Source organism: Oncorhynchus clarkii, chromosome 23 (genome assembly GCF_045791955.1).
Source record: "Oncorhynchus clarkii lewisi isolate Uvic-CL-2024 chromosome 23, UVic_Ocla_1.0, whole genome shotgun sequence".
In the NCBI taxonomy this organism is placed as follows: domain Eukaryota; kingdom Metazoa; phylum Chordata; class Actinopteri; order Salmoniformes; family Salmonidae; genus Oncorhynchus; species Oncorhynchus clarkii.
The window spans coordinates 6,308,648-6,452,826 of NC_092169.1; the positions used below are offsets into that span (position 1 = coordinate 6,308,648).

Sequence of the window (144,179 nt, forward strand, 5' to 3'; positions counted from 1 at the left end):
CTCCTGCCTACTGTATGGAAGAAAGCTCCACTCCATCATTCTCCACTCCATTTTTCATCATTTTCCCCCAGACCCACACGTCAGCTAAAACACAGAGGCACACACTTTCACAACTGCACACACACACACGCGCACATGCACACACACACTCAGCGGTTGCTGATTGTAGCTTAACTTTGTAGCAGTGCTGCTAACAGTGCATTTCAGATTGATTGTTTCTATGTTGACAGGTGTTGATTAAGGAGTTGGAGCTTATGGTGTGACGATATCGGGTGCTGGGACTACTGAGGTGGAGGCCATCCCACAGTACACAAGTATTAGGCTGTACCAGGTTGGGCTTTACATCACTCTTCAGTTAGTACTGCTGACATCATGATATCAGAGAGAGCGAGCGAGAGAGATACACTCCCCTGCGGATTGTTAGGTTCTAAACAAACAAGAGTAAAAACTCAAACGGATGACTAGGAAAAAGTATGTTTATTCACCCACTGGGTCAAACAGGTGCAAAGACAAAGACATGTTTACACAAGCACATATATTTATACCCTCCTACTAGGCGGAGTCAAGTCCTTGCCCATCTAGACAGCCAATACGTCTCTGTTGCTAAGTCAGGAACTTAATTGGTTTCCTCTTACTGGTGTAGTCATGGCCCTGCCTCAGGCTAGAACCTCCGTGGGTGTGGAAATGTGTGTGGGATAGGACGGTTCCTTCTCACTTCATCTGACCTGACCTCGGGCTGAATTCCTCGCTCCTCCCTAATCCACGGCTGTCCTACTTTATCAGTGACTGAAACCAGACTGTTGCCCTTTGCCTCCCTCCATAGGATCCATGAGATTTAACAGTAACAAATACTCCCTGCCACCCCCCATTGTCTCACTCAGTTACTTTCCATACACATAGCTATTATCCACCCTCCATTGACCCCAACATATACCTTCATTATACTTGCAAAGTAACAAATAAGTTCTAGTATGGCAACATGAATAAGTATATTTCAAGCTAGAATCCAACAGTATGTACGTGTACACATGCTGTTGCATGTATATATTTTATATAAGGTGACAGTACAGAATGTCACTTTATTTGAGGGTATTTTCATACAGTACATATCTGATTTGCCATTTAGAAATGAAAGCACTTTATAGATCTAATCCCCCCATTTGAAGATGTCATGAGTATTTGGACAAATTTCACTTATTGTGTATGAATAAAGTAGTCAAAGTAGTATTTGGGTATTCCTAGCCTGCGATGACTACATCAAGCGTGTGACTCTGCAAACTGGTTGAATGCATTTGCAATTTGTTTTGGTTGTGTGTTGGGATCCAATAGGAACTGAATGGTGAATGGTGACTGGAGTAATGTTCTTTCTACGTGAGGAGATCAGATGTTTCTGAACATTTATAAATAAATCCAGATAATGCAATATGATTGAGAAAAATCACGAACGATTCATGAATAAGGATGAGTGAGAATGTTACACAGACTACAAAATGGCCTGCTAACCTCTCACCACAACCAATAAAGCATACCACCCTGCATACCACTGCTGGCTTGCTTCTGAAGCTAAGCAGGGTTGTTCCTGGTCAGTCCCTGGATGGGAGACCAGATGCTGCTGGAAGTGGTGTTGGAGGGCCAGCAGGAGTCACTGGGGACACAGTGATTGGGGACACTGCCCTGTGTAGGGGGAAGTTAAATGGGTGTCCTGACTGTCTGAGGTCATTAAAGATCCTATGGCACTTATTGTAAGAGTAGGGTTGTTAACCCCGGTGTCCTGGCTAAATTCCCAATCTGGCCCTCAAACCATCACGGTCACCTAATAATCCTCAGTTTATAATTGGCTCTTTCATCCCCTGTAACTATTCCCCAGGTTGTTGCTGTAAATGAGAACGTGTTCTCAGTAAAAACGTACCTGGTAAAATAACCAATAAATAACGGGGGGGTCTTTGTCCGTCTGTAACGTTCTCATTCATGATTATCATGGTCACATTCATGTAAAGGTGTTCACAACCATCTTCTATTCTTACAATCAAAATAACACAATACCTTCTCCCCCACGCACATATTATTGGACAAAACATCATCTGAAACACAACCAAATCAAGCTGCAAATGCATCCAACAAGTTTGTAGTCACACGGTTGATGTAGTCATTGTGTGCAAGGAATATGGGACTTTCGACTACTTTAAAACACTATAAGTGAAATGTGTCCAAAAACCTATGACATCTACAAAATGGTGGGGGGCCTAGATATATAAAGTGCTAATTTCTAAACAGTAAATCATGTATGTATGAAAATACCCTCAAATAAAAGTTCTATACTGTCACCTCATATGAACATTTTTATCTCAAATCCCAACACCTAGTCAGTCATTTCGTGTTTCACAGGTCCTCGCTCAGTCTCTCACTCAACAGGGTGTGGGATTTATATAAGACCTATAAGTCCTATCACAGCCACCTCCATCAATGATGATGAACCACAGGCTTCACTATTTCAGGCCCCTTACAGAAGTGCAGCCTTGTTCACTACTGAGGGCTGGTATTAGGGAACAAGACTCCTGTGATGGGGAACACAGGGAAAGAGAAGAGAACAAAGGAAAGAGAGGGAGAGTAGATGAGAGCAGGCTGGTAGGGGGGAATAATTAGGCATTGATCTGTGTTACATTGCAGAATTCACACTTAGTTGAGATAGTTGCGTGATCCTTTTTAGACTTTAAACGAGGCCAGAACATACCCTTTGGTCTCCAATAGGAGTCCTCTCAGGCATAGACTCATCAATGCGTCTGTCTGATCGTCCACTGTATCAAGATATTGTCAGCGTAATGCCTACTCCATTCTCCTGTGTCCCAAAACAGGATTCTGTAAGTATCTCAGTTGGAACGATTTATGCCAAATGATCTGAAGAGAAATGATGAACCTCACCCTAATAGATCCCTAATACTACCAAAGAGAAATTAAATTACCATTCCAGTGGTAGTGGAATCAACAGACACAAAGTTTGACAAAAGCCTTTGTATCTGGAGCAGTTGGGGGCAGAGAAATGACTCAGGGGTGGAATGGAACATTTGCTGTACAATTAGGTATCAGTGGCAGAGAAGGGAAAATAAGAGAGGGTGTGGGTGAGAGATAAAGAAAAAGAGTAGTTGGAAGACAGACAGAGGAAGAAAGAGCCTGTGATAGATTGCATCAGAAACGTTTAGGTATCCTATTTAAAAGAAATATGTGACTAGACACAGTATTTTGTAAAAAAGTTTATTTGATTAGATGCTCTCTTGTCTGTCTAGAGCTGTGCCCTAAAAAGTAGCATGGGATTTCATCTGGCAAATAATCCATATTAATTTAATAGCCTCTTAAATACAGGTAACTGCCAAAATAATGGAAACTTAAATGAGGGATAAAAGAATATTGAAAGCAGGTGCTTCCACACAAGTGTGGTCCCTGAGTTAATTGAGAAATTAACATCACATCATGCTTAGGGTAATGTATACAAATTATGAGCAGGCCATTATTTTGGCTACCATGACTAGGATGACAATGCCCCCATCCACAAGGCACGAGTGGTCACTGAGTAGTTTGATGAGCATGAAAACGATGTAAAACATATGCAATGGACGTCACAGTCACCGGATCTCAACCCAATGGAGCACTTATGGGAGAGTCTAGAGCGGTGCCTGAGACAGTGTTTTTCACCACCGTCAACAAAACACCAAATGATTGAATTTCTCATGAAAGAAAGGTGCCGCATCCCTCCGATAGAGTTCCAGAAACTTGTAGAATCAACGCCAAGGTGCGTTGAAGCTGTTCTGGCTCGTGGTGGCCCAACGTCCGATGAAGACACTTTCTATTGGTGTTTCCTTTATTTTGGCAGTTACCTTTATGAGCCCCAGTCATCATCCCTTGTGATTGACTACAATACAGCAACCATATAGCAGTCCTTTACCACCCCCGTTTGATAGCTTTCACAACTGAATGTCAGCGACACCAAGTTATATTCAGATCTATTTATTCTTTTTGAAGTAATGTTATGGCACCTTGGTATTGCTGATACACTATGGACAATGTCAGTGTCAGTTGGTATCTCTGTGAGCCAACCCGTATGTAAAGAGTATGCAAGCATGACTGAAGTCGCTTTGGATAAAAGCGTCTGCTAAATGGCATACAATTTATTACAGCGGAAGAAAATTGTAAACTCAACATGCAAAGTGTTGGTCCCATGTTTCATGAGCTGAAATAAAAGATCCCAGTAATGTTCCATATGCACAAAAGGCTTATTTCACTCAAATGTTGTGCAGAAATGTGTTTACATCCTTGTAAGTGAGCATTTCTTCTTTGACAAGATAATCCATCCACCTGAGAGACGTGGCATATCAAGAAGCTGATTAAACAGCGCGATCATTACACAGGTGCACCATGTGCTGGGGGACAATAAGAGGCCCCTTTAAAATGTGCAGTTTTGCCACACAACACCACAGATGTCTCAAATTTTGAGGGAGTGTGCAATTGGCATGCTGACTGCAGGAATGCCCACCAGAGCTGTTGCCGGAGAACATCCATTTCTCTACGATAAGCTGCCATCCCAGGCCCACCCATGACTGCACCCCTGTCCAGTCATGGGAAATCCATAGATTAGGGCCTAATGAATTTATTTCAATTGACTGATTTCCTTATATGAACTGTAACTCGGTAAACATTTTGATATTGTTGCATATTGTGTTTATATTTTTGATCAGTATATGCAGTATATGTATTAGTTACCAGCTGAGAGTCTGCTAACATGTGAAGCTACCTGTTATGTCGGGTTGCAGTTTAGATGGAGCTGGGTTGACGAAATGATTTAGCCGGTTCTACTCTAAAAATGCATGGAATTTATAGCCAATCACAACAGACCAGAATCACCTCTTAGAGTATGAGCTTTTTGAAGTTGATTTGACAATGTGTCAGACTGACAATTATGGCTGAGGCTGTTAGCACATCAATGTCAAATCAGTTATTATTTTGATACGTCTCATAACATAAGTCCTTAAACCGTATTTTCATCAAACGTTCCTTCAAGACTGCATCTAAACTGCGGTGTACTTTGTATCTTTTATATATGACGGCTTGGCTGTTTCTGTTGGGTTTTTGTTGTTGAAAGACTGAGATAGTAACAGTACTTGAGATACAACAACATGTGCCAAAGGAATTACTTAATTGCTATCTGTCCTGGAATGAACCGGATAAGCTGGATAAACTTTGATCACAGGTAGGGCCTAAATTGTATTAGATAGCAATTTAAACCTAACTTCCCTGTAGTGGGTTGGAGAACAGGAATAGAAAGGGATAAAGGACACGGTTGTAATGACACATGTACACATGTACAGTCGCTATTTCATACTGTACTCTGAAGAGATTGGCCTTTACCTAACTTCATCTGAGGAAGAGGATGACCCAGCAGGGACCTACAGCAGCTATGGAGGAAAAGCTCAGCTGTCCCATCTGCTTTGAGTTCTTCCAGGACCCAGTGAGTCTGAAATGTCAACACAGCTTCTGCCGCAGCTGCCTGGAAACACCAACAAGGATTCAACAAAAGCAGCGCAAGTGCCCAGTCTGCAGGGGAAGGAATTCCATAGACAATATCCAGCCCGCAATGTCTAATATGAAACTGAGGAACATAGTGGAGGCCTACCTGCAGAGAGAAGAGAAGAAGGGGAGTGGGGGGAGAGCAGTGGGTCTTGTGGTGTGCGCCAGACATAATAAGAAGCTCAGGTTTTTCTGTGAGGAATGTGAGGAACTTGTTTGTGCTGTGTGTGTGGAGACCGAGCGGCATGCCAAGCATAAACACCAGCCAGTGAAGGAGGAAGCGCAATGGCGTAAGGTACTGTGCTACAGCTGGAAGACAGATCTACTTGCAGTCTTTTCCTCTTACTAACCGAGTTGCATTTGGTATTAGATAAAAGTACCAGTACAGAATAGCTGAGAAACCAAATCTACCAACCAAAAGTATTTTTTACTTCGATCCATCATTTTTCTACTGTTACCCCTCCCTACTTCTCCACCACTATCCCCACTCTCTTCCATTATCTACCCAGAGGGAAATCACTTCATTGATCTACAACCTTCCTGAGAAACTGGAACTGGACATAAAGCAAGCGAGAGCCACAAGAAAGTGTGCAGCACAATACATCAAGGTATGTCGCTAGCTAAATTCCACAATATTACAAAGATAGGCCTATTACAAAGATATTACATAGACATGTACCTATGCAATATCTATCTTACTGTACTGTTCCAACTTCCAGACCCAGGCCCAAACCACAGCAGGACAGATCAAGAGTGAGTTTGCTAACCTCCACCAGTTTCTGAGAGTTGAGGAGGAGGCCAGACTGGCAGCTTTGAAACAGGAGGAAGGGATGAAGACAGGGTTACTGACCGAGAGGATCGCCCGTCTTGCCAGCAACATGACCTCACTCCCAGGGAGGATCTCAGACATACAGACCAAGATGAAGACAGATGACATCTCGTTTCTACAGGTCACACATTATTTTATTACTGAGGCTGTCTCAATCAAAGATATTATTCTGTACTGAGGCTTTCCCAAACAAATATATTGTTCTGTACTGAGGTCCACATGTGTTCTTGTTTCAGATGTACAAGGACTTGAAAGACAGGTAATGCAACATTACAATGTTCATCAATAGTCAAGTATCTGATCAGTCACCAACACTATTATCATGCAATGTCTGCACTGTCTGTCATTTCAGGGCCAAGTATACATTGCAGGATCCAGAGCCTGTATCGGGGGCACTGATAGACGTGGCCCAACACTTGGGAAACCTGAGGTTCAAGGTCTGGAAGAAAATGCAAGAGATGGTGCAATACAGTGAGTCCAAAGTTTTATAAGCAACTGTCCACGCATTTGAGGTCATTGACTTGCTTCAATGACGCAGAAAAATGATCAGTTACTAAACATTATAGTACAATATCCAGGCTCCAGTGTCAGTCATTCATGCCATGAATCACGACTGAAGTAACAATAAAATGTCATCGTTCTGAGCTAGTCTGATTACTGACAATAAAACTGATGAATGTTCTGATTCCTGAATGACAAACTGCTGACTCATGTTCTGTTCATACAGCCAGAAATACATTAAACTAACATCCGTGTATCTGACCTGGTGTCCAACTAACCTGTCCACTCCCTCTGTCCCAGCCCCTGTGACCCTGGATGTGAATTCAGCCCACCCTGATCTACTGATCTCTGGGGTCCTCCTGGAGGTGAGTGACAGACGATCGTCCCAGCCTGTGCCTGATAACGCGGAGCGATTCGACAGCTCAGTGAGCGTGCTGGGCTCTGAAGCCTTCTACTCAGGCATTCACAGCTGGGAGGTGGAGGTGGGGCCTAAGAAGGCCTGGACCCTGGGAGTGGCCAAAGAGGGTGTGGCCAGGAAGGGCAATGTGATGGTCAGCCCAGAGGGTGGGATCTGGGCGATGGGGCTGTGGAACGGGGAGGAGTATAGCGCTGGAACCTCCCCGTTGGGTACTCCTTTGGTCCTGAGTAGGAAACCCCAGAACGTCAGGGTCAAGTTGGACTATGAGAAAGGAGAACTGTCCTTCTATGACTCCAGTGACATGTCACTCATCTATATGTTCGAACAGAGGTTCACAGAGAGACTGTTCCCCTTCTTCTCTCCCTGCCTTAACTCCGATGGCACTAACCCTGGAGTACTGAGTATCTGCCCTGAGAAGGTGTTTGTGACTGTGACACCTGCTCACTAAGGATCTGTTCTGGTGATACTACTTTACGATCACTCACTCAAGTCTGTCACAGTGACTCTAGTGGTGACAGTGATGTCTGTGACACCAATGTGTATTCCCAAAACTTTGTCTGGGGTACTTTCCTGTTAATTAATTTATTGAGAGAAAGTGTCATGAATTCCCTACGTTTTGTTGGTATGTTCAATAAAATTACAGTTAGAAAAAAAGAGTTCGAAAAGGGTTCCCTTTTTGGTTCCAGATAGAACTATTTCGGGTTCCATGTAGAACCTTCTGTAGAAAGTGTTCTAGATTAAATCTAAAAGGGTTTTACCTGGAACCAAAAGAGGTTCTTCAAAGGGCTTTCCTATAGGGACAGCTGAAGAACCTTTTTGGTTCTAGATAACACCTTTTTTCGAACAATGTACAGTTGTGGCCAAAAGTTTTGAGAATGACACAAACATTAATTTCCACAAAGTTTGCTGCTTCAGTGTCTTTAGATATTTTTGTCAGATGTTACTATGGAATACTGAAGTATAATTACAAGCATTTCATAAGTGTCAAAAGCTTTTATTGACAATGACATGAAGTTGATGCAAAGAGTCAATATTTGCAGTGTTGACCCTTCTTTTTCAAGACCTCTGCAATCCGCCCTGGCATGCTGTCAATTAACTTTTGGGCCACATCCTGACTGATGGCAGCCCATTCTTGCATAATCAATGCTTGGAGTTTGTCAGAATTTGTGGGTTTTTGTTTGTCCACCCGCCTCTTGAGGATTGCCCACAAGTTCTCAATGGGATTAAGGCCTGGGGAGCTACCTGGCCATGGACCAAAAATATCGATGTTTTGTTCCCCGAGCCACTTAGTTATCACTTTTGCCTCATGCCAAGGTGCTCCATCATGCTGAAAAGGCATTGTTCATCACCAAACTGTTCCTGGATGGTTGGGAGAAGTTGCTCTCAGAAGATGTGTTGGTACCATTCTTTATTCATGACTGTGTTCTTAGGCAAAATTGTGAGTGAGCCCACTGGCTGAGAAGCAACCCAACACACAAATGGTCTCAGGATGCTTTACTGTTGGCATGACACAGGACTGATGGTAGCGCTCACCTTGTCTTCTCCGGACAAGCTTTTTTCCGGATGCCACAAACAATTGGAACGGGGACTCAGAGAAAATGACTTTACCCCAGTCCTCAGCAGTTCAATCCCTATACCTTTTGCAGAATATCAGTCTGTCCCTGATGTTTTTCCTGGAGAGAAGTGGCTTCTTTGCTGCCCTTCTTGACACCAGGCCATCCTCCAAAAGTTTTCGCCTCACTGTGCATACAGAATGCACTCACACCTGCCTGCTGCCATTCCCGAGAAAGCTCTGTACTGGTGGTGCCCCGATCCCGCAGCTGAATCAACTTTAGGAGACGGTCCTGGCGCTTGCTGGACTTTCTTGGGTGCCCTGAAGCCTTCTTCACAACAATTGAACCGCTCTCCTTGAAGTTCTTGATGATCCAATAAATGGTTGATTTAGGTGCAATCTTACTGGCAGCAATATCCTTGCCTGTGAAGCCCTTTTGTGCAAAGCAATGATGACGGCACGTGTTTCCTTGAAGTTAACCATGTTTGACAGAGGAAGAACAATGATTCCAAGCACCACCCTCCTTTTGAAGGTTCCAGTCTGTTATTTTAACTCAATCAGCATGACAGAGTGATCTCCAGCCTTGTCCTCAGCAACACTCACACCTGTGTTAACGAGAGAATCACTGACATGATGTCAGCTGGTCCTTTTGTGGCAGGGCTGGAATGCAGTAGAAATGTTTTTTAGGGATTCAGTTAATTTGCATTGCAAAGGGACTTTGCAATTAATTGCAATTCATCTGATCACTCTATATAACATTCTGGAGTATATGCACATTTCCATCATACAAACTGAGGCAGCAGACTTTGTGAAATTAATATTTCGTCATTCTCAAAACTTTTGGCCACGACTGTAGTGCATGATACAGTACATTCAGCAAATGTTCAAACCCCTTGACTTTTTCTAAATTTTGCTACGTTTTGTACATTTTGGAAGCACTCGGACTCTTCCTAGAGCTGGTCGCCCAGCCAAACTGAACAATCGGGGGAGAAGGGCCTTCGTCAGGGAGGTGATCAAGAACTTGATGGTCACTCTGACAGAGCTCCAGAGTTTGTGTATGGAGATGGGAGAAACTTCCAGAAGGACATCCATCTCTGCAGCACTCCACCAATCAGGCCTTCATGGTACAGTGACCAGATGGAAGGCAGTTCTCAGTAAAATGTACATGATAGCCCACTTGGAGTTTTCCGAAAGGCACCTAAAAGACTCTCAGATCATGAGAAACAAGATTCTCTGGTCTGATGAAACCAAGATTGAACTCTTTGGCCTGAATACCAAGCGTCATGTCTGGATGAAACCTGGCACCACCAGGTGAAGCATGGTGGTGGCAGCATCAAGCTGTGGGGATGTTTTTCCACGGCAGTGACTGGGAGACTAGTCAGGATTGAGGGAGGGATGAACGGAGTAGAAGTACACAGAGATCCTTGATGAAAACCTGCTCCAGAGCACTCAGGACCTCAGACTGGGGATGAAGGTTCAGGACAACGGCCCTTAGCACACAGCCATGACAACTCAGGAGTGGCTTCGGGACAAGTCTCTGAATGTCCTTGATTGGCCCAACCACAGCCTGTACTTGAATCCGATTGAACATCTCTAGAGAGATGAGACCTGAAAATAGCTGTGCAGTGAAGCTCCCCATTCAACCTGACAGAGTTTGAGAGGTTTACCAAGCTTGTAGCGTCATACCCAAGAAGACTCTTGGCTGTAATCGCTGCCAAAGGTGCTTCAAAAAAAGACAGAGTAAAGGGTTTGAATAATTATGTAAATGCTTCATTATTTTTTATACATTTGCACAAATTTCTATAAACCTGTTTTTGCTTTGTCATAATAAGGTATTGTGTGTAGATTGATGGGGGGATAATATAATCCATTTTAGAATAAGGCTGTAAAATAGCAAAAAGGTGGAAAAATCAGGAGGTCTGAAGACTACTTTAATCCAATGTAAAAAACACAATTTCAAATGTTGCTACATAAGACTGAATCGACCAATCGGTCACATATTACAATAAATACTATGGTAAAAATTGGCATGAATAAAAACATGTACCAGTTCCATTTGAGGATAAATATGCTGACGGCTGCGCCACACAGGTTACAAAAAAGTTGGGAAGACATCTTCGATTGTCCATGGCACTTGGTTTATGAACTGATATACATAACAACGATTGATTCAACAATTCAAGTTTTTCCATTTAAAATTTTATACAAAATTCTTGCCAACAACAAAATGTTCTATATTGTAAATCAATGGCCAATTTATTGGGTACACCACCCAGTTCATGAAAAGGGTTCACTCCTACAGACAGTGAGTCACATGGCTATATAAAGCAGGCAGACAGGCGTTGAGGTATTTCGTTACTCTTCGATTGAATGTTAGAATAGGCAAAACGAGTGACCTAAGCTACTTTGAGTGTGATATGATCGTCGGTGCCAGGCACGCCAGTTCCAGTGTCTCAGAAACGGCCGGCCTCCTGGGCCTTTCATGCACAACAGTGTCTACGGTTTAACAAGAACAAGAACCAGCCTGTACCTGGTGTCAACGGTACAGGCTGGTGGTGGTGGTGTACTGGTGTGGGGAATGTTTTCCTGGTACACGTTAGGTCTCTTGATACCAATTGAGCAACGTTTGAATGCCACACCTTGAAGAATCCATTCCCCGAAGAACTCTGTTCAGGAGGCAAAGGGCGGTCCGACCCGGTAATAGATGGGTGTACCTAGTAAACTGACCACTGAGAGTACATCTTTACCATGGCGTTCCAAATTAAACACGTTACCTTTAAAACGTTATAAGCATGATATCTTATTCAGTAATTCACAGTCCAACATGCTCTTCTGTTACTTGATAGAGAGCACAGCTACAAAAGACAATATAAGGAGAATAAACAAAAGGGGTGGATCGGCTGGACCATCTCAATTTAAACGTTAGTGAAGTTTTTGGGAACAACAGGAATGTGGATGATCCAATAAAATCGGTCTGTTCTGATTAAACAGAACGGTCTGGAATAGTGTGCTGGTATGCAGCTTTTTGATACTGCATTACATGACCAAAAGTATGTGGACACCTGCTCGTCAAACATCTCATTTAAAAATCATGGGCATTAATATGGAGTTGGTCCCCCCTTTGCTGCTAAAACAGCCTCCACTCTTCTTGGAAGGCTTTCCACTAGATGTTGGAATAAGAGCTTTAGTGAGGTCAGAAATTCATCCAAAGGTGTTCGATGGGGTTAAGGCCAGGGCTCTGTGCAGGCCAGTCAAGTTTTCCCACACCGATCTCGACAAGCCATTTCTGTATTGACCTCGCTTTGTGCACGGGGGCATTGTCATGCTGAAACAGGAAAGGACCTTCCCCAAACAGTTGGCAAAAAGTTGAAAGCACAGAATCGTCTACAATGTCATTGTATGCTGTAGCGTTAAGATTTCCCTTAATAAGGGGCCGTGCCCGAACAATGAAAAACAGCCCCAGACCATTTTTCCTCCACCAAATCGGGGATCTTAGGCTAGTGTGCGGCTGCTCGGCCATGGAAACCCATTTCATGAAGCTCCCAACGAACAGTTATTGTGCTGATGTTTCTTCCAGGGGCAGTTTGGAACTCGGTCATGAGTGTTGCAACCAAGGACAGACCATTTTTACGCATTACGCGCTTCAGCACTCTGCGGTCTCATTCTGTGAGCTTGTGTGGCCTACCACTTTGCGGCTGAGCCGTTCTTGCTCCTAGACATTTCCACTTCACAATAACAGCACTTACAGTTGCCTGGGGCTTCTCTAGTAGGGCAGAGATTTGACGAACTGAGTTGTTGGAAAGGTGGCATCCTATGACGGTGCCACATTGAAAGTCACTGAGATCTTCAGTAAGGCCATTCTACTGCCAATGTTTGTCTATGGAGATTGCATGGCTGTATGCTCGATTTTATACAGCTGTCAGTAACGGGTGTGGCAGAAATAGCCGAATCCCCTAAGTTGAATGGGTGTCCACATACTTTTGTACATATATTGTGTATAGTTTTTGAACTGAAACCATTTTTAAGTTAGCATAGAAGCAAAAAATAGAAAAACTATAAATACATTTCCACAAAAGTTCAATTTCAATGGGAGTTATTTGGATATGCCAATGCTCTTGGACTGTTACAGCTACAAACACCAAACCAATGTTGACACACAAACTGACTCAACTTAGCTTGTAAAAAGATTGTTGATAGCGTTTGCACTTTTGGAACTCTAACCATTTTCAAAATAAGGAGTATGAACAAGAACGCGCTCAGTTTAAACGTGCAGTGAAGTTCTCTATAGCAACAGCAGATGTCCATAATGCTGTGGATGGTCAAAAAATGATTAGTCCGTTTTTAGGATCCATCCAACTACATCAATATCTGTCAGGTGTGTGTAACTATACAGTCTTTCTGCTCCTTAAGCAGTACACTGGCACAACGTGTTTCACAGGCTTGCAGAGCAGCTGTCTATACCGAGGCTCATGATGGCATCTGAAGATATACTTTATGGTATAGGGCATAGAGAAGATCCATCATAACGGCAAAGGCGTTGGGGACGTACCGCAGCTCTGGGAGGACGATGTGTTAAGATCATTACATCGTAGATGATTTCCTTGAAGAACGCATTTTCTCCACTATTTTCAGTCACAATTAGTATTCTGATGTTCACCCCCTTTGTGGTCTGCTCTTCTGGATCAGTGGGCTACAGGACAACAAAAAAATAACCAATTACGAATGTACACATAGCCCTGACTTTATTAGTTACAACACTTATCGTGTTGTTAGAATACACTAAATGAATTACTAATGTGGAGATGAAATTTATTCACTTATGAATTACCTTACTTATTGGACAGCAAGCAAGGAGTGTGAGATTGCAAAATCAGGCCTGTGTGTGCCCAAAGAGAAAACCAAGGACTTATAGAAGTTACACAAAAACCTGACAGATCTTGATGAAGTTGAATGGATCCTCCCTCAGGAAGTGTGGAAGGCCAAGTTAAACAGCAGCTCTTCTATTCTGGTTGGAGCTCTGAAATGATGAGAGAGAGGGTGTTAGTGAGAGAGTGGGTGTTAGTGAGAGAGTGGGTGTTAGTGAGAGAGTGGATGTTAGTGAGAGAGGGTGTTAGTGAGGGAGACAGCATGAGAGAGAGAAAACGTGTGTGTGTATTAGCGAGAGAGATAGTGTGAGAGAGCGAGAGAGAGAGAGAGAGAGGGTTGGGGGTAGTTCTGATCAAGAGAACGTATAAGACTATGATGTTCGGCCATTGTTGGAGCCCGTGCTCTGCACAAATGCAGGAAATCTGGGCTTGTCCTGCGAGAAAGGATTTATTGAGGTCAGCGGAGACAAGGTGATTGAATTCTGCATTGACATTTATAGAGCAAAATATGAAGAAATAGTTATCGTACCATGTATGCAACAAACTGTACAAATTGTTGGGAAGGGATTGTAACGCTACAGCCCGTTTGAAAAGGGGGACACTCGTCTACCCATCTCTCTGTAAACAAAGCTGGCCATCTGGTTTTCACATCAGATGCAAGTGGCTCATCCTGAATGATGTCCTTTCTCAGTAGGGCAAACGTGTTTCCCATTTGCAGTTTATCCGCTTTGTCTTTTTCACCTCTAGCAAACTGTTTCTCTCCTCTTCTAGAGTGTTTGTTGTTTTAGCTTGAGGAATATCTTGCCAGAAATTCACCTCTGATCGCTTGTTTATTTAAAAAAAAAAACGTTATTTTGTCTTTGCCATCAACCCTTGACCTCGTTACAATTCACCGTAAGCTCAGGACATCCTGTTATGTGCAACTTCTGACAATAGTTCCCATATTGAGTTTCAGGCTGAATTTCCAGGCAGACCATCCGCATAATGGTCCTGGCTTTTTCAGGCATGGGTGTTTCTCCACCAGAGCTTTGGCAACACCTTTGTTTTTGTGATGGGAATGGGTTGACGTCAAACATAACACCTGCTACTTTGTCAAGAATTTCTGTCTTCATATTCTTGGAGACTGGCAAAAGGGATCCATTCCATAATCCTCATTTCCATGTCTGAGCTTCAATTCTACATCATCGTTAAAGGTGGGGTAGATACATGGCTCAGGCCACTGCTGTGCACAGTAGGAAGGTGAGAGAGAGTCTGATAACAACTAAATACTGCCAGCTGTCTGAAAGCTCAGAGTCAGGTGGCGTCTTAAGCATTACCTTCAGGGTTGCTCATTTTCAAATAATGGATCTTCGAATTAAAGTACGAAGGCACCTTCCAAATCGAGCTTGCTCTTCAGTATTGACTGCAGTTCTTCCACAGTCTCGGGCAGACTTTCAATGGTAACTCTCCTGATGCCATCAATCGCAAGTTTGACTCGAAGCAACAGGATTGACATGATTGACATAGAAATGGAATGAAAGAGAGAGGGTTAGGGTTAGAGAGAGAGCCGGGGAGAGTGATAGGGAGTGAGAGAGAGATAAACAGATACAGATTACACACATGAATACATTGGATGGAACCTGCGCCAGGAATTGTGGACGGCCGAGTAAAACAGCAGCTCTTCTATTCTGGTTAGAAGTGAGAAAGACTGCGAGAGAGAGAGAGCGAGGATGAGAGAGATAGTGTGTATTAGTGCTAGAGAGTGACTGTGTGAGAGAGTGTGTGTGTTTGAGGAGAGAGGGAAAGAGTGAGAGAAGCACTTACTTTCAGATCAAAAGCGCATCTTCTCCACCATCTACAGTCCTGATTAGTACACCGATGTTCAACCCCCTTTGTGTTCTGCTCCCCCTTTGTGTTCTGTTCTGCTCCAATTACTAATGTACACATAGCCCTGAGTGGATTAGTTCCAATACATATGGTATTGTTAGAATAAGCTACATTTTTTTTTACCAATGTTGACATAAAGCTTATTCACTTATGAGAGGGAAAAATCAGGGCTGTGTGTGCCTAAACAGAAAACTGATAACGTATAGTAGTTACACACACACCTGGCAGATCTTGATGAAGTTGGATGGATCCTCCCTCAGGAAGTGTGGAAGGCCGAGCAAAACAGCAGCTCTTCTATTCTGGTTGGAGGTCTGCAACGATGAGAGAGACTGAGAGAAGAAAGGATTTCACGAGGTCAGCGGAGACAGTTGAATTCTGCATTGGCCTTCATCGTGCAAAAGAAGAACGTTTAAGCTAGAGATGCTATTTTCTGCATCTATGGCGGAAGGTGGCCGAGCTACAGCGGTGTTTGTCAGACCATGAGACATCCCGAAAACATCTGTAGCGTCCGAACGGTTTGCCCTACAAAACTAATATGACCACTCTATGGAGAGATGAGACGAACACGAACACGATGGTGTTCTCCCCACAAGTGTCACGGGACTCGTCTGAAGGTAACCCATACAAATGAATGGAAGTATGTAGGTAGTTTTGTGCCAACAAAAAAAAGGGGTTAAATAGTAGTACGAGTAGTCCTTGTGAATAAATGATATGTTTGTATTATACCTGGCCTGTTTGTTCCCATGCCCCACTTTTAACGAACCTGTGGGAGTTTTAGATTAGTCCCGAGGATTTCACCTCATGTATAAAAAAAGGTGGCGCAGTATCGGCTAAAGGAAAGGTTATTTATGTCCACGTTATAATTGCACAAGGGCCAATTGTACACTGCAGGATCCAAAGCCTGTATTAGGGGCATTGATAGACGTGGCCCAACACCTGGGCAACCTGAGGTTCAAGATATGAGAGAAGGTGAAATACAGTGAGCACAAGACCAGAGCAAATGTATCATTAACAGATCAATAGACATTTTTTGAGTACCACACTTTGTGTGTGTCTTCCGCATTTAACCCAACCCTCTCTGAATCAGAGAAGTGCCCCGGGAACAGTTGTTGTTGGTGGTTAACTGCCTTGCTCAAGGGCAGAACGGGCAGATTTTTTCACCTTGCTGGCTCTGGGATTCGAACCAGCGACCTTTCGATTACTGGCCCAACACTCTTAAGTGCTAGGCTACCTGCCGCCCCTTAGTTAATGCTGTGGGTGATGAATTTTCGTAGATTACCACTGGTTATTCTATCGAAACATATTTGCTAATGTATTACTAATATCCATACAGTATGTCCAACAATGTATTATCAACAGTTATAAATAGTTATATTCATGATCTATATGTAGTTAATGTTAGTTCACGATAGTTATTAACAAAGTGTTGCTCGTCAACAATGAGCTAGGCCAACCAACAGTGGTGAAGTCTTATTATAGTGCTCCAAGCCTCCAACGGATAATGCAACAGTCATGTGATGAAATAAGACACCATGTCCTTACATGGAACACATTTTAGACACCATTCTTTAATCCTGAAATCTACCCCCCCTTATCCAACCCTTGACATACAATGTGTGTCCGCCGCATCTGTTTGAGTGCATGTGACTGCGTGGGTGTATGTGTTCCTGTCTTGAGCACATGACGCAGTATAAAAGCAGGGGTGCTCTCGACCTGTCATAGACTTTCAACCTCAAGACTTCTCTATTGCTAAGAGAACTCCTCTGCTGAGAGCAACAATGAGAGCCTACCTGGTCCTGCTTCTGCTGCTCCCTCTGTGCACAGGTAAGTCACACTTACTTACCTTGGCTAGTGCTTTTAAGTTCCTTGCGGAACATAGGTCATTGCCGAGCTGCTTCCAACCCTTTCTGTCCTTTGCCAGTTGTTATTGTTGCCATATCAGTGGCTCAGTCTTAATTTCTTGCTCTGTGAAGATGCAGGTGGAGGTGTAGATGAAAGTGGTCATGGGCCTTTCTCTCTTGCGTTTAACTTGTGGGCTAAAGGTAAGAGTCTAGTTTGGTGATGCACGTTTCTTCTTAGTGTAGCCTAACCAGTGTGGCCTAACCAGCACCACTTCCTCCTCTTTATTTGTGCTTCAATAGGTACTTGTTTTGTGATCTCCCACAGTCAGATGTTTCTGATGGTATATGTCCAATGAATTCCAAGTAAGCGTCTGAGACATTGGTTGATGAATGTTTGTACTTTTTAACAGAGCATGCTGCTGGTGGTTCTCCATGTCTTAGACCCGTTAAGGAAGCCTTCACATTGATTCGAAATCTCAGTCTTTGGTTTAGCTTTTATGCTGTTCTGGCTTTACCGATTCCTGCTTTCACATTCTTCATCAGTTGATGTTGATTTGAAGTCCGATCTAAGCTTATGTTGCTTGCAAGAGCCGAGACTTGTCCTGCATTTTTGTGTGTTTGTGAGACAGTGGAGCAAGGTCATCCGCAAAGTCCAGATCTTCCGGTTCACTGTGTGCCTGTTGTTTCTTGAATGATCCGGTAAGCATGCCTGTCGGACCTGAAAGGCCTTCAGAAAGTATTCATACCCCTTGACTTATTTCCCATTTTGTTGTTACAGTCCGAATTCAAAATGGACTATATATATTTTTTCACACATCTACACAATACCCCAATGTTTTCAAATTTACTGAAAATGAAATACAGAAATGTCTCATTTACATACATTTTGACATCCGAGTCAATACGTTCAAATACCTTTGTCCGCGATTACAGCTGTGAGATTTTCTGAGTAAATCTTTGCATACCTGGATTGTACATTATTTGCATTTAAAAATTCTTCAAACACTGGTCAAGTTGGTTGTTGGTCATTGCTAGACGGCCATTTTCAAGTCTTGCCATAGATTTTCAAGACAATTTAAGTAAAAACTGTAACTACGTCACTGAGGAACCATTGGTCTCATGTTGAAATCGCTGAGCGGTTTCCTTCCTCTCCGGCAACTGAGTTGCCTGTATCTTTGTTGTGACTGAGTGTATTGATACACCATCCAAAGTGTAAATAATAACTTTTAAAAAATACAATAAAAAGATCTAACCTTTTATTTAACACAATGCTCAAAGGGATATTCGATGTCTAGGTGCCCTTCTTTGCTAGGTATTGGAAAACCTCCCTGACCATTGTGGTTGAATCGGTGTTTCAAATTCACTGCTCGGCTGAGGGATCTTACAGATAATTGTATATGTAGGGTACAGAGAGGAGGTAGTCATTCAAAATTCATGTTAAACTCTATTATTGCGCACAGAATAAGTCCATGCAATTTATTATGTGACTTGTTAAATACATTTTTTTACTCCTGAACTTATACAGGATGATGTGATTGAACACTTTCCCTGGTGTTGACCAACATTATCCTGAGGTAGTTTTTACACTCCCTTAGATCTCCTTTCTTGGGTATTTTGAGGTCAAACACACAACCCAAAAAGTCACGTACACACAGCAGCTCGCACACACAAATGCAAGTATAGCGCACGCACACTCACATTACTGAATTACCGCTCTGCATCATTCATAACAGTGCTGGCATGAGATTGTAATACTTTCTCAGATCAAATTCAAGTCCTTATGTAGGTTGTGACGTAACCATGTCTCTTGTGATCTTTGAACCAGCCTAAACGTACTGTATTCACTAATGAGAATGAACTCTGAACATCTCTTCCTTCCCTTGCCATAGCGGACTACAACATTGAGTGTTACGGTGAGGACTTCCTGATGCTGAGGAACCAGCTCCTACAGTGCTCAAGCAAAACACAGCAGGCCTGCTACATCAGGAGTGAGTATCACCACTGTAGTCCTTCATTTGGCCCTGCAATACCAGGGCTGTGTCTGAAAATGTTACTAGCTGTCAAACCTTCATCTTTGTTTGCTCAATTCCTCATCTCTCTCTCTCCCATAAGCTCATTGGAGTTTTTGAGAGGGAGGCAAGGAATTGAGGAAACAAGAACAGAGGAAGCAAGGATTTAACAGCTAGTGACATTTAAGAAACAGCCAAGGACTGAGCAATATTACTTGTTACAGGCAAGGCTGACTCTTTTGATCAATTGATGACAATAAATGTAAAGATATACCCATCATGCTATTGGCTTGCATAATACAACAGAGTAAACACACCATCTGGACCTTGAAAAGGGTAACATCCAAATAGCATGGACTTTTGATCAAACAAAATCAGCGACATAGTAATGAATTATTGAATTGGGGATATGAAAACATTAGTCAATAAATATTTAAAGCTGCAATATGGAACTTTTTGGGCGACCCGACCAAAATCACATAGCAATGTTCATTGTGCGCTACTTCTATGCTTCCCGTTCTTAAGTTTCGTTTTGTCCACTAGCTTCAAAGAAAATACTTTTTTGGTTGATCATGGAAAATATATTTCACAGCAGTTTGAATGGTACAATGATTCTCTACACTATAATTGCTTTTTTGTCACACACTAAAATTAGGTTGAACCATTAGAATTTTAGCAACCAGGGAAGGGGGGAGCAATTTCTGCATAGTGCACCTTTAACCTAACATTAAGTCTTATTGAATCAAACTGTGTTTGTGATAATAAAGTCCTTGATCCTACTACATATTCTGATTTAAAGGTCCAATGCAGCCATTTTTGTTTCAATGTCAAATTATTTCTGGGTAACAATTAAAATGGTCAAAAATAAACAAAAGTAGCTTCTTACCGAAGAGCAATTTCTCAAGGATGAATTTTGCTAATACTGTCTGGGAGTGGTCTTAGAAGGGAAGGGGAACATTTTAAATTAGCTGTTAATGGCAGAGAAGTTTGGTCTATTAACTAATTTACTGCCTGGTGATGACAAGCCAAAACGCCATTCAACCAAAACAGGCTGACATTTCAAACAGCTCTTACACTAAAAGGGCATCATCACAGTATTATTCCAACCTCAGTGTGGAAACATGCAGTAGATATAAAACACAGGAGGAAAATCGCATTTTTGACTGCACTGGGCCTTTAAGGCCATGATCCTGCTGCATATTCGGATAAAATCCTTGATCCTACTGCATCTTTTTATGTTCTGGGTCTCCTCTACAGGTTCTGGGGAGAAGGGCTGTGCTAGGCTTGAGTTCTGCTCTCGACCGGGCTGGACGTGTTGCTATCAGGACCGCTGCAATGCCTAGAACTGACTCCAGGGGCCAATAACTCCACGGGCAGGCAGAGGAAGGAGAGCAAGACAGATGGAGAAAGGATCTGTGAAATCAGCCGACAGTAACTTGAGGGCTTGTGGTCCGATCTGCTGTTTAGCATTTGGTGACTCATTAATGTGTTGGTAAAAAAGTGCAATATACACAACTTCGATGATGTAAAGTCACATGAAATAAAGTCAGAGGACAGTTTTTAAATCCACTAATCTCGGGTCTGAAATGCGGTTGTGAAAGGAGTCATTTCATCAGTGTTTTACTATGTAGGCACACAGTCACTTTATTCATGAGGTGTCATGCTAAGCCATTCTTGCAAATGTGTTGTTCTGAATCAAGATGCTAAAAATGGGACATCCTTCCCTCCACTGCGGTAGACAAGCAGTCTTTGCTCCTCCGTGTGGGCTGCCTGGCAGTCTGTGGGTCTGTTTATCTGTGTGTCAGTCAGCAAGAACCTCCTGACATGTTAAATCAGCATGGCACTAGTCCTCGGTTTACACACACAGTCGAATACCACGGCCAGAAACCTCTGTTCACTGTACGGACCAAACTATAGACAGACACATCCAGAATCAACTAGGGAAGACAGTGAGATGAATAACCTCTTCACTATACAAACATAAACACACAGATACGCATGCATGCATGCGCACACACACACACACACACACCAGGATAGGTATCATAGGATTCAGATTGATTACAGAACACCAGACAAACAAGCTCAGGGACGGAGAGATGTTTGAGGAAGGATTCAACTTGAACTTTGTCAAACTCAGATGATAGTGACGAAAGTGACAAAATTAAATGAGTATACTGGAATTATTTACTGTAGTTACACCCTTTTATAACAAAAAACATTCAGACCAAGATCAACATAGAAATCAGTGGAAATTGAGTGGGGAAAATACTCAAACATAAAAGCTTTTCTTTTTTTGAGATGTTTATTTCCATTTTTTTTTTTTTTAATCTTCAGTATTTTTCTGTCTATTGACAGGAATGCATGAGAGACAGATTGGCTCAAACATTGTCATGTGAAACATTTGTTAGTCATATCTTACCAACATTATATCATTTCAACATTGTCATTATCAGTATCACCATCATCATGGGTGGTGATGACCGTTTTTTCTGAATATCACAAAAGGTTGCACCTGCCTTTGCCCTCCCCCAACCCAAAGACTTGATAATCAGAGTGGGCACACATATATGCCCACTCAATTTTCCCTAGGACGATTGGCATGGGTGTGCCAGCCCCCCCCCCCTCCCCATACATTCACAGGGATGAGGTTTCAGACCAGTCAAGGAGTTTTGTGTTTAAACTCGCTTCCCTTTGTGTGTTTTGGATACTAGCCCATCTAACTTGAAAACATAATTCTGTACAAGCCCTTCAGAAAAATTCCCCTCAAAAGATGGTGGTTGAATAGACATTAATGGACCGCTCGGTCTCTCAAAAGTATCAGATCCTTGTCAGGGCCCAGTACATAGGATGCCCTGGTGTCCATATCCCCCACACCTTACTAACCCCTCCCTACCTTAAAATAAAATATTTCCCTCCCCTTAAACAACATAGGCAAAACTCACCTCACCCCCCACTCCCCTCATTATGGCAAGGAAATTCGTCAGAGCAACATTCACGGGACATATCTGATGTAGGAGTCTGATTGGCAGACCACTACCGAGCCTAAATGGGGTGAGATGAGTTGGCCATGAATATCCTTGAATAACAAGAGGAGCGACATCCCCAGATAGACTGCGGGCGGAGGCACTCTCAAAGCCAGTTCACTGTCCCACCATAACACCTGCCAGGGGAAGAAGAGCACATTTGGGACCATAGTTTATGAGGACTCAAAGAGCTATTATTCCACACTGTACTGCATATGTATGTATATGCTTGGCCTGTGGGTAAGCTGCAGTGTGCCTCCTAGTGGTGAAAGAAAGCACTGAGTAATGGTTCAGTGGATCTACAGGAAGCTGCCAAAATAATGGAAACACTTGAGTAAATGAGGGATACAAAATATATTGAAAGCAGGTACTTCCACACAGGTGTGTTTCCTGAGTTAATTAAGCAATTAACATATACTTAGGGTAACGTATAATTTTGGCCATTATCTTGACTACCATGGCTATGCCCCCCCATAGGATGACAATGCCCCCATCCACAGGGCACAAGGGGTCACTAAATGGTTTGATGAGCACGAAAACAATGCAAATCCTGTGCCATGGCCGTCTCATTCACCAGATCTAAACCCAATTGATTCTGGAGCGCGCGCCTGAGACAGCGTTTTCCACCGCCGTCATCAACAAAAAACAAACAAATGAAGGCAATTCTCGTGGAAGAATGGTGTCGCATCTCTCCAGTAGAGTTCCAGACACTTGTAGAATCTATGCCAAGGTGCATAGAAGCGATTATGGCTCGTGGTGGCCCAAAACCCTATTAAGACACTTTATGTTGGCGTTTCCTTTATTTTGGCAGTTACCTGTATAATCTCAAGATGAATAAACCACACACACACAGGCATACCATTATATACATAAAGTAGCCACACCTGAATGTACGAAATGGACAATTATTGGATGGGAAGATCTAGCAAGACCACATGGCGCCCTGAAAACAGGTGTTTTAGCGTTCTGGAGAGACTCCAGATATCCTAGGGCACGTGTCAACCTCCTTCCACTGAGAGCCGAGTGTGTGGGTTTTCGCTCCGCCATTTTACTTGATTGGTGAATTAAGGTCGTTGATTACCCGTAAGGAACTCCCCCTCACCTGGTTGTCTAGGTCATAATTGAAAGGAAAAAACTAAAACCAGTAGACACTAGGCCCTCCATGGAATGAGTTATACAGCCTTGTCCTAGGGCATGAGTTATACAGCCCTGTCCTAGGGTATGAGTTATACACCCCTGTCCTAGGGTATGAGTCATACAATCCTGTCCTAGGGTATGAGTCATACAATCCTGTCCTAGGGTATGAGTCATACACCCCTGTCCTAGGGTATGAGTCATACATTGACACCTGTCATTGTATGTATTCTGAGGTCATGAGATATTGTACGGGGTTAAACAAGTGTGTTCACGTTCTATGCACTCCGAAGCAGAGCATTCTGGGAAGGCAATCCCATGTTCACTACAACTACAGAACCACATGACAAAAACTACAGGACAAAATCTACCTACATTAAATCTACCTACATTAAAGCATTCCCAGTTGCACAAGCTGTTGATTTGCGAAAAACACACACCAAAAAAACCAGACAATTATATTATAAAAAGAGAAAGAGTTTCTTTGTGGACCAGCTGGAAGTCTACATCTTTGAGGACAACGTTAGAAAACATTTGTATAACACTGATACAACCATGCCCTCATGCAGTCTTTCACTAGGATTACCAATGTCTTTACCTCTTCACTACAACCCTGTCAATGCCACCTACCAATCTTACCACACCGTCACTGACATGCACTTTACTTACAGTCCCTCACTCATCTCTCACCAACAGAGAGGATATATATATATATAAAAAAAGATGAATCTACACCACGTGCCTTTTACACAGTCCTCGCTCTTCTTTCTGATAATGACAAACCTGGAAAAATACTTTCATCATTCAATCCTGTATAGCTAGCTAAACCTTTACTGTGCATTGCAACACATACACATTAGTACATATCCCTTCCACCTTTCTTCAGTCTTCCTTGCCATAGAAAGCATTGGACCCTCTCTCCCTAGTCATAGACAGGCATTAAAAAAACAAAACTTTCTCCATTCCCAGCTGAAAAACAGAAGAGCCTTTCTCTATCTCCCTCTCTCTCCCTTATGCCATGTCTGTGGAAATGTACCAGCGCATTCCCACCGAGGGGATAAAGATAAGACTGTGTAGAAGAGAAGAGTCTCTCTCGCTCTCTGTTGGCTGTGTATTCCTGTGAGCGTGATCCCGTCCTGAGTTGCTGCAGAATGGGGAGGGGGGGGGGGGTGAGCTGGACAAACCCTCCTCCGGAATGACACAACGTGTAAACGGCAGCTCGCACACACAAGACTTAAAAAAAAGATATATATTTTTTTTCTTAAAAACATCTCAGTCCATAGAGCAGAGAAGGAACACTCCCCAGAACGAGCTTTTAAAAAGGTCTAAATCCTAAATAAAAATGAAAAGAAACGATAAAAAAATGGTAGCACGTTAAGGTAGGGCGAGCAGGTGAGAGAGTCACCTGGGTACGTGTGTCGCTGGTGGTTCAGTGTGGTCATAATGTCCATGAGCCACAGGATATCCTATGGACCATTATTCATCAGAGTCCTTTTTGGCCTTTACAGCGAGGCTGGATGGATGAGTTTCCTGCAGGGACTCTTACCAGAGAGAACAGCTTATTGCCATGAAGCACTCTGCAGGCGCGCGCTCACACACACACCTGATTGAAAGTCCAGAATGATGGAGTGTGTGTGCTATTAGCTGCATGTGTATAACCGGTTGTGTGTGGTCACACAGTATGCTATGGTGTGTTATTGCAGGTTGCTGCATTATTGAGCTAGGATTAGGTTTAAGTTTCTATGGTAACATAGCCTAAAGACTTTATGATGAGTATTGACAAAGGGCTGGACTGGGGAGTGAGCATTAGCCAGGGGTACCTGCCTAGCATTAGCTAGGCTCAGGGAAGAGGCACTAGGCTCTTGTAGCATAATATACTTGTGTATAAAGACATAAGTAGTACTTGGTATCTATGATAGCAACATTACAATGATATTTGAACTGTGTAAATGATCGTGCATCTGTTTGGCTGATCAAGGAGTGATGTTGGAGTGTGATTTTGTGTGTCTTTGTGTATTAGTGCTAGTGTTTGCACGTCTGTGTGCTTGTGTGTCCCTCTCTCACAGAGCTTTCATCTGCAGACTTGACTTAACCGTACGACCCAGAACAACCACAACATTCTCTCCTCACACAAGGCCGAGTGACAGCCTTAAAAAAAAATCAGCCACTAATATCACTGCTTGTCTCACTTACACCCTCCATTCTTATCCAATTAACACAGACTTCAAAACAAAACAAAAAGAAGAGCATGAAGAGAAACTAAAAAGAAAAACAAAGGAAACCTGAACAGCAAATATTGAACCCTGCTGCGCTTCTCCTGAGAAACGCAGTGACATCGAGGTGCCTCCAGGGGGGAGTGCTGAGCAGGAGAGTGCACTAGGCTGCATCACAAGTGACGCTCTTTACGAGGGTGGGGTGAAAGGGCGGCCCTCGTCGCTAGGAGTGGCCGTGTCATCGCTGGGGTCCAGGCTGTCCTTGGGGCTCAGCGTGCTGTGGGAGGGGGGTGGGGTAGACTCTGAGTGGGGTGGGGTCATCCCGGATGGGGGAGGGGTTTCAGGGGAGCTCTCCTGCCGTCCATTGGTCGTGGGCTCGGTGGGTGGTGGGGGAGGCGTGACGATGGCCGTATCCCCACAGGGCACCGCTGGGGGGTCAGAGGTCAGGTCGAGGACGGAGGGCGGAGTTGGGGTCGTGATTGGCGTCACGGCCGGCTCGGTGGGGGTGGGCGTCAGGGGCACCGCTGGGATGGTGGCGCGGGGGTTGGAGTTATGCAGGAGCCCCTCCCCCAGAGAGAGGGAAGAGTCGCTGGGGACCAATGAGGGGGTCTTCTCCACCAGACGCCACTGCATGACACTGGTATCTTTCCCGCCCGTGGACACCAAGTGACTGTCGTTGTGCATGAAGGTCACATTAGTCACGTGACTGCTGTGGGCGCTATATTTGTGGCTCGGTGCCTGCGGAGGAAGGAGACGCATGTCAGCACATTATATTATGATTTGAAGCAAATATTACAGTATGTTATAGTATATACAGTCTACGCTTAGTACAGGGATGGTAGCACTGAGCAGTGTTCAGTAAGTGGCTGGTGCCCAGGGGCAAGGCTGGCTTACCTTGGGTCTGGCACAGGGGTACTGGAAGAGGTGCACTTTGCAGAAGTCATCAGCCAGAGCGATCACCTTCCTGTTGTGGGATCTGATGAGGGCGTTGATGTCTGTGCCATCGGAACCCTCAGGCCACACTCCTGGAAGACACAAACACACACACATTGGTGGTTTTGCCCCACTATCACAGTTAAAATATGGAGTCTGCGCAGTGAACCTGTGTGTACTTTCCATATGTGCGCGTACACGAAGTCATGTCAAAAGCATACCACCAGGGGGCAAACAAACACTGTAAGAGAGACTTCATACACCTCTCCATGCACTCTAACATGCTCAATACACTCCCTATCCTACTTTCCCTCTCTCACAGGTCTGTACAAAAACATATGCATGCACATATAGAAATAGTGATCACTTCACACACACGTATGCAATCTCTATTCTCAGGATTCCTATCAGTTACAGCCAGTGGCGTCAGTTCAGCTAAACCTAGGGAATGGCAAAGTGGGGTGTGTGGAAATACCCCACCCCCCAAAGCAGGTGGAGTGAAACACTGTTCACACTTCCCAATCCAAAACCAAGATAAAAAGAAAGATGAAGGTTGGCAAATAATCAACAACTACAAAAATAAGCTTACAATAACATTGCAGACAATAATGACTTTGCAGACATCAATGAATTATTATTGGACAAAAATAAGTGATAAATGTACAGTACACTCAAAATGTGTTGCAAGTAGGAAAAAGCTATAATTTATTAAACTAACAGGATATGTATGTGTGAGATATTCAGTAATTATACACTACCGGTCAAAAGTTTTGGAACACCTACTCTTTCAAGGGTTTTTCTTTATTTATACTTTTAATTTTATTTTTTATTTTTTTTATTGTAGAATAATAGTGAAGACATATGGAAGCATCCAGTAACCAAAAGTGATAATCAAATCAAAATATATTTGATGACAGCTTTTCACACTCTTAGCATTCTCTCAACCAGCTTCATCTGGAATGCTTTCCAACAGTGTTGAAGGAGTTCCCACATATGCTGAGCACTTGTTGGCTGATTTTCCTTCACTCTGCGGTCCAACTCATCCCAAACCATCTCAATTTGGTTGAGGTCGGGGGATTGTGGAGACTACGTCACCTGATGCAGCACTCCATCACTCTAATTCTTGGTAAAAAAAAATAAAAAAAATAAGCCCAAACCAGATGGGATGGTGTATAGCTGCAGAATGCTGCGGTAGCCATACTGGTTAAGTGTGCCTTGATTTCTAAATGAATCACAGACAGTGTCACCAGCAAAGCACCACCACACCACAACACCTCCTCCATTCTTTACAGTGGGAAATACACATGCAGAGATAATTCGTTCACCCACAGCGCATTGACTGACCTTCATGTCTTAAAGTAATGATGAACTGTCGTTTCTCTTTGTTTATTTGAGCTGTTCTTGCCATAATATGGACTTTTTTTTTTTTTTTACCAAATAGGGCTATCTTCTGTATACCATCGCGACCTTGTCACAACACAACTGATTGGCTCAGATGCATTAAGGAAAGAAATTCCACAAATGAACTTTTAACAAGGCACATCTGTTAATTGAAATGCATTCCAGGTGACGACCTCATGAAGCTGGTTGAGAGAATGCCAAGAGTGTGCAAAGCTGTCATCAAGCCAAAGGGAGGCTATTTGAAGAATCTCAAATATTATATTTGGAATATTTGGATTTATTTAACACTTTTTTGGCTACTACATGATTCCATAGGTGTTATTTCATTTCTACAATGTAGAAAATAGTAAAAAGAAAAACTCTTGAATGAGTAGGTGTTCTAAAACCTTTTACCGGTAGTGTATGTGGGGATTTTAATACGGTGATGGAACCTAATGATCGACTATCAGACAATTTCGGACATTTAAATATTAACTGGAACAGTCTCTTCAACAAAACGTTTTATGAAGTGATATCTGATTAATTATACGGTGGTGAAACTGACCCGTGCAGAAACGAAACACTATTTGAAAAAATATACTCTGTGTACAACTGTCAGAAAGAGTGCGTACTGTAATAAAGTGGATTTGTTTTGTCAAAAACTAAATTGTCTCCTATGCCTAAGTGTCATGAAGAGAGTTGTAGTATTTCACCCCTTTCAGTGAAATATTACAGAACTAAAAAAATATCGGGTTTGATGTCCTGTCTTCAGAAAGTATTCACACCCCTTTACTTTTTCCACTTGTGTTACAAAGTGGGATGAAACATTTTTTTTTCTCAACGATCTACACAAAATACTTTGTAATGCCAAATTGGAAGAAAAATGTGAACATTTGTAAAAGTAAGTAAGTAAATAAATAAAACACTAAAATATCTTGATTAGATAAGTATTCAACCCCCTGAGTCAATACATGTTAGAATGGCCTTTGGCAGAGATTACAGCTGTGAGTTTTTCTGGGTAAGTCTCTATGAGCTTTGCACACCTGGATTGTTTTCCTAAAAAAACTCTAGGTCTTGCAGATGAAAGCATACCCATAACATGATGCAGCCACCACCACGATTGAAAATATGAAGAGTGATACTCAGTGATGTGCTGGATTTGCCCCAAACTTAACACTTTGTATTCAGGACATAAAGGTTATATATTTGCCACATTCTTTGCAGTTTTATTTTAGTGCCTTATTGTAAACAGGATGCATGTTTTGGAATATTATTTTTCATTAGGTACAGGCTTCTTTCTTTTCCACTCTGTCAATTAGGTTAGTATTGTGGAGTAAATGCAATGTTGTTGTATATCTCCTATCACAGCCATCAAACTGTTTTGAAGTCACCATTAACCTCATGGTGAAATTCCTGAGCAGTTTCCTTCCTTTCCGGCAACTGAGTTAGGAAGGAAGCCCTTATCCTTTCAGTGACTGGGTGTATTGATACACTATCCAAAGTGTAATTAATACATTCACAATGCTCAAAAGGGATATTCAATGTCTGCTTTATTTTTTATCCATCTACCAATAGGTGCCCTTCTTTGCGGCGCATTGGAAAATCTCCCTGGTCTTCGCGGTTGAATCTGTGCTTCAAATTAAGGACCTTACAGATAATTGTACACACACACACACACATTATATATATACATTATATATATATATATATATATATATATATATATATATATATATATATATATATATATATATATATCTCTCATGTGAGTGAACACTCCTTCAAATTAGTGTTTCAGCCATATGTTACTGACAGGCTATTTCAGCCACATGTTCCTGACAGGTGTATAATATTGAGCACATAGCCATGCAATTTCCAAAGACAAACAATGGCGGTAGAATGGTCTTACTGAAGAGCTCCGTAACTTTCAACGTGGCACCATTTAGGATGCCACCTTTCCAACAACTCTGTTCGTCAAATTTCTGCCCTGCTAGAGCAGCCCCGGGCAACTAAGTGGTGTTATTGTGAAGTGGAAACGTCTAGGAGCAACAACGGCTCAGCCGTGAAGTGGTAGGCCACACAAGCTCACAGAACGGGGGGCCGCCGAGTGATGAAGCGCATAGCACATAAAAATTGTCTGTCCTCGGTTGCAATACTCACTACCGAGTTCCAAACTGCCTCTTGACGAAACGTCAGCACAAGAACTGTCTGTCTGGAGCGTCATGAAATGGGTTTCCATGGCTGAGAAGCCAGACACAAGCCTAAGATCACCATGAGCAATGTCAAGCGTGGAGTGGTGTAAAGCTTGCCATCATTGGACTCTGGAGCAGTGGAAACGTGTTCTCTAAAGTGAGGAATCACGCGTCACCATTTGGCAGTCCAACGGAAGAATCTGGGTTTGGCCGATGCCAGGAGTACGCTACCTGCCCCAATGCATAGTGCCAACTGTAAAGTTTGGTGGTTGAGGAAGTGAAGGGAAATCTGAAGGGAAATCATCAAAGGACTTACTTAGGATTACAATCGACAAGGACGCATGAAGACAAAAAAAAAAATTGACCAAAGAATGGACAGCGCCTCGGTACAACACGTAGGCATAGCGGAGCACCGTGGCATGGTGCTGAATGGACAGCGCCTCGGTACAACACGTAGGCATAGCGGAGCACCGTGGCATGGTGCTGAATGGACAGCGCCTCGGTACAACACGTAGGCATAGCGGAGCACCGTGGCATGGTGCTGAATGGACAGCGCCTCGGTACAACACGTAGGCATAGCGGAGCACCGTGGCATGGTGCTGAATGGACAGCGCCTCGGTACAACACGTAGGCATAGCGGAGCACCGTGGCATGGTGCTGAATGGACAGCGCCTCGGTACAACACGTAGGCATAGCGGAGCACCGTGGCATGGTGCTGAATGGACAGCGCCTCGGTACAACACGTAGGCATAGCGGAGCACCGTGGCATGGTGCTGAATGGACAGCGCCTCGGTACAACACGTAGGCATAGCGGAGCACCGTGGCATGGTGCTGAATGGACAGCGCCTCGGTACAACACGTACGCATAGCAGAGCACTGTGGCATGGTGCTGAAAGGACAGCGCCTCCGTACAACACGTAGGCATAGTGGAGCACCGTGTGTTCTTTTCATGAACATGGCCTTACTTCGTTACAGAATATTCCTTTCACCCAGCTCAATGTTACATCGATAGGTTTAAGCTATTACATGATACTCAACTTTTCCCCTATACCCATCACGAGGTTGCTACAACCTAGCCTGCAAATGAAAGTTTACAACGTAGGTGTACAGGTTGAGAGAAAAAATGTTGTAATCAAGCTGACAGTGACACATTCAATACCGTCATTCAATGTATTCATAGGTTTAGGCTACTACATGACACTCAAATTGTCCTTATTCCCATCATGATGAATAGCCTATGAATGAAAGTTTACAACGTAGGTGCACAGGTCGAAATTTTGTAATCAAGGTGACAGACATTGACAGATTCAATACCACCTTGCAAACTCCTGCCTGCATTTAGCTGATCTAGGATGGAATCATTAGTCCAAACAGTTGCAAACAAGAGTTTCTATTGGACAAATTCAGATATGTTTGTCCCCGTTTAGTTTTGTTAGCATCCATTTAAGAAACGTTTTAACAGAATCAGCTGAATAAATACACCCCTGATCACGCCCAAACACAGTTAACTTACACAGCAAACACATACAAACAGCACGGTCTCTTTGCTCGTTGTATAATTCCTTCTCACATCTATGCGCTATTCTGTGACCAGGTAAAAAACTAACTTTGCAAGCCAAACCTTCATATCATAACTGCTACATACAGCCTACATAGTTGTCACCATATTAGCTAACATCATAGTCAACATAGCTACTAGAACTAACGCGTTAGTAAACCCACTACTATCATGCAGTAGTGTACAGCAAGCAGTTAGGCATTTACACCGACGGGCCTTTTTGGGTGATATGACCCAATTCACATATAAATAAATATATGTTGTGTGTGCAAGTCTAAGTTGAGGTAGATCTGTTCTATCTGCGCTATTTCTATGCTTCCCGTTCTTATGTTTCATTTTTTTCTATTACTTTCAGTTTTGTACACCGTCTTCAAACAGCTGAAAATGAAATATTTTTGGTTATGGAAAATATATTTCACAGCGGTTTAGATGGTACAATGATTCTACACTATACTGGCTTGTTTTGTCACAAACTGAAATGAAATCAAACGATTAGAATTTCAGCAAGAAGGAAATGGCAGAGTGCATCTAAGTGAAAGTAAAAATAAAAAAAAATACAATGAAATATAGCTAGCTCTCACTCCCTTTCTTTTTTCTCCTTCATTTAAGAAATTAATTTGCTCAAAACTGTTCAACTATTGTCTTTCTCTCAGAGTTAACTAATCACCAGATTTTATGCACTGCAGTGCTAGCTAGCTGTAGCTTATGTTTTCAGTACTAGATTCATTGTCTAATCCTTTGATTGGGTGGACAAGATGTCAGTTAATGCTGCAAGAGCTCTGATAGGTTGGAGGATGTCCTCCGGAAGTTGTCATGATTCCTGTGTTAGTCTACGAAAGGGGGTGAGAACCATAAGCCTCCTAGGTTTTGTATTGAAGTCAATGTACCCAGACGAGGACGGAAACTAGCTGTCCTCCGGCTACACCATGGTGCTGCTAAGGCTACTGTAGACCTGTGTTTTAATCAGTTATTTGGTGATGTGAATATATCTAGTATAGTTTGATCTAAAAAGGATAACTTTAATGTTTTACTATTTTTTATGAAATATATTGAGGAGAATGGTCCTCCCCTTCCTCTGAGGGGCCTCCACTGGATCAATTGTAAATTGGCACTCCACATGAAAAAGGTTGCCGACCGTTGAATGGCGCATACAGTGTATTATGACAGTGTCATTGTCTCGTTGCGATGCATTCAGAGATGTTCCTCATAATGTGTGTGCCCAGCTCATTTTCGCATTTGCCTTTCTGCATTATTCGCCAGGGAAGGGAAGAAAAACAAAAATCTGTGAATATTGAAGCATTGTATCAACAAGGTGGCTCTGAGAATATTGAAACATTGTATCAACAAGGTGGCTCTGAGAATATTGAAACATTGTATCAACAAGGTGGCTCTGAGAATATTGAAACATTGTATCAACAAGGTGGCTCTGAGAATATTGAAACATTGTATCAACAAGGTGGCTCTGAGAATATTGAAACATTGTATCAACAAGCTGGCTCTGAGAATATTGAAACATTGTATCAACAAGGTGGCTCTGAGAATATTGAAACATTGTATCAACAAGGTGGCTCTGAGAATATTGAAACATTGTATCAACAAGGTGGCTCTGAGAATATTGAAACATTGCATCAACAAGGTGGCTCTGAGAATATTGAAACATTGTATCAACAAGGTGGCTCTGAGAATATTGAAACATTGTATCAACAAGGTGGCTCTGAGAATATTGAAACATTGTATCAACAAGGTGGCTCTGAGAATATTGAAACATTGTATCAACAAGGTGGCTCTGAGAATATTGAAACATTGTATCAACAAGGTGGCTCTGAGAATATTGAAACATTGCATTAACGAACGAGGCGTCTCGGAGACTATTGAACCATTTTGCATCAACAAGGCGGCTCCTAAAATATTGATATTGCAACATAATAGCCAACCACAAGGTAGCTCGTGCAAATTTTTCCCTGAGCCAGCTTGTCTCTGTCTGATTATTGTGTTGCCTACGCAGCAGTTGCACCATTTGGGTGCCTGTTACATTTTAAAAAAAGAAGCCCTTTATCCACACTATAGCTATATAAATTAGCAACATTTAATGATGTTTGGCCAGCAAGAGTTGACCTGTTAGAATATTACAGCAAAGGCAGGTAGGCTAACGGGTAGGGATTAGGGATGCAGGCAAAGAATGGTGAAGTAGGCCTACAGCAAGAAGCTAAAAAAAAAAAGTTAGCCCAACTAAGTAATCATAAATTATTTGCATTATCTCAATTATTATTCTGTGACAGCATAAAAATGCACATTTGCTATAGCCTACAATTGTTATTGGCTTTGAAGCCAAAAACAGGACATGTAAATAGCAAGTTATTCAGTCGTGTTTATTTTCATACCAATAAGCCTACATGAAACCAAAATTGCACTAGCCTATTGGGCGAATTCATGAAAATAACAATTACATTCACAACCTATATTTTAAAAGCAATAAAACAGCTTTTGGTTTGGAATGGTCAGAAAAAAGGAGGGCTCCCCACCTCCCAATTCCCAATTCAATTAACCCCTGGATATCAGATTACAACAAGGCTTGTTGCCTACTTTAATTTTGGGGCCTAATCATTACACCCCTGGTTGTAGCCTCAGACAATCTACTGGCTGAGAACTGTGAAATATAAAAGTCAAGAGTTAACTATATTTCCAGCCCCATATAGAACTGAAATATGTGGAGTGGGGGGCTAATGTGGGGCTATTATTCTGAGCCCAAGTCCCTCCGAAAGAGAGAAAGAAAAAACTGGGGGGGTAGTGAGTGAGTGAGTGAGTGAGTGAGTGAGTGAGTGAGTGAGTGAGTGAGTGAGTGAGAGAGAGAGAGAGAATGAGATGGACAGTGAAAAAGTGATGGACAGAGAGACAAAAAAAAGAGGGAGAGAGAAATAAAGAAAGAACGAGAGAGATACCACATAACACACCATGCTGCAGTGGGACAAAACCAGTAGTGAAAAGCACAGCAGGGACAATTCTGGTAGCAGAACGAGAGTTGGAATGGAAGGACATTAAATTCCTATTATTCAAATTAGAGCTCTTGATTTCCTTTCAATGCTACAAACTTGGGTACGACATCTAAAAAAAAAAACTGAATAAGAAAGGAGTAGAGAAAGAGAGGGTGAATGAAGGGAGAGAAAATAAAACCGGGGCAATAGGCAGAACGTCTAAGAGTGCGTGCGATAAGTTGCTGATGTGCAAACTCCCAAACCACACTCTGTTCAGTAGTAGGACTCATAGAAACATAAATTGCAGCCACACAACCACAGAAGCTTATAAACCCACACCAGTGAAAGTAAAAACACACAAACACAGACACAGAAATCTAGCATGGCACAGCCAAGAACCGTGCCAACGTGTTTGAGGACGAATCACGCCCAACAGAAGAACCCATCCCACACCATATCCATATAACCCAGGTACTGACCGAAGACATGGTAGCCCAGCACACAGGTGTAGGTGGCCCAGTCAATGTCCTTACACTCAGAACGGTTACGGATGTACTTGCAGCCATTTGGAATGTCCCCTGCAAAAAATGATAGAACCAAGTCAGGGCATAGTTTAAGGGGATACTACACAACAGAAGTGTAATGCAAAAAGGAATGAGCTACACTGTACGTTGGTTTAGCCCGATTATTTAAAAAAGTTTATCAAATTTTTGGGGGGATAAATAGTCCTTCATGGATCAGTAACATAGCATGAGGCTTCATCAATGAAGCTGTAGTCTCACTGAAGCATGACAATCATTTGAAGGCGTCTCTACTCACAGTAGAGGATCTCATAGTCTCCTGAGTTGGACATGATGAACTTGTTGTCGGGGGACCAGTCAAGATGTGTGATGTAGCTGGAATGTCCCTGTTAACCACAGAGTGAGAAAGTTTGATACATGATTTAGAGAGATGAAACAGTTGGTTGGTTTATTTTTTGTTGTTGTTGTATTTTACCCACTTTTTCGCCCCAATTTTGTGATATCCAATTGCGACCCAATTTCAAACTCGTCTTATCGCTGCAACTCCCCAACAGGCAAAGGTCGAGTCACTCGTCCTCCAAAACATGACCCGCCTAACCGTGCTCCTTAACACCTGCCGCTTAAGCCGGAAGCCAACTGCACCAATGTCTCGAAGGAAACACTGTTCAACTGACGACCTGGAGTCACTAGAGCACAATGAGTCAAGTAAAGCCCCCCCGGCCAAACCCTCTGCTAACCTGGACGGCGCTGGGCCAATTATGCTCCGACCCTGTCACGGCCAGTTGTGACACAGCCTGGGATCGAACCCATGTCTGTGGTGACGCCTCAAGCTCCCCAATGTAGTGCCTTAGACCCGCTGCACCACTCGGGAGGCCCTAGTTAATGGTATTTTAATGGAGCTAGGGACATATACAGCAAGTATAGTACAGCTGACTTAGTTTTGCACATCATTTCATGTGACATTTTGGCCTTTATAAAAGTTGGAGCGAACTCCAGTCTTCCACCTCAGCCCATAGGAGGAGACACCGTGTGTGTGTTTGTGTGTGTGTGTACACATGTCTGTCTATCCTCCCCCTCACTCAGGGTCAGGGAGGAAATCTCTGTTAGACTATCTTGGCACTTGGTTTGATTTCCTTCAAGTCCGCAGGCTTTCCTCCAACACAAAGACCCATACACACATGCAATCATACACATGCATGCAAACGCGCACACTTTTATACACAGGAATGTCACTGACATCCTGCCAAGCTAGACACTCCACAGCTGCTGACCTCACTTTCTCACACAAACATATACAAATCTGAATCCCTTACTGAACGACGCGCACACACAAAGTTTATGTATTTCTCTGTTTATGCATTTCCCTATTTATACGTAGAAACCTGTAGTTATTTATTTGAAAAACAGGACATACATATTTACGCGTCACTAAAAATCCCCATAAACAGTTATACACAGAAAGTACAAAACATTAGGACCAGGTGAATCCAAGTGAAAGCTATGATCCCTTATTGATGTCACTTGTTAAATCCATTTCAAATCAGTGTAGATGAAGGGGAGGAGACAGGTTAAAAGAAGATTTTTAAGCCTCGAGACAAATTAGACATGGATTGTGTTGTGTGTGCCATTCAGAGGGTGAATGGGCAAGACCAAATATTTAAGTGCCTTTGAACGGGGTATGGTAGTAGGTGCCGGGCGCACAGGAACTGCAATGCTCAAGAACTGCAATGCTGCTGGGTTTTTCACGCTCAACAGTTTCCCGTGTGTATCAGAATGGTCCACCACCCAAAGGACATCCAGCCAACTTGACATAACTGTGAGAAGCACTGGAGTTAACATGGGCCAGCATCCCTGTGGAACGCTTTTGACACCTTGTAGAGTCCATGACCTGACTAATTGAGGCTGTTTTGAAGCCAAAAATATTAGGAAGGTGGTCTTAATATTTTGTACACTCAGTTAATATCAGTGCGTCTCACTGCTTTACAGTGGAGCTGTGCTCACAGACAAGGGCCCAGTCATATGCCAACGCCTATAAACGCCTCAAACCAACCTTCCCACAATGTCTTTCTCTCCTCTGGAGCCCTGGGTCTTTTTTACATTACCAACACGTCAAATGAGAACCTTGCTTTAATGCTCTCTCACGCAATCCCAAGCATATTTTTCAGCAAATCTAAAACGTGACTGCTATGCACTTAGTCTGTGATCTGGTATTAAACATTAAAAATAAACACACAAAGCACTATACCACACGCACTGCTGTGGCTGCAAGGCTATGTACAGTAGGTTGCCTGGGGGCTTAACCTTGGACCAAGACCATAGTGGTCAAGCAGCAGAAGCAATGACTGTGACCACAACCTGAGCAGCATGGTACTGACCATTGGCATCCATCACACAGATGACCATGAGCCCACAGGGATGCAGGGAAGAGAGAGAGAGAGAAAACGGGTGTGATGTATGAAAAAGAGACTACATGAATGAGAGGGACATGAAAGAGGGAGAAGAGGAAAACAAGGGACAAAGAAAGAGGCCGGACCAATGCGTGCGTGACAGAGCGCAGAGTACATTTAGAGCGAGAGAGAGTGAGAGGAGAGAGGAGAGAGAAGATGGGATATAAAAGAGAAATAGAGACAGCAGACTGAGCAGCAGCCAAGTGGAGGCCAGAAAAGATTTAAAACAACAGTGGAGTGATTCACACTGGCCCTGTGGGGTCCAGACCACTGTAGCGTAGACTAGGGCTGGGTAGAATACAGTATTTTATGATATTTTTATTTTTTTATTTTACCTTTATTTAACCAGGCAAGTCAGTTAAGAACAAATTCTTATTTTCAATGACGGCCTGGGAACAGTGGGTTAACTGCCTGTTCAGGGGCAGAACGACAGATTTGTACCTTGTCAGCTCGGGGGTTTGAACTCGCAACCTTCCGGTTACTAGTCCAACGCTCTAACCACTAGGCTACCCTGCCGCCCCATATACCGGTATTGATGCAGGGACCGGTTTGGGTTTTTACTTTACCTTCTATACCGGTATTTGAATGTTTGGTTTGTTAAACGTGATACGCCATATGTAATGTCCATTTTTATAATTGTTTACTCCGCTACTTGAGTCATCTCTCTCTGCTCTTTCTCTCTGCGCCACCTTCCACACAGACCTAGCCACGCCCCCTGTCACAACCATGAGACACTTGTGTTCAGTCTGCATGGTCAATGCAGCACATGCAACAATCTTGCATGTTGCTAATTAATATAAATCCACTAGCGTTCTATATTAGTTTGTGTTTCTTACATCTGCAAACAGCTAGTTTGTCTTTGCTTAGAAAGTTGCCCTACATCTTGTGACACTAATTGTTAGCCACTGATGCCAAATCTAGCTAGCTAATACATTTACTGAGTAATAAATGCTGCAAAGCAAGAATATGTTAGCTACATGACGTAGCTAAGAGAAAACATGCAATGTAGCCAAAGCTTATAGGGTCCCCTAGGAAACACTTATCAACACTTTAGTTCCTACCCTGTCACAATAACTCCTCCCTGGCATTTTAATTTGTTGTCATCTCAAACACAGTATTCAATGTTCCCACTAATATATTCTAACTATAGAATTAGAATAGTCATTCGATTTCCATGTTTCCAACAGTTTTGCTCTAATTCGCAAGTCAAATCGCAATTGCAACATTTGGTTAAAAATAAGTCCTAGATTATATCGTGCAGCCCTACGTGGCAGTGTGGAAATTATCACAATTGAGCAGTGGTGTACTTAAGTAAAAAATACTTTCAAGTACTACTTAAGTCGGTTTTTTGGTATCATTACTTTGCTATTTTTTATTTTTGACAACTTTTACTTCACTACATTCCTAAAGAAAATACTGTACTTTTAACTTCATACATTTTCCCTGACACCTAAAGTACTAGTTACATTTTGAATGCTTTAGCAGGATAGGAAAATGGTCCAATTCACAAACTTGTCAAGAGAACATCCCTGGTCATCTACTGCCTCTGATCTGGAGGACTCACTAAACACAAATGCTTTGTTTGTAAAAATATATCTGAGTGTTGGAGTGTGCCCCTGGCTATCCGTAAAGAATAAAATTAAAAACGAAAATGGTGCCATCTGGTTTGCTTAATATAAGGAATTTGAAATTATTTTAACAATTACATTTGCTTTTGATACTTAAGTATATTTAAAACCAAATACTTGTAGACTTTTACTCAAGTAGTATTTTACTTTTACTCTAGTAATTTTCTATTAACTTATCTTTACATTTACTTAAGTATGACAATTGGGTACACTGCAATTGAGTGCAGGAAATGCAGAAATGATACAAGTGCTAAATGTGTTTAGGTTGAAGTTGAATTGAACAGTATTCAAAAATGAAAAATACCATTCAAAAATACCATTCAATTAAAAAAAAATATATACTGTGGTATAATATTTTGGCCATATCACCCAGCCCTGAAGTAGACCTAATGGGATCACAACCTAGTCTACTGGTCATGATCTGTATACCTTCACCTCTAACCTGCAGGATTTAAACCCATCACTATACGTATATACAGGTAACTGCCAAAATAAAGGAAACATCAACATAAAGAGTCTTAAAAGGGTGTTGAGCCAATACGAGCCAGAACAGCTTCAACTCTATTGGAGGGATGAGACACCATTCTCCATGAGAAATTCTAGAATTGTGTGTTTTGTTGATGGTGGTGGAAAACACTGTCTCAGGCGCCACTACAGAATCTCCCATAAGTGTTTAATTGGGTTGAAATCTGGCGACTGAGACGGCCATGGCATATGGTTTACATCATTTTCATGCTCATCATACCACTCAGTGAACACTCGTGCCCTGTGGATCGGGGGCACGGATTGTCGACCTATGGGGACATTGCCATGGTAGCTAAAATAATGGCATGCCCAGCATTTTTATATATGATGGGATGTTGATGGGATGTTAATTGCTTAATTAACTCAGGAACCACACTTGTGTGGAAGCAGCTGCGTTCAATATACTTTGTATCCCTCATTTACTCATGTGTCTCCATTATTTTGGCAGTTATCCAACAGTCCCCATCTGAACTGACTTTCTCTCGATCTCGCGCTCGCTCGCTCTCCTGTTGCTTCTTCTGTTATTACCATACTGTGAAAGCACTGATCCTATCCATCTCTCCAGCTGCAGGGAGACGTCACTCCCTAGGGCCCCACACACACACACTAATCACTTCAAACACACAAACTAATGGTGATGTACTCACAATGCACTTCCCGTATCTGGTGTACTTGCGTCCTTTATCCGACACGGTGTAGAGGTAAATGAAGTTGTCATGTGATCCCACTGCCAGCAGGGTGCCATCTGAAGGATGGAACAGGTAAATTATCCACCATATTTTATTCTCCTCCCTAACCGTTGATTGGTTTAACAATTCTCCCATCAAATCCAAGTCTACGGTTAGGATAGGGTGTAAGACAAGCTCCACCCACCTACGGAGAAGCGTATGACTGACAGCTGCTCATTGCCGTCTGTATGAATGGCCACCAGGTCTCTGGTCTCTGCATCGAGGGCGTACCACCTGGGACACGGGGGGGAGAAGAGAACATTGCCGAAAATTTAGAAGAATGGACTATTCCCATACAGGCGTGAGCGATAAGAGATGGGATTAATAGCCACTGCTGTACTTCAGAGTTCGAGATAGGGTTAAGCTGAACTTACTTTCCTGAGTGAGTACCGATGGCCACAACAGCACCACTAGGGTGGAAGTCTGCACAGTGTCCATGCTCCTGAGAGAAAGAAACAGCAAGAGAGAAGGGAGAGACGCAATTCAAACATACAAGTCATTTTTTGAGTAAGGCCTGAATCCTAACTCGAAATGTGTTTGCATGCCTTGATCTCAATAAAAAAAAACTTGCAGCAACATTTCAATTACGTCTGTGAACAAAAACTCTAAAAAAGGGCAGTGAATGAGCGCGTATTCTTAATCTGCAGTATAGAATAGTTCCGACAGGGAGGTATATTAGTTCTTACATCCAGCAGCCTGGTCCATTCCAAGCAGTGGTCCACAGAGTTCCACAGGCACACCTGCCTGTCCTGGGCACAGGTGAGGAACAGGTCCTTGAAGGGGTGAGAGGCCAGCCCCCACAGCTCGTCTGTGTGACCCTAGGGGACGATAGGTCAGAGGTTGGGGGGAAAAAATGCGGATATGTAGTCACTTTATCCAACGTGACGACACACTTGAGTAGTTAACACGGCTTGCAAAGTAGTTAACACATATTCTGTCTATTCTGTATGTCGCCCATGTTACTGTATGGGGAGAATCAAAATCCACAGTATCATGTTCCAACCAACTAAGCCATTGGAAACACACCACCACTAACGCTCGAATGACCTCCTTCACATGGGAATAGTGTGCCTCAAAGAGGGGGCAGACGAGGGGAGAAGGGGGTGGGCTCAGTTGGGTGCCCTCAAAAGAGGAGATAAATATCTCTGCCAAGCCTGTTTATACAGAGTTGAAATCGCTGGAAAATGTATGCAGAGTTTTACCACGCAGCTCTCTGGAAAATAGCAGCGTCTCCATCGCTCTGCTCTTCCTCACAGAGAAGAAAAGATTGGGAAAGCAGCTGGTGAGGCGGCCGACACTGGCATCCCTACAGCAGAGCTGCCATAGCAAGGGCCCTGCAGTCCTCAATTGGCTTTAGTTCTCACACCCTGGATGTTTTACACACCTGGAGCACGTAGTGCTGGCAGTCAGCTAGTCAGCAGTGAGAGAGAAATAGAAAGCGAGAAATATAAACTTCTCTCACCTGGACTTCCACCTGGAAGCCGTCATTAAACGTCCCCCTCAGGACAAAGTTACGCGACGTGCCCACCAAAAGCTGCTCGCCCTTGCCCTCAGCCACAGCACGAATGGTTCCATATTGATCAGGGACCTGCCGGGGAAACAGCTACATTGAGATGTACGTTCATATTCATCATACTGAACATGGGACATATTTACATTCGTATCGTTGCGCATAAACCACGGCGCATTGGTGTGGAACGTGTCTGTGTTGCATTCTGCACGGCCGAGACGGCACCTCTATGTCCCTCTCTGGGTTGAGGCCGTGGTCCCACAGGATGATCTTGTGGTCCTTGCCCCCTCCGGTCAGCAGGGTCCCATTCCTCATCTGACACAGAGTGAACACACTGCCATCATGGGCCTTGATCTGACGGCTGATCTGGTACGCACCTACAGGGAGGGGGGGGAGACAGAATGACAGACAGACAGACAGAGAGGGGGGAGAAGTAAAATTGCCCAGAAGGAAAGAGGAGGGAGAGGAATGAGAGAGGCTTGTAAAACAGCTCACAGCAGAGATTTCTGGGAATAGGATAGCACAAATAGTTGACATTCGTTAGTGTGGTTTATACACCACGCTACAGGCTAGCTCTTGTTGTTTTCTCAGGGGAGCATTTGGGGGGGGGGGGGGGGGAGTGAAAGAGGGTGCGCGCGCGCGGTTAAGAAGATAGCTGTGGAAGGCATGTTCGAATGAGTGCGAGCACGCACGTCTGTGTGCGCGCGTGGTCTAGGTTTGATGTGTCTACATTCTCCACATTCTGATGATCCCTCCTCCTGTTACAAGATATTCTCTGCTGACAACACAGACAGATGCACAGCGAGGCAGGCCCATTCCTCAAGGCTAGTTACACTGAACCCGAGGCAGTGGAATTCTCAATGGGGGTAATATTGTGTGGCATTGGGAGGGTGCGTGTAGAATTAACGTGCATCAGATAAGTGTTTCTGTCGGTTTCTGTATCGCTTGTGCTCCCCCACATTGGCATGACCTTCATCCCTGCAGAGCTCAAACAGATGTGGACCCACACGCGCACACACACACTGCACATGCATCACAGGAGCCCGCTGAGGGGAGAACGGCTCATAATAATGGCCGGAACAGAGCAAACGGAACGGGATAAAAAAAACAGTACAAGTTAATGTGTTTAATCCATTTGATACCGTTCCACTGATCCCGCTCCAGCCCGTACCACGAGCCCCGTCCTCCCCAATTAAAAAGGTGAAACCAAGTTCCTGTGAGACACATGCATTCCCACCGTCTAACCACCAGGGACACTCAGGTAAACAAAAAGAGATGAACAGTTTTTATCCATGGCGCCTGGCCCTAGCCATGCTCATCCAGTTCCCCTGTACGCCACAACCAAAACTATTACTGCTCAAACCTTCCCCAACACCCTCCGTCCCCCGGGCACTCTGGCCTGCCAACACGCACACCCACTCTCCTTCCCCCGCCACACTTTTATTTTCCCTTCCGTGTCTCTCCTTCAAAGGCTGTTTTCTTTTCGCCAGTCTCAAACCACCCTCTTCCAGTCGCTCTCCTCTGTGGCTGAGACTCACTGGGAAGGTTTCACCACTTGTGTTACTCATGTGGGCATGTACGATAAATGGTCAGACGGTTTTTCCCAAAGTGACTAAAGTTTAAAACAAATATTCAGTAGGCTTTACATGGCTTGCGAGGGAACCAAACCCGCAATCCTGGTGTTAGAAAGCACCGTGCTCCAATCAACCGTGCCATCGGTATTGTAGCAATATACGGCCGGGTGTAGGGACTGCCTGCGAGGTTTAAAGTACAGTGGAAGGTATATGAGGTATTGTGGGATAGTGTACCTTTGGATCCCTTTCCCTGGGGACGGCTCCACTAGGTCGAGGGAGTCCGTTTGTGATGTTCAAGGTACAGTGTAAGCTAGAAGGTGTACGGTGTACCTTTGGGGCCTTTCCCTGGGGCCGGCTCCACTGTGCTCCGGCTCCATATCAACATGACGCCTCCAGAGTCTCCAGTCAGGATGTCCCCGTTGTTGAGGAAGGCCAGACACTGAACAAACTTGGGCTTCTCGTATTTCTGAAACGGGACAGGGGGAGACGGGAGAATTAAATGTCTGTGTAATAATTGTCGTCTGTGTTTAGGGCAGAGAAAGAGACTGTATTCATGTATGGGTAAAGGTATACATTACATTCTAGCGTCACATTGTTATTTAAGTTTTTCACTTTTGGTGACACGTAGGGGTGTGGAGAGTACTCGGACAAAACAAGTTCCACCCTTTTCTCCCAGCACGCATCTCTCTGTCGCAGTGTGAAAGGCTGTGCGGTCTTAAATAAGTAAATTGGCCAGTTCGGCTGTCTGTAAAGAAATGGGCAGGGTGTAGGTTGAATCTGCTGCCACGATTGGATTATAACAAGCCCGGCTTCCCATCCCTCCCACACGGCTCCGTTTTCACTCGGCCCATCTCCCCTTCTCTCCACAAACATATTGTGTGAATCAGAATTCGTAATTAGCTAGTCATTGTTGTTCTAGCCATCAATCTAGTTTGTCTGTCTACGGGGCGTTGTAGTAGCCTACGTTGTCCGTCAATATTGCATTGCTGACATCGTCTTTGTCGTTATGTTGTGAGCTAAGCACATATGTTTGCTTGCTATTATTTGTTTTATTTTTTACAGAGCGACAGATCAGCTTGGCTCAAGTGGATATTTTTAAGTAATTTAAGTTTAAGAACTGGACAAGTGGAAAAATGTCCTCACCCCGAAGATGCCCTGCTTGCGTGCCAGCGAGGTGCCAGCCCAGGTCCAAAAGAAGATGTGTGACTTGCCACAGGTTACTATGGTGTTGGCATCAGTAGGGTGGAACTCCACCGCAAGGACCACCTCATTTGTAGACTAGAGGAGGTGAAACAGTCAAAAACGAAATCTATTTCAGAACCAAATCAAATGCTTTACGTATTTTAGGCAGAATTGCACCGCATAAAAACACCCCAGGTTTCCCGGACCTTGATTTCAGCAATTTTGGATTTCTTCTGCCAGTCCCAGACAGTCAACATGTGGTCGTTACAATCATCAATCACCGCCAGGTGTGTACCGGAGTCCTGTAGGAGAAAGGCAGGGTATGTCACGTCAGCAAAGCTTGTATGAAACACAGATCCTATTGTCTGCAATGCAGTTAACATGGCATAACATAATAATATAATTCCAGTTTAGGCCTACATATTCACAGATACAGTATGTATGTAAGTGAGAGGGCATGGAAATCTAAAGATGAATCCACATGTTGCAAAATGGCCATAAAGCAGGCAGGACTAAACAATACTCTTCTAAGTGGTTAGCCATGGAGTAGACTTGGCATAATGGTATCGACAACAGCATAAGATCACCTTCATTCAAGCTTTACCATTATTTGATAGGGAAAATCCACTGCTTAGTTAGACCTTTGATCACATAAGGGGATAATGAATCACTTAGAATGCGTAACTGTGTTTGTTTGTATGGGAAATGGGTCACGGTGTGTTTGTCGGTTTGCGTCTGAAGGGAGCCAGACATTAAAAGCTGTGTTCCGGAATGTGCTAACTGAGGACAAAGAGAGAATAGGAACATTAAACTACTACTGATTAGAGAACCTATTGATGTATTCAAGACCGCAATAACACCAGTCTGGCCAACTAGCCTGATTATGAAAAGGCTCAGTCCAGAAACACACAGCACCTAGAACCCCAGAACTGAGTAGAACCTCTAATCTAGATCCACTGGCTGTGATGTGAGTGTGTGATCTATCAGATGCGTTGTGATATGGACCCTTCCCAGACAGAATGGGGTTTCATTTAATGTACTACACCAGTTCCCACAAATCGCATAATGACTAACACTTCCTGGATTATACCATTAGAGGTGCTACGGGTACCCACCGCCTTGGAGAAGGCCAGGGAGCCCACCCCTCTCTCAAACGTGCCCAGGCCGATGACCTGCAGGGTGGACAGGCTCACCGAGTCCCACACCCTCACGTGGGGCTGCAGCGGCTAAAGAGGGAGAAGAGGAGATACACATATATATATAACAAGCCATCACTGCAGCCAAACTCAGACACTATGCTGCATTTGCAGTATACTCTTTTCACAGCATCCTTTCCTTGTTTCCTTTCCTTCACAAATCACTGGTAGGTGAGGAGGAGAAGAGAACACAAACATATTTTTTGTAGATAAAAGGACTGGACAGATTCCCACCCAAATTGCTTTTCATCTATCATATCCTCTAAGATCAGTGGTCATGATGGAATGGGGGAAGGAGGTGAGGAAAGGAAGCCATTTTTTAGAAAAAACTTGAGAAAGACTAACAAGTAGTCAGTGAGTGAGTGGTGCGGGATCCAGGCTGGCTGACAGGCAGGATACTCTTCTACAGAGTCCTTCCAGGAAGGTTAGAGGCAGTTTGGCATGTTTAGACCCAGAGAGCTTAAATATAATTAGTTGCATGAGCGCACTGATTGTTGGTGTGGTTGAGTAAATATGGAGCACCTGTGTCTGGGTCTGCGCCTGTCAAAGACGTGAGTGAGCCTGATTGTGCAAAACACGAGCAGAAATACTATAACCGTACACAAGAAGAGACCTCGTGCAAACAAGGATTATGCTGTTCAACACAACCACAGGTGTCTCGCCGTATTCGGCGGGCTGGAATAAGACTACTAAACTCACTTGGAAAAACCCATGGCGTTACATAGGTGACATTTGAGCCCTGTGACTTGCCCATTGTGTGTGTGTGTGTGTGTGTGTGTATGAATGATAGGAAAGAAAACAGCATATGTGCTCCTAAATCCAGAGGAACAAACATGAAATGTACATGAACAAAGAAATATCACACATGCGAACATACCATTAAAGGATTTAGCTAGCAGGAAGTCAGGGGGTTAGTAATGGGTGAGGTGGTGGGAGTGTGACTCACCCGGCCGTCCTTGTCCACTCCCGCAATCTGTCCCGTGGCAATGCGGATCTTATCGGGGTGAACAGCAAGGCTAGTGAGTTAAACGGAGAGCGAGACAGAGAGAGAGAGTGAGAGAGCAAGAGAAAATCATAGACGGATAGAAATGAGACACAAAAACATGAATAGATTGTCAAACCAATAACATTTCTTTTTTTATGTCGTAAACTACCTCCCTATTGAAAAACCCTAGAGTCAAAAACAATCCGTCGTAATGAGAGGAGTATGTCAGATGTAAAATTAAGTTGAGAGGGAGCTGCTAGACTGAGCTGACCCGTTTGCCTGTCTGGCACACAGCCTGATGGGAGGAAGTGAGGCTTTTCGTTTCAAACAAAGGCAGTTTTGAATCAGGGTTCTGCCAGCACAAGGACTAATTTGTCTCTTCCACCCAGACAGAAGACGTGTATATCTCATTTGCATAGTCTTTATCTTAAGAGGCCTCTGAGAGGATGGAACCTGGAGACAGTTAAGCTGAACCATCGTGTCTGTGACAACTATTTGCTTAATCTACATTAAAAAGGTTTTGTAATGAAGTGTTTGTACATTATTCAGACCCTGAGGGACACATTGTTGTATCATCTGAATCTAGTGTATCTACTGTATGCAGAATACACAGCCCGTGATGGTGTGTATAAGCTACTGTAGGAATTCATTACCTGACACTACACAACGAAGGCTGACCAATACTACCAGCTCACCATTTGACACAGTCAGTGTGGCCAAGGTAGTGGCGCTGTGTTCTCTCCTCGTAGTTGAAGAGCACGACCACGGAGGCTATGAAGTATACACTCTCCCCTGTAGGGAGCAGGTACACGTTGGCTCTGCAGTCTCTCCCCCTGTAGCCATACCTGACATAATGACTCAAGGAACCACAACAGTATTCTCCTTTCCATCATCTGCCACGTGAAAACAACTGGACAGGTCGAAAGTGAAGACCTATAAGGCCTCCACCTTTTTGCTTTGGACATCTGTCTCCGAGCCCAGAGACCCACAGACAGACAAGAGGGAGAGACCGAAGGCCAGGGACACACGGAGTAACAGAGTGTTTGGGACCAGGCACCGCCAAGAAGAAAGGATACACCCACTCAAGTTTGAGTTTCTCCGGAGGCAGCTCTGTGCGCACGTCTTCATAGTTCTCCACGTCCGCGGGGATGTACATAGTGATGGGGCGACCTCGCATGAACATCTTGATGTAATCTCCCTCTGCGAACGAGACGGACAAAACATTTTTTTTTATAGCAAGCTATATCACGATCGCCATTTTGACTCGCTACATAGAGAGGGATTCTGGTAACACTAAACCCGTGCTTTTGCAAACACATTCAACATACAGTATTAGCACAGGTATAAGTATAAGCAAGTATAAGTACTTTCAAATACTATTTGAAAGTATTCAGGCAGGCTAGAGCAAACACTCAAAGAAGCAGGACTGAGTAGTGGTGGTTCATGTTTCCCCTTAACAGAAAACCCTGTTACGGTAAAGCATTAAAAATGACTGTGGGTCAGACAAATACCTCTTGTTTAATAATGGTTCATATAGAGTCATGAGTCAGAGAGCGTAAGTGAGAGTGCATGACATGACTTTAGTCCACGAACCCAAAGATATCTGCAGCGTGACTGCTCAACACCCTCCGCACTGTCACACACAACCACTTAGTGTGACAACACTTATTTTTTTGAACATAAAAACCTACAAAAGCCTTGAAAACCCTAAAGAGTTCAGTTAGTGTGGTGCACGTGCTTTCCACTCATCCAGGGATGAGATACTGCATAGACCGAGCTAGATATACAGATAGAGGGCGAGTCAGACAGAGAGAAGCGTTGGATGCCGTGCAGTGGAGCAAAGCAGCGAGTCAGCAACCCCAAACTCAGCTGAAATAAGAAAACGTGACGGGGGGGGGAGAGAAAAAAAGAAAAGATGGGGAAAAGAGAGCAAAAGGAGGGGGGTGGGGGGGTGGATTAGTGGTAGACAGGGATCAGTGGAAATGTGTGTGTTTCTACTCTCCTAGTGAGAGAGGACGAAAGGGAGATGGTTGGACGGGGGCCAAACTTCACCATTGCTCACAAAATAGAGCGAGGGCTTTCTTCCAGTTTCCCCAGATTGAGGAGGAGCATACAGTAGACTCAAACTGAAGGGCCAGAATTCATCCCAGGACCTACCTAGTTATTACTAGTCAGAATGTACTGGTATCACTAAAGGCCAACACACTGCCTTGGACACTGTAATACGTTTAGCCATTGTCTGCAGTATTCTTCTTAACTAATCCATTCCCCCTACTGCACAGTGCATTCGGAAAGTATTCAGACCCCTTCACTTTTTCCACATTACGTTACAGCTTTATTACTCTAAAATTAATTACATTGTTTTTCCCCCCTCAATCTACACACAAATCCCCATAACCCCATAATGACGAAGCAAAAACAGGTATTCAGACACTTTACTTTGGTGGAGCACCTTTGGCAGCGATTACAGTCTTGAGTCTACTTGGGAATGACGCTACAAGCTTGGCACACCTGTATTTGGGGAGATTCTCCCATTCTTCACTGCAAATCCTCTCAAGCTCTGTTAGGTTGGATGGGGAGCGTCACTGAGCAGCTATTTTCATGTGTCTCCAGAGGTGTTAGATCGGTTTCAAGTCCGGGCTCTGGCTGGGCCACTCAAGGACATTCAAAGACTTGTCCCGAAGCCACTCCTGCGTTGCCTCTACCGTCGCCCCCAGTCTGAGGTCCTGAGTGCTTTGGAGCAGGTTTTCATCAATGATCTCTCTGTACTTCGCTCCGTTCATCTTTGCCACTGAAAAACATCCCCAGAGAATGATGCTGCCACCACCATGCAGGTTTCCTCCAGACGTGACACTTTGCATTCAGGCCAAAGAGTTCAATCTTGGTTTCATCAGATCAGAGAATCTGGTTTATCATGGTCTAAGAGTCCTTTAGGTGCCTTTTGGCAAACTGCAAGCAGACTGTCATGTGCATTTTACTGAGGAGTGGCTTCAGTCTGACCACTCTACTATAAAAGCCCTGATTTGTGGAGTGCTGCAAAGATGGTTGTCCTTCTGGAAGGTTCTCCCATCCCCGCAGAGGAGCTCTGTCAGAGTGACCATCGGGTTCTTGGTCACCTGCCTGACCAAGGCCTTTCTCTCCCGATTGCTCAGTTTGGCCGGGCAGCCAGCTCTAGGAAGAGTCTTGGGGGTTCTAAACTTCTTCCATTTAAGAATGATGGAGGCCACTGTGTTCTTGGGGACCTTCAATACTGCAGAAATATTTTGGTACCCTTCCCCAGATCTGTGCCCTGACACAGTCCTGTCTCGGAGCTCCACAGCCAATTAATTCGACCTCATGGCTTGGTTTTTGATCTGACATGCACTGTCAACTGTGGAACCTTACATAGACAGGTGTGTGCCTTTCCAAATCATGTCCAATGAACTGAATTTACCACAAGTGGACTACAATCAAGTTGCAGAAACATCAAGGATGATAAATGGAAACAGGTTGCACCGGCTTTGTCATTATGGGGTATTGTGTGTAGATTGATGAGGAAAATGTTTATTTAATACATTTTCAGAATAAGGCTGTAACGTTACACAACGGGAAAAAAGTCAAGTGGCCTGAATACTCTCCAGATGTACTGTGTCTGTGGTCAATAATGCCAGGAAATGGCTGAATTCGTTGAACTAGCTGAATTCCAGTCCAAAGTGTGTCTGTGGAGGTAAACGAGCGCCCCAGCCAGCAGACTCAGGACCAACCACCTTCCTCACATGACCAGAAGCAACCTTTCTGAGCAAGAGTGGGATACTTTTAACCAGACGACACTCTGCTAAGTGCCATACTGGCACAGCTATGCCTTTTATGTCGGGCATCGCTTGATGACAATAAATGGAGGAGGGTGAGGAGGTAGAGGGAGGGGGGGGATTGAGAGCGAGAGAGATTCTGTCTGTGTTTGACATGATAAAGAGAATGTCAGAGTTAGATAGACAAGCCAAAAAGCAGAGAGGGTGGGGCAAGCGCTCGCCCCAAGGCTGGCAGCTCTCCTCGCTATCTGACAACTTACCTGCTTGGCTGTTTTTCTCACGGGTTGACATTTTGGCTGGTCATGAGACAGAAACAATGTCACTCACACACAACGATAGTACACAGGGGAGAAGAGCTAGAATGATCTGAAGACAGCAACGATGACTAGTTGGGTCTACACAATAGGATGAAGGACTATGTGGAAGGAAAGGGGACATGTTTGGAAGGAACAACAAGACGCTAAGGCTTTGAAATACAGCTCTTCTCTTACCTAAAAAAGATACTCTCAAACCTACACAGTACAGCACAGCGTTTTCATAAGCCCAACGAGAGCACACTTTAGGGCTATATTGCATCCTATTGTACAGCTGAATTAATAAACGATCTGGTTGTCAACAGATGTGCCAATTGTGTCGGTATACCGCAGTACACACAGTGGGGAGAGCAAGTATTTTATACACTGCCGATTTTGCAGGTTTTCCTACTTACAAAACATGTAGAGGTCTAATTTTTATCATAGGTACACTTCAACTGTGAGAGACGGAATCTAAAACAAAAATCCAGAAAATCACATTGTATGATTTTTCAGTAATTAATTTGCATTTTATTGCATTACATAAGTATTTGATCACCTACCAACCATTAAGAATTCCAGCTCTCACAGACCTGCTAGTTTTTTTAAGAACCCCTCCCCTCACTCATTACCTGTATTAACAGCACCTGTTTGAACTCGTTACCTGTATAAAAAGACACCTGTCCACACACTCAATCAAACAGACTCCAACCTCTCCACAATGGCCAAGACCAGAGAGGGTGTAATGACATCAGGGATAACATTGTAGACCTGCACAAGGCTGGGATGGGCTACAGGACAATAGGCAAGCAGCTTGGTGAGAAGGCAACAACTGTTGGCGCAATTATTAGAAAATGGAAGAAGTTCAAGATGACGGTCAATCACCCTCGGTCTGGGACTCCGTGCAAGATCTCACCTCGTGGGGTGATGAGGAAGGTGAGGGATCAGCCCAGAACTACACGGCAGGACCTGGTCAATGACCTGAAGAGAGCTGGGACCACAGTCTCAAAGAAAACCATTAGTAACACACTACGCCGTCATGGATTAAAATCCTGCAGCGCACGCAAGGTCCCCCTGCTCATGCCAGCGCATGTCCAGGCCCATCTGAAGTTTGCCAATGACCATCTGGATGATCCAGAGGAGGAATGGGAGAAGGTCATGTGGTCTGATGAGACAAAAATAGAGCTTTTTGGTCTAAACTTCACTCGCCTTGTTTGGAGGAAGAAGAAGGATGAGTACAACCCCAAGAACACCATCCCAACCATGAAGCATGGAGGTGGAAACATCATTCTTTGGGGATGCTTTTCTGCAAAGGGGAAAGGACGACTGCACCGTATTGAGGGGAGGATGGATGAAGCCATGTATCAGGAGATCTTGGCCAACAACCTCCTTCCCTCAGTAAGAGCATTGAAGATGGGTCGTGGCTGGGTCTTCCAGCATGACAACGACCTGAAACACACAGCCAGGGCAACTAAGGATTGGCTCCGTAAGAAGCATCTCAAGGTCCTGGATTGGCCTAGCCAGTCTCCAGACCTAAACCCAATTGAAAATCTTTGGAGGGAGCTGAAAGTCCGTATTGCCCAGCGACAGCCCCGAAACCTGAAGGATCTGGAGAAGGTCTGTATGGAGGAATGGAGGAGAGGGTCAAAATCCCTGCTGCAGTGTGTGCAAACCTGGTCAAGAACTACAGGAAACGTATGATCTCTGTAATTGCAAACAAAGGTTTCTGTACCAAATATTAAGTTATGTTTTTCTGATGTATCAAATACTTATATCATGCAATAAAATGCAAATTAATTATTTAAAAATCATACAATGTGATTTTCTGGATCTCCCACAGTTGAAGTGTACCTATGGTATACATTACAGACCTCTACATGCTTTGTAAGTAGGAAAACTTGCAATATCGGCAGTGTATCAAATACTTGTTCTCCCCACTGTAGCTCTAGCGGTTCCATTACGCGGCGGTGGAAGACGAACTTAGAAGAGAGAGTATATTCACCTTGGCTGATCACTGGGTCTTTATGCCTGGACGAGAATGGAGAAATAACAATAAAGGTCAGACTGTGATTTGAGAGTACAAAACAAGTAAAGGTTATCTGACAGCTGGGCCAATTTAACAGCGTTCTCTATTAGGGACTTTGGATGAACACAATATAGGGAATTAAGGGGCGATTCTTGGATGATATTACACTATCTGAAAAGAAACTCTCTAGCTAATGAATACCCCATAAACGAAATGCAGGCTCACCTCTTAGTACAAAACATAGACCGGAATTCAATTATTGTGCATCACCGTACTTGCATTACACTTTCACACCTATGTTTACAACAGATTTGTGAAGCGCGTCCCATCAGCCACTCACTTGTCTGCATTCTTCACCACCTTGGCCAGCAGTTTGGAGGTGGAAGCAGCCTTCACCAGCTTGTTCCTGCTCTCCTCGCCACTCTCCCAGGTACTACTCTGTGAACGCTCCATTCCCGTGCCCCGCTTCGCACTGTGACCCCTACACACACAGAGGGTACAGGGTGCACACCAAAAAATAAACAGTTTGTTTTATATCACAGAGACGGATAGAGAGGGGAAGAGAGAAAGACAGTTGGCTAGACAGAAAGAAAGCTGGAGTATGGATGAGTGCCATGGTGAGTTTCTTGAATTTGTTCAATTAGTAGAACTGTAAAAAGTGCATTAAAGTGTGCAACTGTGAACTACATATTTTTGTTTGTTGCAGTTTTATGCCATATACATTAAAAGTACAGCCCAGAGCCTGAACCTGACCAGGGCACCAAGTGACCTGACAAGGAAAAGAAAAACACTGTACCTTTAATGCACTTAATTAAAATGGAATTATTTCACTCATGGTACGCATCTTTTTAGGGTTAATCTGGACCTGAAACAGACGTGCGCAAATGCAGAGATACAGATGCCTCAGGAGGTACCCAGGTGAGTAGCAGGCAACCCTCAGGGGTAGAATCGATACCTGCTGATGTAGCCGGGCACACAGGGGAAAGCCCACCCCAGTCACAGGTTAGTACACACAGGCTGGCAGAACAAGTCAAACCCCTCCCCAGGCTTCGGCAGACAGAGGAGGTCAGTGAGTTTGGCTGTAAGAATAACACTGCAAGTCAAGTGAAGAATGGAAGGTTTAGAGAATGGCTAGAGAAGAGAGAGAACAGCAAGAGAGCGAGAGAGCGAGAGAGAGGGGGGATTGTGAGAGAAAGAGCATGAGCGTGAAGAACATGGTGTTTTGTTCTACCTCCAGGGGGCCATAGTGACACTGAGGGGGCAGATAGGACTGGGGCTGAATGTTGGGGGAGCGGTGGTGGTTCAACAACGTTACACTGCTTCATTTACAGAGTCTGTACTCTCTCCTTATCTACTGTACGGTGAGGGAGAGACAGGGACAGGAAGCTAAAGACACCCAGACATCCTCTGCTTATTCTAACTGCCTGCATGGAATTTGGCGGGAAAATAACAACCTAGCCCGAACAGAATTTCTCCATAACCCTACTACACGCACGCACGCACACACGCACGCAGTACTGGTACAGTATCATTGCTCTACAGAGTGTAGAAAACATTAAGAACACCTGCCCTTTCCATGACACAGACGAATCCAGGTGAAAGCTACGATCCCTTATTGATGTCACTTGCTAAATGAACTTCAAAATCAGTGTAGATGAAGGGCAGGGGACAGGTTAAAGAAAGATATTTAAGCCTTAAGACAATTGAGACATGGGTTGTGTACATTTGTACGTCTTACCCACAAACGGGGTATGGTACTAGGAGCCAGGGACACCAGTTTGAGTGTGTGAAGATCTGCAATGCTGCTGGGTTTTTCACACAACAGTTTCCCGCGTGTATCAAGAATGGTCCACCACCCAAAGGACATCCAGCCAACTTGACGCAACTCTGGGAAGCATTGGAGTCAACATGGGCCAGAATTCCTGTGGAACGCTTTCGAAACCTTGTAGAGTCCATGACCTGACGAATGTAGGCTGTTCTGAGGCCAAAACGGGGTGCAAATCAATATTAGGAAGGTGTTCTTAATGTTTTGTACACTCTGTGTCTGTTGGTTAAAAGCCCTGAATGGTCCACTCACATCTTCAAAAATACGAACAGAAGCCCACTTGATACTTTCAATCCAACCAGAGGATTGAATAGCATGGGAAAGGACCATTTAAGAGGTAAATATCACCCTATAATACTCATCCCCAGAAAGAGCCCCGACTGTACACTGCGCTGCTTAGAAGCCTGGCCCATTTCAGATTTTTTGACACACACACACACACACTTGCCAGCGGATGAGTTTTCCGGGCTAACGTTCTTGGCACAGCAGCGGCCCTGACTAATATCCTGTCACTTGCCCAGTCTAATGGGCAACGATGGGTTCACGGGTACTCTTTGTGAAACTTAATTGGTTCTCAATGTTTCTGAGAATAATTTATATTGATCTGTGTTATGGGTAATGAGTGCGAAGGCAGTGCTTCGATTAGTGAGAGCAGTCGGTCTGGAGCGTGTGTGTTGGCGTGTGTGTGAGAGTCTAGGGCTGGTGTGTGTGTGTGTGTGTGTGTGTGTGTGTATGCATCCGAGTGGGTGTCCTGAATGGTACGAAGCACAGCTAGTACATGACAGATAGGGCCTCTCCTATTCCTAATGGAGAGAGGGCTCAAACTGTTACAGATGAGTGCAGAAGGGTCAAATGCTAACCATTCCTACTAGTCTAAAAGAGAAGTGATGCAGTTTGAGAAGCTAAGGTCTGCAGTGGCGGAGTCTCTACAGGGAACGATAGCTGAAAGTACAGGTGAGAGACAGAGAAGAGAGAGAATAGGTTAATAACCAAAATGGGTACAAAAATGAAAGCGATCTAAAGAAGCAGCCAACCAGTCAAAGGGTAAAGTCATGAGCATTCAGAGTGTCGGAGGGCATTGCGTTGGTAAGGTGGGGGGGGGGGGCAATCGATGATCAAAGTGGGCAATCTTAGGAACCTTTTGGCTGGGGAGGTGCCCTTGCTCTCCGGGGCCTGCCTTTGGGACTGAGGGGGGTGGGGTGAGGGGGGGTGGCTGGAGACGGAGGGGGACGGAGAGGGCTGTACGGGGCTGGCAGGGGAGGGTTTATCGTTAGCCTGGTTGGGCTGGGAGGGCCACTCCTCCTTCTCCTTGATGCCCTCCATCTGAGGCTTGTCCTTTTTCCTCTCCGCTGTCTGACCGCTGTGGAGACAACCAGGGGGTCAACCAGAGGATAACCAAACAGCGGAACACAACCAGTGGCGACATGGGGACACAAACAGGTGGGATATATATAGGAGGACAAATAGTGACAAATAACGAAACACAGGGGTATACCAGGACACCGTTGACGGTAAAATGATCCTAGATCTGGGAAACTTCTACCCTCAGCCTTCACTACTGAGAGACCTGCAAAGCCTCAACTTCCTGCATAGGCAGTGAATAGCTGAGGTCAGTATATTTGATTAATATCTAGTTACTCATCGAGGACGTGCTCAGCAATGCTTAGCCATAGGCTTAGCTACATGCGGTGACAGGTACTCCATCACTACGTCATTGTCCTGAAAGAACCAGAGAAGTGTATAGGCTTTATTCTGCTGAATAACTGCAAGCTGCAAGGGAGAAAGTTAAACACGTGATCAACATTCAGTTTCTTTTCTGGGAGGAATTAATGTGGCGTTTCAAAGCAAAAAAAATATCAATACAGACTCTGCAACAATGGCTGCCCATCTGATACAAGCAGGTCTAGAGTTGTGCAATGACTGTTTTTGAATGGTGTGTGCGTGTGTGTGTGTAGCGTATGTAACTTTACGAGTGTGTAGTACCTCTTGGCAGCTGAGGAGAAGGTATCCTTCCTGGTGACGGAAACTGTGGAGCTGTCTCGGTCTCTGTGGCTGGGCTTGCGGCTGCTGGAGCTGCCGTTGGCGATGCAGGACATAGAGTAGGCCTCGCGCAAGGGAGTCTGGCCTACAATGGGCAGGAGAGAGCACAGTCAGAGGGGACAGTAAAACCGACACAGTATATAAAAGTAACTGCCAAAACACTTGAGCAAATGAAGGATACAAATTATATTGAAGGCAGGTGCTTCCAACACAGGTGCGGTTCCTGAGATGATTAACCTTGCATCATGCTTAAGGTCATGTATAAAAATGCCCAGTTGCCCATTATTTTGGTTAGCGAGGCTAGAAGATCTCAGTGACTTTGAAAGAGGGTCTCAAAGGAGCATAGGGGGTTTAAATGGTGTGCGTGTCTCTCTCTCTCCGTCACCAGATCTCAACCCAATTGAAGACTTATGGGAGATACTGGATAGGCGCCCGAGACAGTGTTTTCCACCACCATCAACAAAACACCAAATGATGGAATTTCTTGTGGAAGAACAGTGTCACATCCCTCCAATAGAGTTCCAGACACTTGTAGAGTCTATGCCAAGGAGCATCGAAGTGGTTCAGGCGGCTCGTTGGCCCAACGTCCTGTTATTAAGACACTTTATGTTGGCGTTTCCTTTATTTTGGCTGTTACCTGTACATCAGGATACAATGGGAGGAGTTTATGTATAAGACAGAGAGAAAGAGAGCGAGACAGCGAGAGAGAAAGAGCACATGAGAGAGAGAAGGAGACACTGTCTACTAGGGCTGACCCCAATTAGTCGACTGGTCGATAGGCTGTTGGTCGAGCAGTAGCAAATACATTATTATTATTTTTTTTTAACGGCACACAAGGCGCCTGTCTGATTCACACCCATGTCAGTGAACTAATCCATTGCAGAGGCTGAGACTAATCCATTGCGGGGCCGCGTGCATGGCACAGTCCAAGAAGGGGAGTGTGGCTAAAATGCACATCTCTCTCCAGAACGTTCTCTCTCTCTCCCCCGCCAATTTGTGCACATTCATTGTTTCATAACTTAATTGTGTGAATTGTTTGCCTTGATTGTTAGTGTATATCAAGTCCCCCTTGCATGCATCACCAGTAGTAGCCACATGTTTGCCACAATGTTTGTTTGGTTGTGGTCACTTCTGTTCATCCATTCACTATTTTATTATTTCAGTCTTTTTACCGTTCTCATTGGCAGAGTGGACATCGTTGTTTGCAGAGTGCACAACCTACGCTAAGTTTGGATTTATTTCGTTCCATTTACGAGTTTTGTCAATGTAGTCAGTCTTCTGTTTGGGGCACTACTGTCAATGTTGAGTAAGGACATGCACCTGATTATGCATAGAATTCGGACTATAGGCTATCTGGCCTGCGTGCAAATGTAGGCATATAGCCTAAATGTGCCCATTTGGGGATCTGATGGTATTTCTGATAGGCTTAACGCACCACCACTAATGACCTGTGGAGCTTTTCAAAGTAATATTTTCTTCACCTCAAACAGTAAGCAAACAAAGTCTGTTTTTACAGCTGTTGAGAATGACAATAGTTCCTCAATTGTATTTGAAAACTATTTCTAGCCCTCTCAGCGTGAAAGGGAAAAACGGCCATGTTCCGATCCAGTGGAAACGTCATAAAATGAGTCTACCTGATGAGCTCATCCCTTTTGCGCTATATTTTATACAACGTTGCACGTTTGCTAGTGTGCGCTTCCTCTGGACCCAAGTTGATACAATGTTTCAAGTTCGCTGTAGACAGGCCATGCGTAGCCAATGCGATTAATAGGATATGTTCTACCTGCAGACTGCAATGTTTTTATTTGTTGTAGGCTATTCTTACTTAGTCGGCAATAGAAGTTACTTCTTTAGGTTTGTATCATTTTCATTTAGATTTGGATTAACAACATGACAATGACTTTGAGATACAAAGACGTTATTATAAATTAAATGAAACTGTTAGATGAAAATGTGCATATGAAGACCATAACAGGCACGCAGATTGGTAGAAATTGTAAGATAAAAATCGGGGTTCCGCACGAGAAAGGTTGCCGACTCCTCGGGTAACCTATTACCGGAAGCTTCAGGAGAGAAACTGTCTACAGCAGTATATGGGGATTAAAAGGGAGGGGGAGTGGTTGAACAACAGAGTATGAGATTATGACTGCTCAACAGACATGGTTGAAGAGTCTAATCCATGGGAGAACAAAGGAGAGATTAGGGAAAGCAGATGTAAAAAGCATAACAAACATCCTTCCTCCCAATGAAGCTTCTATGCCACTTCTGTAAAAGGCACAGACACAACGGTAGCAGCGTTTGCCAGCCGAGAACACTTAGCACCTCTGAACAGAGTGGCGGACGTCATTTGCAAGCCAATTCTACATGTAGAAACGACCAAAAAATGTCAGCAGTCAGACGCCAACGACGGGTGGTCCCCAAAACATACCGCACCGAAGGAACGGGCAGACACACAGCTGACCGTCACTCGTTGAGACGCGTTTCCTCTCTACGATGTGTGGGGGGCAGGGTTATGTTTGGGGGCACGTGGCGCCCCAGTGAAAGCCTGATTCCGTGCCAGTGGCACAAGGCCCAGTTTCACGGTCCATTACCCCCCAAGCACAAACAGACACCGCATGGTGGAAGAGGTGGCCTCCCTACCCCATCCACCAGCCCCCACCACCTCCCTCCTCTCACCAGTCTTCTCCCCTCCCCCTCAACATCAAGACAAAAGACAGCCTGAGTGTGTTTGAGGAAAGACTGGAAATGCTGGTACACAAGGCCAGAGGAAGAGTCAACGAGTATAATGAGTGGTCAACCAAAATCAATCCCATTCTAGAGACTTCAGAAAGTATTCACGCCCCTTTCTGAAACCATGTTTTCACTTTGTTATTATGGGGTATTTTGTGAATAATCTATTTAATCCATTTTAAATTCAGGCTGCAACACGACAAAAACGTGGAATAAGGCAAGGGGTATGAATACATTCTGAAGGCACTGCATATCATAATGACTGATGCCTTGGGAGAGGGAGGGTCTTCATCCATCAACCTGGCTTCCTGATCTCAAAAACCTGTTTCTCTCTCCCATCGAAGCCATGTGATTGACAGGTTTGTGTGTCTGTGTGTGCGCGCATGTGTGTGCACACATGCCTAGATGCATGCATAGGTCTGTAGAACTGGAGGATAGCCCCAAGCCAGAGTGTGTGTGTGTCTGCAGTGTTCATAGTGTCACAATTCGTATGCCTTCATATGCCTTGGCTTCATCATTCATGATAATACATTATTTGGAAAAGAGAAAGATTTGGGGGGAAAAGGGTGGAAAGAACGAGGGCTGGAAAGATAAAGATAGGGGGCTGGAAAGATAAAGATAGGGGGCTGGAAAATGAGAAAAGTTTACAAAAATGAGAATGAGAGAAAGGGATACAGTGCTGGCCAATAATGCAAGTGATAGAGGGGAAAGAAAGACTGAACGAGAGAGGAAGATATTTCTGGGTCTTGAATAAGTTAACAAGAGCAGGAAGGGGCTGTGTGCCTTCGTGCTCTGTGTGTGTGTGTGTGTGTGTGTGTGTGTGTGTGTGTGTGTGTGTGTGTGTGTGTGTGTGTGTGTGTGTGTGTGTGTGTGTGTGTGTGTGTGTGTATATATATATATATATATATATATATATATATATATATATGTGGGGTAGTGGAGGTTTGCATACTCTGAAGAGTTGGCTTTGAAGTCAGAGCATGGGTGTCTGCAGAGAAACTAAACTGAACCATGTGATTTCCTTTGCTTCCTGTCTGCTTCAGTCCCAGATTACTGCCCACGCACCGAAAGAGCAGCACAACAGAGTTAAAGCACAAAAAGCTCTTCCACTGTACGTGCCAAACTGCCAATGCCATAACACATCAACTCCATAACCCCTAAATAACATCAGTCAATGTCAATGTGCCAGGAGTGCTGACTAACTCACTAGAGTAGTACACGCAAGCACACACAGCAATAATGAGATTTAGAAAAAGGTGACCGGAAGAATGGAGAGCTGACCGGAACGAGGGATCAGAGGGGGCTGGAGGGAGGAGTGACAGATGATGGACAGAGGGGATAGGGGTGTAGAGGGACGTGGACTGAAAGAGCTAAGCAAGGGTGACACTGGGCGAGTGCAGTCACACAATACAGTAACTCCTATCCTGCCGTTTATGTGCAGTAAGGGTCCTGTTCCAATACTTTTCAAGTGCAGCCTTATTTCCTTGGAGGAACTGTAATCTGACATGACTGGAAAAGTGAAAGCATTGAGATGGAATCTTTGCTCTCACTCTATACATGTTGGATCAGTGGTTACCTCAGGAAAGGAAGGAAGGACGCATTTAAAAAAATAAAAAAGTATTCTAACGGGGCCAGGATCTTTCTTTATCTAGGACCCATGCATGGTTTCCCAGCCAAGACACTACCCAGAGAGACACATCCACATGATCATATACAGTAATTGGTTCCATTGGAGAAAGTCAAAATATCAGGAAAAGGCTGCAGAGTCGCCATACACACAGATAATGTTCCACTTTCCACAATTAGGCCCCCCTGATCACACACACACACACACACACACAAGATAGAGGGTCTTATTGTGTGCAGATAGACAGGACTGAAGTTAGTTAGCCAGGCTATAGGTGAGTGAGTGGTGGTTATTACTGAAGCCCGATTACAGAACCCAGATACTCCCCAATGACCATGGGCACGACACACATTCTCTGTCTGTGTCGCTCTCTCTGTGTCTCAGCGTCTCTCTCTCTCAATGCAATATCCTTCTCTCCCTTTGTCTCTAAAATGGAGTTCAATCACCTTCTTTCTCGCTCTCTTTCCCTCAGAGCTGGGAATTCCCTTCCCCTCCTCTCTGTCCTACTGCTGGCTGGGTATATCAGCCTCCACTTTATCACTGAACTTAGAGAGAGGAATGGCTATGGCATAATAAAAGCCAGGGGTCAAGGTTGGAGGGGCTCCATCCTGAACTTCCTTAATGTAAACAAGTGGAGGAATACAGGATAACACTCTCTTCCACAACTACGACCTGGTGAAGAAATGCAAGGGAGAGGAGAGGGGCTGAACGAGCCATTGGAAAAGTGGAGATGAATGGAATGTCCATTGCTGGAAGGAAGTTATGGTAAATGGAACAGAAGCTAGTGCAGATGGATTTGACAGTGCATGACCAGCTTATGGTGGGGAGAAGGTGCTTATAAAACTGTCCTTTACAGGTATTGAGAAACTACCCATGGAGATTTCTGAGGGTTTACAAAAACAGGTAATCATCATTTCATATAATCATGAGAGTGCCTCAGATGGTGACAGTGACGACAGAGACAGTTCAGGGGTGACTGACTACCTTTGGTGCTAGTCTGTTTCTTGGCGGTGGTGGCCGCGTCCTCGGAGAGCGCCAGGCGTCGCAGCACGTCGGCCAGCGCCGCCTTCATCACGGTGATCTCATCCTCTTGCTGCTGGACACGCAGCTCCAAAGACGACAGACGGTCCTGCACGTCAGACGCACTCGCCGCTGAGATACTGTCATCTACAGAGAGGAGACGGGGTTAGAGACGGTAGACAACACACGTTTAGACATCCACCCACCAAAAGAGACCCACACACACAGTTTGGCCTTACCCAGGCCTCCTTTAACGTGTACAATCACATAATTGAGATCATTGTTGAATGGCTCCTGCAGCATACCATCGCAAATATGTGATTGGAACGGTAGCAACAGAACGTGTGATGCAACAAACAGATTGCGCTGACAAAAAAATGAAGTTAGCGACCCAACAGCTAGACTTCAAATGTACCACTTCTCTGGTGAGGGCAAGGGAGAAATGTAATGTTGTTTAGAAAAGAGATGCGTGTCAGCTAAGCTAACAGCAGCTACATTTTTTAAATGTTTGTTTGTGTTTGCCAAGCAAAAACTCCCTCTTCACAGAATTTAATTCACTATAAAACAAAAATAAACAGTCAAACAGTCAAAGTCAAATATGGCTGCGCACATTGCCAGAAAAATATGAACTTAGTTTGGCTACTTTTCAGCAATCTTCAATGTACGTGTTACAGTGTATACAAGAACAGGAGCACATGGCTTGACAAGTCATTTACAGTTTTTGACAAATCACAAAGCAAATGAAATGTTATCACCTTACAGATCATCACCCCAAATACAAGCCTACTGCCTACTCTAGCCATAGTGTGAAAGCTAAACAGGGTTGCCAGATTCGGGTGACCCCATTTTAGAGGGGATTGTGGGAGGGGTTAATTTAATTTGTGGGGGATTTCAAGTCTATGGGGGGGGGGGGGGTAGAAAAGGGGGAAGGTATCATTGGGGTATATGATACAGGAAATATTACTATGATGAGGGATTTCTCAATACATGGGGAGCAAACTCATAAGTTAATAAGCTAAATAAAAACAAAACCCCTGGAAAGGGGGTCTGAGCTGGCAACCCTGAGTAACGATAGTTCAATCTAAGTCAGTCGAGTGGACTGACTTAGATCCCTTCACCTCGTTTTGTTATAACATCTTTGGTCTGACAGACGTTTACGTGACAACCAGAATGCATTGTATGTCAACAAACATGGAGCCACCCATATCTGGCATTTAACTTAGCATTAGCTCATCATAATCAGTACAACCATCCAAAAAGTATTTTACACACATCTTACGTGTCCATTACAATATATGCAAGTATCAGAATGATTTATTTGTCACCAGTACTTGAAAACATGAGAATAAAACATTAACCTCTTTATCCTACCCCCTCCTTTTTCGAACATTCTGTTAAAAATCGCGCAACATTTCAGCGTCCTGCTACTCATGCCAGGAATATAGTATATGCATATGATTAGTATGTGTGGATAGAAAACACTCTGAAGTTTCTAAAACTGGTTAAATCACGGCTGTGACTATAACAAAGCGTGTGTTTCATCGAAAAGCGCAAGAAAAACTGGTCACTGAAATCTGAAAAAAGTATCCATGCGCCCCTTTCATGGATTATTTAAAGGAAACCAAATTTAATATGGAGACGGATGCAATTCCCAAAAACGTAATTTTCATTGACAAAAATCCTTTGAGACATTACCAATAGATCCGTGATTCCATCCAGCCTACCTCAATCGATTTTGGAAGATTGAAAAATGGACACTGTTTTCTTGTGTAGCTGCTATTGAATACAGATCGCCCAGTGATCAATTTGATCGCTTATTATTAACGTTTACAAATACCTAAAGTTGGGTTATAAAAGTAGGTTGAAGTGTTTTGTCAAAGAATATAGGCAACTTATATAATTTTTAAACATGACGTTGCGTGTTGGAAGAGAGCTTTTTTCCTGATGCAGACAGGCTATACAAATGGATATTTTGGGCATTCATGGACGGATTTAATCGGGAAAAAGACCAATTTGTGATGTTTATGGGACATATAGGAGTGCCAACAAAGAATATCATCAAAGGTAATGAATGTTTTATATTTTATTTCTCCGTTTTTGTGTAGTGCCGGCTACGCTAATTCTTTTGTTTACGTCGCCTTCAGGCATTTTGGGGTGTGGCATGCTATCAGATAATAGCTTCTCATGCTTTCGCCGAAAAGCATTTTAAAAATCTGACTTGTTGGCTAGATTCACAACGAGTGTAGCTTTAATTCAATACCCTGCATGTGTATTTTAATGAACGTTTGAGTTTTAACGAGTACATTTAGCATTTAGCGTAGCGCATTTGCATTTCCAGGTGCCTACTTGAGACGTCTGCGTCTCATGCTCCATACTATAAAGATAACGTAACAAGGCACTTACTTTGATAGTAATAATAACTTTGGACATAACTTTGGACATGTACTTTGGACATGGTGTACGTTTCTAAGGAAAACAACAATGAAGGCAATGTGTGTGCCAGCCGGAAAATGCGCCAGGGGGAAAAGGTTTGTATGTTATTTTCTGACTGGAGATGCGCAAATGTTCGCATACTTGATCTGGGGAAACACTGGGGAAGTGCTTAGGCTCTAGTTGAAAAGAGAAGTTTGTCCTTCTCAGTAAAGCATGTATTGTCCACAACTGTGAAACGGGCTACTTCTATGTGAATTTATGAGGAAGCGCAACACATCTCAATTCAAACTGTTGTTAGAAAATAAAACTCGCAAAAAAAATATAATAATTCTCAAGCTGAAACAGTCTATAGATAATTAGCAGGCAGCGTGGCTTGGTTTGAGGGCAGCGTGGGTTAACTGTCCTGCTGCATAACAATTTTTAACAACATTTTGAAACCGTGAGTGCATAATTATTATATATATTATCATCAATCACTCTGGGGCGACCAAGATATTTGGAACTCATGCATGAAAAGACTCCATAATGTTTAATCTGTAGGTGCTACAATGCAAACAATTGTGTCATATGAAGTTAACGCTTGCTCTGTAAGGAGTAGTTTATGAATATTGAAAATATAAAAACATTTGATTTGCAAAATTGTTCAATATATTATTGAACATAAAAATACTCTACGGGCATATCATAGTTCCAGAGTTGGATTTCTGCTTATCTGTAAAGGCGTACTTGTCGCATCTGGTGACTTCCCTAAGGCCCCACTGAAAAAATATGGGAAGTGAAAAAGAGTGGAAAACACAGGCATGAGGGCTTGAAAGCTACTGAGGATGATAACTGACTCTATAGCCACTCCTATCCATCATATCTTTAATCTGAGCCGAAATAAAAGTGTTTGTGCAGGGAAGCCAGGCATTCCGCTACCCAAGAGTGGTAAAGTGGCCTTTAGTGGATCTAACAGCAGCCGTATCAGCTTGCTGCCAGCTCTTAGCAAACAGCTGTAAAAAATGGTGTTTGACTAAATACAATCCTATTTCTTTGTAAACAAATTAACAACAGACTTCCAACATGTACTGTACTGACACAAATGACTAAGAAATTTATAATACGATGATTGTGGGAGCAGTACTGTTAGATTTCAGTGCAGCCTTTGATATTATTGACCATAACCTGTTGTTGAGAAAACTTGTGTTTTATGGCTTTTCAACCACTGCCATATCATGGAATCAGAGCCCTCTCTAAAATAACTCAGAGGGTTTTCTTTAATGGAAGCTTCTCTAATGTCAAACATGTAAAGTGTAGTGTACCGCAGGGCAGCACTCTAGGCCCGCTTCGCTTTTCTATTTTTACAAAGGACCTGCTAAGGGCATGTGTGTCCATGTATGCTGATGATTCAACCCTTTACACGTCAGCAACCACAGCTAATGAAGTCACTGAAACCCTTAAGAGTTGCAGTCAGTTTTGGAATGGGTGGCCAGTAGTAAACTGGTCCTGAATATCTCTAAAACTAAGCGCATTGTGTTTGGTACAAATCTTTCCCTAAGTTCTAGACCTCAGCTGAATCAGGTTATGAATGGTGTGGCTGTTGAGCAATTTGAGGAGACTAAATTACTTGGTGTAACTTTAGATTGTAAACTGTCATGGTCAAAACAAAGATCCAATGGTTGTAAAGATGGGGAGAAGTTTCTCTGTAGTAAAGAGATGCTCTACTTTTTTGACACCACAATCTAAAAAAACAATTCCTGCAGGCTCTAGTTTTATCTTATCTTGATTATTGTCCAGTCATATGGTCAAGTGCTGCAAAGAAAGAAATACCTAGTTAAGCTGCAGCTGGCCCAGAACAGACCAGCACGTCTTGCTCTTCATTGTAATCTGAGGGCTAATATTAGCTTAAGTGCTAGATCAAGCTTGTTAACAGCAGTAGAGACAATTCCTTCCTGAATTAAGATCCCTGCGGTCTATTATTTCTTTTGTGCACGCTGCAAACTGTGTTTTGAGATACTTGCATAACTGTATGAGCTGGGTTTTCTGTCTTCGTAGCATTTGTTAGCATTCTGACGGTTTATGTTTGAACAACAACAACAACAAAAGGTATCCCTTGTGTGCACTGCCGGTAATACCGTATATCACAGGATGGCACAGGCATGGTATGAAGGTATTCCATGCCTCTACAATATAAATACAGGGAAAGTTCAGCTGCTCAGTATTTGTGAGAAGTGGGTTTCAGGCTCAGGGCTGCTGCCAAGCCGAGCTGCGGTTTAGGTCCTGATTGCTGGACGGAATTGGGGTAATTTGCAGTGAAGACAGTGAGAGGGCCTCATCTCTAAGGCTAGCCTGTTAAAGGGGTGCTGATGAACCCTCCTCTCTATTCAGAAGGAATTTGAACTCCCTCACCGACACAAAAAAAAAAAAACACTGTGCAGACACAGTCACAATTTAAAAGTGCTAAAGAGAAAACATCTAGTCATAAAAGTCTAGAGCAAAGTATTAACAAGTTAAACAATGAGAAGACTTAACCCCGAACTCAAAAAGTGGATTCAACGATGGTAAACAATAAAAGCTCATCCAAAGGCCAAACCATTTTTACAATGTTTGTGATGCTAACAGATCAAGCTAACCTTTAATATAAGCGCAAAGAGCAGTTTCTGGCCAATAAAGGTAATTTTAAAAAAGGGTTTAAGAATGTGCACAGAATGCTAGTAATATGGCACACACACATACACGCCTGCACACACACGCACGTACGTACACACGAATGCGCGCAGACCGAGTGAGCAGAGGTAGTGGGCAGTTACCGTGCCCTAGATGGCTGGGCAGCAGCAGACCACAGTGGCAGGGAGAGAGCGAGAAAGAGAGTGATCGAGTGAGTAAGAGTGTATTTATACTGTACATTTGCTCATTTAGCTATTTTCTATATTGTATTTAATGTATGTAAACTGTGTCAATGTACTTGGCAAATAAACGTGATTCTGAAAAAAGAGTGAGTTATAGAACCCATTGCCCTTTATGGTTGTGAGGTCTGGGGTTCGCTCACCAACCAAGAAATCACAAAATGGGACAAACATCAAATAGAGACTCTGCATGCAGAATTCCGCTAAAATATGCTTTGCATACAACATAAAACACCAAATAATGTATGCAGAGCAGAATTAGGTCGATACCCGCTAATTATCAAAATCAAGAAAAGAGCAGTTAAATTCTACGACCACCTAAAAAGGAAGCGATTCCCAAACCTTCCATAACAAAACTATCACCTACAGAGAGATTAACCTGGAGAAGAGTCCCCTAAACAAGCTGATCCTGGGGCTCTGTTCACAAACACAGACTCCACAGAGCCCCAGGACAGCAACACAATTAAATCCAACCAAATAATGAGAAAAAAAGAAGATAATTACTTGACACATTGGAAAGAATTAACAAAACTAGAATTCTACTTGGCCCCCCTAAACAGAGAGTACACAGTGGCAGAATACCTGAAAACTGACTGACCCAAACTTAAGGAAAGCTTTGACTATGTACAGACTCAGTGAGCATTGCCTTGCTATTGAGAAAGGCCACCTTAGGCAGACCTGGCTCTCAAGAGAATACACAGCCATACACCAATCTACTCTTACATGGAATGTAAATCAACCATCAAACAGACTAAGACAAGACCAGGGGAAATAGCTTAAGCCTTAGTACAAAGCTATCAACCAGACCACTATCACAGAGACACGGAGACCAGCAGAGAGCCGAGGCACTCAATCCCGAAACAGAGACCAATCAAATCAAATCGTTAGTAGTCACATGCTTCATAAAACAACAGGTGTAGACTAACAGTAAAAATGCTTACTCAGTGAGAGGAGAGCTGAGAGGGTCTGAGAGAGCTACGGTGCTGAGACTACTCATCTTGTCTGATAGGGAGGCCACAGACACAAACGCGCCCACAGACTCACGCTCATCCACACAGCTGTGATAAGAGCTCAGTGGGTGAATCCTGGGCACGGAGGAGCAGTCTTTTCTTGCAGTCTTTTCTTTCTTGCTCTCCATCAGCCTATATTGTCCTGTACTGTTAAAACATGTGCCCCCTCTCCTTGCAGGGTGAAAGGCTTTGACCTCATTATTGGACATAGTTCGTCTATCCATTCGTCTATCCATTCGTCTATCCATTCGTCTATAATTCGTCTATCTGAATCCCTGCTTAGATGTGATACAGGGCTGAATCAAGCAGCCAGGGGGTGTGAAATTCAGTGGGAGTGTAGGCTACAGCGTAAACTCACTGAAGACTCTATTCTCTAGCCTTCTTTTGATACTGACTTTGATGTGAAACAATAGCAAGTACTACAGCACTGAGCTGGTGGCACACAACACACAAACATGGACAGGGAACAACGCCCCACCCCCCCCACACACACAAACTCGCCACACACATCAATCAAATATATATACTTACCGAGACTCTGATGTCCATCACTGCCATCTTGTTAATAACAAAACACCACAGTTACAACAAGACTTTTACTACATATCTTTACAGATCAGAGATACAAATACACTGAAATGCAAAATGTAAAAGTGTTGACTCCAGGTATTTCCTTAATAGCTAAAAATATTAAAAACTTCTAAATAAATAGTTTCAACAGTATTAAAAACTTTTCCATGGCCATTACCAAATACCCCGGCATACCGCCCAAGCCTACAATCTACTATGACAACTTTCAAGAGTCAGTTGAAAGCCGTCCCACAGTTTGGGAACCACTGATCTATACTGAACAAAAATATGAAATGCAACATGTAAAGTGTTGGTCCCATGTTTCATTGGCTAAAATAAAAGATCCCCAAAATGTAACATGTTAGTAAGCTTTTTTTTGCCAAGAGTATCCATCCACCTGACAGGTGTGGCATATCAAGAAGCTGATTAAACAGCATGATCATTACACAGGTGAACCTTGTGCTGGGGAAAATAAAAGGACACTCTTAAATGTGAAGTTGTATCACACAACACCACTGATGTCTCAAGTTGAGGGAGCATGCAACTGGCATGCTGACTGCAAGAATGTCCACCAGAGATGTTGCCAGAGAATTTAATGTTCATTTCTCTAGCATAAGCTGCCTCCAACGTCATTTTAGAGAATTTGGCAGTACGTCCAACCGGCATCACAACCGCAGACCACGTGTAACCATGCCAGCCCAGGACCTCCACGTCCGGCTTCTTCACCTGCGGAATTGTCTGAGACCAGCCACATGGACAGCTGATGAAACTGAGGAGTATTTTGGTCTGTAATAAAGCCCTTTAGAGCTGAAAAAAAATATCTGATTGGCTGGGCCTGGCTCCCCAGTGGGTGGGCCTAATTCCTCCCCTGCCCACCCATTGCTGCACCCCTGCTCAGTCATGTGAAATCCATAGATTGGGGCCTAATGAATTTATTTGAATTGACTGATTTACTGTAACCCAGTAAAATCATTGAAATTGTTGCACGTTACGTTTATATTTTTGTTCAGTAGTTTTTATTTAGAACAAAAAAATCTGTTAGCCTTCCAGTACCCTTCACATGTGTAGCTTGTTGTTTATGTTGGCCTATCAAAGCAGCAAAGAGGTTCAATGTGTAGCAAGTGGAGTGAGATTTCAAAAACTTGCGAAATGAGTATGCTCCAAATGAGCATCCAACAGGTAGGCTGTTGTTTTTCTCTGAATGGGGTTTGGTAGAGGGCGCAGCATGTAGCTGTTTAGCTTAGCTACAGCTAGCTTGGCTTCTCCAATCAAGACGGGCCCTGTTATATGGGATGATAAATAACATTGTGGCTGCTTCAAGTTAGCTAGGTCTAGGCTGTAGCCGAGTTGCCTTGGCTAACATTACTGCGTCTCTCACGGTCCCATCTCACACTGGCCTCTCTCCCTCGCGCAGCAGTACTCAGGTTAAAAACGTACATTTAAAATAGAAACGCATGTATTAAGAAAATCCAGATATCCGATAAAAATTCATGATACTTTTGACGTTTATATATTTTTTATATTCATAAATATTGTTATTGAAATAAAAATACTACTCATATCATAGAGAAAATGGTAGCGCGTAATATGACACCAATTGTTGCTTTGTAGCACCTACAGATGAAACATTATGTCGCCTTAAAGGAGGCCTGGGTAAGCCCAAAATGTGAGAAATATGCCAACTTTGAGCAATTATTTCTCAATTATGCTTTTAGATACAAAAATGTCAAATATATGTCAACAAATCTTTCTTTCAAAGGAAAATTTAAATGGATTACATTTTCATGAAATTCCCAAAATCAACTATTGTCCTGGTTTTGTATGGAATACTTTTGCAGTCATGGCCTCTGCTCTCTCCCAGCCCAGGTCACTGTCCTATCAGTGTTTGACAGACATTTGCTACGGGAGGACTCTCTCCTCCCCCTCCTTCCATCTCTTCATCCCACTCCTTCACATACTGTAGGTTTTAATGAAGGAGGGGCAGCCATGCTGGATTTACATATTCACATGTCATTTGTTGTGCGTCTGTCCCCTGAGGTATATCTCCATAGACACACACACACAGTATGCTAGATAGTGTCAGAGATCACTCGGGACTCAGTATGTTTTAACCATGCCTTCAGGTCATCTCATTGGACACGCTGGGACAGAGTCTGCATTGGGACTGGGTTAGAGAAACCACACTGCTCAACATGGTAAAATGCACACACACACACCCTCTTTCTCACTCACACAGAGGGAGAGATTAAGGAGATTAAGGAGGGGCAGTAGGAGAACGTGGGAAAGTAGTGTGCACCTATGTGCTGATTCATGATCCCAGCCTCAGGCAATAGATAGTATTACAGTAAGCTAAAAAAATAAAAATACATATGCACAAACGCAGACTACCACGCGCGCGCGCACACACACACACACACTTCAGTCTGAGTTTTTAGCTTTCATAATGACGTGGGAGCACAGCCATGCATTGACAAGGTCACTCTCCGCATCTTACTCTCTCGCACCATCCCTCTCTTTATTGGAATCTGTCCTTTCCTTCTTTAAACCTCGCCACATGCTCTCTCATACTTCTGCTGCTTGAAGGGAATCCATTGACATACACTCAGTGGCCAGTTTATTAGGTACACCACCCAGTTCATGAAAATGGTTTGCTCCTACAGACAGTGCAGTGCGTCACATGGTCCTGGTCACAGATGGACTATTGCAGATGACCACATCGGGTTCCACTCCTATCAGCTAAAAACAAGAAGCGGCTTGAGTGGGCACATGATCCCCAACACTGGACAATTGAGGAGTGGAGAATTATTGAAAAAAATATATTCTCCCCGCAATTTCTGTTGCGTCATGCTGCTGACAGAGTCAGGATTTGGCGTAAGCAGTATGAGTCCATGGCCCCAACCTGCCTGGTGTCAACGGCAAAGGCTGGTAGCTTAATGGTGTGGGGAATCTCATCCTGGCCCACGTCAGGTCCCTTGATACCAATTGACCGACGTGTTCATGCCCCGAAGAATTCAGGCAGTTCTGGAGGCAAGAGGGTCAGACCCGGTATTCTCGACCCCTCCCGTCTCAGCCTCCAGTAATTATGCTGCAATACTTTGTGTCGGGGGGCTACGGTCAGTCTGCTTTATCTGGAGTATTTCTCCGGTGTCCTATGAGAATTTAATTATGCTCCCTCTAACTGTCTCTCTTCTCTTGGAGGAACTGAGCCCTAGGACCATGCCTCGGGACTACCTGGCCTGATGACTCCTTGCTGTAACCAGTCCACCTGGTTGTGCTGCTGCTCGACAGAGTTTCAAGTTCCTTGGTGTCCATATCACCAACAAACTACCATGGTCCAAAGATACCAAAGACAATCGTGAAGAGGGCACCACAAAACCTTTTCCCCCCTCAAGAGACTGAAAAGATTTGGCATGGGCCCCCAGATCCTCAAAAAGGTTCTACAGCTGCACCATCGGTACCAGAGCGCCAAGTCTAGGTCCAAGAGGCTTCTAAAACAGCTTCTACCCTCAAGCAAAAATACTCCTGAACATCTAATCTTATGTCTACCCAGACTATTTGCATTGCCCCCCCCCCTCTCTCTTTTACACCGTTGCTACTTGGTTGTTATCAATGCATAGTCACTTTAATAACTCCACCTACATGTACAAATTACCCCAACTAACCGGTGCCCCCGCACATTGACTCTGTACCGGTACCCCCCTGTATATAGTCTCACTGTTGTTATTTTATTGCTGCTCTTTAAATTACTTGTCACTTTTATTTCTTATTCTTATCTGTATTTTAAACTGCATTATTGGTTAGGGGCTCGTAAGTAAGCATTTCACTGTAAGGTCTCCCTCCACCTGTTGTATTCGGCGCATGTGACTAATAAAATTTGATTCGACACCTCAAGTCCTCAACTGGCAGCTTCATTAAATAGTACCCGCAAAACACCCGTCTCAACATCAACAGCGAAAAGGCAACTCCGGGATGCTGGCCTTCTATGCAGAGTTGGAAAGAAAAAGCCATATCCCAGTCAGGCCAATAAAAATAAAATATTAAGATGGGCAAAAGAATATAGACACTGGACAGAGGAACTCTGCCTAGAAGGCCAGCATCCCTGCGTCGCCTCTTCACTGTTGACATTGAGTCTGGTGTTTTGCGGGTACTATTTAATGAAGCTGCCAGATGAGGACTTGTGAGGCATCTGTTTCTCAAACTAGACATTCTAATGTACTTGTCCTCTTGCTCAGTTGTGCACCGGGGCCTCCCACTCTTTCTATTCTGGTTAGGGCCAGTTTGCGCTGTTCTGTGAAGGGAGTAGTACACAGCGTTGTATGAGATCTTCAGTTTCTTGGTAATTTCTCGCATGGAATAACCTTCATTTCTCAGAACAAGAATAGACTGACAAGCTTCAGAAGAAATGTATTTGTTTCTGGACATTTTGAGCCTGTAATCGAACCCACAAATGCTGATGCTCCAGATACTCAGCTCAGCCTAAAGAAGGCTAGTTTTATTGCTTCTTTAAATCAGCACAACAGTTTTCAGCTGTGCTAACATAATTGCAAAAGGGTTTTCTAATGATCAATTAGCCTTTTAAAATGATGAACTTGGATTAGCCAACAACTTGCCATTGGAACACGAGTGATGGTTGCTGATAATGGGCCTCTGTACAGCTATGTAGATATAAAAATATTTTTAAAATTTCACCCGTTTCCAGCTACAATAGTCATTTAGAACATTAACAATGACTACACTGTATTTCTGATCAATTTGATGTTATTTTAACGTACAAAAAATGTGCTTTTCTTTCAAAAACAAGGGCATTTCTAAGTGACCCCAAAGTTTTGAATGGTAGTGTATGTCTGCCTATAATTATGCATGTGTAAATCTGTGTGTATGATATAGTGAGAGCGGAAAAGACAGAAATAAAGATTAGATCTGTAATCGGCGACTTTGTTTTCTCATTCATGCTCCTGCCTCTCTCACTCAACACCATTTTGATGTATGTTTTTCTTTCATTTGAGGAGGGTGTGTACTTTGAAGAAAGGCGGCACGGGGAAGAGGGGGTACGACGAGTACCTTGAACGTCGGTGAGAAGTGAGGGAGGGAAAAAGAAAAGGGAGGGACAGCATTTGCCAAATTAAGTGTTGTAATAAGAAGACAGAATACCAACTGGCCTACTAACCTCTCCCACAGCCCTAAGAGTGCCTCCTCACTACATACACATTGTACGTACACACACACACACACACACACACACACACACATATATATATGGCCATATACACCACACCTCCTCAAGCATTATTGCTTAAATATAAACTGTTGAACATTGTTACATATTACACACACAAACATACTAGTTACTCATTGACCAGCAGTGCATGGACTGGTGCAGTACTGCGTGGCTATGGCCATGTTCGTTCAAGCACAAAGCCAGGAATTAGTAACACCTTAACCGGCTCCCAGAACCACCCACCCCAGCCCTGCAGGCCTACTGAGACCATGAACTTATGGACACACCGCTATGATCTATGACACCCCCTTCCTTCTCTCTACCTAACTCTGTCTCACTCCATCTACAGCCTGAGCCATTACATTTTTTTATTTCTCTCTTCTGTGTCTCTCTCCACCTCATGCCATGCCCAGTGCCACGCCCAGTTCGCCACGGTGTTGTTGACGAAATGCGTTTTACTAGCCTGAGTTATACTCTACACCGCCATACATTTTTTACATTGTGAATATTGCAAAACCCAAATGAAAAAAAAAAAATGGGGGAATTGTGTAGGCTTACCTTGGCCTGACATTTTTAATAGCGTGACCAAATTCTTATTTTCCACCATCATTTGCAAATAAATTAATTAAAAATCCTACAATGTGATTTTATGGATTTTTTTTCTCTCATAGTTGAAGTGTACCTATGATGAAAATTACAGGCCTCTCTCATCTTTTTAAGTGGGAGAACTTGCACAATTGGTGGCTGACTAAATATTTTTTTGCCCCACTGTAGGTCCTGGATGGCAGGAAGCTTGGCCCCAGTGATGAACAGGGCCGTTCTCACAACCCTCTGTAGCGCCTTACGGTCAGATGCCGAGCAGTTGCCATACGGAACGGTCCGCTTAAACTACTGGCACACAGCTCGGACACCCAAGCATACCCCACAAGACATGTCACCAGGTCTTTTCACAATCCCCAAGTCCAGTACAGACTATGGGAGGCGCACAGTTCTACATAGAGCCATGACTACATGGACCTCTATTCCACATCAGGTAATTGATGCAAGCAGTAGAATCATTATTATTTTTTTTTACATAAAAATACACCTTTTGGAACAACGGGTACTGTGAAGAGAGACACGGGTACAGACACACGCACATTGTAATATCGTTGTTTTACATTTTGTATTGTAGATATGTAGTGGTGTAATAATGTTATATGATGTACTGTTTATCTTTTGTTTTGTGTGTGCTATAAGTGCCTTAATGTGTTTGGACCCCAGGAAGTGTAGCTGCTGCCTTGGTAGCAGCTAATGGGGATCCTTAATAAATACAAATACACACTCAATCCATCCGCCTCTCTCACTCTTCTCGCTGATACAAATCCTCCCTGCTATAAAAAGACGGACATCTAGACAGCTTTACTGTCTCGGTCCTCTCCTCAGACCAATCAGCAGCAGTCTCAATGGGGTGAGCTCTCTGAATGAACAGTGAATGGCTTGGAGAAAAAGGTCATAACGACCCACACACAGACAATAAAAAGAGTGCAGATGTAATTGTGTGGGCCCTAGTCTATGGATAAAAAAAGTAAATGAGCGGCCACACACAGACACACAACACACACATTTTCCTACTTCTATAGTTTGACTACAGAACCACCACAGGATATGACCAACGCACGCTTAGAAAGTATTCTACGTTAGAACCACATGCATGCCATTTCTGGTAAACCACACAGACACTATTGTATTGCAGAAGACAGATTCTGGAGCTAACGCCACCTCAAGTGCGTAGCTGGGGGGAAACACCATAGAGCACACACACGCGTCAATGAGCCTCCACATGGAGATCGCGCTCCACTAACCTCCGAGCTTTGATTCTTTTACTCTGTCTGGGAACAGTAACAAAAGCAATACTACAGCAAAGCAGGGCAATGAAGGCTATTGTAGTACGGTTACAGAACAGTAGATTACCGGCGCAGTGGTTGTTCAGCACCGCGTTGGTGGTCGTAGAGTTGCATGCTGGGGCCACAGACACCGAGCCCTCCTCCATTCTCCTCTCGCTCCACACACACACACACACCTTTGGCAAGATCCAGGCAGCTTCCTCCCTTTTTTACTGTCTGAGAGTGTGAGGGAGTTTGCTGGCTTCACCGATAGAAGTCTGCTGTGTGTGTGACTGTATATATATATATACATACACACACACACACACACACACACACACGAGTGAGTGAGTGATAGAATATTCCTCGTCTTAGGCAGTCCAGTTCTTCCTCACTCTCGCTTTCTTGAGTCTAGTTCCTTTGTTACTTTTTTTTATATCCGGTACTAGTCTTCCTTGACAGCAGGCAGAATGATTCTTGGTTGTCTGTGTGCAGAGAGAATGCTTTTGGTCTCCCCCTCGTTCTCTCTCGTCTGGGTCTGCTTTCTCCCCGACATGCGCTAACACACAGTGCCAACGATGCACGCTCACACAAAGCCCAGAGTGAATGAGCAAGAGAGTGAGGCAGGAGGAGGAGGAGATAAAGACTTTAAAAAGAAAACCTTGGCTGGCTCAGGGAGTGGCTAAAGCCGAGCTGCTGCTGTTGGCTCACAGATTTTTAACCTCTGGAGTGCTGACAGCAAAACAGCTCCTGAAAATCGAGAAAGCAAGGAGAGAACAAGGGAGAAATACAGGGAGGAGGGTAGACCACGTAGTGGTGTCAAATTCCCCCTCCCCCAGGAGCCTTGCAGGAGTCCCTATACCCTACTCCCTTCCCCCTCTCATCCTCTCCCTGCTTACCTATCCTCTCACAGACTACTTTCACACACCTCTCACCATCACAGCAGTCACCTTACAGGACTGACAGTCTTATACCGTCATCATACCCACTTAACCTACCTACCGTCTGACAAGAACCGTACCACCCTAATCACTATGCCACCTTTAGAACTGGGCAATTCAATAAATTCATTATTATTCACGTAAAAGGATATAACATCACCCTAGAATTACAATGATATGATGTGAATGTTCCTTGAGATGATGTAAAATAACATTTCAAAACCTGGTCTGGTCGAAATGAAACCCACTGTTCCTCACATGAATGCAGGAGCACAGCCAGGCTACGGGGTCTGAGTGGGAAGCAGAGAGCACTATGATAGAAACCCATTCAGTGCGTTCCTGCCTATGTTTCACTAAGAATGTATCAAAGTTTGGGTGGAACAGAGTGCATCATGTGTGTGTATATATATAGGCATTCTGAAGAACCTTCTTTACCATGTTCACGTGTATGTGGGTCTTTAAGACCGCACATGTGTGCATAGCCTAACTCCTGCTAGCTACGTAGAACACAGTTGAAACTGAACCTCAGCCCTGTGCCTTAGTGTGCCAGCATTCAAAAACAACACAGGCAGGGTTTTGTGAATTTGAGGCTCGGAGGGAGAGCGGGTCCCAGCCGATGGCGGCTTTCAAACCAGAGTGAACCACTTAACTCTCCACTGTTTGTGAATGGGGCACTGTCGCAGGGCACAGCCAGAAAGGGAGAGAGTGAGGACAGAGAGAGCAGGGAGATAAGAGAAAAAGGGAGTGAGCGAGAAAGAAAGAGAAAAATGGAAGAGAGAATTCTTTCAAGATAGCACTCTGACAAGTTGGAAGGAGAAAAAAAAAAAACTGGAAAGGGGACTGGTGACTAGCCTGGAGGAAAAGGAGAAACAGAAAAGGGAAGCCATTCCCACAATATATTTCTATAATGGGCTCTGCAATGACTCATGGTATGGACAAGGATGGGGTTCTCTCACAAGATGGATGAATAGAACAGGTGAAAGGAGGAGGGGCCAGTGTCAGCGGTGTGAAAGGTGAGATAGCCAACTGTGACACTGCAGTTGTCCTCTTAGAGAAGTAATGAGCTTTTAACACTTGACAGTAGGGTTGGGCAGTATCCAGATTTTCATAACCTCCTCTCACCCTTGAATTTCCGTTATTGCCGGTTTAGTACACAAATGGGCGCAACAAAAAATGTTTTTTTAAACCCATTGGGCATCTATTACCAGAATGCTAACAAAATTAGCACAAGTAATAGCACATGTGCATGGAGGCTGAAGGCTAAATACGCTAACAAGTGCAAATGAAAATAAAATTAATTGCAAACACGGGCAATCCAGCTCATGAAGTTATATAGGTAGGAGCTACAGAATGTCATTTTTGGTGAGTTTATACTTACAAGTGAACGTGAACAAGAGGCACTTAGCAAATTAGCAATGTTTTGACGCATGCAGTACTGGCTCTCCAGCACCTGTCTCTGTGTGGAGTCTGGAGTTGCTAGGGCAACGAGCCTGCCTGCTCTAAGGAGGGAGGAGCAGAGAACAGAGTGGAGAAAAACGCAAGGAAATGAAGATAGCACTGGCAGCTGTGCAAATAACTCACCCAAAGAGCTTTGCCTACTCAAACGCAGAAGAAATGTAACAATATGATGCCCCATCACCTTATTAATTCAGCAACTTAGATAGAAAGTTAAACTAGGGGTCGTGTTAACGCATCATTTTCAGACAGGAAGAAAATATAAAAACAAATATATTGCTGCGTTTCGTAAAAACAGATCTAAAATTATTCTTATTGTAATTCCTGCTCAGCGTCAGACTAATTTTGTGCTTCAGTTGCACTTCTAAACTCGGATGAGAATTCAGGATTGGGCATTCTATCAGCAGAGTGCTGCAACTGATTTTTAGTTTTTTTCCCTCGGGAAAGCCATTTTTCTCCAATAAAATGCAAAACCAACTTTAAGCAAGACATTAGGAACTGTAGCTGGCTACATTCTTTATTTGATAGGCCTAAACATTAGAAATGTGTCATGAAATGTGTTTCATTTCATTGTTTTTTTAAAATTCCTTTACTAGCCAAATGTGTTGCACTAATCTATTTTCTGTGATGGAAATCTATAGTTGCACATCCCTGATCACTATTGAAGCAACAAAAAAAAACACTTGACTTTCAATATAAAATGCACCCCTTGTTAATACACAGCTATACTCAACTGCTCCCACTTTCTCTTGTTGTGCTATTTAGAAACGGGACTGGCTCAACTGTGCTGGGGAAGTAAGGTTAATAATGTAAAATAATGTGACAGTTGAAATAAGAACTGGATCTGATTAAAAAAATAAAAAATAGCAACACATAAAATGTATTTGAAAAACTTGAAAAGAAATCGTTTGAACAGTATTGATGCTATTGAAAAACCATCCTGTGGCCATTTCCAAATACCCCAGTATACACAGTATACCGCCCAAGCCTAACATGCTGACCAGACCGGACAGGTCGCGTGCGCGAGCGTCGCAAAATAAATGTAGAAATCCATGTTATTCAATTATTTCACCCACACTGCTCGAGCTTGCCAACGAGCGTCTGTGACGCCAAGGGCTAAAATAGAACTCCTTTCTATTTCTGATGCAGATCGCATTGAAAGTCCTGCCTCTCCCATCTCCTCATTGGTTATACCCACGTGGGTGATTGAAAGACAAAATGTTTTGCCGGTTGTTGTGGTAAAAGTGTAGATGTCAATCACCATATAAGTTCAAAGATGAAAAAGCCTGGAAGGAGGAGAGATGACTAGAAACGATTCGGTTGGCCGTTTTATGTGTGGATTAATTGTCGGAGTAGAAGACCTTGTGCATTCAGGTAAAATAACAACTCAATGTTTATATTTCAGGACAAATTAGCTTGCAACAGCAATCTAGCTAAATAGGACAAATTAGCTAGTAAGTGCAAGCTAACGAGCTAAATTGCCATACATGTTTAATGCTTTTCAACCTGTCCCCAAATTAATGTCATTGGTTGAGAGTTTGTTTTGATATTTTAACCTGCGTGTCGTGATTGCGTTTGGTGTAGGAGGACAAAATACATTTATGCACGATAGCGCACGATGGTGCACGTGCGCAGCCGGTTTGGGTTCCGTGTAAGTGACAGACAGGTCAACTGTTGTGAGGTCAAAAGCCAGCACACAGAGTTCTCGGGAAGGGACGGTTTATCTCATACCTAAGCACAGTCAAGTCAGGTCAGCCCCCATGGCCCCTCAGACATGTGACACAACAACTCCCAGCATGCTTTGGTAGCTAGACGAGAAGTTGTGACCATGTTTGCAATCATTCCCAAAATACTTTTCCAAAACAATTTGCTGAAAATGTACTGTATATCATTGCTCCTGCTCTCTACTTAAAACGTCTGGCGTTAGCTCAAGCTTTTACTGCCATCTGAAGGAAGATCAAACCTAAATGTGGAGAGGAACTGCAGTAAAGTCACCAAAATAGAGCTGACAGGAAAGCGTAAAGGTGGCAGGATAGCAGAGCACACTTGAATAATGCTACGCGGCCTGTAGAAATGTTGAAAATGTACTGTTCACAAAACAATATCCATTACAGGTTAGAACACAAGAAGTTACCGGTAACTTCCAGCTTTATATGTAAACTTTCCTCGCTAGCTTACAGCTGAAGCAAACATAAATTCACTACCTTAGTACCTCGTTTGTGATAATACGCAAACCATAACACAAAACTGGCTGATTTCAAAGCGGATTGTCACCGAAAACCTTATTCATTCACTTAGTCTCCCCCTGCGTCACATCTCTCCCAGTCAAGACCAACTTTGCATGAGACTGGAACTGACTGTGTGTGAATGACATCCTGGGTCTTAAAGAGACAGCACACACTTTTTTATAAAAGAAGATATTGCTTCTTCTTTGCAAAATGTTGATCAGTACCATAAAATAATTTCCAAAACAGATGGAAGGGCAACAGAAATCCCCATGAAATCAGCCAAAACAAGCGCATACTCAATAACTCCTATTGAGGATTGCGTTCAACTGTATTGTAAAATAGGCCTACGCTACATCTAAATTTACCCAGTTTATCAAGACTACAGATTAACCATTCAAATAAATTATTACCATTTTTTAATCATAGTTTGTCTTCACTATTATTCTACAATGTAGAAAGTAGTAAAAAAAAAAGAAAGAAAAATCCTTGAATAAGTAGGTGTGTCCAAACGTTTGACTGTTAGACATGGAAAAGTGTACAGAATTGCAAGTCAATTATCTTTAAAAAAAAATATATAAAAAAAATATATATATAAAAAAAAGCAAAATTATCTCTGAAACCCATGAAAAATTGTGTAGAATTGCAGGAAATAAGCTTTAAACCTGTACAATTTTATTTCCACCAACAAGAGTGGTGTGTTCACAATGCTGGAAAGGGGGCCTGAATGAAAAAGTTTGGGAACCCCTGAACTAGATGATCATTTCAGCACCGTTTTGATTAGGGACAGTGTCATCACACTGCTTTCAGTCTTGATAAATCAATCAATGTCAGAATTGTTTTTCTTCCAATGAATCTTCAATTGGATATAGGCTACAATTAGGCTGGGGGGAAAGGTCAGCTTAGTTGAGGTGAGTGCTGCTCATGATCATCTTGTCTAGTTGGCTCATTTATTAGTACTGATCAAAACATTTTGACAGGGTAGCGTAGCCCTTTACTACACTCGTACCCGTATATGGGTTGAAAATGGCAGATTTGGACATTGACACGTACCTAAATTGGAACGCAAGTGGCTTTACAGCAAGATTCTATACATGACGTCAGAGCTCAGGGTCTCCGCATCACAGCTCTGTATGGGTTGACTGACAGCCGTTCTGAACTGGAGTACCACATGAAACAAGACGTTGCCCCATCCCCACCGCTAATTGGTCAACTTTTGCACCCCAAAGATCATCGAAAATGAGGGAAATGCTGTAAAATGAGGACTCCATGCATATATTTTGAAAGATGAGACATTGAAGATTATAATAAATACCGCTTTGACGTCATACAAGCAAGCCAAACACCCAAATGTGCACTTCACATTTCCAGTTTATAATTTAGCTAGTCATGTTGGCAAAAGAACAAGCTTTCAAATTATGCCCACCTGACACAGACTGTGATTTATAAAATGGACCGTTTTTGAATTGCGTAAACAAAAACAGTAATTGCGTAAAGGGGGGGTGCAGGGCTGTGGTCCGAATCAAACAACTACAAGTGTACTTGCTCTAGTTCCTCAACAGCACAGCTAGGAGAGCTCAAAAATATTCTTATCATATTACGGAACGTATCCAGAGTATTTTCAGATTTCATTATCAACAAATGTGGGCGATAAGTACAGTAAACGTCAAATACACATAAAATCAACAGTACAATGGTTGGATTCAGTCTCGTGAACTGCTGTGTCCTCACCATTGGTCTAATCATTTTCTCATAATCCCCAAACTTAACTGCTACCATGGTTATACATTCCATATTTCTTCTGTAAGCATAATTTCAATGTAGTCCCATCCATAGGCCAATTCCCATGAGTGTAAGGGGTTAGCAAGTGGATTATTTTGCTCTTTACTCAGTCGGATAGGCCTCCTCTTGATCAAAAGCCTGTGACTTACTTGTCTGATCAACGTGCTTCAACACCTGCATTGCTTGCTGTTTGGGGTTTTAGGCTGGGTTTCTGTACAGCACTGAGATATCAGCTGATGTACAAAGGGCTATATAAATACATTTGATTTGATCAACCAATGTGATTTTGTTTCACTGAATCTACGTATATTTGGTTAATTGGTCTCTCGCTGGGAGCATAAGTGGGTGTTAGGCCTATAGCTCATCTATTTGTTTGCGCATCTACCACTGATAAGAAACATTTAGCATGCAATAATGTAGCCTAAATCAAGTGTAGGGCTACTATTTTGCTCGATCGCGTATAGGCAACCCTAAAAGCCTGCAGAGGTTATGAAATATAAACACGAGCGAGACTCGCATGCTTTTGAAAATATAAACTCAGCAAAAAAAAAAATGTCCCTTTTCAGGACCCTGTCTTTCAAAGATAATTCATCAAAATCCAAATAACTTCGCAGATCTTCATTGTAAAGGGTTTAAACACCGTTTCCCATGCTTGTTCAATGAACCATAAACAATTAATGAACATGCACCTGTGGAACGGTAGTTAAGCAATTAAGGTTACAGTTATAAAAACTTAGGACACTAAAGAGGCCTTTCTACAGACTCTGAAAAACACCAAAGGAAAGTTGCCCAGGGCCCCTGCTCATCTGCATGAACGTGCCTTAGGCATGCTGCAAGGAAGCACGAGGACTGCAGATGTGGCCAGGGCAATAAATTGCAATGTCTGTGTACTGTGAGACGCCTAAGTCAGCGCTACAGGGAGACAGGACGGACAGCTGATCGTCCTCGCAGTGGCAGACCATGTGTAACAAGACCTGCACAGGATCGGTACATCCGAACATCACACCTGCTGGACAGGTACAGGATGGAAACAACAACTGCCCGAGTTACACCAGGAACGCACAATCCCTTCATCAGTGCTCAGACTGTCCGCAATAGGCAGAGAGGCTAGACTGAGGGCTTGTAGGCCTGTTGTAAGGCAGGTCCTCACCAGACATCACCGGCAACAACAGGCACAAAAACACAGTCGCTGGACCAGTGCATGATTTCCTGCAAGACAGGAATGTCATTGTTCTGCCATGGCCAGTAAAGAGCCCGGATCTGAATCCCATTGAGCACGTCTGGGACCTGTTGGATCGGAGGGTGAGGGCTAGGGCCATTCCCACCAGAAATGTCCGGAAACTTGCAGGTGCCTTGGTGGAAGAGTGGGATAACATCTCACAGCAAGAACTGGCAAATCTGGTGCAGTCCATGAGGAGATGCACTGCAGTACTTAAATGCAGCTGGTGGCCACAACAGATACTGACTGTTCCTTTTGAACGTATTCAGTTTATGTCTCAGTTGTTGAATCTTATGTAAATACACATTTTTGCTGAAAATATACGCAGATGACAGTGAGAGGACGTTTACTATTATTTTCCATCAGTATCATAATGCAGATACATTGAGAGTAAGACCCTACGCCTGCTCCCTAACAAAGCGGAGTGAGGGTAGGAAAGAGATGAAATGTGGATTTTTAAAAAACATGGGCTTGTGCTGTTTCAAAAGATGTTGGGGGGTTTCATGGAGACATATTGATAGAATAATATATAATACAAACGATGTACCTCTTGCAGGTTTTTTTCTTATTTTGATTGGCAATCTACGGGTAGGTTTTATAATTGTATAATATGAAATAGATTATGTAGATGTAACCCCCTCAAACAAAAATAAATCTAAATTGGCTACAAAAAAAAAAAGTATGGGCTTGGGCTTTCAAAATATCACTTTTTTAAATATTATGACAGCCATTCCACACGTTGCGTGGGAAAAACATAGGCTAATACTTTTGCTGTTCATTAGGCCTACTCATCTTGTTGGCTGACGAAAAGTAAATGTGGACAGTTCTTCCAGTATCTTCAATATGCACCTCGGAATTGGAAAAGGACATGCACAGTTACGTCCCCAATGTGTCTGTCTTCACTTGTAGCCTGTGAGATAGACCTGATCACATGACAGAGCCATGGGAGAGGCGCTTCGGATTGCGCAGCACACTCAGGGAGAAGGGCACAACGCAGCACTCCGGGCCACAAAAAGGTATGGATTTTTTTTAGGGTGCATGACAACCACAAAGGGGATGCCGCCTTGAAATTGGAGGCATTATCAAGTGCTTGTCAAATTGGGAATGAGAGACTATTGGAGTGCGTACAGCCTGAGCAAAAAAAAAAAAGCAGAGCTCATGCCTTTCAAGCAACCTTTTTCGTCTCATCATTCAGCCTTACAATGTATTAAAAATCAAAACATATAGCCCAACTTTTGAAGAACAACTAAAGTTACATTAATAACTAAATTAAGCACATAGGAGTACCGGTTTCTTTGTTAACCCCTAAACACTGAATAGCAGCATGTGCACACTCCCTCACATCGTTTGGAGAAAATATTTATAGTTTATTCAATTTTATTCTTCATACTATAAAATAATGCCAAGGAATTATAAGCAAATATTGTCTGCTAAATGAACTAGTGTAGCCCACAGGACAACTCAGTATGCTATTCTGGTCTTCTGACAGACTACATTTTCTTCATATCATGCTTCTTAAGACCCGTCTAAATTCAATAATGGATTTATTGTGAAGGTGTTGGCTAAATTACATGGATTTCTTACTTTTTAAAATGGCTTGTAGGCTGTGTGTGGAAGCCAGGAGACGCAAAATGTGTTTACGTTATTTAACTTCAAATACCGTGAGACCGACAGTTATTTGCTTGACAATAACCAGCTGACGGAATTTCGTGACCACCACAGCCCTAGTGGTGCCAGTTTCACCATCTCACACCCACACTGCATTATAAGCTACGAGGCCAGAGCACAGGGCCTTGGTTCAATGAAGTGTCATGGCGCCCTTTCCAGTAAAACACTCTAGCCCAGAGAAGGAAGGCCCTGGCCTGGAGTCACGACACTAACGTTTTCTCCACTACCCCATGGATAAGGACCTATATACTACCATCTGTGTGTGTGAGAGTGAACCCGTTTCTATTTGTCAGCAGCCCATTTGCATACACACGTGCATGTTTCAGAGACAGTAACTGTACAGCACTGAAATGAAGTGGAAATTGCATACTAGACAGTGTGAGGGGGAACAAAAGAGAGAGTGATATGAAGGGCTTATGAGACAGACCGGGGGAGTGTGGGGGCGGATACATGACGGATCCCTAGGGAAAGTAACGTGTCAGAGGTTAGAGGTGGCACCCTTCGATTGGGGAATGCCTGCATGAGGATCTGGAAGGAAGGTTGAAGGGAAGAGGAGGAGTGGGAAGAGAGGGGGAATGGGTTTCGGTAACCATGTGTTGGACAAACTGAGACATGTTCTTAGGAGGCCCGTTACACGTGTCTGTCGGTCTCCCAGAGCGCCTCACAATGACAGACAAGTAAAGCAAGCATAGCATTGTAAATTACACACACAGTCGAAGTGCAGAGAACAGAGAAGGAAAAAAAAATAACCGCAAGGATATCAGGATAGTGGCAGCTGTATAAATAACTCACGCAACGGTCTTTGACTTCTCAAACACGGCAGAAAGCTGACACAATATGATGCCCCGGCACTTGATTAATTCAGCCACTTACTTTGATTAACTAGCAAGCTAAACTTCGGGGTAAGGTTAACTCAGGATTCTGAAAGCAAGCAAATAACTTGCTGCGTTTTGTAAATGCAGACGGAAAATACTTACTGAAATATCTGCTTGGCATCAGACTCATTTTGTGCTTCAGTTGCATTTGTCCACGAGAATTCACGAACAGGCAATCTATCGGCAGACAGGTGTAGCTACTTTTCCTCGGTGTAGGCAGCCAACTTTGCTGCGATAAAATGCAAGATTAACTTTAAGAAAAACATGACGAAATGTAGCTGTCTACATTCTTTCTATGATAAACAGTATAAATACGATGGCACCAGTTTACTGCAGGTATTTATTTTAAAAAGTAGCTACAAATATTAAAATGTACTGAAAAACTTCCAATAAATGTGTCTATTTCCCCCAAAAAACAGTGTACCCATATACATAAGCCTACTACACAAACACGCATGTGCACACACACACACGCAACCAGTGCCTGCAATTCATGACATGGCACAATTCCACACACACGATTGGACGCGCACACACACACACACACACACACGTGGACACATACACACACTAACAGAGAGAGTATATCAGTAAATCAAAGACACCGCAATGTAATCGTAGTAAGCAGAAATAAAATGTTTAAATGTAAAAACTGTGTGTAAGACTGAGGGAGGTCTTTATCAAATCCATTCCTATACCGGTTCTGTTCTGAATCGGAGCCTTATTTCAGTCACAGTATAGTTTTAGACCACCCTGCAAATTGCTGACACACACACTCACATGCTCGGTCTGTGCGTCAGTATGCATTCATATATGCACAACCGTACAAGAGCAGGTGTGTGTGAGGAAGTAAGACATTGTGTGTGTGTGTGTACAAATTGTTGTGTGTGTGGATGTGCTTGCAGGGGTTTATTTGTGTGTGTTTCTGGAGGGCCCTGTATTACAGCCTTCTAAAAGCAGCAGGAGCCTGGATCCGGGGCTGTGGTACGACCGAAACGTCACTAACTGACACACTGACAAGCCGACACTTGTCAGTCCGACTGACTGCAGCACGCAGACACCAGCCTTTTCACCTAGTTTAACTGCCGGTATCTTGGTCCTTTGTGCCTTTCCGACCCAAGTAATAAAAAAAATATATAAAAAAAACAAAAAGGAGCAAAATAACAATTACCCTCAAAACCTGGGCAGAGAACGGAAGAGAGAAGCAGGAATCTGGAAGCTGTGTGTTCCTGCTTGCCTCCAATTCCAGGAAAAGCAGCATGGACCTTGGGAACTGGGGGAGGGAGGGAAGGAAGGAGGGAGAGGGGTGGTTGAGGTTGCACGGACCACCGTACATCAGAAAAAAACTGACGACGACCAGAGAGAAAGAGCTCTCTCCCCCCCTAGCCTTAAGAGTTGTTTGTGTGCTCAGACCAACCTCCATAACTAAAAAACTTTTTTTATTTTTAAGAATATCTGCAAAAAGCGTCAAAACATAATTTAAACGTAATGTAAAAAAGCTATTTCACCTTGCCTATGGCCACAACCCCGCTGTGTTGGTTTTGGTTGAACAGAGACCAGGGCACAGGCGTTGTATTTTTTCAAGATCCAAGCTGTTGTATTTATTTGAAATGTTAAAGCAGACTCACCGCTGCAAGGATTTGATATAATACCAGACTGTACTCTAAAATCTATGTATTCACTTTAGCACTTTAGCATGGGTTATATCAGTTCAAGGTCACTTCAAATCTAAATCAAAGTTTATTGGGCCACTTCATGGGACAATGAGATCAGAATGCTAAGAATGAGGTAGACTGGAGCCCTCAAAATCAGCTCTCTACCATTAACTTTAGTACCTTGTATCTCAACACAATATGTTGAGACAAGCTGTCAGTCAGACAGCACCCCCTCTATCTGCCAACCAAGGACACTCCACCATCTGCACTCTGCAGGGCTAGGCCAAAAAAAAACTCCACTGTGATTGGATGGGTGACAAGGACACACACACACCTCCCCCTTCCTCCACACTGGTCACCTGGTCATAATGTAAATACCTCTCGTCCGTCTTCCAGTTGCCATGGAAAAGTACAAGAGGAAAGTTGGACTGACTGCAGCACAGGACTCCCCCTCCTCTCTCGGTCTCTGAAATATTCCCCATTCTGATTCAGCATCACTGCACTGAGCAGGAAGACAGAACCGGGTCATCACCGCGGGACAGAATGAGGTCATCACTCTGCACCACTCTACCGCAGGGCACCGCCACATGGGGTTCTAACACAGCAAAATCAGTTGTACTAGTGGTGTACTGTGGCCCTGTATCTAGTAGACTGAGACGACTGTATATCCACTTAGTGTTATAGTCACAGACATGGTTGAGGTATCCCCTAAAATTATGGAAACTCAGTGTATTTGGACATAGGCTGTACACAACAAGGGTGGTCAGCTAGGAAGCTCCAGTGTTTGCAGAGCTGTGAGGGGGAGGTGTGGTGGTGAGTAGGCAGGAGGCAGTAACAGTAAAGGTTAGCTGGTCAGGAGCAGAGTGGGGGCTAGGCAGTAGAGGGAAATGCACTACGCAGCACATTCATGATTTGTAGGTGACAAACAGCTAAAAATAAGTGTCTGCAGCACAGAGCAGTCACAGAGACAGGACAGGCAACATAATACTGGGGCACATTGCAACACAGACCTACATACTGAAAATCAAACGTATCTAATGAATATACACATGGAGGAATATTTACACACTCATACCAATTAATGCATTATAGCCCTACTAACAAAAATGAATTAATGCAGTATATATATATATATATGTTTCATGGTAATGAACAAACACATCAACACCCCCCCCCCCCCCCCCTCACACACACAGTTGGTGTTTAGGCACACAAATACCTTCCCCAAAAACTGTTGCCACAAAGTTGGAAGCACAGAATCCTCTAGAAAGTCTATGTATGCTGTAGCGTTAAGATTTCCCTTCACGGGAAGTAAGGGGCCAAGCCCGAACCATGAAAAAAAAAAAAAAAAACAGACCATTATTCACCCTCCACCAAACTTTACAGTTGGCACTATGCATTGGGGCAGGTAGCGTTCTCCTGGCATCCGCCAAACCCAGATTCGTCCGTCGGACTGCCAGAAGGTGAAGCGTGATTCGTGGTCCAGAGTCCAATGGCGGCGAACTTTACACCACCCCAGCCAACAATTGGCATTGCGCATGGTGATGTTGAGCTTGTGTGCAGCTGCTCAGGCCATGGAAACCCATTTCGTGAAACTCCCAACTGACAGTTCTTGTGCTGACGTTGCTTCCAGGGGCAGTTTGGAACTGGGTAGTGAGTATTACAACTGAGAACAGACGATTTTAACACGCTTCAGCACTCAGCAGTCACATTCTGTGAGCTTGTATGGCCTACCATGTCGTGGTTTAGCCGTTGTTGCTCCTAGACAGTTCCACTTCACAATAAAATAACTTACAATAAACCGGGGCAGCTTTAGCAGGGCAGAAATTTGGCGAACTGACTCGTTGGAAAGGTGGCTCTTCAGTACGGGCCAATCTACTGGAGATTGCATGGCTGTGAGCTCGATTTTACACACCTGTCAGCAACGGATATGGCCCACCCAAACAACCAGTATACAGTATCAGTTCTCTATGTCTGGCAAGTAGTATGGAGCTGTGATGTATTCTCAGTGAATTTGGTGTTGTATTTTACCCAGTACAGAGAAATTAGCCATTAAAGTTGTTTGGTTTTATGTCCAATTCTACATCCTGATATTACCAAAATCTTACCAGTAGATGGTGTTGTTCCTATTAGTAGGTTATTTGTTTTGCAAGAATCCCTCCCACTCAATATTAAAGGGATAGTACACACAGATGACAAAAATGGCAATATTTTTTTTTATTCAAGTTCTGGGGGGTAGATCAGTTTTAAAATTGCATATAGTTTGTGGCTTCTATCAATGTAATTGTCTGCATAATTTCCAATCCACACATACACATACAGTTGAAGTCGGAAATGTACATACACTTTAGACAGAGTTTAAATGTTTCACAATTCCTGACATTTAATCAGAGTAAAAATTCCCTTAGATCAGTTAGGATCATCACTTTATTTTAAGAATGTGAAATGTCAGAAAAATAGTAGAGTGATTTATTTCAGCTTTTATTTCTTTCATCACATTCCCAGTGGGTCAGAAGTTTGCATACACTCAATTAGTATTTGGTAGCATTCCCTTTAAATTGTTTAACATCGGTCAAATGTTTTGGGTAGACTTCCACAAGCTTCCCACAATACATTGTGATTTGTCTCATTCCAATTGACAAAGCTGGTATAACTGAGTCAGGTTTGTAGGCCTCCTTGCTCGCACATGCCTTTTCAGTTCTGCCCACACATTTTCTATGGGATTGAGGTCAGGGCCTTGTGATGGCCACTCCAATACCTTGACTTTGTTGTCCTTAAGCCATTGTGCCACAACTTTGGAAGTATGCCTGGGGTCATTGTCCATTTGGGAGACCCATTTGCGATCAAGCTCCCTCATGATGCCATCTATTTTGTGAAGTGCACCAGTCCCTCCTGCAGCAAAGCACCCCCACAACATGATGCTGCCACCCCCATGCTTCACAGTTGGGATGGTGTTCTTCGGCTTGCAAGCCTGCCCCTTTTTCCTCCAAACATAACGATGGTCATTATAGCGAAACAGTTCTAATTTTGTTTCATCAGATCAGAGGACATTTCACCAAAAAAGTACTATCTTTGTCCCCATGTGCAGTTGCAAACCATAGTTTGGTTTTTTTTAGGCCAGTTTTAGAGCAGTGGCTTCTTCCTTGCGGAGTGGCCTTTCAGATTATGTCAATGTAGGACTGTGTTTTACTGTGAATATAGATACTTTTGTACCTGTTTTCGCCAGCATCTTCACAAGGTCCTTTGCTGCTGTTCTGGGATTGATTTGCACTTTTCACACCAAAGTACGTTCATCTCTAGGAGACAGAACACGTCTCCTTCCTGAGCAGTATGACAGCTGCGTGGACCCATGATGTTTATACTTGCGTACTAATGTCTGTACAGATGAACGTGGTACCTTCAGGCATTTGGAAATTGCACCCAGGGATGAACCAGACATGTGGAGGTCTACAATTGTTTTTCTGAGGTCTTGACTGATTTCTTTTGATTTTCTCATGATGTCAAGCAAAGAGGCACTGAGTTTGAAGGGAGGCCTTGAAATACATCCACAGGTACACCTCCAATTGACTCAAATTATGTAAATTAGCCTATCAGAAGCTTCTAAAGCCATGACATCATTTTCTGGAATTTTCCAAGCTGTTTAAAGGCACAGTCAACTTAGTGTATGTAAACTTCTGACCCACTGGAATTGTGATAGTGAATTATAAGTGAAATAATCTGTCTGCAAACAATTGTTGGAAACATTACTTGTGTCATGCACAAAGTAGATGCCCTTGCTGACTTGCCAAAACTATAGTTTGTTAACAAGACATTTGTGGAGTGGTTGAAAAACTAGTTTAATGACTCCAACCTAAGTGTATGTAAACTTCCGACTTCAACTGTACATACAGTTGAAGAAGTCGACATACACTTAGATTGGAGTCATTAAAACTTGTTTTTCAACCACTCCACCAATACCAGGTATATCACACTCATTCATTATACACTTCAACAGTTTTTACCACTCCGGTTTCTGGGACATCAATGATTGAACACTGTAACTATTCAATAGACTAGAAACATGACAGGCTATTTGCTCTGCGACCGGCATAATAATGTAATGAAACAAACAGGGAGCAGGTTTCGAACCCTCAACATTCTAGCCCGAAGTCCAGCACTCTATCGACTGTGCCCAAATGTATTAATTATGGTTGGGGCCGATTGTGGCTAAAAACACTATCAATTGGAACCTTTAACTTGGAAAGGGGGAAAAGTATTATTATTCGTTTTTCACAAGCATTGCAGGAAATCATTTTCAGGACTATTTCGAAAAAGCAGCAGAGATACGCAATACATTTCTAAGAAGAGGCTATTCTCCACAATGTGTGGATGAAGCTCTTAGTTTGGCAGTGGGGAAAACACGAGACGAACTTCTAGAAAAAAGACCCGCTAAAGCTAAAGAACACTCTGGAATGTTCACAAGAACATGTACTTTGAACTCGCGAAAAGTGGGAGCAGCGGTCAAGAAACACTGGCATGTTTTATCATTGGACACAGTGCAACAAGATGATGAAGTGTGAATATTTCTGCCACCCACATACAGTAAAACAGTTCCAAATAAATGACATTATTACGCGCTCCAACACCCATGTCATCTACAATATTACATGTCCATGTGGGCTGTGCTATGTAGGTAAAAACCTCTCGTTCTCTAAAACAGGGAATCAGTGAACATAAAAGTCCACTTAGCAGAAACGACAGGAATAATCCAGTCGCAGTACATTTTAATGACCTAAAAACATGACATTTCTACCTTTAGATTATGTGGCATAGAGAAAGTTAAGATATCAGACAGGGGAGGTGATATAAATAATAGTCTGAGTAAAAAAGGTAATGTTTTTGGATTTTTACCCTCCAGACATTATTATCTGAAGGTCTTAATAATGAAATGCCTATGTATGTTATGTTGTAAATATGAACATGGATTATGCCCCTATTCCAGAATAATCTGACGTTTTTCTTACCCTGTACCAAATGATTTATGAAAACTTGCTTGGTAGGTTGATGTCCTCATTGTGGTTTTACAGACGTATTTAATATGTTTTATGTACACACTTTATTTGAATATTTATGAAATGCATATTATTATATTTGGTAGCTCTTATTTGTTTTTCCTTCGCCTCCAACCCCTTTCGATGCATGGACAGATGTGGGTGTGGCTAGGTCTACATAAGGGTGCTAATTTAAAATTTTAAAAAACTAACAAAAGCTCTGACGAGCTTGAGGTCGACTGATTTCAAGTCTTCATAACAAATTGGTATTTTCGGACACCGATTACATTTCATTCCACGAGGAAACTGCGTGGCAGGCTGACCACCTGTTACGCGAGTGCAGCAAGGAGCCAAGGTAAGTTTCTAGCTAGCATTACACTCATCTTATAAAAAAAAACAATCAATCTTCACATAATCACTAGTTAACTACACGTGGTTGACGATATTACTAGGTGAACTAGCATGTCCTGCGTTGCATATAATCAATGCGGTGCCTGTTAAATGATCATCGAATCACAGCCTACTTTGCCAAACGGGGGATGGTTTAACAAAAGCACATTCGCAAAAAAAGCACAATCGGTGCACGAACATACCTAAACATAAACATCAATGCCTTTCTTTAAATAAATACACAGAAGTATATATTTTTAAACCTGCATATTTATTTAAAATAAATTCATGTCAGCGGGCAAAATTAACTAGGAAATTGTGTAACTTCTCTTGCGTTCATTGCATGCAGAGTCAGGGTATATGCAAGAGTTTGGGCCGCCTGGCTCGTTGCGAATTAATTTGCCAGAAATGTACATAATTATGACATAGCATTGAATGCTGTGCAATGTAACAGCAATATTTAGACTTCGGGTTGCCACCCGGTTCCATATTTCACTGAACGAATAAACGTTTTGTTTTTTAAATGATAGTTTCCAGATGACCATATTAATGACCAATTCTGTGTATATTCTATTATAATTAAGTCTATGATATAATGAAGCCGCTTAGATATTCTCACAGATACTAACGGAAAATGCCCATTAGATATTAATTTAGAGTCCTCCAATTCTCTAAATGTAATTATTGGCGGAGAGTCACGTCATTGAAAACATATTTTCCAATATACTGTAGGCCTACCATAGACAAAATGAGTCTCACTAGTGTTGAGTAATGTGCTGTTAAAAATGGTGTAGGTCTTATTTATTTAAAGAGCGTATAAAAGTTAGAAGCAAAAGCCTACAACTATTTTAGCACCGTTTGTGCTGCTCTGAGGCAAGCATGGGGACTGGTCTTAATAAATCAATAAGATTTTTTATTTTCACTTAATCTCCATTTGGGTATTGGTTAGAGAAGTATTAGAAAATTAGGGTGCAGAAATGTTATGCTCTTAGTGTAACCTTTTTATTTAACTAGGCAAGTCAGTTATGTATGCCAGTCTGTTAAGACTAGGCATAATACTGCCCCCTTTGGATGAATTGCGTGCCCATAGTAAACTGAAAAAAATGATGTCCAAAATTGCTAATATATGCATATAATAATTATTATTGGATAGAAAACACTCTAAAGCTTCTAAAACCGTTTGAATGATGTCTGTAAGTATAGCAGAACTCACAGGGCAGGCAATCTCCCAAACTAGTTTTGGAATACTGAAAGTTGGGGCAACATTAACGTCATCGCCCCCACCCTTCCCAACCAGCTATGGATCTGGAGACACTTTCTATGTCTTCCACTAGATGTCCTCATTTAGTAGAGCGTTTAATTGTGCAAATCTCGCGAGTTTTGACCCTTTGGGAGGCGAAAGAGAAAATACATGTGCGTTAGGGCGCGCTTTGGGCACAGAGCTTCCTTTGTTCCAGCTCGCCTGAGAAGAAGTGTGATTGTCCTGTTGAATTGAGAATTGTTTTGTACGTTTATAACATCCTAAAGCTTGATTCTGCACTTAGTTTGACCAGTTTAGTCGACATATAATATGTAATTTTGAAGTTTTGATGCGCAACTGTTCGGGACCAGAAGTCATTTTGGATGCATTTCAGCTGAAAGTGGTAGCATATGCTAATACAAAGACACACGACTTGAAACCAAACGATGTATTGGGTAAGTATGACTCCTTCCACTACATTCTGATCGAAGACCATCAAAGGTAAGGGAATATTTATGTTGTAATTTTGTATTTCTGTTGACTCCAACATAGCGGAGAAATATTACTTACGTCTGAGCGCCGCCTCAGATTATTGCCTAGTGAGCGATTTCTGTAACGTTAAAAATAAATGTAACACAGCGGTTGCATTAAGAAGCAGTGTATCTTTCTAACTTTATTTAGTCAAAGTTTATGATGTGTATTTCTGTTATCTGGCGGAGCTATCTATAATTTCTCCGGACATTTTTGAGCATTTTCTGAACATGGCGTCAATGTAAACGGAGATTTATGGATATAAATTGCATATTATTGAAAAAAACATAAATGTACTGTGTAACATGTCCTATTACTGTCATCTGATGAAGACTTTCAAAAGGTTAGTGAATTATTTTTCTTTTAATCCTGCGTTTGTGATTGCATCTTTTGTTCGACAAAATGGCTGCATATCGTCTGTGTCTTTGTGGTGGTTTGACATAAATATGTGCTATGTTTTCGCTGTAAAACATTTTAGAAATCTGACTGGGTAGATGAACAAGGTGTTTATCTTTCATTTGAGCTATTGGACTTGTTAATGTGTGGAGGTTAAATATTTCTAAGAATATTTTTGCATTCCATGCGCCACCGTTCCAGCTGAGCGAGGGGGGGGTGGCGTTCCCTGAGAGGAACACCTCGCTTTAACAGAACAAATTCTTATTTACAAGGACAGCCTACTCCTTGTAAATAGCCAAGGACTGTACTGAGGACCGACATTTTCCGTTCCAGCAAGTACCAGTCAAAAGGTTTGGACACATCTACTCATTCAAGAATTATTCAAGACTTTTACTATTTTCTACATTGTAGAATTATAGAGAAGACTTCACAACTATGAAATAACACATTTGGAATCTGTTAAGAACAAAAAACCTACTCCTTCCTTCCCGTGTTTCCTACAGAATATATTGTAGCCTAATAAACACATTTCATTAATCAAATAATAATAAAAATAAAAAAAACACTTTCAAAATGCAGATGTTGATTTAGTTATGGATACATAACGAATTACTATGGGAATAAATATCACTGATTTACAGAAATAAAAAGGAACAAAGTTGTCTAATGAAGGCAAACAATTCAGAATCCTCCAATCCTGTAGCCAACTCCCGACCGTCACGTTGTACAGCACCATATTTTCAATTCCATCATAACGGAAACCCTTAGGGTTTCGTTTATCATGGAATAGAAACATCAAATTAATTAAGCAAGTACCAGTCAAAGGTTCAGACACACCTAATCATTTCAGGATTTTTCTATATATTTTTACTATTTTCTACACTGTAGAATAATAGTGAAGACATCACAACTACGAAATAACACCGGTCTCCCGCGTGCCCTGCATTCTATAGTACAGACATGGCCTGCTCTCCCTTATGTAAGGAATTTGGCACTTTCCCATGTTTACTACAGTATGTATTGTAGACTGCACAGTAGCCTAATAAACAAAAACACATTTTGTTAATATAATAATGAACAACAAAAAAACTGTTTCAAAATGCAGATGTTGATTTAGTGGATGGATCCATAACGAATTACTATGGGAATGCATATCACTGATTTACAGAAACATTGGAACAAAGTTGTCTAATGAAGTAAAACAATTTAGAATCCTCCAATCCTGTAGCCTACTCCCAACCGTCACGTTGTACAGCGCCATATGTTCCATTCCCTGAGGGTTTTGTTTTTCTCTGAATAGAAACAATAATATTACTCAAATTAATTAAGCCAAATTTCTTAAAATCAATCCCATATACTATGTTATTACAAAAAAGGTTAAATTCCCTGGTAATGACAATACGGAAGACTATCAACTGCTTCTCAAAGATGCCCTATGGTGGTCAAACTAGCAATAACTTGCAGTACCAGAAAAAAATGGCTGAGAATTAAATGGTGTGCTACAGAATGCTGCGGCAGCGCGCAAGGTGTGCCGCAGTATGATGCAACTTCTAAAGGTGGAACCACTGTACAGTGCATTCGAAAATAATTCAGACTCCTTAAATATATCCACATTTTGTAACACTACAGCCTTATTATAAAATTGATTAAAAAGTTTATTTCCTCAATCTCCCAAAATGACAAATAATTTATTTTTTTTGCACATTCATAAAAAAGTATTGAACTTAAATATCACATTTACATACAATACCGGTCAAAAGGTTTAGAACACCTACTCATTCAAGTGTTTTTCTTTATTTTTACTATTTTATAGAATAGTAGAATAATAGTGAAGACATCATAACTATGAAATAACACATGGAATCATGTAGTAACCAAAACAGTGTTAAACAAATCAAAATATATTTTATACTTGAGAATCTTCAAAGTAGCCACCCTTTGCCTTAACAGCTTTGCACACTCTTGGGATTCTCTCAACCAACTTCATGAGGTAGTCACCTGGAATGCATTTCAATTAACAGCTGTGCCTTGTAAAAGGTTAACTTGTGGAATTTCTTTCCTTCTTAATGTATTTGAGCCAATCTGTTGTGTTGTGACAATGTAGGGGGTATACAAAAGATAGCCCTATTTGGTAAAAGACCAAGTCCATATTATGAACAGCTCAAATAAGCAAAGAGAAATGACAGTCCATCATTACTTTAAGACATGAAGGTCAGTCAGTACGGAAAATTTCAAGAAAGTTTCTTCAAGTGCAGTCGCCAAAACCATCAAGTGCTATGATGAAACTGGCTCTCATGAGGACCGGCACAGGAATGGAAGACCCAGAGTTACCTCTGCTGCAGAGGAGAAGGTCATTAGATTTACCGGCCTCAGAAATTGCAGCCCCAAAAAAATGCTTCACAGTACAAGTAACAGACACATCTCAACATCAACCGTTCAGAGGAGACTGCGTGAATCAAGCCTTCATGGTTGAATTGCTGCAAAGAAACCACCACTAAAGGACACCAATACGAGCAATGGACATTAGACCGATGGAAATCTCAAATTTGAGATTTTAGGTTCCAACCGCCGTGTCTTTGTGAGACGCAGAGTAGGTGAACGGATGATCTCTTCATGTGTGGTTCCCACCTTGAAGCATAGTGGTGGTGTGATGGTGCTTTGCTAGTGACACTGTCAATGATTTATTTAGAATTCAAGGCACACTTAACAAGCATGGCTACCACAGCATTCTGCAGTGATACGCCATCCCATCTGGTTTGCACTAAGTGTGACTATCATTTGTTTTTCAACAGGACAATGACCCAAAACACCTCCAGGCTGTGTAACGACTATTTGACCAAGAAGAAGAGTGATGGAGTACTGTATCAGATGACTTAGCCTCCACAATCACCCAACCTCAACCCAATTGAGATGGTTTGGGTTGAGTCTGACCAAAGAGTGAAGAAAAAGAAGCCAACAAGTTCTCAGCAAATGTGGGAACTCCTTAAAGACTGTTGGAAAAACATTGCTGGAGCTCTGTCAGAGTGACCATCGGGTTCTTGGTCACCTCCCTGACCAAGGCCCTTCTCCCCCAATGGCTCAGTTTGGCCAGGCAGCCAGTTCTAGGAAGAGTCTTGATGGTTCCAAACCATTTAAGAATGATGGAGGCCACTGTGTTCTTGGGTATCTTCAATGCTGCAGAAATGTTTTGGTACCCTTCCCCAGATCTGTACCTCGACACAATCCTGTCTCGGAGCTCTACAGACAATTCCTTCGACCTCATGGCTTGGTTTTTGCTCTGACATGCACTGTCAAATATGGGTCCTTATATATACAGGTGTGTGCCTTTCCAAAACATGTCCAATCAATAGAATTTACCACAGGTAAATCAACTTGTAGAAACATCCCAAGGATGATCAATGGAAAACAGGATGCACCGGAGCTCAGTTGAGTCTCATAGCCAAGGTCCTGAATAGTTACGTAAAATAAAAAAAACGTGTTTTCCCTTTGTCATTATGGGGTAGTGTGTGTAGATTGATGCTTATTTTATTTAATCAATTTAAAATAAGGCTGTAACGTAACAAAATGTGTATTTAAAAGGATCCATCTTCCTTGTGCATCTGTTTGAACAGTTTGCACATTCCATCATGTCAGCAAAAAATATATCTAATCGCTTCTTGTCTTATCAGGTGAAATGATAAATGGCAAGAAGAAATCAATATTTTAAAATGAATGGATTTGAAAACAAATGTATTCGCGGCTGCTCAATCCAGTGAGTGTAATTGAACAAATTACACGCATTGGTGCCAATGTTAAGAGTTGAGAAAGTTGATATTTGAAATGAAAAGATACTCTTGTACTGTGGTCTGTAATTCAACATGTGTTAATGTGGTTGTTGCTAGCGCTATTGATGTAAACATTATTTTCCCCATTATATTGTCGCAGACTCCCTGTAGTACCTCCCGACCCATGGTTCAATATCCCTTCTCTAATCCTCTGATCTACACAGACACACCCCCCCCCCCCCCCCGTCATCAGCATCACATCCCTGCCTAATCCTGATTAGAGATACCCCGCAGAGCCACTATGCGCCCCGAAAACACGCAACCTGCCTGCACCCAGCCGCAATCCCGTCCATCCTCTTTCCCGTCAACTCCCCCACCTTCCAGTTGGCCTTGCCAATAACTGCGGGGATCGAAACATCAAGGCTGTATTAAAAAAGGGGGGACTGGGGAGAGGCATATCCTACCTTTAATTTAATCTTAAGGCTTTTTCTAACTGCTTCAGCAACTGCTAGGACTGGGGAGGAAATATTGTGGCTTTTATAGAGCCAACTGTCACCTCAGACAGTTCTACCAGGTAGGGGCCACAGTCTTCTACCTATTGGGATATCCATGGCAGGTACAAGCAGGGATACCATAGCCAGACACATAGTGGGACTCTATGATAATTGGGATGAATAGTGTAGCATGTGTGTGTGTGTTCGTGCGTGCGTGCGAGCTCCCCTGAACTGTGGGCAGAAAATAACCACCAGACAGACACTAGTGGAATTGTATTTTTACTTTAAAAAATGTTTTGCTATACTTCCTGGTTCTACATAGCGATCAATTGGAGGATATGCAGTACCACTAATGAGAAATTGCACACACGCACTCTTCAGTAGAAAGAAGAAACAGCCAGCAGTCGGTCTCTGGGAAGAGCTCCAAGCCTTCATCATCTGTTCATAGTCAGAGTGGAGACATGCTGAAAGACAGGCAGAATCATAGGCTGTGCAGGCTTCCCATTCATCTGTTTACTAACACCCAGCACATGACCATGACGCATGCACGCACAAACACACAACCGCTCTCACAGACAGGATCTTCAAAATATACCCTGCAGATGCATAAAAAAATCAAATATGCACACAATCAAGTTAGAAAATCCCGCAAAAACATCCCCCTAAACCATAATGTGGTAGCAGCTCTGTGTTTTTGTAGTGTAGTATTGTCAATGGGTCTGGGGCAACTGGCTGACTGTCTCGCTCGCTGTCCATCTGTCTGTCCACACTACTCTCGGTCTCAAATAACCACTCCATGCTCAGAATAGGATAGTCCTATTTATTTTTCATTCCAGCGGTAATGTAATACATTGTTATGGAGAGGTGAAGAAAACAAAAAACAAATGTGGGACGTGACATTCCGCATCTGGAAACGCTCTAGAGCACGTGCATCCCTCTCCAGATCTCTGCTCTCCCTCTCCATCAGGAAGGAATTCTGTAACCGATCTGGAGCACGTGCATCCCTCTCCAGATCTCTGCTCTCCCTCTCCATCAGGAAGGAATTCTGTAACCGATCTGGAGCACGTGCATCCCTCTCCAGATCTCTGCTCTCCCTCTCCATCAGGAAGGAATTCTGTAACCGATCTGGAGCACGTGCAACACTCTCCAGATCTCTGCTCTCCCTCTCCATCAGGAAGGAATTCTGTAACCGATCTGGAGCACGTGCATCACTCTCCAGATCTCTGCTCTCCCTCTCCACCAGGAAGGAATTCTGTAACCGATCTGGAGCACGTGCATCACTCTCCAGATCTCTGCTCTCCCTCTCCACCAGGAAGGAATTCTGTAACCGATCTGGAGCACGTGCAACACTCTCCAGATCTCTGCTCTCCCTCTCCCTCTCCACCAGGAAGGAATTCTGTAACCGATCTGGAGCACGTGCAACACTCTCCAGATCTCTGCTCTCCCTCTCCATCAGGAAGGAATTCTGTAACCGATCTGGAGCACGTGCATCACTCTCCAGATCTCTGCTCTCCCTCTCCACCAGGAAGGAATTCTGTAACCGATCTGGAGCACGTGCAACACTCTCCAGATCTCTGCTCTCCCTCTCCACCAGGAAGGAATTCTGTAACCGATCTGGAGCACGTGCAACACTCTCCAGATCTCTGCTCTCCCTCTCCACCAGGAAGGAATTCTGTAACCTGATCCTCTAGTTGTCTTTAGTGCACTGACCAACCTCACAGGGCCCGGTGGCATACACACACACACAGGGATTCAGTGAGCCCTGACCCACACTCACTCAGAGGGAAAATATCAAACATCAACATCACACATGAACTATAGGTTCAAAACACCATACAGACAAGCATCAACACATATCCCACAAGTTCAGCGAAGTCAAAAACCCAAAAGCTGCGCTGATTTTGTCCCAAGCTATTTTATTTTACTAGGCAAGTCAGTTAAGAAAAAAATTCTTATTTTCTATGACAGCCTAGGAACAGTGGGTTAACTGCCTGTTCAGGAGCAGAACGACAGATTTTTACCATGTCAGCTCGGGATTGCAACCTTCTGGTTACTAGTCCAACGCTCTAACCACTAGGCTACCCTGCCGCCTCTATGGTCTCTCAACATTCATTTAATAGCATTACCCCAAACACAACACACTAGTTAACATGTGAATGGGACAGGGGGCAAGGGCGGTGAACACTAGCAGCTGGCTCCTGTGAGTTCTATATTTAAATCTCATTTGACAGTTAAAGTGCTGATTGGGTGCAGAAGGGGATCAGAGGGGCGGCAGGGGCACTCTGAAGCCATCCCAGTGGCCTTTCACAGCCATGCCTACAGGTGCCCCGTTAACTGCCCTGGCATTGGCCTGGCCCAGTGGAACTGCCATCCACTCACACCCTGCACATACACATGAATCAACCAACTAACACATCTACTGACTGATGTTCACTACCGAAGTACATGTGTGTTGCTGGTCACATATATCAATGACCAAGTCCTCTGACTTCATGAGTATACAGCAAAGGTTATCAACTAAAGTTTGATCCTATTTTGCAGAGGTGTGAATCTCTCATTTATTTGAACAACAATATGACACGCTATCGATACCCAGGGCAACGAGACGACACCAGTATCGCGATACGCTGTAGTATCGTGGCAAGTAAACAGAACATGAAGCGGATTTAAACTTCTTTAGGGAAACAGGCCTAATGTTGGAAACAAACATCATTATGTTGTCATCCTGAGTCACATGTATTTATTTTCAAAGCTATAGGACACCATATTGTACATACACTGCCCAGAAAGTACTCTGAACCCTTGACTTTTTCTACATTGTTAGGTTACAGCCTTAATATAAAATGGATTAAATAAAAATCCTCAATCTACACAAAATACCCCACAATGACAAAGCGAAAACAGGTTCAGAAATGGTTTGTAAATGTATTAAAAATAAAAAACAAATACATATTTACATAATTATTCAGTCCCTTTACTATGTAACTCGAAATTGAGCTCAGGTGCATCCTGTTTCCGTCGATCAACCTTGAGATGTTTCAACAACTAGATTAGAGTCTACCTGTGATAAATTCCTGTCTATATCCCACAGTTGACAGTGCCTGTCAGAGCAAAAACCAAACCATGAGGTCAAAGACATTGTCTGTAGAGCCCCGAGACAGGATTGTGCCGAGGCACAGATCTGGTGAAGGGTACCAAAACACACCCGCAACATTGAATGTCCCCAAGAACAGTGGTCATCATTCTTAAATGGAAGAAGTTTGGAACCACCAAGACTCTTCCTAGAGCTGGCCGCCTGGCCAAACTGAGCAATCGTGAAAGATGGTCACTCTGAAAGAGCTCCAGAGTTCCTCTGTGGAGATGGGAGAACCTTCCAGTAGGACAACCATCTCCGCAGCACTCCACCAATCAGGCCTTTATGGTAGTGGCCAGACAGAAGCCACTCCTCAGTAAAAGGCACATGACAGCCCACTTGGAGTTTGCCAAAAGGCACCTAAAGACTCCATGAGAAACCATGAGAAACAAGATCCTCTGGTCTGATCAAACCAAGATTGAACTATTTTGCCTGAATGCCAAGTGTCACGTCTGGAGGAAACCTGGCACCATTCTTAAGATGAAGCATGGTGGTGGCAGCATTATGCTGTGGGGATGTAGTTCAGTGGCAGGGATTGGGAGACTAGTCAGGATCGAGGCAAAAATGACGGAGAAGAGTACAGAGAGATCCTCTGATGAAAACCGGCTCCAGAGTGCAAAGGACCTCAGACAGTGGGCGAAGGTTCACTTTCGAACAGGATAACAACCCGAAGCACACAGCCAGGACAACGCAGGAGTGGCTTCGGGACAAGGATCTGAATGTCCTTGAGTGGCCCAGCCAGAGCCCGGACTTGAACCCGATCGAGCATCTCTGGAAAGACCTGAAAGTAGATGTGCAGCGACGCTCCCCAACCAACTTGACAGAGCTTGAGAGGATCTGCAGAGATGAATGGGAGAAACTCCACAAATAAAGGTGTGCCAAGCTTGTAGCGTCATACCTAAGAAGACTCAAGGTTGTAATTGCTGCTTCAAAAAAGTACTGAGTAAAGGGTCTGAATACTTACGCAAATGTATATTTAAAAAAAATGTTTTTTTGAAACTTGCAAAAATGTCTATAAATCAGCTTTTTGCTTTGTCATTATGGGGTATTGTGTGTAGATTGAGGAGGGGAAAAAACAATTTAATACATTTTAGAATAAAGCTGTAATGTAACAAAATGTGGAAAAGGTCAAGGGGTCTGAATACTTTCCAAATGCACTGTACAGCGAGTTTTTAAAGTACCAAAGACTTTGTTCTGCTTCGCGGTTTCATTTTTGCTATGGAAAGAATATCCCAATGCTGGTATCGTCACAGCCCTAGCAACCACACAGCTGCACCAATATCTATCACTATAATGCCCCAGCCCTAAAGTTCAGTAGATACCGAACCTGATGCTCTGTCATTTTAAAAATGTCATTGTACGTGTGTAATAAAGACCCTTCCTAGGCAGGCAAAAAAATAACAATCCCATAAAGTAGCATTGCATAGAATGTCTGGAAGGGTAAAGCAGATACAAGTTTCTTTACACTGTGTCTGTATGTGGCATATGGGGTTCTGTTGCTCATGCCCAGAGGGCAGTGTGTTTAGGAAAATATTAAAAATGTTTGATAAGCGATTGCATAATGTGTATATGTAAAGCAATGTAGCCTTAGAGTGAGATAAGGAGAAAGAGACAACAGCCTTCTCTACTAGGTCCTGCTCTGCCCAAGACCCTGGTGGGCAGTGGACACAAACACCCCCACCCCCCAATGTGTGTGTGAGAGAGAGAGAAAATCAGCCCAGTAAGTGTTGAGGACTGGCTGGCACAGCCTGCGGGCACTGCAGAGCAGTTATGACTGGGCATGTATTCCTCAGCACCAGAAGTCTCATACGCTGTGCGGGCACTCGCTCACATACCCTCCACCACCACCTCTGTCGTGCTCCAGGCTAACGTCCTCTAACTTCACTGTACTGCATTGAGTGCATTCAAACATGAAGGATAAGGAGGGAGAGAACTGGGATTCGCTCACACCACACACACCGCATTCAAATGGGAAGGACAAAGACAGAATGACACTACCACCACTCGATCTATACTTTACTGCACACACACACACACACACACACACACACACACACACACACACACACACACACACACACACACACACACACACACACACACACACACACACTGACTCCCACTACAATAATTGCCTGTGGCATCTCCAAGCAACTCAATAAAAAAAGACATGCATGTGTAGCAAATCAACAGCAAGAATTTAACCGATATTGAGAGCAATTGATGCCATGCATGTTCCATCATCACTGTAATCAAAAATTAACACTGTCGTCAGAAGTCACCTGCAGTAAACTCTGGGGGGTGTTTTGTTGACCATCTGTGATTATCTTTCCTATGGGGTGTGGATTTTACAAAATGTACAGTATTCTGTAGGGTATTGCATTGTTGTTTACATGTACAGCACTGCGTCTGAGATTCGTAAAAACGTGATAATAAGGAAGTTGAGCACACACAGTATTTGTGCATATTCTAATCATTTACAGTCCTTGGAGATAGTCACCTACCTAGTATCTAATGAGGAAGTTGAATTCCTTTTGTTAGAACGTCAGTCAGTTAAATTGTATTGTGTAACGGTTATATTAGTACCTTTGGAAGGCCCCCTTCTTGGAGTGCCACTCATCTGACACGTCCCCTCTTCACACACACACACGCACACTCTGCGCGCGTCAAAATACGCGGCGCTGGCAATGCTCTTGCACACGACCCTACGTGCACCCGCATTGGCAGACTGACTGGATAAATAAATCATTTCTTGCCGAATCTATTCTTCAACCCACACGTCTTTCAAAGGGCTCTCTGCCATAGCAATAGCAGGCAATGGACGTAGAAAAAAACAGATACGCACAACCCAGTGCGTATGAGAGAATAGCACAAGATGCTTTGTTACAATAGCCTATTGCATGCAGTGTGGTACGTACGTAAAGTGAAGCCTACTTGTGATATCCAGCACAGAAAAACAGAGCTCATAAAATGTGGTGCACTTTGACACATTGGAGCCAACTTGGTGTCAAGGTGATATGTTACAATGTTGACTCGATTGGTTTAATAAATAAGCTAGAGCACTGACACGTGTAGGCCTATACATGAAGACACAATACGTTCCAGGCTGCTATATGAATTGCGATGCTTTTCGCATTGACCACGTCCACCAGTTAGACAGACATATTAATAGGCTAGTATTCGTCTGTAACTTACCCAAACTGCCGGCGAAACCGTCCATTTCTGGGAGAAATAGCCGAGCAGACACCAAAAATATTCCTGTTATGACGGGTCCTATTCAGGGAACAGTGGGAGAATGTCGGACTCTATAGGGCTATCCAGACTGGCAGGCAAGGCGGAAATTTCTCAAGCCAACTGTTCTCGCAGTGGTCGCGACCGTATCGTAGTAAATTGGGGATCTGTCGAGTCGCAGTGAATTCTCAGTCCGGAGCAACACCGTAGTTCTCAGGGCCAGTTGATCACACGCTCTTGCTTGACTCCACGATAGCACACCTCCGCCGGGGGAGGTAGGACAGGCAGAGCTCGGCTTTCGCATTTCCGACTCCGCCCGCTTTGGCACGACTTGCTTCCCTGGAGTGGCTAGTCTGAGCGCGTCTCAATTTGACACAGTTGAGGATCCCTATGTGCTGGCCAATATATACACTACCGTTCAACAGTTTGGGGTCACTTAGAAATGTCCTTGTTTTTTTTGTTGTCATTAAAATAACATCAAATTGATCAGAAGCACAGTGTAGACAATGTTAATGTTGTAAATGACTATTGTAGCTGGAAAGTGTTTTTTTTTTAAATGGAATATCTACATAGGCGTGCAGAAGCCCATTATCAGCAACCATCACTCGTGTGTTCCAATGGCACATTGTGTTAACTAATCCAAGTTTAGCATTTTAAAAGGCTAACTGATCATTATGTTATGTTTGCACAGCTGTAAACTGTTGTTCTGATTAAATAAGAAATAAAACTGGCCTTCTTTAGACTAGTTGAGTATACATACGGGGCATCAGAATTTGTGGCTTCGATTACTGGCTCAAAATGGCCAGAAACAAAGGACATTCTTCTGAAACTCTTGTTCTGAGAAATGAAGGCTATTCCATGCGGGAAACTGCCAAGAAACTGAAGATCTTGTACAACTCTGTGTACTGAAATTGCAGTCTACCTGAAGTAAATACAATTGATTGGACATGATTGTCCATATAGGGTCCCACAGTTGACAGTGCATGTCAGAGCAAAAACCAAGGCATGAGGTCGAAGGAATTGTCTGTAAAGCTTCAAGACAGGATTGTGTCGAGGCACAAATCTGGTAAAGGGTACCAAAACACTTCTGCAGCATTGAAGGTCCCAAAGAACACTGTGGCCTCCATCATTCTTAAATGGAAGAAGTTTGGAACCACCAAGGCTCTTCCTAGACCTGGCCGCCCGGCCAAACTGAGCAATCGGGGGAGAAGGGTCTTTGAAGGGTCTTGGTCAGGGAGATGACTAATAACCCGATGGTCACTCTGACAGAGCTCCAGAGGTTCTCTATGGCTAATTCATCCCTACCTCCAGTAGGGAAATCATTCCCAAGGCCTGGGACAAGTTGCCACTCTCCGTGTCTGCTAGGGTGGCTTGGTTAGATATGAGGGTCTGTCTTCTGATTGAAGTGCCACAGTTAGAGTGCCATTCTCTTTCAAGGTGTCTGCTAGCTCTTTCAGTGATGTAAACTCATGTATCTAGAGGGAAAGTGCAGAGTCTAGGTGTTTAAACATTCCCGTGCCATTGTTGTACGAGTTAATGGTGAAGGGTCGATTATCAGGCTCCTGTTCATCAAATACCAAGATCTGTCGACCATTGGTGATTCCTCTGTTTGTGACATGGATAAAGTGTCTACATGCTGCAGAATACCAAGCAGCAGTATGCTCTGTATAGAAGAGCAGGTCAGCGGTTGTACTCTGGTCTCCAATTAGGGTATGATCAGCAAACAATGTCTCTGGATTTTCCCTCAGCAGCCTTTGTTTGTGATGCTGTTTAGAATGTTCAGAGTTATTTTCCTGCTGGTAGGTCAATGGTATGGGCCAGGATCCTGCTGCTGTAGCCATTGTTTCATTTGAGTATTGATGCATGCAACTTTTGAAACAATGCACTTTTTTATAACGAGAATATAAAGCTATTAAATGTGTAATTTAGTGTAACACTGTACACACCAATTACAATGTCTAGACAATCCTACCTCGCCTGTATGTGATTTGTTTGTTTCCTTTTCAATGCCTTGCGTTGTCTTTCCTTTGGAAATCCCCCATAATTCCTCCAAAGGAATTCCCTTTTCTGTGGGTTTTATCCCGCATTTCTTCTTATTTCTTCTCATTGTCCTTATGTTCTAGTCCCTCAATCCTGCACGTGTTACTTTTTACTTGTTGCCAGATGATCAAGATGACTTAGTAGACTACCTAGCTTTCAGAGCCAGGTTGTGATCATCTATCAAAACCAACCACATCTTCTGAAAGGAGAAACAGACAAACGTGGCTACATGAAAGGAGGTGTAAGTCCCCACCTGTGTGGACGCCCACCTGCTTTGAAGAAGGGTCAATCATTGCAAATTTCCATTGGCAGTGCATTTATTATGCCCGCTGGCATATTTATTATGTTGACGGAGACAGCACATATTTTAGCCTACAACAAGAGTTCCAGTTCCAGGCGAGGAATATTTGCAGTTGCAGGACAAGCAAAACAAATCAACACCTACCCTGTTAATTACTCTTACAGGGCACCAGGCTAACATTTCACCCGGTGTCACTGGTGTCACTAGCTTTTGAGGTTGGTTGGTGGCACCAGCGCATAATTTGCTCGGTGAGTTGTCATCTTACAAAGTGATTAATAGTGCTTTATTAACCCAATGAGTCCCGCCGTAATGCAGGCGTGATTTAGGACTTCCAACCCGTTCTACACATTGTGTGTTTGAGCTAAAGACTACTGGGTTGCACCATTAGATTAGTCCGTTCCTCTGCATCTGTAGATACCATTAGTCTGTGTTATTAATGGGGGCTGAGCTACACAAGAGTCGTTAGAAAGTAAGAGGTTCTTCTCCATAGAAGATCTTAGGAAATCCCAGGACAGTGTCTATAATACTGTAATAAGCTCACACAGTTGCTGTCACAAACTCCAAACTCCACACAGTTGTCACTGACTACTTGGATTTTTATTTTCCACTTGAGCAAACGATTTCTGTACTTACAGCATTGGCTGGCCTTGTTTTTTTTATTGACATTTGTTAACAAAACTCATGAGCGCAACTCTTTATGCCAAATGATTTTGTGTTTTACATGTAGCCCTGATTTTCCTGAAAATAAAATGTTAAAACCCTTCATTGTGAGGCTAATTATAAGGGCTGGACATGCAGATAAATGAAAGTCAGATAAATGAAAAGTATATTCTTTGCTGATTTTCTCGGGACTGATAGGGTTAAAAAGTATAACAAATAGACTACAGAATTATTCAAGATAAGTTGTTTCGTCTAACACGACCATCCAAGCAGGAATGCGTGATTCAATATATTTTGATCGGCATCCTAATTCAGTGATTGTCATGAATTTTGGGTTGACAATTAGACTATAGTTGGGATTTAGGATTAGGATTCCAGAATTATTATCATATTCTTTTCAATAGAGATGAATTGCATACATCTTTATGTGCACTAACTAATATCATAGACTTATTCATTAGGGGGAAAGTAAGTGGAAACTCAAAACACAAATAACTAGATCGCTATCTCTAAATACAATACCCACTGTTAGTAGCCATGTGTAGGCAACTTCCCATGAGACCTAGGCCTTTGCCCTCGAAATGGCTGGTGCGCAATTTGCGCTCGCGCCACTCCGTATCTCAAAGCCATATCAAATATATTGGTTGTAAAATAGTTGCTATTGAACTGAATATTTAGAGTTGAGAAATACAAACAGTACCTACAGAAATCTGAGACCCTGCTCTCTTTTGACAGGGATAAGGGTGACAAAGCTTCCAAAGCTGTGTCTTTCCCACAATTGGTGGGAGAGGAGAGTGGCTGTGGCTTTGTTCATCACAGCAGCAGGCGCCAGCAAAATCATAGGGGCAGATAAGGGCTGGACATGAGGATAATGCACTTCACTGTTTGACCAAATCATGGTTTTAGCCGGCCCAATGTTGGTGACAATGTAGATTGTGATCTTTCTGCGTTTATAGGCACCCTTTCCATTTTTTACTATCCATGATCTTGGGTGACATAACTGATGACAGAGTCTGACCAGGTCTCTTTGCTGGTGCAACATTTGCCTTTGAATGTGAGTTTGCATGACTTCAGCTCAGCCTATCAGAAAACCGGACCGGGCCCATCTTGCTAGGGAGCCAGCTGTTGCCCACATGATTAGCTAATGGCTCATTAGAGATTAGTATAAAATTAATTGCTCCAACAAATTTCAAGAAAATATCTTAACAGGCACATGGGCCGCCAGCCGTATCACCTTTTTCATTGTTTTATATTTATATATGAATAAATCTTTTTGTGTGTGTCAATTTTGACCAGCCCACCTACCAAAACAATTGTCCAGCCCATCTGGCATTTGCCAGAATTGCCAATCCGTCCCTGTCTATAGGGTGCCGTGACACAATGCATGACAGTCTGACAAAAAGGAAACTGTGTGGACTGACTGGACTTTTCACAATTGACAATTTGAATCCAAGATCTATGGTTTATTGGTGGTTGTCCTTTCCCAGTAGAACTCGGGTATGACATCACCACCTCTCAGTCTGTGCCAGACACTGACCCGTCTTACCAGAAGACACTCGTTCCATCCCACTGACCAGCTGGAAACCTCAGGAGGTAAGCCCTCACCCTTTGACAGAGCCAATCAACCAAATGCCCGAGTATCAAGACCAGTGAGCTTTCTGTAATGGCTGCTCCCCCCTACTGTAGGGATGGTAGGAACTGTGTGTGTATGCATGTGTGTGTGTGTGTGTGTTTGTGCATGTGTGTGTGTGTGCATGTGCGAGTGTGAGTGTGAGTGTGAGTGTGAGTGTGTGAGTGTGAGTGTGAGTGTGAGTGTGTGTGTGTGTGTGTGTGTGTGCGTGCGTGCGTGCGTGCGTGTGCGTGCATGTGTGTGTGTGTGAGAGAGAGAGATAAAGAGAGAGAAAGAGAGATGGATAGAGGTGTCATTGTGAGAAATTGAGTGGGCTAACCCGGGCAGGACAGATGGAAGACTGTTTCCAGGAACAGAACCTTCCTCTCTCCACATGCTCTGTTATGCAGATAGAAGTCATGATGAGTGTGTGTGTGGTTGTTTGTGTGTGGGTGTGGTTGTGTGTGTGTGTGTGTGTGTGGGGGGGGGCTTGTATTACTATCCTGGTGTGTCCTAGAAATCCCCCAAAGTCCCCACAAGGATAGTAAAACAAGAACATTTCTCCCTCAAGTCCCCACAAGGACAATTTTTTTTTTTTAGGCTTAGTTAGGGTAGGGTTAGGTGTTAAGGTTAAGTTTAGGGTTAGTGTAAGGGTTATGGAAAATTGGATTTTGAATGGAAATAAATTGTAGGTCCCATCAAGGATAGTAAAACATACTATCCTTGATGGGATGTGTGTGTGTGCCAGTAAGGCCAGTCACCTTGTATCGCAGTGGAGTAAATTACCCTCAGAAAACACCCTCCCTCTCCCACCCTCTACCCCCTCATCGCCTGTTTCCTGGCAGTGTGTGACCCCACTACACCAGTAAACCCCCCCACCACCGCACCCCACCCGCCTTGCTCAAACACCCCTACCACAAAGCTCCCCCTTTCTTCTGGTTTTATGAAGGATGGAGGGAGAGAGAGAAGAAAGGACAGGGCCAATCTTTTATCCTCCTTCACGGTCCAGAGGGGATTGAGGCTTGGGGCCTCTGCCTGTGGGTTTATCCAGCAGGGTAAATTTTTTTCGAGGATGCTTCGGAGGCAGTCGGATGATGAGTAATCCCAGAGCGAACCTGGCAGGTTGATGAGTAATCCCAGAGCGAACCTGGCAGGATGATGAGTAATCCCAGAGCGAACCTGGCAGGTTGATGAGTAATCCCAGAGCGAACCTGGCAGGATGATGAGTAATCCCAGAGCGAACCTGGCAGGTTGATGAGTAATCCCAGAGCGAACCTGGCAGGATGATGAGTAATCCCAGAGCGAACCTGGCAGGATGATGAGTAATCCCAGAGCGAACCTGGCAGGTTGATGAGTAATCCCAGAGCGAACCTGGCAGGATGATGAGTAATCCCAGAGCGAACCTGGCAGGTTGATGAGTAATCCCACGGGGGAACCTGGCAGGTTGATGAGTAATCCCAGAGCGAACCTGGCAGGTTGATGAGTAATCCCAGAGCGAACCTGGCAGGTTTATGAGTAATCCCAGAGCGAACCTGGCAGGTTGATGAGTAATCCCAGAGCGAACCTGGCAGGATGATGAGTAATCCCAGAGCGAACCTGGCAGGTTGATGAGTAATCCCAGAGCGAACCTGGCAGGTTGATGAGTAATCCCAGAGCGAACCTGGCAGGATGATGAGTAATCCCAGAGCGAACCTGGCAGGTTGATGAGTAATCCCAGAGCGAACCTGGCAGGATGATGAGTAATCCCAGAGCGAACCTGGCAGGTTGATGAGTAATCCCAGAGCGAACCTGGCAGGTTGATGAGTAATCCCAGAGCGAACCTGGCAGGTTGTGCAGCCAGCTCCTTCACTTTGGCTTGATTGGAACTGACCGGGACTGTGTTTATTGTTTTTATGTTTCCAATGAGTCACTCAATGCATTGTACTACATTTAGCCTGGTTATTCTTGCTGTCTCGTATGTTTTAGAGGCACATTCATAGCAAAAACTACTCCAATGTAGGCTGAACAGTACATTATTTTGAAATTTCATTTGATTGAGTCTGTAGCTGCAACTAGTAGACATGCTGAGGCCACAGGCTACGTTTACACAGGCAGCCCAATTATTGGCAAAAGATCTGTTCTGTTTGTTCAAAAGACCAATTAGTTGAAACATATCATAATTAAGCTGCCTACTGTGTAAACACAGCCGTAGTGGAGGTTTTGAGCCAGAATGGTACATCTCTGAATGTGTCTTCTTGCTGTCAGGCAGATGGGGTTCACCCGGTCTGTGCTCACAGTTTCCTGCTCAGCCAGATGTTTCTGAGAGAGAAAGAGAGAGTGAGAGCGAGAAAGAGAGAGAGAGACAGAGAGAGGGGGGGGGGGGGGGGGGGGTTTAATTCACACTAGGTGGCTCTACTCTGCTCCACAGGCTATTGTTTTTGGTAATGAGTCAGTAAGTCAATGCAAGTAAGACAATTAAAGTATATTCCTAATAGATGTTGAATATTGTCTATCTGTATATTATGTGTATGAAAGAGGTTTTTAATGTATATTGGTTAAAGCCTGACAAGAAGATTTCAACGCAATATATTTAGTACTGTTCAGATGTTCTGATCAACTTTTACTTGAACAGTGGCGCACTCTACTGGTTGTACATGATCATTGCACCTAATGCACTTCCAGCGCTCACAAATATTAGTTCGCTCACTGCGCAGTCTCCTTTAGGCAGAAGGGTTGCTTCCCACATTAACAAGTGCTGCTGCTCTATGTCCGGGATTGCCGAGACTACTTACTGTGTGATTTTTTTTACACCAGCCATTCTAATCCAGCAGGTCCATTGCACATGATCTCAGGTTTACCTTTTATATATGATTTTCACACTTCGCTTTAACCAAGTATATGATTTCATATCATAAGCCCCCTCCCCATTACCGACTACTATTCGACTACAAGAGTCTTCTTCTGGGAGTGTAGGAATGAATTTTGTGAATCCTCAAAAAATAAAGTCATTCCTGCAACATTCCAATCTCATACCTCCCTATACTTACATACCCAGTCCTGATATGTACAATACTTCATTCTATGAGAAAACCAATCTCATACCTCCCTATACTTACATACCCAGTCCTGATATGTGACATACTTCATTCTATGAGAAAACCAATCTCATACCTCCCTATACTTACATACCCAGTCCTGATATGTGACATACTTCATTCTATGAGAAAACCAATCTCATACCTCCCTATACTTACATACCCAGTCCTGATATGTACAATACTTCATTCTATGAGAAAACCAATCTCATACCTCCCTATACTTACATACCCAGTCCTGATATGTGACATACTTCATTCTATGAGAAAACCAATCTCATACCTCCCTATACTTACATACCCAGTCCTGATATGTGACATACTTCATTCTATGAGAAAACCAATCTCATACCTCCCTATACTTACATACCCAGTCCTGATATGTACAATACTTCATTCTATGAGAAAACCAATCTCATACCTCCCTATACTTACATACCCAGTCCTGATATGTGACATACTTCATTCTATGAGAAAACCAATCTCATACCTCCCTATACTTACATACCCAGTCCTGATATGTGACATACTTCATTCTATGAGAAAACCAATCTCATACCTCCCTATACTTACATACCCAGTCCTGATATGTACAATACTTCATTCTATGAGAAAACCAATCTCATACCTCCCTATACTTACATACCCAGTCCTGATATGTGACATACTTCATTCTATGAGAAAACCAATCTCATACCTCCCTATACTTACATACCCAGTCCTGATATGTACAATACTTCATTCTATGAGAAAACCAATCTCATACCTCCCTATACTTACATACCCAGTCCTGATATGTGACATACTTCATTCTATGAGAAAACCAATCTCATACCTCCCTATACTTACATACCCAGTTACCCAGTCCTGATATGTGGCATACTTCATTCTATGAGAAAACCAATCTCATACCTCCCTATACTTACATACCCAGTCCTGATATGTACAATACTTCATTCTATGAGAAAACCAATCTCATACCTCCCTATACTTACATACCCAGTCCTGATATGTACAATACTTCATTCTATGAGAAAACCAATCTCATACCATGCTGTGACCATGCTACAGTTAATGTACTGTTTGTTACCACAGGACAGTTGATTAATGCTTTACCATATTAATAACATCAATAAGGATGATAATGATGATTACCGTGGACATGGCAGCCAGCTGTTGCATTATGCTGAAGGCCTGTTTATGTGGTGGGCCCCTCATTAGCCATGTTTTCATAGCCTCATTGTAACGCCATATTTCTTATGCTGTTTGCCTTGGAGTTGGGTTGCTGAGAGATTGTGATAATTTTCCATTCTGCCATGACTCCATGGTGTGTGGGAATGTACAGTAGAGGAGGTACATACAGCACAGCAGGCATCGGACGGGAGGAGGTGGACGACGGTGAAGGGACTTTCCTTCTATCCTGATAGATCTCTTGCAAATATGTTTTATTTCTCTCTGGCTCAGGCTCAACCCAGCTAGCACAAAACGTTCTGAGAACCATATGTTTCTTAGAGCTTGGTGAGAGTGTGGTTGTCCTATGGTTATTTTGCATACAACCTTCCCACAACTTTCTGGGACTGGTGCAGGATAGTTGCTCGGCGTGGGAACATTCTCAGAACATTTAAGGAACTTGACAAAAAAACGTATTTCATTACTTTAACGCAACTTTTTCTAAAAGTCTAAACATGGTTACATTTGATTTAAATTTCTAGGAACGTTCTCCAACTGGTTTGACATTGGAAATGTTCTCAAATAGTTCAGAGAACGTTACGTAAACAACTTTTTTCTTTTGTGGGAATTTCAGTACTTCACAATAACTTTTCCTACAGGTTTCCTCTGGTTCTATTTAAAGTCACGTTCCATAAAAAGCACAAGAAAACGATGGTAACATTCAGAGAACGTTCTGAGAATGTTATTTAAACGCAGATACATTCCATTCTCAGCATCAAAAATACTCCCTCTATCCTCTATTTTTGTTAAGTGCGTTCAGGTGTGTTGACCGCTCCCACTAATTGGCCACACCTAAAGAACACTTGTTTTGTATGAGTTTAAAAAAAAACATGACACGCTGGCTCCACCCTGGTGACGCAGTTGGCTAATTCCATTGATAGAGAACAGAAGATCATCGGTTTGAATCTCAATGATGCCATGTCACAATAAAAAATGCATGTGTTTGCATGATTAATGCCTAAGCAAACAAATGTCCTATGTTGATAAAATGCATAGAGCGTGTATGATATACTCTACATTTAACATCGCTTGCAAAGCTCAGGTATTTAGTGTCATAGAAGTCAGTGTTATTTAAGGTCTTCTTGAAACATTCTCAGAATGTTATTAAATAACCTAGATGTAACGGTTTTCCTGTGGTGAAGGAGAGGCGAACCAAAATGCAGCGTGGTGGTTATTCATGTTTCTTTAATAAAGGAACTATACATGAATAAACTAACAAAACAATAAATGTGCAAAAACCTAAACAGTCCTATCTGGTGCAAACACAGAGACAGGAACAATCACCCACAAACACACAGTGAAACCCAGGCTACCTAAGTATGATTCTCAATCAGAGACAACTAATGACACCTGCCTCTGATTGAGAACCATACTAGGCCGAAACATAGAAATACCCAAAACCTAGAAAAACAAACATAGACTGCCCACCCCACTCACGCCCTGACCATACTAAATTTATACAAAACAAAGGAAATAAAGGTCAGAACGTGACACTAGAATTTCCGTTCTCAGAAAGTTAATCAAATCTCCCAGGAAAACCTTCGGGGAACCATAGTAAAATGTTCTCAGAACTTCCCTGCAACCTAAACATGTATGTTCCCTGAACAGGCTATATTTTCACTTCCATTCTCAGCGCTTTACATTTTTTTTTTACAGTAAACACATGGCTTCACTCCAAGAACTAATGGGAAACTAAAAACTACGTTCCCACAACTTTCAAGGAACCGAATGTGGTGTCTGGGATATTTACACTATCTAAACATCTAGTGTTGAATCTGCACTGACTTTCGCCGGAGCTGGTTTTGTAGATTTAAGTAGATGACAGTTGCCACTGATTGTTGTTATGTGGACTTTCTTCGGTTATTGACTACTGGGTCTATTGTATGGTAACTTACAGGTAAATGCTCTTTTAGGTTTGAGTGTTGGTACTACAGTATGAGCTCAGTATTGGGGTTAGAGTCGAGGCTAGCATGGAGTACCCTTCAGCTTCACACAGAGAGCCCAGGCCCCTGTTAGTAGAGCTGGGAGACCATTGGCTAGGTTTCCTGCTTTCATCACTCTCTTTTCCCACTTTCCACCTCCTCAACTTTCATTAGGGCTAAACAGCCCCATAGTCGCTTTAACCCCCCCGTTCCCCCATCCCAGGCCCCATGGTCTCCCTGTGCCACAATAGCCCCAGTGACCCCCACTCTCCACCAACACCCCCATCTTTATTCTCCCCTCTGTCAGAGAGTGCAGCGAAGGGAAATGCCAGCGTTAAGGCCCACAGAGAGAGCAAAGCGCAACCACTCTCCCAAGTCTCTGTTATTTCACTTTCCCCACAGCCCTCTCTTTTCCCCTTCCTCCTCCTCCTCTCCTCCCCTCCTCCCTCGCTCGAAGGGAGCGAGACGAATGAGCGAGTTACATTAGCGAGACGAGAGATGGACTGTAGATAAACGCAAGCCGGCAGAATGGAGGAGAGGAGGAGAGGAAAGAGCCAGGAGCCTCCTTCACAGCTTTTTATTCTTCAGTCCAATTCTGTTTATGTAGACACTTCACAGGGCTTTTACCACTGCAGTACCATGATGTAAATGAACGAAGAAGTGCCTGTCTCTATGCACCCTGTGAACTCTATTTTAATAAATAACAGCAACATTGACATGTTCAATTACTGCTCTTCACTCACAAGTCCCAGAACATGGCAGACTTTCTGAGGCCCCTGGGCCTTTAGAGGGGTTACAGGAGAGTAGCTCACTATACAGTTGAAGACGGAAGTTTACATACACTTAGGTTGGAGTCATTAAAACTTGTTTTTCAACCAATCCACAAATGTCTTGGTAACAAACTATAGATTTGGCAAGACGGTTATGATATCTACTTTGTGCATGACACAAGTAATTTTCCCAACAATCGTTTACAGACAGATAATTTCACTTATAATTCACTGCATCACAATTCCAGTGGGTCAGAAGTTTACATACACTAAGTTGACTGTGCCTTTAAACAGCTTGGAACATTCCAGAACATGATGTCATGGCTTTAGAAGCTTCTGAAAGGCTAATTGACCTACTTTAAGTCAATTGGAGGTGTACCTGTGGATGTATTTCAAGGCCTACCTTCAAACTCAGTACGCTTTTGTACTGAGAAAAAGAAATCAGCCAAGACCTCAGAAAAAATTTGTAGACCTCCACAAGTCTGGTTTACTCTTGGGAGCAATTTCCAAATGCCTGAAGGTACCACGTTCATCTGTACAAACAATAGTACGCGAGTATAAACACCATGGGACCACACAGCCGTCATACCGCTCAGGAAGGAGACACGTTCTGTCTCCAAGAGATTATTGTGCAAATCAATCCCAGAACAACAGCAAAGGACCTTGTGAAGATGATGGAGGAAACAGGTACAAAAGTATCTATATCCACAGAAAAATGAGTACTATATCGACATAACCTGAGAGGCCGTACAGTAAGGAAGAAGCCACTGCTCCAAAACTGCCATAAAACCGCCAGACTACGGTTTGCAACTGCACATGGGGACAAAGATTTTTGGAGTACTTTTTGGAGAAATGTCCTCTGGTCTGATGAAACAAAAATAGAACTGTTTGGCCATAATGACCATCGTTATGTTTTGAGGAAAAAGGGGGAGGCTTACAAGCTGAAGAACACTATCCTAATGTGGAAGCAAGGGGGTGGGTCATGTTGCGGTGATCCTTTGCTGCAGGAGGGACTGGTGCACTTCACAAAATAGATGGCATCATGAGGAGGGTAAAATTATGTGGATATATTGAATCAACATCTCAAGACATCAGTCAGGAAGTTAAACCTTGGTCGCAAATGTGTCTTCCAAATGGACAATGACCCCAGGCATACTTCCAAAGTTGTGGCAAAATGGCTTAAAACTTCTTATTGCTGGGGGCGGTATTGAGTAGCTTGGGTGAATATGGTGCCCAGAGTAAACTGCCTGCTACTCAGGCTCAGAAGCTAAGATATGCATATTATTGGTAGATCTGGATAGAAAACACTCTGAAGTTTCTAAAACTGTTTGAATGATGTCTGTGAGTATAACAGAACTCATATGGCAGGCAAAAATCTGAGGAATAAAATCCAACCAGGAAGTGGGAATTCTGAGGTTTGTAGTTTTTCCACTCTTTGCCTATCCAAGATACAGTGTAAATTTGGTTCGATTGCACTTCCTAAGGCTTCCACTAGATGTCAACAGTCTTTAGAACCTTGTTTCAGGCTTCTACTGTGAAGGGGGAGCGAATGAGAGCTGTTTCAACCAGGTGTCTGGCAGAATGCCATGAGCTGGTCACGCGCGTGGCTGTGAGAGCGACCTGCGTTCCATTGCATTTCTAAAGAAAAAGGATTTGTCCGGTTGGAACATTATTGAAGATTTATGTTAAAAACATCCTAAAGATTGATTCTATACACCGTTTGATATGTTTCTACGAACTGTAACTGAACTTTTGACTTTTCGTCTGGACCTAGTGCTCGCGCCTCATGAATTTGGATTTGTGAACTAAACGAGTGAACAAAAAGGAGGTATTTGGACATAAATTATGGACTTTATCAAACAAAACAAACATTTATTGTGGAACTGGGATTCCTGGGAGTGCATTCTGATGACGATCATCAAAGGTAAGTTAATATTTATAATGCTATTTCTGACTTCTGTTGACTCCACAACATGGTGGGTATCTGTATGGCTTGTTTTTGTGTCTGAGCGCTTTACTCAGACTATTGCACGGTGCTTTTTCCGTAAAGATTTTTTGAAATCTGACACAGTGGTTGCTTTAAGGAGAAGTGTATCTATAATTCCGTGCATAACACTTGTGTCTTTTATCAATGTTTATTATGAGTATTTCTGTAAATTGATGTGGTTCTCTGCAAAATCACCGGATGTTTTGGAAGCAAAACATTACTGAACATAAAGCGCCAATGCAAACTCAGATTTTTGGATATAAATATGAACTTTATCAAACAAAACATACATGTATTGTGTAACAAGAAGTCCTATGAGTGTCATCTGATGAAGATCATCAAAGGTTAGTGATTCATTTTATCTCTATTTCTGCACTTTGGCTGGAAAAATGGCTGTGTTTTTGTGACTAGGTGCTGACCTAACATAATCGCATGGTATGCTTTCGTTGTAAAGCCTTTTTGAAATCGGACACTGTGGTGGGATTAACAACAAGTACATCTTTAAAATGGTGTATAATACTTGTATGTTTGAGGAATTTTAATTATGAGATTTCTGTTGTTTTGAATTTGGCGGCCTGCACTTTCACTGGCTGTTGTCATATCAATCCCTTTAACGGGATTTCAGTCTTAAGAAGTTTTAAGGACAACAAAGTCAAGGTATTGGAGTGGCCATCACAAAGCCCTGACCTCAATCCCATAGAAAATGTGTGGGCAGAACTGAAAAAGCGTGTGCGAGCAAGGAGGCCTACAAACCTGACTCAATTACACCAGCTCTGTCAGGATGAATGGGCCAAAATTCACCCAACTGATTGTGGGAAGCTTGTGGAAGGCTACCCGAAACATTTGACCTAAGTTAAACAATTTAAAGGAAATGCTACCAAATACTCATTGAGTGTATGTAAACTTCTGACTCATTGGGAATGTGATGAAATAAATAAAAGCTGAAATAAATCTTTCTCTCTACTATTATTCTGACATTTCACCTTCTTAAAATAAAGTGGTGATCCTAACTGACCTAAGACAGGGAATTTTTACTAGGATTAAATGTCAGGAATTGTGAAAAACTGAGTTGAAATGTATTTGGCTAAGGTGTATGTAATCCTCCGACTTCAACTGTACGTACACTGTACATATGTTCACCTATGAGAATAAGATAATAAGACATCAGTGAGGGAGCACACAGTGGATTACTCTATCAACGGGCATGGATTTTAGATAATTGATTGAAGGAATTTTGTGCCAGGCAGTGTAAATGTTCCTGTTATCAAGACCACAGCGAGTCAGCAATTTGGAAGACCTGAATCACAGAGGAATTGGCGAGCAATGCTATCATTCTGAGGCACACCCTGCCTTGTGCGCACATGGCCCTCTCCCTCTTCCTGCCGGCCTGTCTGTCTGACTGACTTTGAGACATTGTCAACACTCTGGATTACAGCAGAGACCACAGTACACTGGAAGTGCTCCGCTTCCCTCTCCATCTGAACAAACACACAGGGTGGGAGAGTGGAGAAGACAAATCCGCGCACACACACACACACACACACACACACACACGCACGCTCCACAGCTCCTTGCTCCTTGCTCCTATATATACATTATTCACATAAATATTTATTAAATGCATGTAATGGAACATACCAAAGCTAGGAACCCTTTTTTTTCTCCTCTCCCACTTGATGTGAAAATAACCAGTCCCAGGAGTGGTGTAGCACAAATTGTCTCCACTAGATGGCGAGAGGGGGCTGTATAGTTAGACATTGCAGGGTGTGTGTGTGTGTGTGTGTGTCGTGTGTGTGTGTGTGTGTTGGCTGTGCAAGAGGCTCAGTTCTTTGTCTAAGTTGTGTTTTGGGTTCTGCTGCTCTGTATTCTGTTAAGTCCTAATTTCCTCTTAGTGCTGACATACCCCTACCATCCCAGACCTCCACTCACTCCCTCTGGCACAGAGCAACTAGCCAACCATACCATCCCTCTATAGAGTACCACAGTATGACTCAGACTACCCATAAAACCTAGTGGTCAAACAGGGAAATGGTTCCAGTAGGGGATTTTAGAAACACTGAAAATAAGGGCTGTGTTTCGTGTAGGCTTACCCTGGCATGATGTTTTGATTACCGTGTAAATCTCTCCAGGACAAGGTGCCTTTTATCAATATATTAGCCTGTATTTACACCCCCAAAATTAAATGCTAATTAGCTGCTAATGTGGCTATCATAAATGCCATGATGATCTGAGCGAGACTGCTGAATCGAGGTAAAAGTAAGAGTCTCTAGATTAACTATCTAATGTTAGCTAAACGTAGTAATTAATACATTGCTTACATTTATTTCAATGGACAATTATGTGAACTGTCTTGCGCAAGTTTAAATTTAACACAATACCTGTTCGCAAAGGTATCAGCTAGAGATGACTTGCAGGAGCTTGCAGGGATTTGTAGTACTTTGAGGCTAATTAGCATTTTAGAATCTGAAAGTAAATATGTATATTGATGAAAGTCCCCTTGTCCGAGAGATATTTACAAGGTTATCAAAACGTCACGCTACAGTAAGCCTACATGAAACACAGCCCTTATTTTAAGTGTTTCTAAAATCCCCTATGGGAAAAATGAATGATTGAAAAACGATTGGAACCATTCCCCTGTTTGACCGCTAGGTTTTATGGATATTATGACACCTCCACTGTGGGGCTCTGTCGTGTGTAGTACTTACTAAAGAATGTTGTAGTACCCTTAAGCAATAAGGCCTGAGGAGGTGTGGTATATGGCCAATATATCACTGCTAAAAGCTGTTCTTTTTAAGCATGACGCAACGCAAAGTGCCTGGACACAGCCCTAAGCAGTGGTATATTGCCCACATATCATTGCTATTATAAAGTGGTTACCAACGTAATTAGAGCACTAAAAATATATGTTTTGTCATACCTGTGTTATACAGTCTGATATGCCACGGCTGTCAGACAATCAGCATTCAGGGCTTGACCCACCCAGTTTATAATGTAGAATACTACAGTAAAAACTACTGTATTATCCACACAAAAAGGCACTGTAGTTAATACTACAGTAATGTCCGCAAAAACACTACAGTCTGCAAAAACACAACACTTTAAAAAAAATCTATAGTAAATATTACGGTATTTCATTTGTAAATACCCTGCCCATTCCCCTCCCCTATACTGTAATTTATGCCACCCATAAATTAGAAACCTACATGCCAAGTATAGACCATATATTGTATCCCTACAGGTTATAGAAAAGAGCAGAAGCTCTGAACTATCTGTTCAGACCCCAGACCTACCTGCAGGTTATATCATTTTGGTGTTTTAGTTTTTCTCCAGTACATTTCCTGAAGGAGAAGGATTCCACTTCTATTTGAAAGATAATGAAACAAAAACACTACAGTAAATACTACAGTAATGTCAGCAAAAACACTACAGTAAATACTATAGTCCGCAAAAAAACGATATAGTAAATACTACAATTGAGTAGTCTTCAAAAACACTACAGTAAAAATACAGCATACTACAATTCACAAAAACACTACATTAATTACTATGGTATATACTACCGTTTTATTTTACGAAAATATTTATGCTATGCTTAACTGTAATACTACAGTATACTACAATACTACAGTAAACACTATAATGATCGCTGCAGTAAAGTCTGCAAAAACACTTCAGTGAATGCTATAGTATTTATACCATAGTATACTATAGTATGTTTTCATGTGGGTTTTCTCTACTTCAGTTGTCATCCCCCCTCAGCCCTCCTCTACCCTGCGCCTGCTCATTCCTCTACTTCAGCCCCCTAACCATCAGTCAAACACGATATGCTAAAATGTGCGAACGGCCCATGCCAACTTTTTATTTTTGTGATAATCTGGAAAATGTACTTTTCCGCCACAAACATGTCTATATTTTTGATTGTTGTCTAACTGATCCCAGCTGTCTTGTTGAGGAGGCAGGCCGGTGCAGCACGGCGTTGACAACTGAGTGAATGGAGAAAAATGAATTAGCAGGCCTGTTTATAAGTTAAAGATGTGACCCTACTAACAGAATACAGCCAGAACTCAACCGCAACTTTATATACAAAAAAAATGTAAAATGTGAAGTTCATTTGGACAGGGACAATGTACAATGAAAACATAAATCTCAAAAGTGAAAAGTGATGCATTGCACCAGATTTAGCTAACAGTTAATTTACGTCTATAGTCCCCCGGCAGGTGAACATATAAACATGAAAACATTATATGCAAAAAGACAAGATACATAAAGTGAATTCGGAAAGTATTCAGACCGCTTCACTTTTTCCACTTTACCTTACATTTCCTTCATCAATCTACACACTATACAGTGCCTTGCGAAAGTATTCGGCCCCCTTGAACTTTGCGACCTTTTGCCACATTTCAGGCTTCAAACATAAAGATATAAAACTGTATTTTTTTGTGAAGAATCAACAACAAGTGGGGCACAATCATGAAGTGGAACGACATTTATTGGATATTTCAAACTTTTTTAACAAATCAAAAACTGAAAAATTGGGCGTGCAAAATTATTCAGCCCCCTTAAGTTAATACTTTGTAGCGCCACCTTTTGCTGCGATTACAGCTGTAAGTCGCTTGGGGTATGTCTCTATCAGTTTTGCACATCGAGAGACTGCAATCCTGTCCGGGAGCTCTACGGACAATTCCTTCGACCTCTGACATGGCTTTTTTGCTCTGCCATGCACTGTCAACTGTGGGACCTTATATAGACAGGTGTGTACCTTTCCAAGTCATGTCCAATCAATTGAATTTACCACAGGTGGCCTCCATAGCAAAGGGTCTGAATACTTATGTAAATAAGGTATTTCTGTTTTTTATTTTGTATAAATTTGCAAAAAAAAAATGTAAAACCTTTTTTGTTCTGTCATTATGGTATATTGCTTGTAGATTGATGAGGATTTTTGTAAAAATTTTAATCAATTTCAGAATAAGTTTGTAACGTAACAAAAATGTGGATAAAGTGAAGGGGTCTAAATACTTTCCGAATGCACTGTGCGTCAGACTTTTAGAAAGCCAGGACATACTTTGCAGACACGTTTCAAAACTGAGGTCAGTGCATTACACATACAATTCTTTGCATATATTGCTGTTGGACCTGATGAATTTGAGTTGTAAAACAAATAATCAACACGTAGTTAGATCAAAATATTGTACAGAGCCCAGTTATTGAACCTAATGAAATTGCACATGAGTGTATTGCTGTGTATTCTGTTGCATATAAAAAAGTCAATGTGACCTTTCAGATAAAAATAAAAAAATCAATGGGAGCGTGTCTGATTGGCCTCAATCTTTTTTTTTTTCCTTAGACGAGAACGCTTTGAAGCTGCTATGTGCTTTCATCAAGGAGGGGAGGCCATTCCATTTAATTTAGCTTTGCATTGGAAAGCAGATTGGAAAAACCTGGTGGACCGGTATGGGATGCTGCAGTCCCCGCTGGTAGAGGTTCTTGTGATCCTGCTATTTAGGTATGATCAAATGCCTTTAGACGTGTGTTAAGTTACAGTAGTGGTACCGTGGGTAGTTCTACTGGTGCAGCTTTGGGTTGGAGAGGTGCCCAGCCAACTGATCATGGAGGAGTTTGAACGTGTCTGTCTAGTGTAACTGTCAAGATTTCTGATACGTATGCTATGTGTGCGTTTACCACATCATTACCTGACCGTTTTTGATCAAGAGACCTTGGCATCACGTTAACCTTCCCTGTGACCCAACCCCCCCCCCCCCCCCCCATACCCCCTCTCCCCCCACCTCCGTCACCCCTCGCTGTAGGATCAAGCACCAGGAAATGAGGAGCGGGCCACGATGTGTGTGGAGACATGGCCCGGGTGTGGAGGGGCTGCAGGCTGCTTCTGCAGAGTGGTGTGGTGTGGTGCAGCCCCCTCCCCCCCTCTACCCCTCCGGACCCCCACCTCACACCCCTCTCTGGACCCCCTGATCAAAGACCCAGCTCACCCCTGGCTGCCGTGACAACGTGCCCACAACCTAAACAGGATGGCCAGTGTACATGAAAACATTGAATAATTTTCCCCGGACAGCCAGCGGAGTGGACACTACTATTAGGCCCAATAGAATCAACAGCTTGTACTCAGAAGTGTTTACAGGTCGTGCATATGTCACTTCCTCTGTGCCGTTGGTTTAATGTAATGAGGGCAATTTCAGCGATGTGATTATTATCATTTAATGAACGTTTGCACTTTATTCACGATACTGTACTTTCACAGGAGATTATTAGTTGTAAAGGGCAAAGCACTGACGTTTATCTAAACCACTCTGTGCTCTACTGTACCCTTTAAAGGGGTAATCAACAGTTGAAATAATTACAAGGTGGTTTGCCGTACACGATCCAAAATGATAGTTTTAAGGCTATATGGCATTTATTTACATTTCCTTTGTTTACAAATATTGGAGCCAAACAAGCTTATGTTTTGGGCTGTGAGGGAGTACAACAGTTAAACTAAACTAATGAGCCATTTCTAAGTTATGTTCTTCAAGAATCAATGGCTACAATATCATTCATTTATAAGTCCAACAATGGATATATAAACAGCTGAATGCCCCGTTAAAGTTGAACTCCGTCATAGTCGAAACAGATCCCCCAGCCGGCCCCAGACGCATTTGTTATTGTTTTTATTTTGAGGAACTGAGCATGCAGCATCGTGCTAAAAATTGTAGTACATACACTGCTGTTCCATCGTGTACAAACTGATTTGGCTTCTCTGCAGTAAACAGGCAGCCTTAAATCACACAATTGTGTGTGGAGATAATGTGCAGCATTGTATCGTGGCATTTGATCAAATTCTCTCTGCTAATTCAGCAAATATACATGAGAAAGCAAACACAGCCACAACTCAAAAGCCAGCGTGACAGCATTTGGTGGGGGTTTCATGGAGCTTGTCTCATGTGGGTGTAAGTGAGACACACACACAAACCCCAGTGTTGAAACCAAATGCACTTGGCTTTGTGAAAATACAATAAACTTTTCCCGGATTGGAACACTTCCACAAGAAGGAAGTGAGCCTGAGCCCAGTGTTTAGGTGTGGAGTCTGGACTGGACCTCAGGCCAGAACCTGTTGACTGACACAGTCAAAAGGCTACGAACGGTCATAAAAGCTTGTGTTGCACCACTTTTGGCCTCGTGTAGTTTTGAATTTTGTACGTTGTTACTCGGCTGTTGAGAGTTCCGTGGCTCTCTGAAATTCAAAGAAATATGACTTTAAATACAACTGAGAGGCCTTAAATTGAAGTAGACTCATGGGTGGAGACGGGTTCATGGAGAGGGGAGGATGGAGTGTGTTTGTTCGAGGTGAACAGTTACAAACAAGAGGAACAGAGGATAGACAGAAGGCCACCCAGTGGACATAAAGGACTTCAACAGGAAAAAGAGGAGACAGACGGAGGAAAGGGGAAACATAATACAGACAAGATATAAAAGCCACTGCTGGACTTGCTACTGGAAACCTCCTCCTGCTGCAGTACAGCACTCTGAACTTAGGTTGACTCCACCACAGTCACAGATTCCACTCTCTTTGCCCTGGAGCAGACCACTCTGTCTCCCCAGACACTGTGCATGGCCCACAGATTGCACCAACCCAACCTGGAGGGGGAGGGGGGGGGGATGAAACCAGACATTATTACAACACTCTCACAACTGTGGTGGATGACGCTGTCTGTCTATGAGAAAAGACAGAGCACAAGATGATTAAATATCTGGGACTGTGTATATGCTTACCAAATATTTCCTCCACATTGCGCCAGGGATATACACAGCATTTGGAAAATATTCAGACCCCTCGACTTTTTCCACATTTTGTTGCGTTACAGCCTCATTCTAAAATTGATTAAATAAAACCTTTTTGAGAAGGTTTTGAGAAAAAAACAGAAATACCTTCTTTACATAAGTATTCAGAACCTTTGCTATGAGACTCGAAACTGAGCTCAGATGCATCCTGTTTCCATTGATCATCATTGAGATGTTTCTACAACTTGACTGGAATCCACCTGTGGTAAATTCAATTGATTGGACATGATTTGGAAAGGCACACGCCTGTCTATATAAGGTCCCACAGTTGACAGTACACGTCAGAGCAAAAACCTTGCCATAAGGCCAAACAAATTGTCCGTAGTGCTCAGAGACAGGATTGTGTCGAGGCACAGATCTGGGAAGGGTATCAAAACATTTCTGCAGCATTGAAGGTCCCCAAGAACACAATGGCCTCCATCATTCTTAAATGGAAGAAGTTTGGAACCACCAAGACTCTTCCAACAGCTGGACGCCTGGTCAAACTGAGCAATCGGGGGAGAAGGGCCTTGGTAAGGGAGGTGAACAAAAACCCAATGGTCACTCTGACAGAGCTCCATTGTTCCTCTGTGGAGATGGGAGAACCTTCCAGAAGGACAACCATCTCTGTAGCACTCCACCAATCAGGCCTTCATGGTAGAGTGGCCAGACGGAAGCCACTTCTCAGTAAAAGGCACAACAGCCCGCTTGGAGTTTGCCAAAAGGCAGCTAAAGGATTCAGACCATGAGAAACCAAGATAGAACTCTTTGGCCTGAATGCCAAGCATCACGCTTTAGGAAACCTGGCACCATCCCTAAGGTGAAGCATGGTGGTGGCAACATCAGAATGGGAGAAACTCCCTAAATATAGGTGTGCCAAGCTTGTAGCGTCATACCCAATATGACTTGAGGCTGTAATCACTGCCAAAGGTGCTTCAACAAAGTACTGAGTAAAGGGTCTGAATACTTACATAAATGTGATATTTAAAAGTTTATTTAATAAATTGCTAAAAATTCTAGAAACCTGTTTTTGCTTTGTCATATTGGGGTATTGTGTGTAGATTGATGAAAAAAAAGACATTTTATAAAAATGCTGGAACGTAACAAAATGTGGAAAGAGTCAAGGGATTTGAATAATAATGTGTATGTGTATGTGTGTGTGTGTGTGTGTCACGAGGTGGAAAGGTGACAAGTTCAAGGTCTGGTATTGAGCAGGCAGGTTGAAGCAGAACACACAGGACAGTGTAACATTTATTTTAAGGCATGGTTTTCCCATTGTTCCACTTCAACACATTTCAGTTGTTCCATTCCGGTCATTTGATTCGTTTCCAAACATAATTTCTTACTATTAAAACATTGCTAGTTAAGATACAGACATATAAACCAAAACAAAAAGGGACACAGGAAGCGATGCAGCCCAGGAGGCAGATTTTCCTAAAGATGGTACTTTAGCTCAAACTCCATTATCCATGTGCTTTTACCATAAGACGTGATCACGCGCTCTGGCAAAACCAAGGATCCACCATTCCTCCAGACTGTACTCACGTCCTGTGGGCAGCCACAAAGAAACACAAAACAGCTGGGGGCGTGAAATACATGCTGCTGAAGTCACATGACCAGGTTATTAACCAATAGAAATGCTTGTTAGGTTAAACATGCAAATGAGTCACACGTGACACATGCATGCATGCGTGTCAGCGTGTGTGTATGCATGCTCGTGCCTGCATGGGTGTACAGTATGTGCATGAGTCAGGATTCCATTACTGTTAGAACCATAGTCGAACCATCTGCACCTTTCAACTGAACTAAATCGGCAGCACCTAGCTAGGCTACTGTAGACATCTGCTATCTCCTTCATGTGAGGCAGGTTTGTTACTGCGGCGTAGAGCCCTATTTGACAGGGCCCACAGCAAAGCCATTAAAAAGATACAACACACAAATGCTAGATTGAATTTCATGTAAAGGGAGGATCTCACATTGAAATTCACTTCCAGTGGCAGGCCTCTGGTTGTGTGATGACCAGTAAAGGACTCTAACATATGGAGAGAGAGGAGAAGGCAGTCAGCGGCTGACACTTTAAATACCTACTCTAGAAATGTTACACTGGAGACGACAGGATTTATTAGAGAGAGGCCGCAAAGTACACATCAAACTGATGCTAAACGTGTCTTCTTACCTTTGTCTTTCCCTCTGATGCAAGAGACATACATTCCCATGCACACAGTAGCTCTTTGTGATGTCTTACTGCATTTTTGGAGGTGACAATTTCTCACTATTGTGTGAAACAGGAAGGATCATCGACAAATGATATGAGAGGATGATTCAATATTTTCTTTGCCATAACATTTTCACAAAAGATGCTGCTTTGTACACTGCAGTTTACGCCACTATAATCTCAGTGTCCTGCAAACAGTTTGCAAAAACTAAAGCAGGAAGTACCAGTGACTCGCTCAATACGGAAGTGGTCAGATGATGCTAAACTACTGGACTGTTTTGCTACCACAGACTGGAATATATTCCGGGATTCTTCCGATGGCATTTTAAGGAGTACACCACATCCGTCACCGGCTTCATCAATAACACAGTGACCATATGTACCTACCCCAGCCAGAAGCCATGGATTACAGGCTAAATCTGCCCTGAGCTAAAGGGTAGATCTGCTGCTTTCAAAGAGCGGGACTCTAACCCGGAAGCTTATAAGAAATCCTGCTATGCCCTCCGACGTACCATGAAAAAGGCAAAGTGTCAATACAGGACTAAGATTGAATCCTACTATGCCGTCTCCGACGCTATTCGGATGTGGCAGGGCTATCAAAATAGTACAGACTACAAAGGGAAGCACAGCTACGAGCTGCCCAGTGACACGAGCCTATCAGACGAGCTAAATTACGTCTATGCACGCTTCGAGGAGCAACACCGAAGCATACTTGAGAGCACCAGCTGTTCCGGACGACTGTATGATCACGCTTACCTGTGATTAATGTGACTAAGACCTTTAAACAGGTCAACATTCACAAGGCCGCAGGGTCATACGGATTACCAGGACGTGTACTCTAAGTATGCGCTGACCAACTGGCAAGTGTCTTCATTGACATTTTTAACCTGTCTCTGACCGAGTCTGTAATACCAGCATGTTTCAAGCAGACCATCACAGTCCCTGTGCCCAAGCAAACCAAGGTAACCTCCCTAAATGACTACCGACCCGTAGCACTCACGTCTGTAGCCATGAAGTGCTTTGAAAGGCTGGTCATGGCTCACATAAACACCATTATCCCAGGAAACCTAGACCCACTCAATTCGCACACCGCCCCAACAGATCCACAGATGACGCAAACTCTATTGCACTCCACACTGCCCTTTCCCACCTGGACAAAGATGGGAAAGGACCTTGAGACTAAACACCTAAGAATCTTGAGACTAAACACCTCCCTCTGCAACTGGATCCTGGACTTCCTGACGGGCCTCCCCCAGGTGGCAAGGATAGGTAACAACACATCTGCCATGCTGATCCTCAACACGGGGTCCCCTCAGGGGTGCGTGCTCAGTCCCCTCTTGTACTCCCTGTTCACCCACGACTGCATGGCCAAGCATGACTCCAACACCATCATTAAGTTTGCTGATTACACAACAGTGGCCTGATTATTATATACTTCAGTTGATTTAGTGAATACTTTCTTCTTAACACTTCGTTTTTTCTTAAAATTGCAATGTTGGTTAAGGGCTTGTAAGTAAATATTGCATTTTACTTATTTGAACACATACAGCAAGCCTTACTTAAACCGCTCCAGACTTTCTCTCATATCTTAAAACGTTGTCCTCAGGTTTGAATTCAATGTAGTAAAACCGCCACCATGTTCCCTGAGCCTCCATGCGGCAGCTAGACATGACGGACGTATTTTTAGAGGATGAAACAAACCCAAATGGTATTTATACACATATTTCAGTGGCAAGATTAAACTATTAGGCTTGGCTGGGGAAATGTCATGTTGGTTTGAAAAACGGCTGCGTCTACTGTGAGCCAATGATGTGGGCGTTCTCTGTAGCTTCGCCAGGAGGCCTGAAAGACTTAGCAGCAAGCGAAACAGCAAACCTCCCATCCCTGTCTGTCTCAGAACTCATCAACTACAAGCTCTTCATTATAACAAATGTAGTATGATCTCTTTAGTTAGAGTAGGAGGAATACGGATGGCTCTATTCTACCCTACATGTCAATGTCCTGGATATATCTGTCATGGTCTAAAGTCAACTGGTGTTGGTTGTTGTGTTTTTAAACACGTTTTGAGTTAGAGGCTTTGTGTGTGCGTGCTTGTGTGCCTGCCTCTCTGCTTGCAAGCATGTGTGCATGTGTGAACGGGCGTGCCTGGGTGTGTGACTGTGTATGTTTATATGTCTGTGTGTGTGCATGTATGCGTGCAGCTTCGTGTGTGTGTGGCAATGTGTTAGTACAGCATGGCAGTATTTAGTGGGTATAGGAGTGGTTTTACTGTGGTGTGATGTCACCCCTCCAGTGGAGGTTCCCAAGCTTCTCCCAGGGAGAAGGTTTCATGCCTGACTCGAAGAACAGCTACTCCTGGAATTGTAATCTTTCATGTGGGGAGGAGAGGCCTTGAAGACTGGTAACCACCGCACAGCCAGCACACAGTGGAAGAATTTTAAAAGAACCTAGAACTTTACAAAATGTCAAATGGAACCCAATGGGATCACGCTGGGATCCTACTATGGTGGAGTGAGTGACCTGAGTTTGTTTCGCGATTGCATCCAAAAGATAGTGTGTTTCTCTCGTAGTGTGTTTCTCTCATAAATGAACCCTTCTTCTTCTTGGAATGGCCATAGCAGACCTAACACTGCTAGACAACATTCTGTAGATCGTTGTTAACAATATCAACAGGAAATATCAATTCAAGGCCCTGTCACCGGTAGTAACTCTTCTGCAAGTAGCATTGATCCATGACTTGCCATGGTGGACTAGTAAGCACCACACTCCCTCCATCTGGGTCAAGGTTCAGTTCTCTCTCTCTGTCTGTGTTCCTGGCTCCAGAACTCCAGAGTGTGGCATCCTGCTCTACTCTGCACACGTGTTTCTCTGGAGTAGCTCCATCCATCACAGTCACAGCAGAACCAGGCAGGGCTGAGCTGGTTGATCTGTCAGGGGCCTGGCTCACATCAAGACAGCCAAAAAGTGAAACTACTGGAGCGGAAACCCCCAGAGGACAGAGGGCATCGTCATGACATTATGACAGTCACAAGTCATAGGTCGACTGTCTGGAGGTGAGGCATGAAAGGCCAGAGGAAAACCATGGTTTTACTCTCATACACCCAGGAACGTGCACAGATAGGGCTCTGCCTGTGCAGAGCACATGCCCCTTTGCCCTTCCAGTCACCAAAGTGCCCTTTTGGGTGGTGGGGTAACCAAAGTATTTTTTTAATATAAATGTTTTGTTATTGTTGTTCGGAACCCACTGCCGTCTTCAAGTTCAAGTCGTCTTCAAGTTCGCCACCCCCTATCCCGTCCGTTGGTTGCGCCTGTTGATCTACCCTGTACAGAACCTTTTTCCTAGTCTGCTCTATATGGAGATTGCAAGCGCCCGGTATCCAAACATGCACTGCTTGAGAGATGCGGTCACCAGTCAAGTGTGTGTAGCTAGCTACCCAGTTTAAGTTGAACCAGTACTGCCACGGCAGCATAACATTTGATTAACACTCGCTAGCCTAACACATGATTTAGCCTACATCATCCTCAATATTCGTTCTGGTTGGCTGATACGCACAGTAGAGAGAGGAAGAAAGACATAGAGAGGTAAATCTCAATCAGTTAAAAAAAATAGAGCTAGCTATCTAGCAAATTACATCAACCATCTACATCAATGATCAGCTGATAGCCCACCCTCTTTTCCCGATGTCAGTCATGTCTTTAGGAGGCACTGTAGCTTTAAAGTTTGTGACAAAGAGTGAGTGTGTTGATGCAAAAATAAACAGGACTATGCTCTAGAGGCATTTAGGTATGTATGAATTTCGAGATATGAATGATGAAAGTACAGCAAAAAAATTAAGTGAGGTTGACCTTTTTCCAATTTTGAGCACCTGCCCCCTAAAATGTCTGTGCATGGCCTTGCCTACACCTCATGCATTAGCGTTTAACATAGAGCTATGTTTGGAGCATAGATCAGCACACAAGTTGTATTTCGTATGCGACTCCCATATTTGGACCTTTAGTGTCTGGTTATGCTTTTCTATGTCCGACCGGAATCCCCCATCTGTCATTTTCACTTGATCTCTTAATTGATCAGTGGGCTTTGAACATCCATCGTTCGATGGATGTCATCCATCTCTCACACTGAGAATGAATTACAGGGATTGAAAAGGCATACCTCTGGTTACTTTCATGTCACTTCCAGAGGGATCAATGTACAATGTGCTGCTTGAGACATTTTGTGAAAATGTTGGCTCCTTATTGGTCGTTTAGAGGGAAGAGGTGGGTTGCCATACAGAAATGATCATAATTTTTACACACACACACACACACACACACACACACACACACACACACACACACACACACACACACACACACACACACACACACACACACACACACACACACACACACACACACACACACACACACACACACACACACACACACCAAGCCTTGCCTCTGAAGTACAGCTTATTTTATGGTACATTAGGAGCACTCCAGCAGCGTCTGTATGACAGATCGGGCGCATTAGGATCAAACAGCCCACTCTGCTGCACTCTCTGCCTCCTGTCCCAAATATACACAGCATATGACCCATAAGCAAATCATTTTCCCTTCTGCTGGGACCGGGGAGGGGGCGCTGGAATGAGAGGCGGGGCGAAGGCAGACCGTGGAGACCATCTGAGGCAGCTCCCTCACTCAGAAAACGAAGCTTTTCCCCCCCTCTGATCTGGGCTGTTGGAGTTCTTTTCTTTTTCTTCTTTTGCTAATATATTTTTGCGTTTTTTCCCCACACCAAATACGGAACATACACATACGAACAACAACTTACAGACATACACAAACAACGAGTACATCTCCTCTGCACAGACCTGCATGCTCATACCCTCATCCCTAGTGCCTGCTTTATTGTTTGCCACCTTGTTAAATTGTATTAATTTATTTTTCTCGGTCACCTATGCTATTTCAATATTTCACTAATAAATCATTAGAATTTTCAATTCTGTTAAAGATGGAGGATTGATTGATTTCCAAGTTTTCAATATAAACTTTTTCAAGATGAGTGAAGAGAAAATAATTGTCCAGCCGATTGGGTATCTCACTATATCCCGTATGCCATGTCTTGAAGTATGCAGACAGATTAATTAAAAGTAAGTTTATATTGTAGTACTTCTAACAGACAACTTTCAAGCTCCACCCATAACTTTTGGACTTCATAGCATTCCCAAAAAGCATGGATTATTAAATCATTGTTCGTTTTATACTCACGACATGACTGCCATTGTGCTGTAGAATTTGTGAATGTTATCTCTTGTGTAATACATTTTATACATTAGTTTATACTGAATTAACTGTTTATTTTCATTAACTGTAATATCGTTATTCATGTTCCAACATTCCCTCCATCTGCCAACATCAGTTATTTTTAAGTCTTGCTTCCAATAGCTTATTTTTTTTTCTAATAGATTGTTAGTTGGAAATGCTCTCTGCAATGTGTTATACTGTATATTTTACCTATCATATGAACATCATTTTCTGACTTAAATCAGATTCCCTCAAGGTTGCTCTGATGTCCTAAAGACTCCAAATATACAGTTTTGTGAAAAAGTATTTGCCCTCTTTCTAGTTCTCTACTTTTACATATTTTTGCATAGTTATCAGATCTTCAACCGAAACCGCATATTAGATACAGGGAACCTGAGGGAACAAATAACTCAACAATTACACTTATTTAATTTATTTCATAAACAAAGTTATGCAACACCCAATGCCCCTGTGTGAAAGAGTAACTGCCCCCTCACACTCAATAACTGGTTGTGCCACCTTTAGCTGCAATGACGCCAACCAAACGCTTCCTGTGGTTGTTGATCAGTCTCTCAAATCGCTGTGGAGGAATTTTGTCCAATCTTCCATGCAGAACTGCTTTAACTCAGCGATATTTGTGGGTTTCCAAGCATGAACTGCTCGTTTCAAGTCCTGCCACATCTCAATTGGGATTATGTCTGGACTTTGACTAGGTCATTCCACAACTTCTAAATTGTTTATTTTTAGCCATTTTCATGTAGACTTGGTTGTGTGTTTTGGATCATTGTCTTGCTGCATGACCAAGCTGCGCTTCAGCTTACAGACAGATGGCCTGGGACCGGGCCTGTAGAACTCTCTGATACAGAGCAGAATTCATGGTTCCTTCTGAATTCATGGTTCCACCACATTCACCTAAAATTAACCTTACAAATAGCTGTGCTGGGTGATTTGGGAAGCCATTGTCAGTCAATCAATAATATAATAATACTCAAAGGAAAGGTTTTCATCTTTAGCTGACAATTTGTGATTAGAAAGGTTAAAAATGTAAAACATCACACAGCACAATTGAAGAATATATGGCACATGGAAACCAAATGAAGGTGGTCTATGGTTATCGGTGAGATGGGCTGAGAGTGGCGGAGGGGTGGGATTAAAGAGCTGAGGTCTATGGTTATCGGTGGGATGGGCTGAGAGTGGCGGAGGGGTGGGATTAAAGAGCTGAGGTCTATGGTTATCGGTGGGATGGGCTGAGAGTGGCGGAGGGGTGGGATTAAAGAGCTGAGGTCTATGGTGATAGGTGGGATGGGCTGAGAGTGGCGGAGGGGTGGGATTAAAGAGTTTATTTTCAGTAATGTATTATTGTAATGTGATTGCTGTATATTAAAGTCAGATGTACATAAAATGTGTATGTAAAATGTATATGTAAAATGTATGTATATGTAGTATAAAAGCTGTACAATGTGGATGGGTTAATAATCATAAAATGATAACTTAAACATTTAAAAAATCATGTGAAACACTAGTGAATCTATGAATCTAACTTATGTGACTTGTTAAGCAAATCTTTACTCCTGGACTTATATAGTCTTGCCATTGAAAAGGGGTTGAACACTTGACTAAATCTAAAAACATAATTCCAAATGATAGGGTATAGTGTGTAGGCCAGTGACACAAAATCTCAATTGAATCCATTTTAATGAGATAAGTAAAATGTTGGAACAATAAGACCAAAATATTGAATGGAAATTGAATGTAAGGGTTTTCATTACAATGCAATTAATAAACAACCTTAAAATAATACAAAATAACAAAAAGTTGTTCAAGCAGCAAAGCGTCACCAAACCATCACACTGCTACCACCATGCTTGACCATTCGTAATGTTCTTATTGTGAAATGCAGTGTTTGGTTTTCGCCAGGCAAAATGGAACCATTTCATCCAAAAAGTTTGACTTTTTATTAATCTGTCCATAGAACATTCTTCTAAGAGTCTTGATGATCATCCAGGTGCTTCCAGATACTTTTTGGCAAACTTGAGTCAACTTTTTGGATGAGAAGAGTCCCATTATGTATATAAGGAGGTTGTCTACAAATACGTTTTAGTTTACATTCATGTTTACCAATACTGATGCTTGTTACTCTTGGGTCCTATCGAATTCTTTCTGCAAGCAGTTCAATTGCCAGTGCAAACAGGAGGGGGAAGAGGGGACGTCCCTGTCTTGTGCCCCTTTCTAAAGCAATTTCATCAGATAACGTATTATTTGTGTATAATTTTGCTTTAGGACATTTATATAATATTTGTGTAATATGTATTATTTCAGCTGGAAAGTTGAACGCTTCCAAAGCTGTGAATAGAAAAGGCTATTCCTGACGGTTGAAAGCTATATTTTATTATATACATTTTCATAGAAGCTTTCAAATTGTAATTAATTGCTTTGTTGTTCCTAATTACCACATTTTTAACTTTTAAAATGATAACCGTTTTAGCTTGTTTTCGTTTTGTGAGAGCTGCGAGATATTTACAAGGTTTGTTTGCTTTAATTTAAGTAGTATGCTTTATTTGAGTTTAACCTGTTTCTGTTGGGTCTCTTCAAAAGTAAAATATTGTATTCCTGTTCAGAAATGTTATTGGCTTTTTCTAAGATAGAGATTTCTTTTGCCCTGTATGAGATTATCATTCCCCTAATGTACACCTTAAAGGCATCACAAACTATTTCGGGGCTCAGCTTTTCTCTGTTCTCTATGTCTACATTTGTAATGGTAAAGGTTTTCATTTTTTCGTTTACATATTTAATTCACTTCGGGTCCAGAAGATGCGCTCTTTTCATTCTCCAAAGATGTTGCTAAGTGTATTTTCTATTGGTGTAATTAAGCATGATACCGGAGAAGGATCCAATATCACTATATCAGTAAAATGTTGAGTGCATTTTGGGAAGTAAATATGTTGTCAATTCTCGAATAGATGTTCTTACTTTGAGAATAAAAGGAACAGTCTTTTGTAGTAGGGAATAGTAATCTCCAGGTGTTCTGTAAATTATTTGTAGAGATGACATCTTTTACCCTCCCTAAAGTTGCCTTTTTTATTACTACTTCTGTCAATCTTATTCAATGTATGATGTAGGTGGGTTTACAATGAAATCAATCTTTTTCACCATGTACAGTACAACGGCCTTCTTGGTCCATGTTCTGGGTTATAACAGTAAATGGTGTATTCCTATTTATCAGGATGCCTACACTTCTGATGTTACTACAGTAGGTGGCAACCCAGCTCCTCTTTAAATATTAAATTTCTCCTTTTTTTTATGTAACTCTTGCAAGAAAAGCACACCTGCTGACAATATTTTTAAGTGTTCAAGAACCATATGGTTTTTTTCCCCATCATGGAGCTCACACACATAAGTTGGATTTTGTTGGTCTATGCTTGTATAGAATCAAATGTAAAACTTCTTAAACTGACAGTTCTCAAAATCAGGCACTAGAATTACTTTAAAAAATATGTATATGTTTACATTACTTATTTTATTGATTTTGCACCATTTAATGTCAGAATACAGCCATCCAATCCTTCATAGGACCATGTGACCGTCCGCTGTCAAATAAATTGTATTTGCTTCCCTCTGGTGGTCGACTGCATCATTACATCAATTTATATCACTTCACAGATTTAATTAGCTCGACTGCTTCACGGTAATGGACATGGCAAAGCAATCGCTGAATTTGTCTCAAGCAGATGCATCTAAATACATAACTTTCATAGCTCTACGACAGAGAATGTGACCCACACGGTTCCTTAAACCTAAAATAAGTAAAGAAGTCATTTTGTGTGGAAGTCAAACTTTTGTTTATGTCAGAGGCAGACACATTGCATATGCTCAGAACGACAAAACCGAGCCCTTTACATAGCCTTTCTCCCCTTGTCTATAGGAAAGACGCACACTGTTTAAATGGCCCAAATGTTGATTTAGACGTTCACAAATGTAACACGTTGCCTGCTTAAAGTCGTAGCGAAACAGTGCAAAACTGCTATCAGCTCGGCTGATTTTAAAATGATCTGTTACATCAATGATTGAATAACCAAATAAAACATTTTAGCAGACATAACATTTGAGGGTGATGGGCATTCCATACAATGTGAGGACCGTAGTATAAATACATAGTTATTGTATACATTACATACAGTATACAGAGTGTGTGGGTATGTGGGCTGAGCAGACATTTAACACAAACATTTTAAGAACCTAAAGCAAAGTACATCTTTGTGGTTGAGGCTCCAACTCCTCTCATAATGTATGCCCAAACACTGTGGATTGTATCATTGTACATATTGTACATTGGAGAAAGACTGAAATGTAAGTGGTGTGGTCAGTTTGTATTACCTTATAAATAAAATATAATTATAGTTGCTGGTAGGGATCTACTTGGGAGATTAGGGCTCTGAGAAGTGACTGATGACCTCCAAGTCACCCCATCCCAATCCCCAGGATAAAGCGCCTCTCCTTCTCACCAATTACCACCATTGAATGTTAGTTATAATGACAAACAAAGATAATAATGATTCGACAACCTTTCCTAATCTGTCCAGAACTCTTATTAACTTTACAGCGGGCTTGCAAGTTGCACATTTTTTTTTATTTTATAATTACAATGTAGTATAATTGAGTCCTTCTCACTCTCTTTCCCAAGCCAAATCCAACCCTCTCCACCACCCCCTCCGGGTTCTCCCCACTTTACCCCACCCAAGCCAAGCTTGTCCCACCCTCCTATCCTTACCCACCCTTACCCACCCAAGCCAAGCTTGTCCCAACCTCCTATCCTTACCCACCCTTACCCACCCAAGCCAAGCTTGTCCCACCCTCCTATCCTTACCCACCCAAGCCAAGCGTATCACCACCTCCCAACCTTCGCCTCTCTTATCCACCCAGGCTAAGTTTTTCTCTTTATTTTCCCCCTCCCTTTCTCTCAGACACATTTACATCCCCTCTATACATCTACTTACTAATCCATTCTCTTTCATTCACACACAACATATAGCCTCCGCACTCACTCTCCCACCCTCTTACACATATTAATATTCACCTTCCTTCACTCTCCCGTTCATATGCACAGACACATACACACACATACAGTATACCCAATCACACCCTCTGGCCCACACACACACACACACACACACACACACACACACACACACACACACACACACACACACACACACACACACACACACACACACACACACACACACACACACACACACACATCCAAGGAAAAACTATTGACAATTATTGACATACATGCTATATTTCCTCTTTTATATAGTCTTTTCAGTGACCGTGTATCTCATTGGCATTGGCTAATTCTAATTCAACAGTTACTTGAGGACAGTAGAGTCTGGATTGTATTGGTGGAGGGGGAAAGAATATTGTTACTCTCTTCCGGTTGCTTGGGGATATATTGATCTATCAACTTTATAGGCATAATTTAAACTGTGTTGTCTGGCTGTTACATGTAATCACAGTTCTGACGTTACAAAACGAAGCTACTCACTTCTGTATGCGCATGAGGTTTTATATCACCGGTTCTGCAAGAATACTGAGAGAGAGAGAGAGAGAGAGAGAGCGCAAAGCCTTCCAGAATCTCCGTTTGACGCCTGATGAGAAGGACCTTAATTTACTTAATTTCTTCCCTACTCTTGATGGTTAATTACAGCACATTCAATCAGGGGGAGGAGAGTGTAGACCGCAGCCAGGGTTGTGTAGAGACTCCAAAGCAGTAAACAACACTTGAGGTTTGCTGAGTCAGCCTGCGAGAGAGAGAGAGAGAGAAGAGAGAGAGAAGAGAGAGGGGTGTGTGTGTGTGGGGGGGGGGGGGGGGTCTCAAACTTATATTGTGGGACGGACGTTACTAGCCAAACTGGTGTCATGGTTATCAGTGGAATTCTCCAGGGAAGTTTCTTGCTGGACCAGATCTAGTTTGTGGATGTCTGTCCCTCTTTGTTGCTGTTATCAGAAGAGCCGGTCTGCGTCTAGACAGAATTTATTGATCAGGCAGGCATTCTCGGACAAGTGATCGGCCAACTCTGATAGTTAGGAGTGGTGAGTTCTCAGTCTTGAATTGATCAGATAAAAGCGAACTGCAAACTGTGCTATGCGTTTTACTGACATGGATTTATCTAAATATACAGATTGAAGGCATCATAATGTATTAAAACCAGATTTAAAAGTGAACACCAAATAGCACAATATTTGAGTGAAAGCTAAAAAATAAATGGTTGGAGTAGGAGAAATGGTAACAGTACCAGGGGAGTACCAGAGGAGTAGAGTAGTAGAGATTGTAATATTAGCAATATTACACTCTTAGAAAAAGGGTTTCAAAAGAGTTCTTTGGCTGTCCCCATAGGAGAAGCTGTTTTAGCTCCAGGTAAAACCCTTATTGATTACAGGTAGAAATCTTTTGGGTTCCATGTGGAAAGAGTTATATATGGAACACAAAACGGTTCGTCAAAGGGTTCCCCTAAGGGGACAGCCGAAGAACCCTTTTAGGATCTACACTGAACAAAAATAAACATTGTAACGGCTCTCGCCGAAAGGAGTGGACCAAAGCGCAGCGTGGAAAGTGTTCATGATTTTTATTTTGAAGAAACACTAAAACAAAATAACAAAATTTAAAACGAACGCAAACAGTTCTGTCAGGTACAGACACTAAACAGAAATCAAGATCCCACAAAACCCAAAAGGAAAATGACAACTTATATGTGATCCCCAATCAGAGACAACGATAGACAGCGGCCAAAAACAAAGAAATAGAAAACATAGACTTTCCCACCTGAGTCACACCCTGACCTACCCAAACATAGAGAATAAAAAGGATCTCTAAGGTCAGGGCGTGATAGTAGAATGGCCTTTTATTGTCCTCAGAACGAGGTGCACTTATGTAATGATCATGCTGTTTAATCATTTTCTTGATATGGCACACCTGTCAGGTGGATGGATTATCTTGGCAAAGGAGAAATACTCACTAACAGGGATGTAAGCAAATGTGTGCACAACATTTGAGAGAAATTAGATGCAAGAACAAATGATTATTTCTTTGCAAGTTCACCTCAGGCCCCGGCCGGCCCTGCTCCACCCACTGACCTGATTACTCTAGATTAGAGAGGCTGACATGATTGATTGCAGCACAGCAGATCTTCTTCCCTCATCACTTTCATAGCACATTGTGCGGTGATATCTTGGACAGATGTTCTGCATTGAAGCAAGGCCTACACTGATCTGGAACAATGCCCTTACCCAGTCCTCTATGGCTGCTACTTATATGCCTGGTCAGGCCACTGAACTTTCTTTCTTGACTCTTTCCCACTCTTAATCTCTCTCTCTCTCTCTCAATATCTACAGTATTTATCTCTCTCTCTCTCTCTCTCTCTGTCTGCCTCACTCTCTCTCTCCCTCCCTCTATTTTTCTCTCCAACACTGTCCTCTCCCCCTTCTCTGACATCTCCAACCGAGATATTTCTAATGACATAATTAACATTGGGTTTATTGGAGGGTGGGGAGTTCAGGTGTCAGTATTTGGACAGGCTCTCACCACTCTCTGATATTAAGGCTAATTGAGACAACTCTGTGTGCATCTCTGTTCTCTCCCTGGTGCTGGCTGGTCTTTGGCCTGTGAGCCTGATTGCTCCCAGCTTGTTACCAGCCTGGATCATGATAGGTTGGGTCATCAAGGGGATACAAGATGACTGCTGGGGTTATGAGTGACTGAGTGAGAGGGAGAGAATTCAATGGTGGTTCTTGCATATAAGTACAGTTAAATGTTTTATTTTTGATGGGTTTTGGTTCCGTTTGTATGTGTATTAGGATATAATGTGCTGATTTTAGATCAAAGGTGATAGGAGTGGTGCCATTTGAAGTGGAGAAGACCCCTCATCCACTCCAGTGATGTTATCCCACACCCCTTTTTTGATGAAATGCATCAAATATGTCAATGTAATGTTTTTTACTCATTCATACTTTTTCTGCCGTTTCCAGGGAGGACAGATTACAGAACAGACAGAAAGACTGTGCCCAGTTTTACCACAAGAGGGCAGACTCAGAGGGCATACTGGTAGGCTGCCTACTCACCCACCACTCACCATTCCCCATTCACCATACCCATACCCATACCGGACCTGTTTCACTGGCTTCACCTGGGACTACAGATACATCCTCCCCTCCACAGGTTTTCCTCCACATTTTCAAGAGATGGCCCATTTAGTCAAATTATGGTGTTCCCCTCAAAACCCATCTACCAAAGCAGGGAGCCATTGGCCTCTCACTCTGTCTACACTTGCATGATGGTGAACATAGCTCAAAGAGATAACACATTTCTCTATGGAATTATGGAAAGCAGTCGGATACATGTGATATAGATTAACAAAATTCTACCAGATGCCAAAACTGTCCAGAAACAGCATGCAATCGAGTTTACAACTGTGCCATTTTCAGCTGATTTTTCAGCCTTGTTCTTTGTGGAATGTTTCTAGAGATGAGAGGACAGAGTAGTGGGATTGGGACTGGGGGCCTGAACAGAGACTCTTTCATATCAGGAAATCAGTCAATTGAAATAAATATATTAGGCCCTAATCTATAGATTTCACATGACTGGGAATACAGATATGCATGTGTGGTTACATATACCTTAAAGAAAATGGGACTCACGATGGGCCTCAGGAACTCATCATGGTATCTCTGTGCATTCAAATTTCCATCAATAAAATACAATTGTGTTCATTGTCCA

General features: G+C 42.9%; 2 protein-coding genes across 5 annotated transcripts; one reads left to right on the plus strand and one right to left on the minus strand.

The window, feature by feature from the left end:
* Positions 1-5,419: 5,419 nt before the first annotated feature.
* LOC139381500 (E3 ubiquitin-protein ligase TRIM21-like) lies at positions 5,420-7,752 on the plus strand. Its single transcript, XM_071125097.1, has 6 exons — positions 5,420-5,851; positions 6,066-6,164; positions 6,276-6,506; positions 6,622-6,644; positions 6,738-6,856; positions 7,187-7,752. Exons 1-6 carry the CDS (start codon positions 5,420-5,422, stop codon positions 7,750-7,752), a joined length of 1,470 nt encoding a protein of 489 aa, XP_070981198.1.
* A 13,971-nt stretch (positions 7,753-21,723) lies between these two features.
* Positions 21,724-106,846, minus strand: LOC139381954 (echinoderm microtubule-associated protein-like 4). Of its 4 annotated transcripts, none has more exons than XM_071125841.1 (24): positions 106,465-106,846; positions 62,455-62,637; positions 57,057-57,198; positions 56,212-56,433; positions 53,589-53,729; positions 53,225-53,250; positions 51,190-51,225; positions 48,218-48,341; positions 47,837-47,986; positions 47,103-47,172; positions 46,076-46,186; positions 45,167-45,262; positions 44,922-45,056; positions 44,109-44,244; positions 42,430-42,581; positions 42,157-42,282; positions 41,381-41,512; positions 41,069-41,136; positions 40,840-40,928; positions 40,614-40,711; positions 35,665-35,752; positions 35,325-35,423; positions 26,705-26,835; positions 21,724-26,548 (listed from the first exon to the last, which is right to left on the minus strand). In XM_071125841.1, the coding sequence occupies exons 1-24, from the start codon at positions 106,487-106,489 to the stop codon at positions 26,000-26,002; spliced, it is 3,129 nt and encodes a 1,042-aa protein (XP_070981942.1). In that variant the 5' UTR covers positions 106,490-106,846; the 3' UTR covers positions 21,724-25,999. The 4 variants fall into 4 exon arrangements, with proteins under 4 accessions (XP_070981942.1, XP_070981941.1, XP_070981943.1 ...); XM_071125840.1 differs by lacking the exon at positions 106,465-106,846 and adding an exon at positions 76,560-77,091; XM_071125842.1 differs by lacking the exons at positions 56,212-56,433; positions 106,465-106,846 and adding an exon at positions 76,560-76,806.
* Positions 106,847-144,179: the final 37,333 nt, after the last annotated feature.

Bases quoted from the DNA above. Each gene is read 5' to 3' on its own strand.
- LOC139381500 (XM_071125097.1), top strand. From the start codon at position 5,420: ATGACCCAGCAGGGACCTACAGCAGCTATGGAGGAAAAGCTCAGCTGT. The intron at 6,165-6,275 runs GTATGTCGCTAG...TCCAACTTCCAG, and splicing joins GTGCAGCACAATACATCAAG to ACCCAGGCCCAAACCACAGC. The intron at 6,507-6,621 runs GTCACACATTAT...TTCTTGTTTCAG, and splicing joins ATGACATCTCGTTTCTACAG to ATGTACAAGGACTTGAAAGA.
- LOC139381954 (XM_071125840.1), bottom strand. From the start codon at position 76,638: ATGGAGGAGGGCTCGGTGTCTGTGGCCCCAGCATGCAACTCTACGACC. The intron at 48,342-51,189 runs GTAAGTTGTCAG...TCTCGTTCGCAG, and splicing joins TGAGAAAAACAGCCAAGCAG to AGGGAGATTACATCAAGATG. The intron at 35,424-35,664 runs GTGAGTAGAGAC...CATTTTTTGCAG, and splicing joins AGACTATGAGATCCTCTACT to GGGACATTCCAAATGGCTGC.